Source organism: Dermacentor silvarum, chromosome 3, assembly GCF_013339745.2.
Source record: "Dermacentor silvarum isolate Dsil-2018 chromosome 3, BIME_Dsil_1.4, whole genome shotgun sequence".
In the NCBI taxonomy this organism is placed as follows: Eukaryota; Metazoa; Arthropoda; class Arachnida; order Ixodida; family Ixodidae; genus Dermacentor; species Dermacentor silvarum.
This window is the reverse complement of record NC_051156.1, coordinates 136,983,950-137,084,934: the sequence shown is the minus strand read 5'-3', so window position 1 is coordinate 137,084,934 and position 100,985 is coordinate 136,983,950. Positions and strand designations below refer to the sequence as shown.

The 100,985-nt window shown below is 48.2% G+C and overlaps 1 protein-coding gene across 4 annotated transcripts; it reads left to right on the top strand.

The window, feature by feature from the left end:
• The first annotated feature begins 1,300 nt into the window (after positions 1–1,300).
• LOC119445818 (serine/arginine repetitive matrix protein 1-like) lies at positions 1,301–98,347 on the top strand. Of its 4 annotated transcripts, none has more exons than XM_049663656.1 (9): positions 1,301–2,206; positions 73,499–73,686; positions 74,431–74,461; positions 90,004–90,050; positions 91,844–91,966; positions 92,904–93,065; positions 94,269–94,484; positions 94,957–95,585; positions 95,709–98,347. In XM_049663656.1, the coding sequence occupies exons 2-9, from the start codon at positions 73,570–73,572 to the stop codon at positions 96,940–96,942; spliced, it is 2,559 nt and encodes an 852-aa protein (XP_049519613.1). In that variant the 5' UTR covers positions 1,301–2,206; positions 73,499–73,569; the 3' UTR covers positions 96,943–98,347. The 4 variants fall into 4 exon arrangements, with proteins under 4 accessions (XP_049519613.1, XP_049519614.1, XP_049519612.1 ...); XM_049663657.1 differs by having other exon boundaries at positions 1,302–2,206; positions 94,957–95,462; XM_049663655.1 differs by having other exon boundaries at positions 1,302–2,206; positions 94,957–95,462; positions 95,586–98,347.
• Positions 98,348–100,985: the final 2,638 nt, after the last annotated feature.

The window sequence follows — 100,985 nt, the reverse complement described above, 5'->3', positions numbered from 1 at the left end:
AGTTGGTTGGTGTTCATAACAGCGCGAGGAAGGGACGTAAGGAAGGCCGACCAGAGGCAAGCACTGATGCGTAACTGAGTGCTAATTATTAGAAGGAAGGTGATATAATCTCACACTACTACCGCTTGGACTTAAGAGAAGGAAATAAAAACGAAAAAATAGGTACGTTGGCACATAAACAAAAAGAAAAGAAACAAATGCGAAAGAAGCCATGTCATTTGACCCAAGATCAGTGTACCAGACATACAATAATGTACACAGCTACGAACGCGTTGCCAAGAAGGCAGGATTTCAGGAAGGAAAAGAAAAGAATTCAAGATCACCCGCCGTGGTGACGTAGTGGCTTTTGCGTTGCGCTGCTAAGCCCAAGAGCGCCGGATCGAATCCCGGCCGCAGCTGCCGGATTTCGATGGGGGCGCATTGCAAATACACTCGTGTACCGTGCACTGGGTGCACGTTAAAGAAACCCCGGGTGGTCAAAATTACTCCGGAGTCCCCCACTACGGTGTGCATCATAATCATATCGCTCTTTTGGTGCGTAAAACTCCAACGTAAATTTATTTTTGGGAAGGGAATCTCACGTGTGATATTTCGACTTTCCTTCTACATCTTTTGTTTCCTAGTCGGTTAATTGTCTGTCGTCAGCAGCCTCCGCGAGCTTCGGGTAAACCACACGTAACGTGACACGATGTTCAACTCTGTTCGTTGAGCTAGCAAGCGTCTCCTGCAAAAATTACTATACCTCGAAGCCGGATATATCGAACCCACATATAACGAATTATTGTGTATAACGAACAGCAGTAAAATCCCCTTGAAAATGTTTGTGTAAAATTGTTTATTTACATATCGAAATAGCTATATATCAACCTTTTTTTGTGATCCCCTTCAAATTCGATATATCCGGGTTCGACTGTTTGCATTTCGGCTGTTTGACCCAATATGTGCTACACCACCTTCTTCTTCTCGAGAGAGAAATGTTTGTGAAAGGAAAGGGTTAGCCTTATGCGCATTTCCCTAGCCAGCTACAGTAGCGAACGCAAGTATAGGACAGGTGACGATGAGGACAGAGAACCTGCGAAGCACACGACGAGCCCTGGAGTCCGAATTCCTACTCTCTATGAAATCAAGTGAGTCCTGCTGACCGTCTGCCTGGTTTTCGAGTGCTCCGCGCAAGCTCGACGTCAGACGCGATCTGACGTGGTGCGCCTCGCGAGCACCAGGGAGCGCCGTCACGACGTGTCGGGTGTAGCGGCCGCGAAACGCAACACCACCCGGCGTTTGCGCGTGTGTTTAGCGGCGGCGGCGGGTCGCATGTGCTCGCCCGTAAACGCAACTGCGAACGTCCCGCGCAAGCGCGTGGTGGTGGCGGTGGAGGATACCTGTGCGCGGCGGCAAACCGGTTGCCCTCGCCGACGACCCACGCACCGTTTCGTAGTCGGCGGTGTGTGCGTGTGCGTGCGTGTGTTGCGAGCGCGCGCGCTGTACGCCTCCGCACGCAGTCGTCGTCGGCGGCGGAAGCCGAGGGGCGCGTACAGCAGTCGGCAGCCGCCTATTCTGCTACGCGCCCGCGCCCCGAACACGACGAAGACGACGACAACGACGACGAGCATCGCGGCGAGGCGAACACCCGTTGCCGCCGCGGCCACCCGATAAGAGTGTGTGTAGGCTACTTGTGTGAGTCGGCCACCCGCATCACGCAAACTGCAGGACAAGCTCTGGGTTGCAGCCTCCGGTGCTAGATCTCTGTGCTCCTCCTATATACCTGTGGGCTTCTCGAATTCGGACCGTCGGTTCGCTCGTCAGAACAGCGGCATCGAGTCGACTTGGTGTATAGACCCACCCGCGTCACTTTTAAACCTCCGGGGCCCCCCGTGCAAACCACCACCGCAGTTTATCTTTCTTGTGGTCTCCCGGAAAGCGTGTATTTCGGTTCAGCTGCAGAGGCATCTGTCGCTGAGGGGGCGGCGAAGTTCTGTGTGCTCGTGCTCACTCGTTTTGCTGTGTGGTCCGCACACCGCTTTTTAGCCGCAAACGTGCTTGCTGGAGTGACGTGTGACTGACGGCCGAGGATCTGGTTCTTCTTTCCTGGATTGATTACCCAACGGTACTCGGTGAAGAAGGGAGGAAGCTCTGCTTGGGAGAGCGACGAACAGCTGCCCGGAGGCGACGGGACGACGCATGAGGCTAGATCCTGCCTCGTAGACCGGTAGGTGGGAAATCTTCATCAGCCGGAATGTGCCGGGACCGGCCTAAGGGATGAGCGCGCGGTTTTAATGACAGGAAGAGCTCTCAAACGGGATTTATCAGCTGGGTCCTTAAACTAATCGTCTGCGTTGCTGCTGCGCAGCATCTGCTATTTAACCTCCCGCAGGGCTTCACTACCTCCACAGGCTTCTTGCCAGCTCGACATCTGCGATCAGAGGTGGATGCAGGATTCGCTTTGATGTGTACCAGCTTGTTACAGCGGAAACGAATATAATTATTATGATGATAACTTTCTTTACTTCACTAAACCGCTTTGTCTTCAGTCACATTGTACTCAGTCACAATTTGACAAACGCCGCATTTAGAAGACATGATACTTTTTTTAGGAGAAGAAAGTGCAGAACAGTACGAAAGCACACTATAATACATAGGTGTTATAATACATAGTGTGAATACCTCAGCATATATTGCGGCCCGTGAATATTACTACATTTTTCTATTCTACTTTTTACACTTCGATGCGGGGCTGAAGGTCGCGTTCTTGACGGACTGGACAGGATAAACTTGAGGGTGGAGTCAGGACGACGTCAAACCCCACACCCGCCTGAATCAATCAGGTCATGTGCTGAACAGCCATCCTTCATGGCTTAACAACCTTGAAATATGTATTGTGACGGTTCCAGACGTTCAAAAAGTCGTCGGTTTGGGTGCATCTTCAAATGGAATTCTCAAGTATCCGTCAGACCGGACGAAAAATAGCTTCTTGAAAACTTGAAGGGGGTTTAGAAGGAGATTGCAGTATACAAAATGTTTGACGACTCGCAGACGATCCGGAAGCTATATCAGAAGGTCATCACTTTCTACGGTTTGCCACGGTAGATGTGGCTTGCCTAACGAAACTTTTTGTGACATATACGAAGATATTCACTGGTCGCTTGCAAACCACTCGCATAATCTTAGCACATTTTATATCATTGCTTGTATAATGATGGTATACGCACATTACCTGTCGACGTCCATCATCTAACACCACTCGAGGACTGCGCCTTTATATGCTGTGTGAGTTGCGTGAGTGCCGTAGTGCTGCGTAAAACTGTCAATAGAAGAACCACGGATCTGCTTAGCATTTACCTATACATTAGGCGCTGATGTGGAGTTTATGTGTGGTTTGCGTCATATTTACAGTATACTGCGCTTGTTCCTCGTTGCCTCACTTGTGATTGAAGACTGACCGGACGTGGTATATAATTATTTGCCGCTAAGGACCATCTAGAGGGTGACATTTAAGCCTCGCATTAAAAAAAAAGTTCTGCGGTTTTACGTGTCGACACCACGATATGATTATGAGGTGCACTATACGTAGTTGGGAGACCCCGGATTAATTTAGGCCACCTTGGTTTCTTTAACGTACACCTAGCCTAAAACCACGGGCGTTTTTGCATTTCTGCCCCACCGGAAATTGGGCAGCCGCAGTCGGGATAGGACCTGCGACAGATACAACGCCATAGCCACTCAGCTATTGCGGCGTGTAAGCCTTGCACGTGTCTACCTATAGGGGCGCACTGTCGGTGCATATTGAAGGCGTGTCCTAGGCGCGCGCAAGTGTTTAAGAGCACGGTGTCGCCGTAAGGAGACAATGTGCATTTGATAGCTGAGTCACTAAGCATACCGTCGACTAAAGCTGTCGTGCCGCTTGTTTAGTCGAGAGGCAACACGCAAACACATGCACCCACGCATAAAGTAACATTCACAAGAACAATCCCCTAATAAATTTTCCGCTCAGTATAGGGACACTCGCATAAAGAGGGTGTCTATAACCCGATAAATCTATTGCGTACTCTTATCCGAACAAATTACCCGAGAGGACGGGCCATTTAGAAGGAACTCATCACGTTGCACTAAGCGAAACAAATCATGCCAGAAATCGGCACAGACGCTGCTGGGCCCGACAAGTCGGAGAAGGCAAACTGATGGTAGAGACGTACACAGCTCGCCACGGACTGCACCAAGCTTGCTTATATGCGCATATAATTTTTTTTACACTCAGCAGCTCCCTTCAGGTGGCGCCTGCCCGTCACCGCGTGTCAAGGTCACCTGATTTTCAGGGTTGATCTCGCAGATGGCCGCGCTCTGACCGAGTGCGCGCTCCGCCGCGAAGCTGGCCTGTGTGGGGGGAAACGCGACGGCGATACGCGGCGCGCCCCGTCCCACGCGCTTGCCATGAAGGGCGCCGAACACGTCGCATACGCGGGTCGGATAAGTAATCTTACTAAGCAGATAGCTCCTATTGGAAGCAGGCAGCGAGTTTATGTATAGAACTTATCCGCGACGCACTATGTTATATTTTCTATTTAGAAACGCTGATTATCGGTCGTTCCGGTTTAGTCGAATGTATACGTATGACTAGGGCGGGCAGAACGTGATGCTGTGTTTATGGAGGAGAATGATTTCGGGCTTTCCTGTAAAGCTGAGGTCGAGTTTATGCTGCGCTACAAAGGCTTGCACATCTAGCCTGAGCCTTTGAATAAGAGCTTGCGGCAAAAAAAAAAAAAAAAGAAAGAAATGAAAGCTTCAATTCACTCTTGATTCCTTCGTGTAGGCAAATATTACTGGTATTACTACTACTACTACTACTACTACTACTACTACTACTACTACTACTACTACTACTACTACTACTACTACTACTACTACTACTACTACTACTACTAATAATAATAATAATAATAATAATAATAATAATAGAAAGGAGAAGAATGTCTTGAAGTCGTAATAGTGCATTCACTGCGACAGGTTTCGCGCATTCGGTACCCTGGTACCGGTATGTTTTTAGAGAATGATATGTTTCAAAGAATGAGACGCAGACAGTTCCTGTCTGCATTTCACATATTACTACTCCTGCTGTACCTTCTAAACTTCATGGACAGGCACTGCGGTTAAAGAAACATTTTGAGTGCTGAGTGTGAGGATTATGCAAAGAATTGCTTCAAGCAGTTTCATATTTTGGCGACTATGCCCGAATTAAACCGTGCAATTCTCAGCAATCGTTGGTCAATGCGTTCAGAAGAAACTTATCTTGCTAAGACGCAACCTTCTGTGGAGATCCGTTTAATATATTCAAGACCTGGTACATCAAAATGGGGATTCTCAATTTAGTAGCTCTTTTCGCGATTACTTTACGATGCAGGAACAGTGAGAAATAGAGAGGGGTTTCAACTTGAGACCCACTCGAAGGTGAGGGGGAAGAACTGTTTCAAAAGACGAGATGGAAAATGTAATAGTGCACTGCGAATCGTGTGGGTTTCGGAGAATGCAAATCGAATGAATTGCTATGCCGTAAGGTATACTGATACGGAAAGACACCCTGGCTCTCTAGTGGCCCATATTCACAGTAACCTATATTGAGGCTTTCAAAGCTAGCCAAGTACAGTAGCTTGTCATTCTATAAGCGTCTCGATGTATAACGGGATGTCAGAACCGCAGAGACGCTGCATTCAATGTGCATTGCACACCACTCGTTAAATGCAGATCCACTTGATTGCTATGCCACTTAGCAACTTCAGGCAATACTTTTTTCCTTTCTCTCTCTCTCTCTCTCTCTCTATCGCTGCAAATCGAGCTTTACATTGAAGCGTTCGGAAAATCTCGAGACACGATGTGGTCGAGCGTTAACAGCTTGTTATTCAACGAACGTCTGAGAAAGGAGACCACGTGGAAGAACTGCAACGATCTTTTTCTTTACCGACCCGCTTCTTTTAATTATGCACGCCGACCAACTCTCCCCTTCTGACTTGTTCTCAGATAGCGAATGCGGCTCGCCATTGTTTTGCCTGAATGATCAAGATCGCTGGCCGCTTCCTTAAGCATGCAGCTCGCGTTGAGGGCGCGTCGATAGGTGTCTGCGGTCAGTTGAATCGTCCAGGATAAGCGCCGAGGGCAGCTTTATGTCTTTTTTTTTTTTTCTCTGCGCAAGGCGAAACCGGCCAGCGGTGCCCACGAGAGGCGTCAGGATGAGCTAATGGAGGCGCTTCTTGGCGACCGCTCAAAAGATGCGACGACTCGATGTTGCGCAACCGCAGCTCCTGTTGGTAGGAAGCCCCTCGCGCGTAGTAAGGACTTTCAACAGGTAGATAGATTGGAGGTTGGTTGTGCGTACAGCTGGAAGCCACATCGCGCGTCGCGGTCGCATACTTTTGCAACGCGCAGTGAGTCGTCGCTGGCAGTAACCACCGCGGTGGCTCAAATTTTCCCGGCCGCGTATTAACGCGACAGCGTTAAGGGCCCCGTGTCGCAGAAAATCTGGCGTCGGCAGCGTCGGCGTAAGCGCCGGCGTCGTTGGCGGAAATAATCATCCCGAACCAACCCGACCGGGCAGGCACTTCGCGTGGCGCAAGGCGTTAGTGAACAAAAATTGAATTTATCAAAGTAAAATCCGTCAGAAAAATCGTAAAGTACGACTTAACCAAAACCTACAGACGGGATAGCGTCGGATTTTAATTTGAATATACGAGAAAAAAAAAGCATGACAAGCAGCCAGGGTTCTTTGAATGCTATCGCGTTCCACTCTTAAAGGCGAAGCCTAAGCGTCCTCCAAATGTTTTCGATGGAGGTGGAATGCAAGAACGCGCTCTTGTATTTAAATGCACATTCAACAATCCCAGGTGGTCAAAACTATGTAGGCCTCCGCAGTCCACTATACGTCATCCCTAATGTACAACCATGCAGTTTTGGTATGCGTTAAACTTAAGAATTTAAAGTTTTAGTTCTAATTGTATAACGGCGCAGTTCTATAACAACAAGCACGTGCTTCTTAGGCAGACCAGTACATGCTTTCTTGCACGTATTAGTAGGAAAAAAAACAACATTTGGAGTGGTAAAATGTGCCGGAGGGTGGAGAATTGGAAGAGAGAGAAACAATCGCCTACGGATGATGGCGAGTGGTCTTACCAATAATCGAGAAACAGAAAGTGAATTACACTCGAAAAGAAACAGAGAGCATGCCTATACTCCCGGTCACGTATCAGTCACGCAGCAGATTTTCCATAACAGTAACTCGAGTTAGGTGAGTTTTATGTCGCATAGATTGCTTTTAAAAACCGATCTTCCACCAAGTTTCGGTGAAAATATGTAAGGACACTTCCGTCATCGCGACAGCAGTCTTGAACTGCCTCCTGAACAGCGACGAGACTCACGTCTGCTGTCATTATAGTGGGGAACTCACACAAGGATAGAACCTGAGAGGCGAAAGAATGTTTTACCCTGAAATACTGAAACCATATTCATCTGCATCTATGCATCCCGCTACGTGTGTAAGCTATAGGGCCTGTACGCCGCCACTAGCGCGCATTTGAATCAGTGAACCGCTTGTGGCTCGTGGTGTCCTTCAGAAACGCCTACTCATTCTGCACTGGAATGGCCAACAGCTAGCCCTCCATGCGACAAATCTGACTGCGAGGACACTATTACGAACCTTGTTTGTGAATGCCCTCGCTACAGTGCATCTAGAGAAGAACTCTCGACCGAACTATTAGATAGACTGCACAACCGCCCATAGCTTGTCGGAAAAGGGAATCATCGGACACTTGTACAGGCCATACTCCACATATACAAGGCGTTGAACGAGTTGTTGCCCTTCTGGAAGACATATAGACTGAGTGACAGATTTGTCGTGCGCTACATGGCGCTTATGAACACTTCTCTCTCTCTCTCTCTCTTTTGCTTTAGCTCGTATGTCCTTCCATCACACTTAATTCCTTTTACCTAGCTCTTTTCCCTAGCACAGGGTAGCCAGCCGGTCTAAACGACGGTTCATCTTCCTATCTTTTCATCTCTTCTTCTTCTCCTCTCCTTGAATCAGTGAGATATGTGTGAAGTGATTATGATATGTCTCGCTCCTTCTCCACGGCGCACAAATTATTCTTCCTTGCGTTGACTAACTCTGTCAAGTATGCACCAACTTAGGCTCTCAGCGACTCTTTTTAAGCGAACTTTTACCAACCTGCGCGATATTTATACTGCCTTTCGTTTGTGCAACTCCCTGTGCTGCCTACAACCCGTTTCTCTTTGTCATCTCGCGAGATGTTTTGTATTGCTACACAAGTGGGCGCCCAATGCCGCTGGACACGGCGGTTTGCGACGCGGACAGCTTCGATCACCTCATTGCTTCGCTGTCACCGATGATTCCCCGATAAAGGCGGTCTTCGAAACCGAGCAGCGGAACGACCTGAGATTGGAGCGGTTCTCGTGGATGCGGCTGGGTCTCCAGAACGTTTTCAGAAACGATTCCAGAGCTTCCACTGCAGCAGACTGTTTTTGTACTCGTCATGGACTCCCTTACAAGAAGAGTCTCCCCACAACGGGTGCCCGTTTTCTTCTCGTGGCTCCGGAGACACTCCGCTCAATCTATTCTGCACTCCATGCACGATGACTTCACTTCGGATACCTTAGGATAGGAGCGAGCACTTCCCCTTGTACTCAGAGGAGCTATGTTAAAGCGATAGCGTCAAGGGCCCCGGGCCGTGTCACAGAAAATCCGGTGTCGACGCCGAAGCCGGCGTTGGCGTCCTGTGAGCGAAAATTGCCGTATTGCCGAAAAGGGCGCGTTGGTCACATCTGTATATGCTACCACATTCGTCACCATTGATAAGAACCTCCGTGAATACAATTGCGTGCGTGCGTGTGTGTGCGTGTGTGTGTGTGTATGTGTGCGTGTGTTTGTTTGTTTGTTTTCGGTTCAATGGACAAATGGTTCTCCCAGTGGTAACGTAGCAGTTGTCACCTTGGGCTGCAGCTCTTTTGAACCCGTCCTTACCCCTATACCCAAGCACTTGCTTTGATTCAGCTCCAATAGACATGGACAAGAAAAACACAAAAAGAAACACTTTCTTAATGCATATGAGCACGACGCTCAGCAAGAATAGCGTAATTTTCATTATTTAGTTTTTCGGGCTACGTATTTCTTCATTTACTCGCCGCACAAAACGCTCGTGGCATTTCCTGTCCCGCCTCCTTTGTGTGTTTTACTCCGTGCTATACACACAGCGGACCACGCGTGATATTCGCGTGCCGCCCACATTTCTTCCCCGCGAGAGCAGAGAAAAAGCTGTTTACCGTGTCTGAACGAAGCCAGAGCTGCATAGTCGAGAGCGAGCCAAGCCTGTAGTGAGCTACCGCGTGCTCACCGTTCGTTGCCTATTCAATAGCCTCTCCACGCATAAAAGGAGGGGTAGGAAAACCGGAGAGAAAGGAAGAGAGCTAGGGAATGAGAGAGGGCCAAATAAAAGCAAAAAGACAACAGACCTCCCCCCTCCCCCTCCCACTACCCGTTCACAGTCCGCTACCGCGTCCCCGCCCTCCTCCGCTACATTCTTTTTGTTCTCGGAGCGGCGGTTTTTCCGAGACAGTGTGTCTCTGTGTTGTGAAAGAGGCAAGGCCGTCGTCGCGCGACAGGCCAGTGCCAGCGTTCACATACGGTTGAAAAAGCGAAAAGAAAGAAAGAAAGAAAGAAAGAAAGAAAGAAAGAAGAAAGAAAGAAAGAAAGAAAGAAAGAAAGCGCTGTTTATGCGGTGCGTTGCGCGCGTCAGTGCGTGCTCGAGCGAGAGTGGCGTGGCATTCGTAGCCGTCGCCGGCCCCATGGCTGCGGCCGCTTGACTCGGGATAGATGGTCGAGGAACCGTTATATACGTTCGCACTGGCCACCATGAAATCGCCTCGCGGCCGACTGCGTTTCTTCTGTGGCCCTTTCGCTGGACAGAGAGGAAAGCACGCCAGCCGCGCGACCGCGTTTTGTCGCCGCCACCCAGCGAAAGGGAACGAAAGCGGTGGTACTATATATGCTCTGCGGTGTGTGTGTGTGTCTGCCCCTGTCGTTAGCGCGTCGAAAGTTCCGGCACGCGAGTGAGCGTCACGAAAACGCGTGCGAATGGACTGCATGGTGTGTGTGCCCCGGAGCAGGAAAAAAAAAAAAAAAAAGAGAAAAGCGAAGCGTGCCGAATCCGCTAGCTGTCCCTCCTACCCGCGGGCCGTTCGTGCGTTACATTGTGTATACGTATACATACGCTTCCTTTTAGCGGACGAAATGTACATGGCCGTTCCGCGCGTTTGTGATGGCGATATGGCGCGAGATAGGGTGGTGACCAAAGACAAAAGCTGGTGGTCTGGTGGGTGGACGAAACGCGTTTCGCACTCTGTTGCATCGCTGTTCAGTCCTGCGAAAGTTACCGGCGCTGTTGCAGGAGCGGTGTGCCTTTTCTTTTGGTTGTGTGGCGCGATACGGAACGCAGTATTCGGGGAGCAAGCGACGACGGCTTCACAGCGCTTTATGTGCTTTGAGCTTGGGTGCATATATATGAAAGAGAGAGATATAGAGAATAAAATAAACGCACACCAAACAAAGCTGCGGCGTTTTAGTTTTGGGATAATCCGGACGAGTATTCTTCCAAAAAATAATGTTTAGTCACTCCCTCTCACTTACAAAAATCACGCAGCAAGAATGTGACACACCGAACCTAAGGAAGCAAGCAGTGTCCTAACGCCAATTCTCATGCGCGCTGACAATATGGCGCTTCGCTCCGTGAATATCTGCTCGTAGTGTATTTATTCATCACGTTTATGCTTTTGTCTCTTTGACAGCACGACACTACAGTCCGCATTCGTAGCCGAAAAACTGCCTCTTTCGGCACCTCCTCATCTTACGGTGCTGCGTAATGCTTCTCACCATATGCCAGAACATTGAGCATATGTAGCTATAACGTAAATTTTGCTCGAATCCATTCCGTTCTTATTAAGTTCGTGACTGACTGATTATGGAGACAACGCAGGCGTCATCGTTGTTCGGACCATTGATAAACCCAAAAAAGAAAAAAAAAAAGAATTGGGATATAATCGTGCCACAAACCCGGCCAGGAGTCGTTTGGGTACACAAGCGAACCTTTCATCACGTTAACGTTCCTTCGACGTGATCTTTGTTGTTTGTGAGAACGCGTGTGCAATACATTTACTACAATCTAGCTGAAAAGTCGTCGCGAACCTCGAGCTTTGGCACTGTTACAGTACTTGGGGCGGATTACGTACACTGAGCAGACATGAATAGGTACATTCGCCTACACGGTACCCAAGCGATGATTACTGCAGAAATTTCGCCTCATACTTCGCCAATACATTACAGGCGGCTATACCGTCGAAGAACCTGACCGTTTGCACTTTTTTGATTTGCACTTTGTTGAAAACAAGGACTGTTAACGGTACTGAATGCAGGTCGGCTGTGCCATTATCATACTGGTACCCACTGCATACAGTGATGAATCAGCAGGTGGAGATGTTGGGCAGAGGTAGTGAGAGGCTACTGCTTGATGACTAATAAACTCACCAGAGAGTGATTGTTATTGCTTTTTTAAGTCAATATCATGTTTATCTTATTTTTCTTTATCGCGCACGTGAGTGATTTCGCCTGAAACGGTACACAGTCATTCACAACGCTGTCTGGCTTCACTGCTGGACAGGATGGCTTGACGTGGCGAAACACTTCATAGGAAAGACAGGTTCCGCAAAAAAGAAAAACAAAAACAAAGATGAGTATAGTGAGTAAAACGCCGTGGCCACAGGAGTTTGTAAAGTGACCTAAATCACTTCACTCACTCTCTCGATGATCCACAGGCATATAACACCCACAACGCTGCTGTCGTCGACAACAGCATCTTTTTGTCAGATTGTGCAGCAGACAACATCACGCAGAGTGTACGGAAGCATTCCGAATAATGTGCGCTTCAGCGCAAGGGCGGTGCCGTAGCACGGTGCATTTCATAGACCACTCTTAGAATTAATTAAAGGTTAATTCACGTCGCATAAATTTTCCTATGCGGCAAGGTGACACCTGTATATAACCGTCACGGTTTAAAGCTTCAGCGTATCTATCTATCTATCTATCTATCTATCTATCTATCTATCTATCTATCTATCTATCTATCTATCTATCTATCTATCTATCTATCTATCTATCTATCTATCTATCTATCTATCTATCTATCTATCTATCTATCTATCTATCTATCTATCTATCTATCTATCTATCTATCTATCTATCTATCTATCTATCTATCTATCTATCTATCTATCTATCTATCTATCTATCTATCTATCTATCTATCTATCTATCTATCTATCTATCTATCTATCTATCTATCTATCTATCTATCTATCTATCTATCTATCTATCTATCTATCTATCTATCTATCTATCTATGCAGAAAAAAAGTCAGTGAACCTTCCTTTTCCGCGAGACGTTCTTTGACGTCACACCAGGGTGAATTTGTCGTAGCACCAGCTATAGTACTGCGCCGTGTGCCCGCGTCCCGGAGGGCCATGAAGACGTGGGTCGCACGTACGAGCAGCCGCGGCAGCAGCTCCGATGCGTGGGAGGCGGCGGCGCAAGCAGCAGCAGCGTCGCCATCCGAGGCATGTATACGCCTCCATCGGCGGCGACGTATACGATCGCCTAAAATGGAAGCGTGCTCCCCTCTCGAGCACCTGTGTACACACACACCGCGACGGCGAATCCAAGTCATTGCGCATTCGCTTCGTGGCTGCATGCGACATACATGGCTCGTCGTTTAATTGTCATTCATTCATTCATTCATCTTTCGCAAGTCGGGTTTGTTTTATTTTATGTTTATTTATTTTTTGTTCCCACGCATTATTGAGCCTTCGCGATAAGCCACGGGCAAGAGACAAAATGGAACGTTGTTTGCTATGGCACGCATTCGAACGACGCCAATTTTGGAAGGGTGGCCGTGGCCTTTCTGGTAAAACAATTCTTAAGAACGCAGTCTTACAGAACGCAGTCTTACAACTCGCCCGAGTCTGTTACAAGTCCATTAGCGTTGCGGAGAAGGCGCGTCCCCGGAGTATACACCGGACAGCAGGTTAGTTGGTTGGTCGGTCAGTCAACATACAATTTCTTTTATTGCTTGTTCGTTTGCTTGTTTTAACGGCATAAGTTAGATGCGTACTGTTTCACTACGTGAGAAAAAGTAGCCGGCCCCACACAGGATCTCCTGTCCTACACATACGTGTAATATATATACAGTATATATACTGTATAATTTTGTAACAACATCCGACCGTGCCTGGGACGGCATTCAAACTTTGGGCGCCGCAATTCCAAGTGCATTTCTGCGCATACACGCAACCGTCACCGATTGCGATAATCCCCCTAGCTCCGATATCTGCGCAACGCACACGCGCATATGGCGAGGACCTTTCCATGCGTAAGATGACGTATCTGCGGCGCCTCTATCGAAGCTGACAAGGAAGAATCTCTTGTGACAGTAAAGGAATGGAGCGCACTCTCCGGCGCTGCCGCTCCTCCTCACGCTCGCATCATCGCTAATGGCCGATGCTATCGCAGTGAAATAGGGTCCTTACAACGGCTGGCCGGGGCGCCTGCCAAGCGGAAGCATCGTTCTTGTGCCGAAGCGCGCTGTGAACCACGGCACGCATACCATGCTGCTCGCGGTGGGACAGGCGCACCCCCCCCCCCCCCCCCTCCACCCGAACACCACCACGATCGCGCGAAAGGAACCGAACACGCCCCGCGTGCCCGCCTGTGCCCGTTGGCACACTCCGCGGGTGGCGCACGCAAGACTTGGCATAAGCAAATGGGACTCGAATAATGAAGACTTGTGTGTGTCTGTTGTGGGTGCGGGAACAACTTCCATGAGGCGCGTGACGGGAGCTCCCTTGTGTATACGTGTGTGCATGGTGAAAGAGAAGGCTAGCGGTTTTAATGGAAGAGAGAGAGAGAGAAACGAAGAGGGAAATGTAGGGAGGTTAACCAAGGTCGTGCCCAGTTGGCTACCCTACACTTGGGGAGGGGTGAAAGGGGAAGAATAGATAAGGAGAGAAAAGAATCATAATAGAGTCAGTCATTCGCAGAGTCCGTCGCAGAGGAATCTGATAGAATCTGCGTGGAGATGCTATAGCCTGACCTCAGGCTTGAATTTTCCGTACTCCTTGCCAGTGAAAACTGAGTAGAAGATGAGGAAGCGATCACAATTATCAGCATTGCAGAAGTTCGTTCAAATAGAAGCGCAGTAGCGGATAGACGGACGCAAAACACTTTATTGATAAAAGCACCTGTGAGGTTGCGGGTCCGGGCTCAGGACACCCGGGCATTATGTGCGGTGAGGCATAGCCTTTCCACCGCTGCCTGGGCCCGCTGGATTGTCCATAGTTGGTCGTGTATATCTGAGCTAGTCAGAGCGCTTAGCCATCGCTCCTCGAGAAGGTCCGGTTCTATGTTGTCCTCTCTGTATATTGGTCTGATATCTGTGCATTTCCATAAGACGTGTGCCATGTCTGCGCGTTCGTGCTTGTAGAGCTTACAGCTCGCTTCTGGGTATTGTGTGGAATTTACTCTGTTTAAGTGTACTGGGTTTCTGAAGGTTCTGGTTTGCAACCTTCTCCAACCTGTTTCTTGAGATCTGTCTAGTTGTTTGTGCGGTTGTGGGTGTGCTTCTCTTTGTCTCTTATAGTGTGTCAGTATGTCGTGGTACGTGACTAGTCTGTCTCTGTCGTCCTGTATCGCTACTTCGTCGTCGTCGTCGCCTCCTCCGTCTTCCCCATCGCCTCCGCCGCAGTCCTCACCCCCTTCGCGGGGGGTGCGGGGTGTCGGGCCGTCACTGTCCGAGCCGCGGTAGGTTAGTTCTCGCGCGGCTCGGTGGGCCTTCTCGTTGAGGTTGAGAGGGCTGCTCGGGTCTTCTGTGGTTACTTTCCCTGTGTGTGCCGGCATCCATTTGAGGTATTTGGGTGTGATTTTGCCGTTCTTGAAGTCCATATATACTGCTCTGCGGTTAGGGATCTTGGCCGCCTCCGTGGAGACGCAGTCCTTTGTGAAGTTCCCAATGGCCATCTTGGAGTCGCTGATTATTATTCTGTCTTGTTTCCGACCGTTGATTACGGCCAATGCGATTGCCGTTTCTTCCGCTGCCTCCGACGATCTGGTCCTGACGGAGCCCGTCGTCACGGTCTTTGCTTTCGTGTCTACGATCGCCATTGCGAAGACACCACCGCCGACACCACCATTGTGGATCCGGTTTCGGGGGTACCGGGCGGCGTCTACGAAGAGAACCCCCTCCCGCGCGCCGTGGTTTTTGAGATACACACACACGTACCTGCCCACCTGCCAAATTCCTAAAGATCCTTCAGACACAAAACCAGAGAGAGAGGGGGGAGGGGGGGGGAGGGAGGAGTGTAGCACGTATTTATTTAAATTTTGCCTTAAGCAAGGGCATTTTGTGGGATACTCACGGCAATATATTGTTATCTTCTTTTCTTTCCTCCTATCCTTCCGTAACAATATTAACGATAACTTAGCTTTATATAGACGCAGCACGCAAGCAGAAGCACTGAATTCGGAACAGCCGAGACTGACAAGCAACAAATGATCATTTATATAACAGCCTTTCCGCGACCTCGGTGTTGCAGGTATCGCCCACTTCAGGAAGTTGTCTGTATATGAACATGCTGGAAGCACGCGCCCCTCTTGCCCCTTATGACCATAGAAAAACTTCCAGTGGGAGGTTCGGTTGCAGCAAATTTCGTAAGACTTTGCGCCACATTCGTGATCCTCTTAAAACAATCCCAAATTCGTAAAGATTACGAAAAATTCGGGAGAGTTTGGCAGGAATGCATAAACACATGACAAGCACCCATGCACGCGCGCGCGCACGCACGATGCTTTTGTTAAAGAGTAGCTTTAAATGGCTAATAAAAGACGTCTGTATACCAACTCGGCTCAAAAGCAGATAACCAAGGCTTCAGATGCTGCGCCTTTTATGTGCTGTCGATTTGTTCTGGCGTCGTTCGTTCTTTATCTAAAGAGACGGGCAACGTACACAGACATGGCTCGGCGCAAGCGAACGAAACGACTGCTGCGCCGTAATCCCCGAGCGCGTGAACTCTTGCGCAATTAAATGGAGCGGGCCTTTTTTTTTTTTTTTTTTTTTTTTTTTTTCCTTCCTCGTATAGCATCGTCCCCTTGTCTGCTCTCGATCACCTTCGAAGGACGCGCTCCTCGCCGTTCAAAAGCTCACTCGTGCCGGGAAAGAGCAGTTGAAGGAGCCGTAAACCCACCTCTGTTATAGACTTCGCCGAGATCCGCCGTTTTCAAGGCCACGCTGGCACGAGGGCTATTTTATCGTTCCGTGTTCAGCAGCTGGAACTTGGGGCGTCTGTCACGTGACGTGAAAGAGAGCGAGTGGTGACTAGTTTATATTTGTTCTTAATTTCCTCACAACACCTTCGCTGTGGTCAACGTCGCCTCTTTATCTTTCTCCTATAGACCAGCCGTTTTATTTAACGACGCGGAAACAGACGCCACACAGGGAACACCACACACACGAACGCCACTGCCAACTGTTTAATGAAAAAGGCGTCAGAAGAGGGCATATCTTTTCGCGAGTGCCCAATTAACAGACAATCAAACGTCGTTGCATGTTTGCATTTTCTAATCAGGCGTGAGTGTCACGAGAAATCTATCTCTGCACGATACAAAGAGACCGACGTGTCACTAGCACAAACATGTCTTTTCCTCTATATCTATATAAAATGCTTGTGCCAGCTCTTGCGCCGTTCGTCACGATGTTTGCATTGTCTGTGTATGGCGCGTGTGCGAAAGACATTCACTCTTCTCACACCTTCTTTAATTCAAAGGTTTATTGGAGCTTGTGTGGTTGTCGTGTTCTATGTGGGATGTCTGTTTTCACGCCGTTAAAGAAAAGAATGTGTACAAGGTGTCCTGCAGCTAACTTTAGGCGAGGTATAAAAATTTACCGAACCACTCTAGAAGGACGCGACCAAATGTATGCTGTTGGCTGTTGTATGGAGCAAGTCTCAGTATATTTTGTATTCTGCTTATTTGCATAATTAGTCAAGATTATTTAACCAACTTCACAAGTCTAAACTATAGGGCAAAACTTCCAATAAGGAAGTTTTAGAGTGAACTTTCTAGTCTTCAGTAACGTGCATACGTAAAGTTGACCAAACCGCTGCTCTGTTCTTGTACCACACCCTCAATAGTGGATGGCACGCTTACAATCAATTTACGAAGAGCGCATTTTTTGTAAATAGGAAGCATGGCGCGCAATATGCTATATACCACGGTTCCCTTCCAATCGCCATATAGAATGCAAATTCGATCCATTAACGATTTAGTTGAGGTTCAAACTGCCAACACTTGACTCCGGGACAGTAAGGATGTTCCACATCCGCCGCCTAGGTTTGTTAGTGGTGGCGCTGGCTAACACTCCCAGGGTAAGTTCTAGTTGTAAAACATAAATACCTCAGAAAGTGGATGGGAAAACGGCACCGCAGTAGCTCAATGGTAAGAGCATTGCACGCGTAATGCGAAGACGTGGGATCGTTCCCCACCTGCGGCCAGTTGTGTTTTCATCTATTTTCATTGCCATTAATTTATCATTTCTTTAATTCAGTTAGTAAGTACAAGTAATTTCCCCTATGTCGTCCTTGATGTCATTGTTTGTTGGTTTCTTATGATATATATATATATATATATATATATATATATATATATAAAGAACCAATAGCGTTGTGAAATCGGCTCCTGTTTTTCATTGAATCTTCGACTGAAACCGAAGCGAATTTGTGCTACTTTCCACGAACAAACTACTCGCGCACTCAGCCAATGTGCATGCGCATTACTGTGCTCGTGCCTCGTGCGGAGCGGCGCGTAAATATCAGCGTCGCGGGCAAGGGTTCACGTCTTTCACGCCAAGCGCGCGAGGCTCACGAGGGGGGATATAACTCCTTTTTCCCTCTTCTAACGAAGGAAGCGCTGCTTCTTCCTTGTCACACGCCTATAGCAGCCAGCCGCGCGTCCATGACCGTCGTGGCCTCCTATATAGCAGCGCCCGAGAAGCGCAGAAAAGAAGAAAAAAAAAAAAACCGTACAAACAAGAGCCGTCGATGTATGCGACCGGCTCTCGTTGGCCAATGTCGGACGTCGGCGAGCCCGAGGTAATTATTACGCTGGCGCGCACCGCTCCAAATGAAGCGCGCTTATCGCCGCCAGGAATGCAGCCACGAATGCGAACTCGCGGTTACTCTGTGAACGTGAATGAGGAAGTCGAAAGGCAAAGAGAGCGAGGGGGGTGGGGGGGGGGGGTGCGCGTAACGACAAAAATACGCGATGTCCAAAACAGGAGACGTCCCCCCGTCGCGAAAAAGCTCTTAGCATGCATGCATGCATTTATGTATTATATATTCGAGCAAGTCCACGTTTGTTTCGACACCTCTCTCTCTCTCTCTCTCTCTCTCTCTCTCTATATATATATATATATATATATATATATATATATATCGGAAAGGGGGCGGGGGCGACCTCCAAGCTAGCAGCCGTTCACCTTGCCTTTCATACAGGTGGCCGCGATGTGCCTGCCATTAGTGGCTCAAACAAAGAAACGACTCCCGTATCGATCAACCTTTACCGAAGACCGCGTGAAGGATCGGTAATTTTCTTCGTACCGCCGTTTTACTTGGCTTCCTCCTTGAGGCCAAGTTTCTCACGGCTCTGCACCCTGCATGGCCGCATGTTTCTTGACAACAAACAAGCTGTGCTTTCGCGAGAGCGGCATAATTTAGCGCTCAGCGCCCGCGGTAAGCGCTAAATGCTTAACACGAGCATGATGCGCGAATACAAATCTCGTGTGTGCGACTTCACAACGATGCTTTATCATAGGCGTAGAAAAAAAAAAGTAATTGGACAGCGTAATTTTGTGTGCCGCGAATGTCTGGTGTTTACAGAAACAGGACCAGCTGGCGTCTTTTTCAATATTTCAGCGCCGTATCGCGATATCTCCGTGCGGCACCCTGTGTCACTGAAAGAGGCCGGCCGCACTTACCCGCTTAAACCGAGCGTGCCCGAACACCTACATTAAACAGCCCCTGTAGTTTTCGTTTAATAGGACAGTTAGTTATACTCGAGCAAAGTAAAGTTCCCTAATTCGCATTACAGAGAGAGAGAGAGAGAGAGAGAGAGAGAGGTACTTATTTTTTTAAGCGCCGCAGCGATCGGCGTCTTGGTCAGGGAGAAGGGTATTACCATGCAGAGTCCGTCAATGCTATTGAAGACATTGAAGGACTCTGGTATTACTCTATGAGGTGTACGCGTTAAACCAGAGGAAATGCCCACTGTTTTCCACACTTTGGATATAGTGTGTTCGGGATGTTGGATGTGGGATGCAGTAGCATGTTTTGTGCAACGAAGAAAAACACTGCAGAGACTGGCACGGCCGGATCGCCACGGAGCACTTGGCGTAAAATTCAGAAGCTCAGTGCCTCTTTCTTTCTTTCTTTCTTGCATTAGTTTGCGTTTATTTAATTGATGAAATTGTTTATCGAAACTCCAAGAACGTCCCCACCAGTGAACTCAGTTCTGAAATCTATACCTTCAACCATACCTGTTGCAGTGCTGCAGACGTAGCCGGCACCCACCGACATCTGATGCGATGCTCTTGCCTGAAAGATATATCTTTACTAAGCACTACTCGAGATCCGCGTTAAATGAGCAAAAAGAAAAGGGCGGGGAGATGGTAAACAATTGTGACTATATTTAACACACTGTACGTATGTTTTTTTGCCTTTCGCTGACTCAGGCTCTGTGAAGGTCGACAGGCCTCGTTGAGCGTACTTGCAGTGGAGCTGAACACCAGCTCGGCCTTCAAGAGCGGCGCGATCAAACAACAGAACGAGCATAACACGCGCGACTCGCCGCGCGCAACTGCCGGCGTAACACATGAACAAATCTTGCGAGCACGGTCAACCGCGATTGCGCAATACAATGTTTTGCCAACTGCGCACATTTGCATGCTGATACGAGAAAGCTAGAGTTTAAGAATAAATTGGACTTGTCGTCGAAACTGAGACGATGACGAGGTGGAGGTATACATAAGATACCCAGGCGCGGATCCAGGGGGGTTGTCCGGATGTCCTGACCCCCCCCCCCCCCCCTCAGATTTCTGTATCGCCCCCTCGCTGATAGGGGTATGGCCCTGTCACAAAAAATATGGCCACCAGCATTCTTCAAAATTATTTTTCGTGAGTACCAGTGGTAATAGCCATGTAGAAGTAAAGTTAGCTCGCTCACAAGCTTAGTTGTACTCCGTAGGCGTGTGGTGTCGCGAAGTTGCCGTAGTTATTTTTTCTCATGAACACCTTGGACCTCCTGGCGCCGGCCGTGCCTTACTCGTCGCGTCGGTGGCGTCGAATGAACGAGGGGACGTCCCTTTTGCTAAGCACGCCGATGTCCGCGCGAACGCTTTCGCGCCTGATCAACTTAGTTCCGCATTGGGGTGTCATCGGTTGCCTCATTTGCTGTCACCGGTCCTGCGACCAACCTGCTTAATGAAAGAGATCTCTCGCTGAAGTGTTCATATATAAATAATAACAACTAAGAGCAAAACTAAGAACTACGCATAGGCAACTTTTTTTTAAACTGTAGCACTCATTGTGATCACAGTTACACGTTGACAATATCCAGTACGAGCACAGTACCGTTCGTACGCTACAAGTTTTTCATTGTAACTTCGCAGTTTTATTGTCGTACATAGGAAGCTCAAAGCCGCCGGATACGTTTATCTGAGTGGGCGTTCTCGCGGAGCGGGGTGAAGCCTCGAGCAGCGGCTGGATGTGGGGGAGCGTGACGTCAGCGGCCAACGCCAGCGCACGGGCCTGGGATGGCGTCGCGTGGTTAGAGAAACGGGAGCAGATATGCGCCTTGTGTAAAAGGATGACGTCGCGTGGGAAACAAAACATGAAGACGCTGGCTCGCGCTCTCGGCTACTACGCCACATCGTTCTTATTGTAGGTGGCGTCGTGAGTCTTCATACGCGGTTATTCGCATATCGTAAACAACCAGCGTAGTGGTTGCCGCGTTGGAGCGGAGCGTTACGCCCCTATTCAAGAACGTTCCTCTAGTCAACACAACACCTCGACTCAAGAGGAAAGATAGCACCGCCATCCCTCCAAAGAAGTGATCACTGAGCTTCATGATCATTCATGGGAATTCTTGAGAATTGTCACGTCTTTATCACTCGAGAGGCGGCGCTGTGCTCAACAAGGTGGACGGTGGAGGAAGAGCTTCGGGTCGAGGGCTGTTTGAGAATTAGGAAGTTAGTCCTCCAAAGCAAACGAAGGTGTCTCAGCGTAACACAAAGAATCTTCTTAAGGAAATCAAGGTGTCCCAACAGAACTCCAAAGATGGACCCGTGCTTACGCATTTATAACGAACCTGCGACATATCATCCCAAATTTTATTTTAAGAAACAAAACAGGCTAGATATACCGGGTGTTGAAAATTAAGCTTTAGGGTTTTCTTAAAATTAGGCACTGGGATGCACGTGTAGACCACCTGCGCAAATAAGTTGTGTGGTCAGGGGGACACAAAGTGAGATAATTATCGCTGTCAGCAGCCGAATTAACTAAAATTGAATAATTAACTTTTTATTGACTGCAGTAAGTGTGTATGTTTGTATTCAAAAGTTAGAGGCAGTCGTGTTTCTACACAGTTTCACTTGGAAGAATTCTTCTAGCATGTCTATGCTCCGAGATATACAACTCCAAATTTTAATTGTCGTTCACATGATTAAGCATGCAAGAGAGTGAGGATCGGCGCAAAGCTCCTCCCTGATGTGACGCGGCTGTTGGGTGCGGCGTTTAGTCTGACAACGCGGCGGAGGCATTGGCAAAAATAATAACTGCCCCCCTTCCCCTCACGGCTGGCGAAATGAAAAAAAAAAATCTAAGAACCCATAACCGCTGTCGTAACACGCGACCGCGCAGCCTGTAAAGATGGCGGCAGCTGCCATGCCGAGATAATGGCGCGAGCGGAGAAGCCGGAGGGCAGTGCGAGTGCGTGGGCATGGTCCTTGTTTGGGCTACGCAAATAAAGTGACTGCTGATTTCCAAATATTGTAAGTTTTATTGAAATCAAAAGCAACAACTGCACCATCAACAGCAGAAACCTTTTTAACTATGCTAACGAATATTTCATACTGCCGCTTTAACTTTGGTGTTGTCATGCACAAATGTCATGACAACACTTCACCCATCAAGATGTCAATGCCCTAAAAATGTTCAAAATGCCTCCCTTCCGCAGCAACGTAAAGCCTAAACCGCTCTCGCGTCGAGTCGATAACTGTGCGCAGTACAATTGAAATTTGGAGTCAGATATCTCGGAGCACGAACACGCTAGAATAATTCTTCTGACTGATACTGATACACGACTGCCTCTAAGTTTTTAATACAAACATACCCACTTACTGCAGTCGACAAAAATAATTGTTCAATTTTAGTTAATTGGGCTGCTCACAGCGTAATTATCACCTCACTTTGTGCCCCCCTGGCCACATAACTTATTTGCACAGGTGGTCTTCGCGTGCCTCCCAGTGCCTAATTTTAAGAAAACCATAAAGCTTAGTTTTGAACAACCTGTATTATCAGGCACAGCCGCCAAGCACATGGCTGTATTGGGTAACGTCCTTTTCCTATAAGCTCGGAGAAACCGATAGCTGGCTTCGCTATAGGGCTTCTTCCTCTTTCTGGGGTTTTACGTGCCAAAACCAGTTCTGATTATGAGGCACGCCGTAGTGGAAGACTCCGGATTAATTTTGACCACCTGGGGTTCTTTAACGTGCACTACAACGCAAGCACACGGGCGTTTTTGCATTTCGCCTCCATCGAAATGCGGCCGCCGCGGCAGGGATTCGATCGCGCGATCTCGTGCTCAGCAGCGCAACGCCTGAGCTGACATGAGCCACCACGGCGGGCGACAGGTGTTGCTCTAGCCGTATAAAACGCGGGTTTATCGTGAGCAGAAACGGTGAATTTCGGTAAATGATAAAGGCTACTATCATCATCATCAGCAGCAGCAGCATCATCATCATTGACAGAAGCTGACCCCCCCCTCAGAAAAAACCTGGATCCGCCCATGAAGATACCGTAGTCACAAGAGCAGCACCAGAACAAAGCGAGAGCAAGAGCCAACGTTTCGACAAGTGGACTTGTCTTCTTCAAGGCCGCATTCCCCATGTTTTCCCCGTAGTCGCAAGACGCTCAGATATAAGCTTCGGACATTTAGTTATCTAGCGTACAACAACGTGCTGCTCTTCTTGGAAAACGAAATTCCATTTTCTCCTTTCGGAGTCTTCAGCGGAAGCATATTCAGTTAACTCTATGTGACACGGCCACTGCTGATACAGCTTTCTGGAAGATGCAATGACTTCCAAGTCCCTGCTGCTTGTGCATCTGTGTTCTTGGTCATACCTGAGTTTCGGATGATCGGAAAGAAATGTCACCCCGAGATCCTTGTATCATTGAAACGATCATCAAAACGATTTTCATGAAGGGTCGTTAGAACGAACGAACGAACGAACGAACGAACGAACGAACGAACGAACGAACGAACGAACGAACGAACGAACGAACGAACGAACGAACGAACGACGAACGAACGAACGAACGAACGAACGAACGAACGAACGAACGAACGAACGAACGAACGAACGAACGAACGAACGAACGAACGAACGAACGAACGAACGAACGACGAACGAACGAACGAACGAACGAACGAACGAACGAACGAACGAACGAACGAACGAACGAACGAACGAACGAACGAACGAACGAACGAACGAACGAACGAACGAACGAACGAACGAACGAACGAACGAACGAACGAACGAACGAACGAACGAACGAACGAACGAACGAACGAACGAACGAACGAACGAACGAACGAACGAACGAACGAACGAACGAACGAACGAACGAACGAACGAACGAACGAACGAACGAACGAACGAACGAACGAACGAACGAACGAACGAACGAACGAACGAACGAACGAACGAACGAATGTTGCTGTTTGTCCTGTCTTGTAGACTGTAAATGACACCATAACCAATCGCAAACGCGCGCACTTGACTTGGTCCAGCAAGTCCGCACACCCGTGCCTCGCGCACACAGACACACACACACACACACCTGAAATGCAAATGGACGCCCAGACTCGTCCGGTGGGAAAAAGAACGCGCTGAGGAGAGAGTAGCAATGAACAGGCAGAAAGAGAAAGAAGAAAGAGGATACATAAGAAAAAGAAAAGAAAAGGAAAGAAAAGAAAAGACGGAGTAACTCGAACGTGCCGGGAAAGCTCGCCTGCTCGCACGCTTTCTCGATCGCATACGTGATACGCCCCGGGCAGTGTATGCGCTCACAACGCGCGCGCGCTGCGAAGGAGAAGCCGCGTAGGCGAACACCCCTTCCGTTGGAAGCCCCGTCGTCCGTGTGTTTGTGTGCGCGCGCTTGACTGTGTACACGTCCGAAGGAATTATGATTAAAGCCGCCCCGCGCACCTATAAGGAAGCGGTCTACTGGACCGAGTGGCTGCTCGAGCAGCCGTTTATCTGCTCTCGCCCGGCGGGTGTGCTTTGCTCGGACACTGTTCGTTCGAGGACGAAGACAAATTGTGACGCCCCCTCCTCCTTGCGCACCCCATTCTTATTACATTTATTGTTTCGCCCCAAGCGGCGGGACAAACGTGCTTGCCTCGCGGCTCTGAGGCAACGTGCAGCGCGATCGCCTTCGAGAGGTATGCGGCAAGGAGACACTGTGTGTCAAGTTCCCACGAGGTGAAGATTAGGGTGCGCTGTCTGTCATCGGAATGCGCTTTCTATGCCTGCAATTAAGGTCTCTAGAGAAACAAGAGAACAGCTTTGAGGATGGTCACTGCAGCGTTCCTCCACTCATGATTCTATTTTTTTTTTCGTGCGAGAAGTACTTCGACTTCATTTCGATTTGCTTTGGCTCTTACGATTCTGACGCCTAACGTATTTGTGGTGCGGGATTTACATTTTCCGTCTTTGCAAATTTTTGTTTTAGAAGAAAAGACCACTGGTTTAGCTCCGTAAAAGAAAGAGAGAACCGAAGAAAAAAAAAAGTGAAGGCAGGGAGGCTAAGCATCCTGTTTGCTACCCTGCACGGTCGAAGGCGTGATAGAAAGGAGGGGAGAGGGAAGTGCTAGTTTACGCTCACAGTGGAAGGCTCACAATGTGTACTTATACCATAAGAGCTACTGCATAATCAGCATATGCAGGATCACTATATATGGGCCGATGATAGGCGGAGGCCACGCAACCCCGAATCTAATTTGCCTGTCGTAGAAGGTCAGTCGTCAAGACTGTTTACGCGCTCTGGAGAGCCTGATGTTGGCCGTCGAGGAGGGAGGGAGGAGAGAGAGAGACAGAAGGCAGGGATGTTAACCAGAAATGCGTCTGGTTGGCTGCCCTACTCTGGGGGACGGGAAAGAGGGAATAGAAAGATGAGATAGAGAGAGGAGGGGGGGGTAGAGAAAGGACACGGTGAGCTTGCGCACGCACGCGGAGGGCCTGAGCAATTCAAAGGCGTTCACATAGGCCAGTCGCCCTCAAGACAGCAGTGCCTTCACAGCTTTGTGGGCCGACGAGTGGCAGTATGCTGCACTCATGCGATACCTTCTCGTCTGCAATGTTCGCACGCGGAACGGTCACCCATTCCAACGAGTAATTAATGTTAATTTGTGAAGGCTAACGGCCGCCGTTGGTGACAGAACTGTGTCGCCTTGCAGAGGGAAGGGGTCTGCTGGTAATGGCGTCCGCAGAGAGGTTACAAAAATCGAAAAGGTTCCACGCAATGCGGGAAATGGTGCAAGCAAAGCTTCTGCGTCCCCTCCCGACACCGTCTCGTCTAGGTGCTGTTGCAACACTACCTAGTCTATAGGTGGCGTGGCTTCTCCGCCGCCTCATCCGAGCGAGGCCTGGTGCAGCGTGCCACCCCTCCTACACTGCTCACCATCCGAACACTCCTCTTTTAGGAAGTTTGGTGGCATATGCTGGGTTGCTTAATTGTCGCAGTACAGATCTAAGGGCGTGCTTTGAGAGATACCTTTGTCCTGGCAGAGTCCGTCGGACTCGGAGCATGTAAAGTAACATGTAAAGGCAGAAGAACGAACTTTACGCAAATCGATTCACTGCCCTTCATTCGCACGCTAGCAGAACTTCGTTGAAACTGCCATGATCGAGCTGCCTTTCTGACGACGCACGCATACAATAAAGCACCAGATCTGCCTAGTATTACTGAGTACAAGGCTATGTGGTTAAGTGATGTGTAGAAGAAGGCTACTCTATTTTTTTTTTCGCCAAAGATGCTAGTACGCAAAATAATATTAATTACACTTCGAGCCGTTTGTGGCCTCTTTTGCACAGTGCTGTGCCGGGAAGTGGCAGACTAAGACTGGAACTTTAACTTGGGAGTTCGCCACGTTAAATGAGGGGCAAGCTGGGATCGGCGTTCGTTGACCGGACACGATATTAGCGGATATCGGAGCCGCCGAGAGAATGCGGTCGCATATGCCGGAAAGAGAGATAAGACGGGGATTAACCGCGACCCCCGCTTTCCGTTGCGCCATATCTTCCTGTCACCTCTCTCGCTCGCTCTCGTATTCACGTTGAGCCATTAATAACGTAGTCCCGCTCTTTCTTGCCAAAGCCGATTTTCGTGCACGGGGTCACTCGTTGAAACTCCTCCATTTGGTGCGTGTGGGTTTGGGTGTGTGCGCGCGTATATCCGTGTGCCCGCATGTACTTACGTACACGTGTGTGTGATTCTCTATGTGCGTGTGGCCTCTCTTGAGCTTTTATTTTCATGTTTTTGTCATGGAAGGGGAAGGCCACGAACGTATGCCAAGGCTTAAGTAGTCTGGCACTATAAGGCTGGTGAATTTGTATCAACATGAACAGAAGCTGAGTAAGAGATTCTTGTCGACTTATATGCCAATAAAAAATATCTCGATAAGCTTTATGTATTATTAGTATTATTTTGGTGCTTGTAGAAGAAGCCGGCTGCTCCTCTGATCGACTTTTGCGAAGAAATATTATACAATAAATATAAAGGCAGTCGCAGGCGAGAAAATTCGAAGGGCCCATGCCAACAGTTTATAAACCTCAGCAACCTGTACTGATACGAATTCCGGTACAGTGGGCCATACTGGAACACAAAGGGCGCCGTCAACGTGAAAAGTGTGTGTGTGTGGGGGGGGGGGGGGGGTAGCTCATGAGAGAAAGAAAGCTCCTGAGAAGCAACTCATTCATCTCTTTCATTAGTGTTTGTGTTTTGTCTTTCTTCTTAGCGCTGTAACCATGCTACATCTCAAACGGTTCTTTAACCTAATATGCGTCTCACGTGAGTGAAGGCTGCTTTTAAAACTAATATTAGCCGTGTCGTCTGACTGCTGTAGAACTTCGGAAAGCAAATTTATCCATTCCAGGTATGCGTCTGGGACCGTCTTCACAAAAAAAAAAAAAAAAAAGTACTTGCGCTACAACTGCTCGTAAGACCACATAGCAAATAATCGTGATCACACAGGCATTCTTAACGAAGGCGTCCGGACAATGCATGGGAAACGGCACTTACGAACCAACGACACTTCGGCCCATTGTTCGCGGTGTAGTGTCACAGACTCTGAAATTCACTCCATCTCTCGGCCGTTGGTGAGTGCTCTACCACATCCAAACAAAGTCTATTTCATCCGTGTAACTCACATATTTGTCATCGTTTTCTGAACGCTAGCTAGTTTCACTGCTGTTTATATCTATACCCTTTCTCAATACGGCGGGATAACGGCCACTCATTATAATGGGATATTACATTCGTTCTGCAGTAGACATGAATGATGATGATCATGATCGTGCAACAAATAAGGATTTTTTTTCTTTTTTTTTAACATTTCTCAGAACGCATTACACATTCAGAAAGTGACTCACCCTTCATTGTCCCTTTATCTTGATTTTATGAATCGATTCCCATTACTCTTTCATCTTATGCTCCGTCTGATTGCACCTATGTCCACTATGTAAGTTCAGGTGCCGCCGTGCTTATTTCGTGGTGTCCCACCCATATTTTTCTGTCTCTCTATCATTGCATCTTTTCGTTGTAAATGAACAGTAAACGAGGAAGAGTGATAAATGCTATGCACGCGTCCACGGGGCACAAGCTGAACAATGATGTCGCCTCAGACAGGTACCAGCGTTTCGGAGGGTATACGGACTCGCATTCGTAGGAGGAGCTGCGACAATGACAAGGACGACGTGTCGACGTTGCTGCCTCGTCGCTGACTGAAGACAACAACGACACATCGCCGTGTCTCATCAAATCGCGAACGTCCCTGGAGAGCATGCTCGCTCACAGTTCGAAGAAAGCGTTCTAAGAGGCTGCAGCTCGATGATTCGATTCGAAAGCGCGCGGGCGCTCTATCGGCCTCCATCGGAAACCCGTCATCGGCGCTTGCATGTGTGTCTCCCCGTGAGGCACGCGGGACTTCCCCCCGTTACGCGTGTTTCCATTGTTACAAGGGTGGCGCCGTTCCTTTTGTCTGTGGTCGGCAACCGGATACTCTTCGCGGTCCGTCTCCTTCTGTGTTTCTGTTTGTGGTCGCTGCTTTTATGAATTTGGACTCCGGCCACGTGACTCGGGCCAAGGTTAACGGCAGCAGGAGAGGGCCGTTCACGTTGTTCGTCCGCCCGCCGTCCACGGATATTGCAAGCACGAAGGTTGCAAGTGAAGATGTTCTAAGAGGTTGCAAGCGAGCCCTCTCTTTGATCTCCCCTCCCCCCCCCCTTTTTTTTAAATATATTTGTGGGGCCACGAATTGGGGGGAGGGGGGGAGGGGGGCGAAACGAAAATCGCGTTTCTTTTAAACGGGAGCAAGGGGCTGAATTCACATTGTTTGTAAGGGAGTATCAGCCACTTACTTCGCTTACATAAAGTTCACTTTGTACTGTGAAATAAGGAGCAGTGGGGATGTGTCTGTGAGAGAGAACGACGAGAGAGATAAGCCTTGTGTCGTGCCCGATCGGCTGTGCTACCTCTCGCTACTTTATCGTGCTAGTCGCGAACGCTGACTTCCTTGGCCAAGCACGGACATGGGTGCGCTTATGCCGCGGAAGGCATTGACGCGGGTTAACACCGTATATATGTTATTCCGGAATAAGTCCGGAAAGCGGATTCCACCGGCCGATGGTCGCACCGTTCGGTTGTTACCATTCGATCACCACTGCTGAGACAAAGAATATGCTCCAAGAACATGCTTGGTGGGAAGAATATGCACGAAGAATAGCACTGCGGTGCTAGAGGAATAATTATTTATTTAACCGTGTCTGTCCTATTCATGACTTATACAGTAATTCGTCTGTGTAGCACCTGATGAACTTATATTACAGGCAGGGCGTTGCACCCGTGCGCTCATCGTGGTGGCAGTTGTCAGCTAGATCTTTTCTTTCATATCTCCGTGAGCGTTTTGCGTCTGCGAACTTCATAACACTTTGCTGCGGTTTGGTTTAGGGGAAACCGCGAGGCTGACATGGAAGGTAAGCACTATACTATACAAGTGCAACATTCACAGATGGCATTGAGGGTTGAATAATTCGTATTCAGGACTCGCACCTTAAACAAAATCACTTACAGTGTTTATTCCAACATTTTCATAACGTCACTGTTGTCTCGGAGGTGCCTTGTAAAAAATAAAAAAAGAAGAAAAAGAATGGAAATAGAAGTTGTTCCTTATTCCTAGTTGTTCTTCGCCACGGCCTCGTGTGTTCTTCGCCATGACCGTATGCACGTACTTAATAAACAAGCAACGCTAACGGAACGGAAGCAGCGAGTACACGGCACGCACAGGCACGCATAACAATAAAAACGAAGTTATAATAGTCTGCACAAATAACCGGATGGCCAGGCGCGCGGTTAAACACACGCACACACCGACGACGAGCATTTCTTCCGCTGCGCCCTCGTTCGCGAATCCTCGACAAGCGGCGCGCGCTCGTTCACGGATGAGTCCCGACCTTCGCCGCGAGCAGCCTTTTCGCGTGCCCGGCTTCACGGAACGAGCAAACGCGTGAAGCAAGTGAAAAACATAAAAATCAGTTGACGACGAATAGGAAACAAGAAATACATCAACGACGTTCCGCGGCAGGTACTGTTGCGAGAGAGAGGGCGACGAGAGTTGCGGAGAGAGAGAGAGAGAGAGAGCTGAGAGACAGGCATCAAAGTCAGGACGAGGAGAGGAACCTCGGCGGATTCAACGGAGCGGCAAGGCCCCTCAAACAACTCGGTCTATAGCGGTGAGCGGCGGCTCGGAAAAGAGCCCGCGTAAGGCTTTGTTTTATATATTTTTATATTTTTTTTATCGTGTATGCTACGACGAAGCCAGGTATAACCTGAGAGAGTGGAACGCGAGAGAGAACAAACGAAATACCTACCGCCTCAAGGTCCTCCATAATAATTATTCTCTTTTCGAAAAAAAAAAAAAAAAACCGCAGCGGCCGCAACAGAGTTTCCTACAAACAAAAAAAAAAAAAAAAAAAAAAAGGGGGGGGGGAAGGAAAAAAAAGTTACTTGAGGAAACTGGCGCATACGATCGCTCGGCAACTATGATAGTGATGGACACAGTAGGCGTATTCGTCTAATCTTCGTGCTTGCGCTGCGAAACGTTCTTGTGACGTCATATATCACGCTTAATCTTTCTGAATTTCCAGACAATCATGCGTTTCCAAACGCATCAAGGCAATAAATATATGTGCACATGCAAAATCATTGCAAATTGTTGTATTTGCAACAAAATTACTTTTTAAATATAACCAATCTGCAAGCCACAAAGCCATTCGAAGCGAGAAAGATGAAGTTTAGGCAATTCCATGTAACGATACTCGTCATTCCCAAGCATGCTGGCATAACCGCCATAATTGCAGCTCTCGCAGATACTATATAGCTGCCGTGGGCTATATATTAATCATATTTAATGATATATTAATTATATTAAGGGTGCAAATCTGTCTGTAACTCACACCCTTAAACACGTAAGGGTGTGAGTTTAAAACAAAAAAAACACCCTTAAGGGTGTAATTTTTGTTTACGGTATACTACAGCGCCAGTGTTTCCTCTAGAAATTTATGTAGGAGACCCTATGACAACAGGATCAGAAGCATTTCTTTCTAAAATTCGTTGTGTCTGTATAGGGTGGTCTAATGCTCGTCCGCTTCTCTGAGTGGACTGCGGCGAAAACCGTCGCTTTAGAGAAAGTTCAAGAGTTAAACGACGCCGAAAGGGACAGGAAAGTACGCGCATTATATACACCGTTCTCTTGTCGCTGTCCGCGTCTTTTAGCGTTTACGATCAAAGCTGCAACGCCAACTCGACCAAGAAGCTCCGGTTGCTGTCGATCTCGGGAAACAACTCGGCCCTGTTTCAAAGAATGGTACAAAAAGCGGCAACCAGATGAAACGGATTTCCTAGCTTATTTTAGGCCTGGTTTTGTCACGGTGTCGGCGCGCCCTCCAGCTGCCCCTTCGTGTTGCGACCTCACCACTCTGTATACCACACCTCCTAGGGTATATGTACCAATCCCTCCAACGCATTCTCCCATCACCTCATGTATGTATACGCATTCCTCCTGGGAAGATGCGCTGTCCTATACTCGGATCCTCAAGGCCCCACGCTGCAGGGACTCGTCTTGCGGGCTCAAGACACCGCGCGGTTAACGGGGGGTCCTGACGAAGGACTCGTCCCAGAGAGGACTACCATGCATCCCAACGTCAATACAATAAAAGCTCTCTCTCTCTCTCTCTTTGCATGCTGTTATCACGGTCTAAGTGTGTACCACGGGGCACCTGCTCTCATCTGATAACAACTGTGAACGCGTTTCGTTCGGGATCACAGCGCGGCCATCGAGCAACGCATACGATATGCTTCCTTGCGGTCGCCGCTCCAACTGCAGACACACATCGATCCAGGTTGTGGATCACACCACACGCGTCTCCAACGTAAAGCCATCACATTTAGCAACTATAGAGGTTGGTAAACATTTATAGGACATTTTAATTTTGATACTGAAGGGGGTCTCGCATTGTCGCACCTGACGCGATGCCATCAGGATGTCATGACAGAGAGCTAATTAAATCTTCTTCTTTGGTAGCATGAATAAACGAACTTGATTGCCATTAAAATATTTAGGTTGGTCAATGTGTTGCTGATCCAGGTGGATAAAGTGTCGTTGCTAGTGAAGCGGTAGCAAGTTTAGTTGGGGTATATAGTTAAATATTTAGGACGCCCTGATGCTATAGCCAGCATTTATTCGCATGGTTTAGCTAGTATGTATTTAACGCAAAGAAATGACAAGTAAAATATTTCACGTCAGTACTCCTTTGAAGAAAGAACGAAACGGTGACGAGAAAGGCACGTTGTTCTGCAGAGGCCGTTAACGGCGCACCGCGGCGTCGTTCGTCCAAGTGTGACGCAACACGAAAGCGGCGCCTTTCTTTTACGCTTTCTCTTCAACGACATCTTCGTCTTCGCCGCTCGCTGATGGCCGAGTCCCGGAAACAAAGGACTGAGCAGTTGCAGATCTTGAGGGAAGAGATTGCAGAGGGCGGTTTCCTGGAGAAAAGAAAGTAGCTTCAAGGTCGTGCTTCTCTGATGGACTTCGTAGTGCCGGCGAGGTCCGACATAATGCGAACGGGAGCGCTATATAGTATGCGGGTATAGATATCTAGGAGGCGGGACGCTTGTCACCCTTGGTACATGTATAATATACTTATATGCGCTGAACAATAGCCACATTTTACACGATTGAGATCGCACTGCATATAGCGTCTTCTTTCTAGCGCATCACATCCGTGACGACGTGGATAATGCGCCATAGAAGGATGCACTAAAGGCGACATAAAGGCAGGCTGGGACTTTTACATTCTGCTTACTAAGGCTTCACAAAAGATTAAAAAAAAGGAAAAAAAAAACGGGTCTGTCAGACCATCACACTACGCGTCGATTAGGGAAGGACCACGTACACAAAATTAAAGAAATGTGTATGTCTACCTGCACGAAGTTTTCTTTTTCCTTTTCTTTTTTTTTCCGGCAACAATATCTGACTGGAACCAGCTATATACCAGGAGATACACCAGCAGGGATTCTTTTACTTATCCAGTCAATGAAACGTGAATTACACAGTTTTTGTTTCCTTCATGCTCATCTGCGTATTGTATTTGAGACTCATATTTTCCGTTTTCGGCACTTTAGTTGAACGCTTTGCATGTCATGTCCTGCTCCCCTGCTGTAATGCTTCGGCGCTGCAGGGTATGCTGTAAATAATAATCACAATATATAATAAATAAAAAGACGCGGCCCCTTAATGCGCCAGCTTAAGGTATCTAGAGACGGATGTCGCAGTACCAAATTCATGGTATAACGCTGGCGCGACGCATTTATCAAGATGATCAGTGAGGAAATGTATGATAATACGATCACGCCTTCAATCTGAACTCGAATGTCTATAGCGCTATCGATCTAGCGCTGAGCCGTTGGAGCGTAGTGCTAAACGCCGTGCGAAACAGCCAATTTCACTCAGATCCACGGATATATAGGCTTTGTGTTTTCGCCTCGACGGGCAAGAACAATTAAAGTACAACCTGCCAAGTCGGCCAGTGAAACTATAGCCGAATTCCAGTAAGGATGTAAAACGCACTCGATCTGTTTTTTGACTTCGATCCTTGACACAGCCGACCAGCCACAACGTCGAATGGACGGTATATACGTCGAGTTCGCTCGTGAAGTGGACCGAGTTCGACAGAGTCCCATGGTCCGGTGCTCACGCCACAGTCATCGGCCGCCGGAGGGAAAACGCCATTTCGTGCGTGTGTGGTCGGCGATCTGTCGAAGCTGCGCACTGCTGGACGCTGAAAGTGGGTTAAGTATCCACGGGGAGGCACGCGGGCGTCGTTCTGCGTTCCCCAGCTTGAATGTGGGCAGCCATGCGTCCGACACTCCGATCTTCTCAGTCATTCCCTGAAAACGGCTCACGCTCGCGTCTATACAATATGCTCGCCCCGAAGCTATAGCGTTGCCTCGAATCTATCGATCGTGTATCGGTATCCGCGCCGGAAAGATTCCACGGGCAGCGCTCAATTGCCCCGGCTCATCATATGCACGTTGACCCTTGATGGCTGTGCATCACTATACTATATAGGACCGCACGTTACGCTATGCTAAATGATTCTAGTGTCACAGGATGCATGCGTCGTCTCCGGTCTGCTTCTCCATCTTCTTTCCTTAAAAAAAAAAATCTGGGGGTTTACGTGCCAAAGCCACGATATGATTATGAGTCACGCCGTAGTGGGGGACTCCGGATTAATTTTTCGACCACCTGGGGTCCGCCTTCCTTCATACTCGATCAGCTCACTGTTCCGGAGCTTCCGCTGTTGGCATCAAAGAGGTTCATTGAAGGCCAACAGACTGAGTGGCACATGCACAGTGTTCAAATTCGTCGTCAAAGAGTTTCTTCGAACCCCGGTACCTACTCAGTCGATCCGGCACCTACAGTGGTCCATCATGTCGGCGTGAAAGAGGTTAGTTTAAGAGCGGCACGTATGTACACGATGCCACATAGACTCAGTGACCCAAGTTGGTCCGATGGTTGACTTCGAACCCTGTTCCTTCAGCAGAGCAGCCCGATGCGCTATACTCATTCGACCACAGACTACCCAGGTAGGCGGGAAAACGGTTTCATACAAACACCCGTACATAGATACAAACATCCAAACATGGCCCCCGAAATGTGCGTGAACTGCCGTAAGAATGCGAACGCATTAAGATTGCTTCGTATTCGTGCGCATTTTTGTTGTCCTTCAATCAACCAGTCTAAATGAAAAAAAAAAATATGGGGTTTTACGTGTCAGAACCACGATCTGATTATGAGGCACGCCGTAGTGGGAGACTCCGGATTAATTTTTGACCACCTGGGGTCTTTAGCGTGCACCTAAATCTAAGTACGCGGGTGTTCTCGCATTTCGCCCCCATCGAAATGCGGTCGCCGTGACCGGGATTCGATCCCGCGACCTCGTGCTAGTAGCCCAACACCATAGCCGCTAAACAGTCACGGCGGCTGAAAAAAAAGAAGTATGAATGAAAGAGCATATTTTGTGCGTGTGTGTAATAAGTCATCCCAACCAGCTTTTCGCTCTCCACTAAAAAACAGAGATGGCAGAGTGATTAAGCTTTGCTAATCCTATATAGAGAGTGTCTAAATCTATTTTAATGCGAATATTAATGCGACTAACATCTTTGACATTGTCAGACCAGTTGTCTTACCGGATATCTAGCTATCTAGATATCTGGGTATGCCACCAAAAATGTGGGCCGATCTCGATGATAGTACACTCTAAAAATGTGGGCCGATCCCGAAGGTAGTGCAGCCTGAAGAAAATGCGGGCGCTTCGCGTGGGTATATATATGTGCCACTGGGTATGTTTTTCTCTTCAAGGAACATCTTTGAACACCAACTTGGTTCACTATGTATGTACCACAGGGTATGCGCGCACTTCACGATGGCGCCACCAGGAGACGCAGCATGTCTAGGGGGAAGCGCGAGAGAGGAGCCCAACGCGCCTCATACATGACGCGTTTAATCTATTCGCATACTTAGATAGTAGTTTTCGTAGATTATTTCTGTCCTCTCTCTCTCTCTCTCTATATATATATATATATATATATATATATATATATATTAATGATAGCAGGCAGGAGGAGGGAAGAGAAAGACGGAAGGCAGGGAGGTTAACCAGAATAACATCCGGTTGGCTACCCTACACCGGGGGATTGGGAGAGGGTAACACAAAGATGACAGGGAGAGAGAGGCTGGAGAGAGAGGATGCGTACTACGGTTATATAGGTTAAGACTTAGAGATTGACTCCAACCAAATAAGGAAATTTACTAGCCCGACGTTTCGGAACCAATTCGGCTCCTTCTTCAGGGGGTATTCCTCTGAAGAAGGAGCCGAATTGGTTCCGAAACGTCGGGCTAGTAAATTTCCTTATTTGGTTGGAGTCAATCTCTAAGTCTTAATCAATTTTCCCAACCAGACAGGTAATTCTGTCGAAATGTTTAGCTTCAAGGTTATATAGGTGCACGACGGCCGAAGCTGTTGCAGGGCGGCTGGCGTATGGCTGCCGAACGTAAACGAACGGGTCGTTTTCTCGGCGCCCGTTCGGTTTCGCAGCCACTGCAACTCGGCCTCGTCTCCCGGCAAGCGCCCGTGCGTATAACGCGCATATGCAGCCGCTTCTTGGCGGCAACCTCAAGCGTTCAAGGCAGCCGCCGGGGGTCGCTCACGGGTCGAAGGAGCCGTCCCGTGGGATAACGCGGAGAGTTTGTATAGTTTGGAAGAAGGGATCGAGCGATGGCTCGTGCACGTATGAGCGCAGTATATTATATACCATTGTCTTTACTCGCCGTCTCAACCTCCGATCGTTCGCTGAGGCATGCCGCGTTGTTTCTTGCGAGGCCTGCAGGAAGAGCCCGTCTCGCTTTCTGACTGCAAACTGGTTTCGTCAAGCAGCGTGCATATCGAAGATTGACCTGCGTGCAGGCTCTCCGGAAACCTATAGCACTTTAATTTCTGCAGTGCGGATACAAGTTAACTGAAACAGCAGTGCACATTTCGCGGTAATATTGAGACAGCATTTCTCGAAACTGCAGGGTGCAAAGCTTAGACTTTCTGCCAAGATTATTGCGCTTTGCTTACTGGCTGACTTCAGTATACTGCAACTGCAGTTCTAGCCTCCTCAAATTGTTAATATTAAAGTCGATTAGTTAGGTATTCTTATTTAGTGAGCCGATTGAAGAATATGTCTCGCGAACTTTGATGTCAGCCATTGTTATAAGGTTTGGTCAACGTAAAGGGAATTATTTTTTCCTCGAACCATCTATTTTTAATAATCAGAGAAAGTCGTTGGGGAAACACCTGCCTATACAGTATAATTGGCTACGTTTGAGGAAGCACCAAATTTCGTTCTAAACCGATGTTTTCATCGCGATTTTTGCATTCGAACGTGCACATGAGCATATGTTACGCATTTTTCCCGGTCTAATGTACAGCCTTGTTGAACGCTTTGAAGGCCACTTTGGTCACATTGGTTGCAAATAAAGGGAATGCCGATACTATAAAATGCATATTTTTCGCCGTTCCCTTTTATAGTGTTCATGGGGCGTCATTACATTTGCTCCGTGAGACGCAACTTTATTTTTGCAATTTATTGTTCATACTTGTACTTAGCCGCTACGTTTAAAAGACAGCTTTTAGGCGGAGCCACTTCCAGAAACCATTTGCGAGACTGTACATTTGCGGCAGCTGACAGGAACTCCAACTGTCTGAACCCGCTTCCGGCTGAAGTAGTTTACTTCAGAAGGGCCGAACAGGCGAGGAATATAGCACAAGTGCCACAGCAAGCGTTCTACCGCAAGCTTTCATTGATTCACTGGCGCTGTATGATTACGGATTCTTGACTCAGAGTTAAATTTGATTTTCATCCACTGTATAAGGACAATACAGTTTAAGTAGAGAGAAAAAAAAAAGCCCATCGTAATCTCGATTTTAAATTACCCAGGGAATATTGAAGTACGTAAATCGTCGTCTTTGCCAGAATAGCCGAGGGAACCATAGCATTGCTACCCCGATAATGGAAAGAAAAAAGCAATCTAGCCAGTAAGAGAGCGGGCAACATATACTTAACAACGAGTAGAGACGGAAACGAAAATTATGGGAGGAAAGGCAGAGAGGCCGGTTTAAGATGTTTTTATACATGTAGCTATTAGTGAACGAGTAAAAAAAAAAGTGCTCGTTAAAAGACGATCGACATTGCTAGTTTTTTTTTTCCTTTTTTTTCTTTTTTTTAAGGCCGTAGGCAGAGTCTTTCATTAAAGTAAAGTATACTGCGAAGAGACAGTAATTACCTCCTGTGGGACAAAGCCGTAATCTTCGACCCGCAAATTTAGTGACGACGAGAGTGACGGCGAGCTGTTGAAGGGCAAAGTCGAACTGGAACCGCGTTGCGACAGAACATCGAGTGAGCGTCGAAAGGTTTTACAGCGCGCGTCGTTCATTTGCGAGCTCCGTTCCTGGAAGGAATCTTCACTGCGCGGCCTTGGACGCCGAAGCCTTTAAAAGCCGGCGGCTCAGAGGCAGACATTTAGCCGAGGGCGCTTTCCTTGTCGGTGTTTAAGCTAACGCAACCCGACCGCGCATTGTCCTTGTTCGAGACGGGCAAGCGAACGGCGAAGAAGTTGTTCTTTGCGTAATTGTAGGCTTTCGAGTGCTAGCGGGCATTCTGACGCAACTGACTCAGTCGATAGGAGAGCGGAAGCTCCTCCTACTGCAACTGCAAAAATGTTTGCGCCGTCAACGGCAGCTATAGCTTCCGTCACTTCTACGGCTAACTTTTGTCTAAGCTTCCTCTCGAAAATTTCGTGGCCTCTGTCTCTCGTGTCATCATAACGTTTCGTCGTAAGTTTGATGACACGTGGTAAAGAGGCAGGAGGGAGTGCGAGGAAGAACGTTCAGCACGACTGAAAAAATGGCACCGTATTGTCAGTTATGTAATGTCTACGTTACCTCGTATTTTTTTTTTTTGATGTCGTAAAGAGAAGGGAGGGGAGCTTTTTTTTTTTTTTTTTTTTGGGGGGGGGGGGGGTCTAGTGAGCTGTTCACTTTGGGGGAAGGACAGTGCCGCGTTGCGTAGCGAGGGCGCCTTCTTGTCCATTACCTTGCGCAATATATCAAGGTCTCACGGGATCCACTGAAATGTCAGTCAGAATCCCGTTCCTTAGAGATTTTAAGAAGCGCTAAGACTATGGCCGAAAGGACTCGCTACATGACGAGACCGCAGTGTAACTGCTCGAGTGTATAAAGTCCCCGAGTCAATGAGCAGCACACTGTGTTCATGAATTACTTCGCAGTTACTCGACTCCAAAAAAACATTGGATAAGCGTTGCAAGCGCTTATCCTTTTGGAATGGTGAAGCAGCGCTTAAGACATATGGACCAAAGGAAAGCGTAATTCACGCGTAGATGTCTGCGTGTACGTGTCTTATGTGTATATCTTCCAGTCGCGTCCATGTTTTTTGCGCTGCCTTAGCATTCCTAACGAATAAGCGCTTGCAACGCTTACACTCAACGTTTATTCCATGGAGCGGAGGACATGACATTGGACATTCACCCCTGCACAATATGTGGTGCTGTGTGCCACAAGTCTTCTTGGCCAACCATATATCTATTTCGCGCTGCTCTACCATTCCGAGTGTCGAACCAATCTATATATCCCAAGCTTCCATCACAGCCACTTATTTCTCCTTGTTTATTAAAACTTCAAAGTTTCGTAGCGCGTAATGACGCCCGAGTTATCGTTGCTTGACTACTGCGTACGTTCGGACAAACTGCTAGCACGTTTCTTTTTTTTCCTCGCTATAGGAACAGCACGAAGCTTACAGATGGATGAAAAGAAGCTACAAACGAATTCCCTAAACTTTCCTCCACCCCCTTTCCCCAGTGCAGGGTAGCAAACCGGACGTGCGTCTTGTTAACCTCCCTGCCTTTCCTCTCTTCTATCTCTCTCTCTCTCTCTTTCCTCCACGTTGCGGGATTTCGCATAACTGATTTCATTCGTCAATTCATCATGTACGCTTTGACGGTAAAAAAAGCAATCCAATCCAATCCAATGATTTGCCAGTAACTCTATACAGTTGTGGCTGTGTGGTGGCAAGGCGCACAAGCCCGCGCGGACCCACAGTGCTCAGAGTCATAGCATGCACGCACAGGCCATCGACACTCGATCCGTGCCAGGCGCGATCCGACGTACAGGCGGGCGCGGTGCGGCGGCGGTGGTGGCTTGCGGCGTGGAGACCGCACAATCACCGGGCGGTGGCAAGCGGCGACCGACGGCCCGCTCTTCATTACCGTGGCCTCGATTGGGGCCCTGCGCGCGCGGCGGCCACGCAACCGCTTCGCAGCAGCGTCCGGCCCGCCACCACCACCACGTGCCCACACGGGGTGAGATGCGCGCGCGCTCGGCCGCGTTATAATAGCGTGCAGTGCCGGCGTAGTGAATGATCTTATGTTTGGGGCGAAATCGGAAATACCGCAACCTATAGTTGCGGAATAAATTCAATTCAATTCGATATCACTTTCGGAACCGCCACAGAATTGTGGTGATGGTAAAGTGGCCAATGACCCTCACCGGAGAAGCGGAGAGGAGCGAAGTCATTGCGTTGACTCTCGCGTAGAATTTATAGGCTTCCGTTGACTCGGAAAGCACCTTATGCGTAAAAGTGTCAGGTGCATTGGTGAAGTATAGCCGGCGAATGAGAGATTCCTTCTGTTAGATGTGCGTTGCTGTGGAGAGATTAAGGTACAGGGCACCCCGTCTACTCCATATCGCTATGCTCTACAACAACAGCACCAACAACAATAAACGATATAATATATAAATAAATGAGCCTAATAAAGATAACAACGCCGCAATTCTCATATTTCTGATAAAGCTGCGTGGAATGCTTCTATTCAAGACGCTATAGAACGTGAGCTAGTGAACACGCCGAACGCTGGGGCACTGCCAGGAGTTTATAACCTTATCTCAACACGTCATTCTACTCGCCAAGGATGAAGCCCACTTTTTGTGACTTCATTTCGACAAACGAATTTTGACGTTGTCTCTAGGTCGAATGCCTAAGGCTTCAGTGGTGTTAAAAGACCCCGAAGAAAATTATTACACCGATGTGTTAGGTATAGGGTAAATAAATAAAAGAAGAAAAACTGCGAATCATCGGAAATAAACGATTAAGAAAGGCGATTCACTTTAGCTCTTACAGTCCTCAGATGTGAAATATTTAAACGTCAACGATAGCGGAGGTATGACGGGCCAGCGAGAGAAAGAAGGAGAGGCAGCTAAAATTGAAAAAATGAGTACGTGGCGCCGCCAGCTTAACATTCCCAACGCACACCACAATGACGTCACATACTTCGGCAACTCCTTTCTAAAATAAAGGGTAAAAAGAGAGAGAGAGAGAAAATGTACTGAATTCAAAGAGAAAGTTTTCCTTGGGCCGACTTTGGTGCAAACGAAATTCGTCCAAATTTGAAACTTCGTGACGTTACGTCATAGCTAGGGGGTGCGCACGCGCTGAACATAAATTAAGAGAAAGGGATGTTACTTTCAGTCAGCTCGATCACTGCTGCTTTTTTTACATTTATTTTTGAAGATAATCATTCTTTGCAAGCTCGTGCAAGTTGCACGTGGCACAAACCTTTCTCCCACCGAAAAAGAAAAATGCAAAGGAAGGACAGAAAACACCGGGGCTCAAGACGAAACCGAGATGATAAGAGTCAGCGTTTTCTGTATTTTTTATTTTTTATTTTTTGGCAGATCGTGTTGCAATTTAATACAACTTCTCAACTCTTCGTGGATCGCTTACATTTCTCTTTATTTAATAAATGTATTTAAGAAGAGGTTGGCGCCTACTATATGTGTCGCCGGCTACTCTTCTCTGATATCTCAGTTGGGCTCATAAGGTGCATAACGTAAACGATGATATATATAAGAAAAACACACAGTGACCTTGGCTTCCAGAAACCTCGCGTACAAAAGTATATGTGTTCACAAGACCATATAAGTGTTCTCAACACAATATATGTATTTACACAACATAAATGTTCACGCAACATTACAGTTCACAAAATACACGCACAAGTCTTTCCGTTCTAGAGGCATTCGTTGTAGAGGTGCTCGACTGTAGCTGGCATCGGCACGAAAGAAGCAAGCGTACGGATTGAACATCGGATTGCTGCGCCCGGTTTCGATTCCATCGTCTATCGTGTTTAAGAGATGTTTATTTCAACAAAAAATTTTTGAAAATACACGTGTCGGCTTCAAGTACAAGACATCATCAAAATACAAATGTCAATGGCACATATAATCATCAGGGCGCAATTTGAAGAAAAAAAATGGAGGACGCTTAAGCTTCGCCTTTAAGAGTAGAACGCGATAGCGTTATCGGGAACCGTTTGCATCGCATCGTTTGCATACGGCAAGTGGGCTTCATTCACTGCGACATTTAACGTGGGAAAGCCAGCTTACAAAGACCAAGCTTACACCGATCCCCCTAAAGTCGGCTTCACTTTCAAACAGTAATGCATTGCTGGAAAGACGTTTTTTTCCAAGGGCACTATAAGTGGTTTTATATTAAAATGTGAAGGCCCTAGCACGTTTTTATTGCGATAGCAATTATATGGACACTCAAAAGCAGATTTCTGCCGTCGGCGTCGCCGTCGGCGTCGCCGTCGCCGTAGCCGTCGCCGTCGCCGTGAGGTTCCGTATGACGTCATTTGGAGAAGAAATCGTCGCCGCGCGCCGAACGCTGTATGTGCGAGTGAAAGTGCGCGACGGGCGCGTCTTTCACGGGGAGTGAACGCACGGCGGAGAACAAACGCGCGTTCTGCGCCGTGCTCGCTTAAGGGCTGCAGAAGTAGGCGTCTCTTTTGTCCTTTACAATCACCATATATGTAGAGCAAACGCGCCTTCTTCCGACGGGCGAGAAGCCGTGGGGGAGGGGGAGGGAAGGGAGGTGACGTTTAGCTGCGGCACCAAGTGTCTATTTATATCAGAGGCTCCGGCAACAGTCACCAACGCCGCACGCATTTTGAGCGAACGCGGGCAAAACGCCGATGGCGTCGACAACAGTTCTGCGTGTTGCCGATGCTGCTGCATGTCCAAGTTTGTACAGCTGATAAAGCTAATATCATTACTCCGTATAGCTCTCTACAAGTTTGCTATCGCAATTGATGCTTCGCCTTTCAGGTGAAACTGCGACCACTTTTTTTATTCTTTTATTAATTGTTTGCTATTGCCCCGACGCGCGCGCGTGTCCAAAACGAATTAGCAGGCGAAGTTCCAATTTAACCTGCCTAGGATGCGAACGCCATCTGGATATCATTTTCGCAAGTACCCGAACGCGTGACTTTAGGTCTGGTAGAAATTCTGAAAAAGGGGTTTGTGTTTGAGTTTCCTCGTACCAGAATTATGTTTTCTCGTACATTCAAATTGCAATCCGATGCCGATTGGTAAACAATCCGACGGCGAATCCGACGCCGAATGGTAAAACCTTGCACCATGTGGAGGGCCTGCGCGGTCGGAGTGCTTGGGGATGATTTGCTCCGCCACCGAGCAGACATCGCACGCCGGTTGCCGACGCCAGATTTTCTGCGGCACGGGGCCCTTAACGCTATCGCGTTAAAACAGAACCCACCAGGGTGCCGTACAAGTCTGGTAGGTGATCTGACCTGCCAGCAATTAAGGTCTTTGTACGGTAACAGCTGTGCAGTTAGTTATGCGCCCATTACGGAACTTTATAAATCGTGGCGACCATTTCCGCAGGAGCTGGTCTTCGTTCAGATTAATCAAGTCTGCGCACGCCTGTTCATACATGTGTTTACGTAAACGGCTTAGTATCGCATTGTTTAACTGTACTGCCCACTAGAGCCGAACAATACTCGCGCAAGCTTACGTGTTATCGCTCATAACCACTGCAGTCACTCTGGTAATCTTTGTAGGTTTCTGACAAATACTTCGTCATTGTCTGAGAAACGAGAAAAACTGAACAGTCTTCGCGAACCGCTTCGGTAGCTACGAAAAGCCTTTTAGCTCAATGTCTCCTATGCAGAGCCCTTAAAGAGAAAAGTTGTCGCAGTTTCACCTGAAAGGCGAAGCATCAATTGCGATAGCAAATTTGTAGAGAGCTATACGGAGTAAGGATAGTAGTTTTATCAGCTGTATAAATTTGGACATGCAGCAGCACCAGCAACGTGCAGAACTGTTGTCGACGCCGTCGGCGTTTTGACCGCGTTCGCACAAAATGCGTGCGGCGTTGGTGACTGTTGCCGGAGCCTCTGATATAAATAGGCACTTGGTGCCGCAGCTAAACGTCGCCTCCCTTCCCTCCCCCTACCCCCTCCCCCCCTACGGCCTTTCGCGCGTCGGAAGAAAGCACGTTTGCTCTACATATATGGTGATTGTAAAGGAGGAAAGAGACGCCTACTTCTGCAGCCCTTAAGGGAGCAAGGCGCAGAACGCGCGTTGGTTCTCCGCCGTGGGGTCACTCCCCGTGAAAGCGCGCGTCCCTCGCGCCCTTTCACGCGCACATATAGCGTTCGGCGCGCGGCGACGATTTCATCTCCATTGACGTCATACGGAACCTCACGGCGACGGCGACGGCAACGGCGACGCCGACGGCAGAAATCTGCTTTTGAGTGTCCATATAATTGCTATCGCAATAATAAACGCGAAGTAAGCGCTTATTGAGAGCCTAAAAATACCACAGCGTCGAGGCCAACCCTCATTTGTAAGAAAGTGTTACACGTTCGTAAAACGCGAAGGCGAAAGCCTGCCAGCTGGGGAAGAAGACGACGACGACCGCGCGATCAGTGGCACGAGCGCGTCTCTGTGACCACGTGACGTGTGCAATCTGACGTGTGCAATCAGGCACGCACTAGGCACACCTTTAGTAAGCCAGAATTGGGGAGCAGCCGTGGCTTCGGGGAAGCGTGCTCGTCTCGCACCCGGGAGGCCCGTGTTCGATTTCCACCCCGACCAAAATATACCAAATTTTCTTTGTTTCCAGGAACCTCCTTGAGAAACGTGACGTCAATACGAGCAGTTTTAGACGTGTTTTTACTCTTCGTGGCATCGGCCATTTTTCTTCACGGCGCAGTTTCGCCAAGGTCACCGCAAGGTCACCGCCGAGGGCACCGCCAACATAAACGCCTAAAGCTTTCGCCTTAATAAGAATGTTGCTGGGCAGTTTTCAGATTTGGTCTATCTTGAGTGCCACATTCCCCAACACTCACGTACTTTGAAACGAGAGCCACAGAAACACAAGGAAATCCATAAACAAGAATATCTTTCATTTAAAGAAAAAGAAAATAAAAATAAAAAACAGTGCGAGCAGGAAGAAGATATGAATAAATTTATGAAAGGACCGGTTACCTGATTTAGTGACTTTTGGAAATTTCTGAATCACCAAGAATTGTACTATCTTTGACGTTCATCTGTACTCGCACTACACGTTTCTGCCCAAATGTGCGATCACTTTACGGCGAGCCAGCATAAGCGAGCGGTATGGCTCCGGCTATATTCGGGCTACGTTGCTCTGCACGGAATTCGGCGCAGCCTCAAGTGGACGAGGTGCTTCGCCCAACGCAGCACACGCCCGGAGTGCCAGGCATCGCACGCGTTACGCTATTTCGCAAGGCGCACCCGCCAGCTCCTTTGTCGTGTAGAGGAGCCCAGAAAGACGAGGCAGCGCCACGCAAAGGAATCAGAGAGAACGGCGAGGTAGAGCTAGCTTGCCTCCTCGTGCGGACGATGAAGACAACAACAGCAACAACAACAACAACAAAATAAAAGCACACCATGCACAAGTAAACAAAATGTTAAATGAGTTTAGAATCCTTCTAACTGCATGCTTCTAAGTTGAAGTTGCAGGTTTCAATACGAGATGGTCACTTGAGTACTCTCGAAAAAAAAAAAAAAAAAAGGGGGGGGGGGGGGAATGCTGGCTCTCCCGTAATCGAGAGTGGATGTGAGCATGAAATGGCTACCATATGGCGTCTTTTGCTGCATGTGGTGCCGCCTCCTTCAACCGCTTTTCTTCTTCTAACAGAAGAAGAATACACGCGGCTCGCTTCCTGCCCCTCCGCTGTTGCTCTGTAAATCGCCCATGCGAGCGCTCTCACTGCAGGCGCTTCTATCTTCAGATTCCTTTATGTCTACTTTCTTCTGTTCGAGGACAAAATAGATGCCGGCTGCAAAGAGAACACACGCACGTACATTCACACACATTCACACACCCGCCGCGGTGGCTCAGTTAGCTAAGGCGTTGCTGAGCACGAGGTCGCGGGTTCGAATCCCGGCCGCGGCGGCCGCATTTAGATATAGCCGAAATGCAAAAACGCCCGTGTGCTTGCGTTGTAGTGCACGTTAAAGAACCTCAGGTGGTCAAAATTAATCCGGAGCCCTTCACTACGGCGTGCCTCATCAGAACTGGTTTTGGCTCGCAAAACCCCAGAAAGAAGAAGACATACATGCATACATACATACTCACATCTCGCACAGACTGACGCTTGCGCGTATACTTACGCGTATACTTAGTCTTGTGTGTGCATGACAAAATCATGATCAGAACATTATCGTCATTTTAACAGCGGAGCTGTTCAAGCTCTTGGTTAGGACCGCGTAGTGCAGAACAAAAAAACTGCGCCTATAGCGACTGACGTCACCACTGGCGTTGCCTAGCAACCACATCGCGGAGAGGCGTGTGCTTCGCGTCCTCTCCGTGCCGTGCACATGTTGCCTTGACATGGGACGTTAATGAAGTAGAGGGAAGGAGGGCATGCGCACGGTGCGCGCTATGCTCGGGAGAAAGAAAGAGAAAGTGAGAGCGAGAGAAAGAGAGAAAAAAAATTGTAGCAGCACCAACGAGGCAACGCGCAGAGCTGCCGCCGACGCCGTCCGCGTTTACGCCGCGTTCGCGCTGTCCGTGACTGCAGCACGCGCCTCTGGCGGCGGCTCGGCAGGTTTCGACCAGCCACGCCTCGGCAAGTGTGGAGGCGCAGCTTGGCCGTGACGACACCGGTGACATTAAGCTCGGAGCCGCCGCGACGGCGGCAGAACTCTCGTTGACTCTGTGGCACATGTAGCCTTGACATGGGACGACCAAAGAAGATCTGGACACCCGAAGAAGAAGCCGCTCATCTTGGAGCGTGTCGCGCGGCCAAGCGAGAATCTGCGCGTCGGCGGCGAACCGATTCGGAATACCTTGCCAAGCAGCGCTTAGCATTTTGTAGCAAAACTTAGCCAAGCCTAGTAAAACCTGGAAGAAGCTAGGTCGATCACCAGCTCCGCTGTTTACTCTAGCCCTTGCACCACTAGTGCAAGCTGCCCCCATTTTTTTTTTTATTGGAAAAGACCTGGAGCACAGGAACGACGACACGTGAACAAGTTGAAACAAGCGCGCGTTTGAGTCGCCTTCTTCGGGTCTCGTAACTTCTGCGCTCTATAAGTCGGGTACAACTTAAAAAGGCAGGAGACCGTATGACCGTAGCGCGGCAGCCGATTGGCTCCACTCCCAAAGTAGTCTCGCTGACGCGACTCGGCCCTGTTCGAAGCGCGGGCTGCCATGTTCTCCGTCGGCAGTGTTCTCCGTCGGCAGTGCAGAAGGAAAATATAGGAGGGAGCATACCGCAACGCGATTGTCGCCGACTGTGGTGGCCCAACACGTGATGAAAACGTCACAGCGCGGAGGAAACGTCAGAGCGCGCGGTAGGTTTTAGTACTCCCGGCTGTTTCTATTTTTTTTTCGATACCCATTCGAAACCATTAGAAATTCTTGAAATAAACAAAAACAAGGGGAAAAAAACAAGGAAAAATCTTGTCGCTTCCAGCATGTGTGCAGCTGCCGGCCGAGCGCGCACCGAATAAAAACTACCAGTAACCAAACATCTCGGCAAATCTCGGATTCTCCGTGATCTCGACGCAAGAGGTCACGTATTGGGCCACCACTGCTGGCTACACGAAGCGCTCGCTTGCCTAAGCTGGCTGCGTGACGTAATGCTCCCTCCTATATTTTTCTTCCTCCATGGTCAGCGGCCGTCCGGCTCATGACGTCAGTCCAGACTGCGCGCCCATTGGTAGAGGCTCGTGTGCATCCGCCTTTGAGGGGCAAATGCCGCTGCCTTCTAAAGTTGTACCCGACTATAGTTCTTGTTGTTGTTTTAGAATAATGAAATGCCAACTTGCGCAACTATCCAGCCTATCATTTTTGTTCCGCGTTTAACAACGCTTCGCTCATCGCGCCTTACTACGGAAGTTTTGAAAGTACAGCTGTGTCAGCTTGCGTACGCGCCCACACTCACATACACACACGCGCGTGCGTTGCGCGCGCGACGCGACCGAGACGCGTGTCGCGGCGCGACGCGTTCTCACGCTGTCACGCGACTGACGGCGCGTGCAACGAGCGATGGCGCGTGCGCCCGAGCGCGCTCTCGCGTGCGTTCCTCGCTCGCGCCGACGACCCGACGCCGTCGGCCGGCCGGCGAACACGCCGTCGAGGCTGGACCACGAGGGCTCGGCGAAAATTGCGGTCAAGGCCGCGTCGGCATATGCCGCCGCTGCAGCGTCGGAAACTGCAAACAAGACAGAACAAAAGGCTGTCTGGCTCCAGCATGCGGGCTCGCGCGAGCGCTAATTTCTTTGTTGGTGTTCTTAGCGAGTGAGGCGAGAGTTGTCATTCCTCCGAACGCGTACGTTTTGGAGATGCACATGCGATAGGCGTATCCTGACTTGTGGGGAGCTAAGATGAAAATCTGCCCGAACATTGAGTGCATAGAAAAGGGGTGTCAGCATGCAGCGCAGACCGTCAAGGAAAATAATTTATTAGCGGGCCTCGAACGATCAAAATCGTCGTGTTCAGATATCGGCCCTATTTGAACCGCGACTATATATAGTTCTTACTATTTCTGTATTTCAGTTAAACGTAACGATTAATTTCCTTAGGTGCTTCGTCTGACTTCAGTGTCTGTTTTCTTGGTATGGTTATATGGACGCTTGCACGGGTTAAAAAAATTGTGCTGACCAAGAGAAAAATCCTGTATCAAGAGAGCAACGATTTCACGATTTTATTTTATTTTTGCAAGAGACATAATTTTTGCAGTTTTCGATATTTGCCTGCCATTCTGGAGGTCTTTTTCTACCCTCTCCCTCTTTTCTGGACTTCTATTAATTCGTAATTGTTAACTTTTTTTTCTTTTTTTTTTGTAGCGTCAACTTCCCGGGTCTTGGGTAACTCTTCATTCATGAAATGATTTGTCATTTCCACCTTTTCACTGAGTGAAACTTCGACGTAGATTTGAGAGAAAAGCCCTTATCACAGATATATACAACGAGATCAGTGACTGACAACGTTTGCAACAGAATTCAATATCGAAAACCAGGGACTGAATTCACAAAACTTTTCGATCGCAAGTTTGCCATCGTCCTGCCGCGTTCGCCAGCGTGTGCGTTTGCGCATGCGCGCCCTGGGCATGCACCGTATTTACAAAGCAGTTCCTGTCCTATAGAGTTGTTTGCATGAACAGGTGCTGTTCGGCCAAGGACTTGATATTAGCGCTGACGGCCGGCAAATGACAAAAAAAAGTATTCAATGTTTGCAGAAACTGAAAATGAATGAATTAGAACTTTTGTCCATCTAGCAATTGTCCTCCGAATATTGCTGACTGGTGACAGTGGAAATCAAGCCCAATCAGCAGTTGCGCTACGGTTTGACTGGCGTGCTATCCGTCGCCTCCTGCATTTGTGGGTTTGTTATAGGCTAGGGTAAAGAAAAAGAAACAAAGAAATAATAATAAAATAGGGGTGGGGTGGCGGAGGGACATAGCTACGAATACGCACAGAAAGTGCTTAATTCGAGCCTTCCATATTTACGTTTCCTTGTCATGCTTAATATTTCGGAGGAAGAGGAATAGCTGTCCACCACCACCACAAAAACTCATTTACATGTTTTCATCTTATTAATTGAAAAAAAAAAAAGATTGCTTTAGTAGACGCTGTGGCCGGACTGAAGCGCTGTGACGAACAAGCGATTTCTCTTATACCCGGCCGCCTTCGCCTTTCGCATCCTCGCGTTCGGATGCGAAGCCATCTTCATTACTTCCCAACGTAGAAGCCAGTTCGCTTCGAGTAAAGCAGCCCTATCAGCGGCCATTAAGAGTGTATGCCGACACGCACATCGCGACCGGTGAACCGAGCTTTCGGCGCGTTTTGCCATTATCGGCCGGGAGCCACCGGTAGATCGGCATTTGATCGAGGAGCGATCGTGGCCCTCGGCCATGTAGCGATCCGCAACTTCGCCACCTTCTCCTCCCAGCTGAGACCGGTCGCGTTTTACTTGCACCAGAACGCTTGCTGCCGTTGAGGAAGGCGAAGGACGAAGGTGGAAGGGGAGGAGTAGTGGGAGAACGGATTGTCTTGGCTCGCTCGAGATACGCGGCTCCGATATGCGCGCGCTCGCTCGCGAATACGAAGCACGCACGCACACGCGCGCGCAAATGATCGAGAGAATATACTACACACTGCGTATATATGCGTGGCGCTCGAAGCTGATCGGTATGCGGCGCACGTTAAAGCGTGCGGTTCGAGAGGCAGTTTACGCCTGCATGCATGTGGCGGCCGACAGTGTCCGTTTCTTTCTTTGCTATACCTTTCTCGGTTTTTTTTTTTTTTTTCGAGCGCACGCACCGTACTGGACCGACCGCGCGTACTCATTTGCATCTTTGCGTGCTTGCCTCTACAGTTTCCCCGTTGAAGGCGCCTGTTGTTGTGTATGGACTTTCGGAGGAGGGTGTCGAACAAAAGAACCGTAAAACAGTGACACAAACGCACGCTGACCGCGCGAGCTGCGTGGTATGATTCCCACGGTCCACGGGGTGTGAAAGCACGCGGGCATGCGGGCTCGATTTTTAGAGAGCGGCCGTTTTCTCGTGTGCGAAGGGTTTCCCGCGCTGCCCGGTTCGAACGTTGTCTCGGCCGTTTATATACTTAGAAACAGCGATAAGATTGGATTAGTTCCCGCGCTAATTTACCCTTCGCCCCCTCCCCATCTCACTGGCGAATGGATGACCCGGCCGAGCCGCATCCAGTGAGGATCAACGGTGCGTGGCCCCTTACATCAAGATGGCGACAATTCGAGAGACACTGAGGGACTTGATGACTTCTTAACTTATTAAAATAGCTTTTCTTCTTTCTTTCTCCTTCTCTGTCTCTTTCCAAGAAACAGTTCCAAGCTGTTTCCGCCTCAGAAAGAAACTGAAAGAAGCGGCGATGTACGAGAACTATAGGTGTCCATATGCATGAATGGATCGTGCACTCGCTGGTGCACCGCCAGAGAAAGGCGAACTGCGTGCAAATCGTCGTTGCCAGGAAGGCTCTGCACGTGAACGGCCTCCGCACTCTGTGGTCGCAAATAAAAGCTGAGAGAGAGAGAGAGAGAGAGAGAGAGAGAGAGAGACCTGGAAGGGATAGTAGGCAATGCCGTCGTCAGTGGCCTCAATGCGTGGGCGTGCACGCGATTTACGAGAGTGCGCCCAGTTTTCGCGCGGCAGACCATGCACAGCCGTTCTTTTCTGCAGCGAACGCGCGCTCGCAAAAAGTTTCATTGAAGTACTGCTCGTGCCGCTAGCTTCCAGTATACGTTGCGCTCACTCAAACGGCCCGGCTGAGTGACGGCGTGCAGCGCTGGCACACGTGGAAAAGTAATCGAGAAGCCGTTCTGTACGGAAAGCACTGTCTATTACCACTTTGTATACCTTAGTCCCTCTTTTCTTTCTTTCTTTTTTTTTTTCGTTCAGTTCAACGGCGACTGTCGACTGACGCAGGGGCGAGAGCGCCCGGGCACTCTTAGATCTCGGAGACCATTAAGAAACCGTCAAGCATCGTTTGAAATTACTTAAGTCCCTCCAATATGACGCGTTTCGTAAGCCTTATGTATATTTCTGCGCTGGGACTCAAGAATTACGCGATAGCTTGCGCCCGGGCTGCTGTCCCGTAAGTCTTGTGTACCGACTCGAAAAGTATGCCCTTCATTAAAGAATAAGAACAGGAAAATAGGGGGGGGGGGGGGGTGAGGGTGAATTATAGGGATCGGTTTGGTGCGTCCTTCGTTTTATAAAACGAACCACACAACAAGCGTGGTTACCGTACACAGAAAGTGTACGTTGCCGCACACTTTCCAACCGACCCACGCTTAATTTTCTCCCTCCTCTTCTCGGCAGAATCTAATATTTTGCGGCACCACAAGGCGGTCTCCGCGTCCTGCATACAAGCAGTGTGAACGGTCATTATATACCGCAGCCCTTTTTACCGCAAACGGCGATCCTTTCCGTGAAGGTAGACAAGACAGTGCTGTTAGCGAGGCCCACTGCGGTATAGAGGACTTTCTCAGCACTCTCGCCGACCGTTCGACCCCACCGCTGACCCCGTCACTGCAGACGCACACGCGCGAGGCGTTCGTTGCGAGTCGTGACCGATCTGCCACGGAACCTTCGCGGTGTGAGGCGCAGATACCGTGCGGAGAGAAAACGGCGACGAGACTCTCGCTTTCTCTTTGATTTCCTTTTTCTTTTCCTACTCTTTCACGCGTTTGAACTCTCAGCGTTGTCGGGGTCAGGCGAGGAGTCACGAATTCCCACGGGTCGATGAGGTTCATTGAATCCGCGGCGCCCTCCTCTGGCTTTCCACGGATGACGGCAGCGCCACGTTGAGTTTGCGTATATTTGTGTGCGTGTGATGTGTACCGCGAACGGCCGGCATCAAGCCACCAACATAGGCAGAGGAGTGACCGGAGCCTAGACTGGACGCAGCGCGGAGGCAGCTATGTTTTCAACAATTGTGAAAATTAAAACTCGGAACGTGTGTGCAAAGCTCGGATACGTTAACGGGAACGCGTGAGCGTGTGGCCGTCCATACCTGCAGAACATGGGTGCTCGTTCCAGAACCACACATGGTCAACATTAATCAGGACTCCCTGTCGTATAACCAACTGCGCAGTTAAACACCCCCCCCCCCCCCCCGTCCCAAATTGGAAAAAAGATATTAAAGGAGAATCAAAAGAAACATGCAGATCCAGTCAACATGTTGGAATCTGCGTAGCGAAGCTTACACGAAGCTGTTAAATAAATACCATACATCTGATTAAAGGGGGTACCGTGTAATCATTTTTAAGTTTTCCGGATTTTTTTTAGAAACAGCCTGTTGCAGCTAGATAACATAATTCTAGTCCTTGAACTGTTTTATTCATAGAAGCGCACATTACTTACCCGGGAAATCGGAATACATGTTCAACAAATAAACAAATCACTAATTAACTTCTTAATTAATTACTTTACGGCGCATATTGCAATTCACGAATCGTACCCGGTGAGGTTGCAAGGCGTATCCACTTTAATGAACACTTTGAAAAGGGCAAGTGCCCAAACATGCCTTTTGTCTGCATGAACAAACAAACAAACAATCACGCAAACAAACAAAAGTTAAGTATAAGAAAAGGCGATAGACTCAAGAGAGGCAGTCGTTAACGACTTTGAAGAAGCAATCGCCCAGCAGCTTGCAGCGAAGGTGTCTCCAAGCAGCGCGTCGCAATGATACCTCTCTCCCGAGAGAGGACGCATGGCCACAGCCTTGGTGACGACGCCTTCGCGCCTCTCTGCCCGGCTGCATTCGTGTCCGTTTTTGGGTCTCCGTAATGGACGGCGCCACTCGGCGTAGGCAGCGTCGGGAATGTCGCACGCTGCTGCTTTCGCCACCGCAGAGGCAGGGCGAGGTTTCCCGGTGTACGAGGGAGGGGGGTTACACTACCATGGCCCACCCACATCAATGGGCGCGGCGTCTCCTATACCAAGAGCGGGGGTCGCACAAACACCACGCCGCATGAGCGATGTGGCCCGCTCGTGCATTCCGGTATATAGCAGTTCCATGCAACGGTATCGAGCCTTTTGGGCACAACTGCCTGCTTAAACGTGCGAGAACGAAATTGTAAAAAAATGACATTGAAATGATTAACTTTTCAGCTGTAGTCTCTAGATGATATAGAGATACACTCAAGGTACTGCACTGCAAATTCCAAGGTGTATTTCGTGTCGCTAAAATGTGTAAGCGCGCGCATGTGTGTGTGTGTGTGTGTGTGTGTGTGTGTGTGTGTGTGTGTGTGTGTGTGTGTGTGTGTGTGTGTGTGTGTGTGTGTGTGTGTGTGTGTGTGTGTGTGTGTGTGTGTGTGTGTGTGTCTTGGATGTAATCTGTGGACATTGTGTTAGCGACAGAATAGACATAGCGGTGCTTGAACAAAGTGTCCGGTCAACAAAGAGGCCCACTTTCTCAAAGAATACGTTCCTGTGGGACACACTTATATACAGCTCACGGCTGTATAATTTCTAGACGGCTTTTATTGCAGGCATCTGTAAGGAAAACAAAGATCGAAGTTATTCATGATGGCAGATTGATGTACTTGTCGAAAAGATTACGCATTCGTCTCGTTTCGATGAATGGCCTCACCTTCAATGGCTTCAGCACTGCACAGAACTTGCGATGCGGTGCATACAAATGGTGTTGAGTTGTTGGGGCGGTGGCCGCGCGCCTGTCTCATCTGGGCCTGATCGGAGCACGTGATCTCCAGCGAGGACTTTAACGTAGGCGGTTATCCACGCGCCTTCATCGGGCGTTGGAAAGCGTCATGCTTTCTGACGTAGGCATGCGAGGAATTCTCCTTACACGTGCAAGTTAATCAAACCTAACTACCACAGGTTGTCGGCATATAGGAACGAGGTTTCTGGCATCCGCTATCTCTCTCTTTAACGAGTCGTGTTCGAGCTGTAGGCAGTTAAGGGTAAGCCTAGAAATATAGGTGAGTGGAAGTTCAATTCAGTTCAGTTTATTGCACTTAAAGACCCCCGAAGACGGTATTATACATTAAGTAGGCGCGTAGACCTCTCACAAACTAGAGCAGTTCGGATGCAGTCTTCAGCGCGGAATCTTCTTAGGATCAGTGACCTTTTGTTATGATAGTGTACGGTTGACCGTTGTCGAGTTCTCAGACTTTGAGGGAACTTTGCAAATCACTTGTCGCTTAGAACTAGATATACCATGGGCAGACACGAAGGAGCTGCGTGAAGTTCTCGTCACAGGTACATGTGTCGTATGTGGGGCTGTCGACTGTTCCGATGAGGAAGGCATAACAGTGGGTAAATATGCGACGCCGAGCCACAAACGCTATACAACACGTCACTGCCGCTACCGCACCTGCATGCTGGGCATCGGGCGCGCGCGACGGACAAGAACATCCTTAAGGCCGACTTACGCTCAATCCACACGGCCTTCCGCACGCGCGCGGACGTGCCAAAAACTGCACATGTCGCACACATATGCACAAATTTCGGTTTACACTGCTCGTGCGGACCTGTATACACCAAAATTTGTGCTTCTGCGTTCGACATGTGCAGTTTTTTGCACGTCCGCACGCGTGCGGAAGGCCGTGTGGATTGAGCGTAAGTCGGCCCTTACCCCCTTCTTAGGCTAATTTCTGCCTATAGGGTAGCAAACCAGACGTGGGTCTGGTTGACTAATCTGCCTTTTCTGGCCTTTTCTTTTTCTCCCTCTTCACGTGAACCAGGATGATTTGCGGGAGGATTCGTCAACATGGCGATGGTACATATGTGATAGGCGAAGACAACAAACAAACAAGCCGAAAACGATCGACTCTAATGTTTAGTAAAACTGATTCCTGGCTCGTGCTCTTCAGATCGCGCGCACTCTGTGCGCGGCAAAGGTATTGCGGGGGTGCGTTTGGCGAGGCCGGTCGTACCCCCGCAATGTGCCCGTCGGAAAGGCACCTCGTGGCAACCGAAGAGAAAGTGGCATAACGCACGAACGACAGGCAGCGCGTGACGCGTGACAAGTAGACCGTGGCTGGCGGTCACTCTCTCTCTCTTTCCCCCCCTCTCTCTCGCTGCATGTACTCGTCTCGCCAGACCGATGCAGCACTGTGAAAGTTATACAGTGAAACCCGAATGAACCAGGGTGCAGCGTATTGTGTTCTATATCAAATACGCGAAACTTCTTTAGCGATGTGAATACGAAATCAATCATTAAAATGAACTGCACTTCTTGGACATATGTAAAACCGAGCGCCTAAAATATGCGTCAAAATACCGCCACAAGCAGGGGCATCTTTTTCCCGCGTATATGCTTTCTGGGCATGTATCTTCTTTCGATCATATGGCTGAGTGTGCTTGACAAGGTATAGGGTTGGATAGGGCGCAAAACCCATTCTTCTTCTTTCTGGGGTTTTACGTGCCAAAACCAGTTCTGATTATGAGGCACACCGTAGTGGATGGCTCCGGTTTAATTTTGATCACATGGGGTTCTTTAGCGTGCACTACAATGCAAGCACACGGGCGTTTTTGCATTTCGCCTCCATCGAAATGCGGCCGCCGCGGCTGGGATTCGATCCTGGGACCTCGTGCTCATTTCTGCAACATACTTTGTCTTTGTGTAACGTCCAACTCCCGAAGATAAAGTAAAATTTAAAAAAAATAGAAAGAAAGAAGAAGTCGGCAGATATTCATCACACATTATTAAAATCGCTCAAAAATTTCAATCCGCGAAATATGAAAATATTTGTGCCTAATAACTAAACAGAAAGCTTAAACATCAAGTTCACTTACTTGTGCACGCAAGTTAACGTTGAACAACGCACTTGTATACATGACGTTTCGGGGCTGTCATTTTTTTTTTTTAACAGCGGAGCTGTTTAAGCCGGGCGTAATGTGTCAACCGCGAACAAAAAATGTGGGCCGATCCTGGCGGCAATGCAGAAAGAGTCCAAGCGCAATGGCACATACCCCTGTGAACTAGCGAAGCTGAGCCTGGCTAAGTCTAGCTAAGCATGGTTGGGACTACTTCAGCTTAGTCAGTCATCGATAGCCAATCGATAGCCAATCAATAGCTAATCCATAATCGACAAATAATTAATGAATTCCGGGAAATGCTGGGGATGACTTGCTAGGGCTTAGCCTAGCCCAAATACAATACCTTGCGATAGCCAGTCGATAGCCAATGAATATTGAATATCTAATCGATAATAGATCAATAATCTATAAATTCCGGAAAATGCTGTGCATGACTTGGTAGTATACTTTACCTAGCCCAAAAGCCAGGACTAGCTAAGTGCCCATCAGTTCCGCTGTCTCTTTAGCATTGCACCTCCAGTGCAAGCTACGTTTTTTTTTTCTCTGTCTCTTTCTGTAATTTCTCTTCTTTGTTTAATAAAAAATATCCCTATAAAGTAAAAAAGAAATTGAAGGACAGTGGGTCATAATTCGTAGCTGAAGGGAATAAAAATTGTTATCTAAAAAAAAAACAGGAAAAGAAAGAAGGCGCGGGTCACCGTGCCAGGTCTACCGGCACCTCGGTCGAACACGCACTATGTGGCTCCGTATAGCTTCCACGACGTATAGCATGTATCTATAACAAGTGGGTGCATATAAGTGCGCGCCATGTCACACTCGCGCCTTCTCTCGGTACTCAGCACCCTCTCACGCCTCCTCATGCCTCATCCCGTACCGCGCACTCTCTACCTCGTTCTCACTCTCGTTCTCGCAGCCTTGTTACAGCCAAATCCGCAGTCGCCCCCTCATTGCGCGCTCATCCGTCCAATTCCGCCGGATGCACTTCCGACATCAGCCTTGTCCCTTACGAAATCGCGTACCGCGACGCTCCGTTCCGTTACGCTTCGCTTCCAAATCTATACGCACCACAGATCCTTATTAAAAGGCCGCGCACGCTGTCTCTTGCAGCTCTAAGCATTAGGGGAGAAAAAAGAGGAGAATGGTTCCTAAAAGATAACTACACGCGAAAAGCAGACTCATCTGAAGCTGATAATGACGGATATGGTTCAAGGGCCATGAAACGGCCCAAAAAAGCGCCGAACGATGGTTAATCTCCTCCGAAGCCACGTACCTAGGTCACTTTACGTTCTTTATACGCATTTCCTAATTGGACATTCCCTTAGTGAATTAAATAAGGGTACCGGTAAATCGTAAGAATTTATATTTAAGCGAAATATGCCAACAGCACTCATTCTCTTTTACGCACCTGTATTTGAAGATCGCCACCGCCGCCAGCAGGACCGCGTGACGCCGTGCCACCAATCACACGGAACTAAGCCGTCAACGAGGACGATTAGGCTGCTGTTTGAAACTATTGCGTGGTCTCCTTATACAGGCCAGGCTTTTTGGACCCCCCGCCCGCCTTCCCTCGCGTAATTTGGGTATCTTTCGAATTTCAAATTCACTTTGTGAAAAACCAGGTGTATAACCTATAAGTCTGACAAAAGCAAGAATGATCGCAGATTTTGGCGAGTGCTAAAGGCTGCCAGACATCGGCAATTTCACCGCGCGTATACTGTCCTGGCCTCCTTTCTTTTTTTCCTTTTTCTTTCTTTCTTTTTTTTTCGGTGACTGTTTCTTACCGGATTACCACTGTTACTATAACCTATCGCTCAGCGCAAGATGCGCCAACTTTGTCCTAAATTTCTTAAATGTTGTCGCCAAACCTATGAAAAAGAAAAAAAAAAACCAGACAGCTCTTGTCTAATCAGATTACGTTCGCCACGCGAGTGCTATTGCACATTCTCGAATGTACGCGAGAACCAGAGAATACTCTGGAATGTAAGGTTGTACGTGTGTAAATAGCGGGCAGTCATGGCCCGTGAGTTCATATTTGACGACCGTGCTCGCCGCAATCGTGCTTTGAGCGCGTTGCTTGCTTTTCTGTTCGCAAGTTCGCCCAACAAGCAACTATAGGGCTGACGCTTCGCGCGTCAGCAGCAAAGCCGTAACACACAGCCTATCTTTATTTTATCTCTCTCTCTCTCTCTCTCTCTCTCTGCTTTTCTTATTTATCTTTCTGTCTTCCACTCACGCCTTCACCAGTGCGGAGTAGCAAACTCGATATTTTTAAATTTTTTTTTTATCTTCCGGTTGATCGCCCCACCTTTCGCATCTCATTTATACGTATGTGTATCTCTCTCACTAACGAGAGAAGGGAAAAAATTATGGGGTTTTACGTGCCAGAACCACGATCTGATTACGAGCCACGCTGTAGTAGGGGACTCCGGAAATTTGGACCACCTGGGGTCTTTTAACGTGCACCTAAATCTAAGCACACGTGTGTTTTCGCATTTCGCCCCCATCGAAATGCGGCCGCCGTGGCCGGGATTCGATCCCGCGACCTCGTGCTCAGCAGCCCAACACCATAGCCACTGAGCAACCACGGCGGGTAACGAGAAACGGAAACAGTTTTGCGTTGCACATGCCGTGGCGATTTCACGACAGCTATTTCACCGCCCATCTTGAGGAACACGTGTCCAGCTTTCTGACCTGACTGCGCACTGGCCTGCTGCGAGCATGTCCATGGACAGATCTTAATCAGCAGGACACGTCTCGACGTCTGCTGAAGCAGACGTCGAGTTATGCGCGCGTCTGTTTTCGCTCAAGATGCCGTGCCATTTTCGTGGCCTCTAGCTCCACCTATTTGTTTGTTTATTGCGTGTCCACAAACAAACAAAGACGCCGTGCGGTATTTAGAGTCAGCCTATATTTGTAGTTGCACACTCGACATGCTCGACCAAGAGAAGGGAAGCGCAGTCGAGGACGGCAGAAAACTTGGTGGGTTGATGAAGTTAGGAAATTTGCAGGTGCTAGTTGGAATCATCTAGCGCAAGACAGGGGTGAATGGAGATGCCTTCGTCCTGCAGTGGACATGAATAGGCTGATGATGATGATGGTGGTGATGATGATGATGACTCGACATGCATCCCATAGCGCTTCCTTGCTACAGCGCTGGTCCCCCGTAAGGAAAAAAAAATGTTCGATTCTTTCATTCGACCTTTCTTGTAGTATTGTGGTTCTTCACCTTCACTACAGCGTGGAAACGTTTCGCAAACTTCGGATCAGCCACGCGTATATACGGCGTGGGCGTCGATCGAGGCTGCAGCTGACGGGATACGACCAGACAACTTCCCACGTTCACCTTCGCTGAGGACTCGTTCTCGATGGGGACACGGACGGGGGTCGTGCGGAGGCAGATCGCTATCGAGATCAGCTTCCAGTCGCCGAAGCGGGTTTTACGGCCTCATATACGTCGGAATCAAGTCGTAAAGTGTACGCACGCGTGACCAGCCGCGAGGTGCTTGTTGGCCGGTCCGAAAGCGCGCGCTTTTAAGCCGCCCGCTCTGTCTCAAGCCGAGCTGAGAGCCAAGACTCGTGTATCTTCCAGCTGAGATAGATAGGTGTGCACGCTCGCTTCGTATATCGCCGCCAAAAGAACCCCGCTCTCACGCCTCGCGAAGGAAAGTGAAAAAAAAAAAAAGGGGCGGGCGGACCCATAAATTTACTCGCGAAATGCGGCATTCCCCGGGGGCCGAGCAAGAAGTATCCATCACGGAGGAAATAACTAATGTCTCGCTCTCGGTCATTCTGTATCGGTAAAAATACGCAGCACTAAGAAGGCCGCAGCTGTTGTTAGCTGCTTTTAAAGGAAAGCTAAAGGTGAATATTCGAGGGCCTCTATAAAGACCAACGCTCAGTCACTTTAGAAAAGTGTTCTGTCAAAATTTCGTTTTCATTCGTTCGACACAAAGAAAATAGAATAGTGAATTATTACTCGAGAAAATGAAGGTAACTTGAATCTCGCGCCAAAACTATATCGCTGGTACGTCAGGGTGACGTCACGCGTTTCAACGTATTTCCTCGTGTTTGGGCCATTTGGGCACGGGTAAAAAATTATTGATGCTGTGTGTCGTGTCCCTTTAGAATTTCGTGGCTGTCCTTCTTTGCCCATGAACAACTGCGTCAGCGTAAACGTAGAACTCATGACGTCACGGCCCCTCCGTGCACGTGGATGGAGGGGTTTTCGTTGAAAAGAGGCTTTGCAAGCCAGAAAAATACTTAAAATGACGTAGCGGTATCGACGCTGCATATAATTTCCCGCAGAAGTTTGCCGTGACTTAACCAATTTTGGCAACGCTTATTCTGGTCTAGCTAATAGGTTGTCTGGTGAAAAAAGCACACCTCTCTATATATAGTATATACATAGAAATGATGGCACAATGAAGGAGTTGTCGTAAACGAAAACGTAAAGTTTATGCCAACAGTTTCGAGAGTGGAGCTCTCTTCGTCAGGGCAGTTTCAATGTTTAAAATTTTTGGCATAAATAAACTTTCAGCTTTAGTTTGCGACAACGCCTCTATTGAGCCATAAGTTCTTCAAATAACAGCTGGCCCATTAATCTCCTACATTTTTCTCTCTCTCTCTTTATATATATATATATATATATATATATATATATAGACAATGACTCTACCCAACGAGTTACGGTAACTTTTCCTGTGCCATAAATGCCCAAATATGACTAAATACTCTGAAACCCCGGACGTCAGACTGACGTACCAGCCGTGCCGTTTTGGTGCGGAACTAATTTATACTCTTCAGGGGGCCCCGTTAACCGGCAGCTGCGTACACGGTATTTCGAAACACTTCCCCCCTTCCTCCTCAACCCTCCTCGCTCGCAACACTAGGACGTTTCTCATAGCCAAATTGTAGCTTCGAGGTGTAACCTAACTTTTGTTTGTTTGTTTGTTTAAGTGAGTTTCATGTTGTCGCCACTCGAGGCTCAAATTCACAAAGCAATCGCAAGCGTATAAACGACGCGTGATGGGGCTGCGCCTTGCCGGCCATACATACAGTCGGCTGCCGCGACTGAAGATGGGGCATGCATATAGGCCAATCACGAAGAATCGTTCTTAAACGCTTCGCCAATTCGACCTCCGATCGGTCGGCTCCATCTTTCAAAGCGCTGTACACTTTTCGTGAGACAGGGTTCGGGGTGCCAAGGGCTCTTACGCAACTCACGACGCAGCGGAGAAGGAGTGGAGCGAAGACAGCGTGAGTATAAGGCGAATGGCGCGAAAACAGTTTACGTATATCAGTGCGGGCTGATGAAAGACGCGACCCACGCGTTGATTCATGAGCCCCGAGAGCCCCGCCGTATAGATTAATATTCCCTGCTAGGGAGGAATATTCATCTATACGATTGCACAAGGCATGACACAAAAATGATCGATGCAGACTCCTTCGTGGTCTGTAGAGTTTTTTTTTTTTTTTTTTTTTTTTTTTTTTTTTTTTTTTTACAATATGAGATCTTAATGAATTAAATTAAAGAAGTGCTGCCATGACATTTTCGACTTGTTCCTGTTTTTGTTTTTTTTCTTTTTAAGTTGAAACCCTGTAACGCCCATAGTTAGAATACTAGTTAGAATAACGCCCATAGTTAGAATACAGCGTCATAAATATATTACTATAGTATAGTCGAACACGGATATATCGGATCTGAAGGGGATCACAAAAAAGTTCGATATATAGGTAATTCGATATATAAAACAAAACATTTATAAAAAAGTTCGAGGGGATTTTACTGCCGTTTGTTATACGCAATAATGCGTTATATGGTGGTTCGACTGTACTTGTTTCTATGAATCAGTTTCGGTATCGCTACCCAGGAGGTGGATGCGTCATGACGTCACAACATTTTTGGTTCGCTCCGTTCCTGCGGTTACTGCGACTGCAACACTCGAGTACAGCTAAAACAAACGCGAGCAGCCCTGCTGTTTTTTTTTTTTTTCGCGATATCTCTGCTCAACAACAAAGTCTGTTGTCGCGCGGACAGATCACGAACACATTCAAAATCGCTACTTGAGTTTATTTTTGCATGACCAACGTCATCACACCTATAGCCTCGTTGCTGCGCGACTTCAGCAATATTTTGTTCTGTGCCCTTACGTCACAATAATGTCAGCGGCGAAAAAGTAGTAGCAATTGGTCGTTTATTGAAGTAAACCTTTAATGGTAAGAGAAGGACTTTACTGCTAACCGCACTGTAACAGTCTAGCGCAGTTTGCTGACACTTGAACGGCGTTCACTGAAACGACGCCAGGTTTTAGGTTTAGTATCGAATGAAAAAATATCTTCCAAGTGTTTCACAACCTCCATACTTGTTAGGTGTCAGACCTTTGTGTGCAAAAAGCGTGAGTGTCAGTTGCGGTGCTTCACGTCTCAAACACATATCCGCATCGATGCCGCATAGCATAAAGAACCGCATTAATTTGGCCACCGTTCTTGCTGCATTCCGTTCCCATCGGAACACGACCCCCGCAGCCATGCAGGCATCGAACTCGCGACCTCATTCTCAGGAGTAGGCACACGCCATAAGAGCGACACAACTGCAGCGTGTGCAACATGAGGTCTGCTGGACGCGTGTTTCCCAAAGGAGTGCAGTCGTTTCTGCTTCTCATCCACGGCCGTAGTATTCCCAGAGTATAGCTCGCAGATACCTTAAGAGCAGATACCAGACATTTGTAAAACAGGGCACGGTAATAGCGAAGTCCTTATAGAACTGTGGTATTGGCGAAGGGGGCCGGGAGGGCGAACAATTCTTATACGAGGGAAAAGCTTCGTGTAAATGCGAGCGCGCATGGTTCTCTGTTATTTATTGGGTGTATTGTCGTTATCTATATGGGCCATATCAACTCACTTTATATCGTTTTATCATTAAATATCTGATTGTTCGCGGATAAGCCGGCGATGGAATAGCGGCCGACGTTTCCACTTTCCAACCATTTCAAGCCGTTTAATGCTGGGACTATAGGACATCGTCAGGCGCATCGAGGATTTAATCTCTGCCTCCCGCGGGAATGTTATTGCATCACTTTTGCAAATAAACGGATTCGGCTTGACTCGACCTGAGATGATTCTCAGAAGGGAAACGCAGGACGCATACACTTGATGCGTGAAAGGGCGCAAATCAAAACGCGAACGAAAAGCAAGCGAAAGTTCCTACCGCGCACGGCGTTGTGAAATATTCCCTGCATATGAAATGAAAAGAAAGAAAGAAAGAAAGAAAGAAGAAAGAAAGAAAGAAAGAAAGAAAGAAGAAAGAAAGAAAGAAAGAAAGAAGAAAGAAAGAAAGAAAGAAAGAAAGAAAGAAAGCATATATAGCAATCTGTTGATGCTAAAATTTCTTTACCGATATTTTCTGCGCTTCCCTTCAAGCCTCGTTGAAAGAAAACGTTGCTCGTCAAAGCCATCCTCCAACATTGGCAACGCCTTAGCCACGTACAGCATCGAGTGAATCGACATCAACCGCAGAAACAGGTCCCGCCACAGGAAAGACTCTCTGGGAGGGGAACGTCGGAACGCAACGGGTATTACGAAAGGCACGCTGCAGCAGCACTGCGCGTTTAGACAGACGTCTGCGCGGTGAAAAGCAAGGAACCGCAGGTGTGTACACAAGCGCACACAAGGTGCTTCACTTGCTCAACGTGTATCCGCGAGTTCTGAGAACCGCGCGGAGGGCTCAGCACCGATACTGGCCACACCCTCAAAAGCGGCTCTCGTCACAAACACGTCTTCAAAGCGGAGTTGTACGCCGAGTTCTGGGAGGACGCATTGAGGCGCGACCAGCGCCGTTTCACCTGCCTCGCGTCACCGCATCTCTCCGCGTGAATCGTGCGCCTGGCTTAATAGAGAGCTTTAGATTAGGGTTCCCAAGCGAGTTGGGGGACACGGACCGTGCACGACGCGTAGAAACGAACGCGAAGCGAGCTCGAAAGAGCACGAAGGGCCCACAATGGAATTTGCGTCTCCTTACACAGGGTGTCGCGCGGGAAATTGCCGCGCAACCATGGCCTCTCGGGGCACTTTGCGTGCATTCGCGGGCTTCTTTCACGCTCGAAAAAAAAAAGCACGTTTATGTAGCACGTATTGAGCAACAGAGAGCTGTATCGGGAGTTTTTCATGTTGCTCTACAATTTTATCATTGACACATATAATCTAATTACTGTAAATATTTGAGAAGTCCATTCAATAATTAAGACTAATCATGTAATTAGGCGGAATGCAAAAAATAATCTGAGTATCTGCAAGCGACAGCAAACAAACGACAGCCTTGGTTCTGTCCAGCTACGTGGCATTTTCATATTTTTAAATCTTGGTGCACGATAGTTGGGACACCCTGTATAACACTTGGGTGTGGCTCGGGTATATACCACATTATAAAACTCTCCAATAAAATGAAATTCCGGGGTTCTTGCGTGACAATACTACTGTCTGAATATAAGGCATGTCATATAGTGGGGGACTTCGAATTGATTTTGACCACGTGGGGTTTCTTAACGCGCACCTAAATTTAAGTATAGGTACATGAGCGTTTCGGCATTTCATAAGAATGCGGCTCAGCAGTGCTATACGCCATAGCCACTAATTTACCGCAGCGGGTGGCCCCTGCCTGGCTTCTCTCGTAGGTGCGAACTCCGGCTTCATTTCGTCGTGTTACGCAGAGAGTGGGGGAATGTGTTCAGGGTGTTCGGGTTTCAATCGGCCTGAGGTCGTCGTTGCCGATTCACTTCATCGTTAAATATTGCGCAACAACGGCTCACCGTGACTTCTACGTTCTGTCGATCGGCTACGTGCCTACAACAGACACTCAGGTGCCCTCAAGCCTCGTCAGATATTGCGTCACAACGGCTCACCGCGACTTCTACGTTCTCTTCTCTTCATGTCTACAACAGAAACTCAGGTGCCTTCAAGCCTCGATAGCTCGGTAGCTTAAAGGCTTTGCGCTGCGCTGCTTAGCTCGCGGTTCTGATCCAGGCCGCTATCCCGAATGGCAAAAAAAAAAAAAAAACGCTCGTTTTTGTTTTTCGGGAAGGGAAGCGCAGAAAAATATGTGGGGCGTGGAAATTAGGGAATTTGCATGCGCACGTTGAAATCGGTTAGCGCAAGACGAGGGTTATTGGAGATTGCTAGGTGACGCGTTCGTCGTGCAGTGGACATAAAAATAGGCTTATGATGATGATGATGATGATGATGATGATGATGATGATGATGATGATAAGAGGTACTTAGATTTAGGTGCACCTTAAAGAACCTCAGGCGTTCAAAATTAAGCCGGAGTCCCCCACTATACGGCGTGGCGCATAGTCGGATCGTGGTTTTGGCACGTAAAATCCTAGACATTTTTTTATAAACTTCGACGCGGAATTAACGCAAAAGCGCAGTTTGTTCTCCGGACATATCTCATCATTTGCTTTTATTAAAGTTCAGCATCAACCACTGTGCCATGTTTTCAAGTGGTACTTTTTTACCTTTCAGCTACAGGAATCATTACCAACAGTCAGCTAATTTGCATTTACTCAGAGGATAATTGTAGCACAAGTACAAGGGGATCAAACAAGAAAGAATACCCAAGACATGCAAAGCGATCCGTTTTGACTATTCTTTCTCCTTACGCTGATACCTTCGTTACAATTTTCTTAGAAATGACATACCGACCAACAAGCCGAAATGATCACGACTGTGATCTATACAGTCGTCCCTTACATTTTTGTTTTTGGCGCTTTATTGTGTCTTTTCCCCCGCTTTTTTCCCCATTTAAGTACGTATACAGAAATTTGAAGGAAGCTGGGTACTCTCCTCTTAAAGGATCCTCTTAAAATATTGCTTCTTCCTTACTATTTTTCTTATCCTGCTTGGAGACGCCTTGTAATACATTATATCCGGTCAGGTAGCTTCGTTATTTCTTGCCTCTATAATTACGTCCGGCGTGAAGTCCTAACACTTTCGAAGGCCCTTCTTGTAACCTTGGCGCTCGGCGAAGCGGAACATTTTTCACGTTGGTTGAGAACTTACGACAGTAATCCACAATACCAAATAGAAGCAAAAAAAAAAAAGAACAAAAAACAACAGAAGACTGAACAGCAAGAAAACAGTGCATATAGCACTCAAGCAAAACCTGCTTTGCGCTAATGCATAAAAAGTGGACTCGGCGCTCACTCCGAACAGCTATTCATAAGCGCTGACAGTTGCTGCCACTCATAAACTCCCAAGGGCGCCTGCATATGCACACCCAAGGCTGCCCTGTCCGCTGGCTGTGCACTTATCGATTCGGTAGGTGCGCACTTATCGGTGACGCTTAAATAATCGCCGCTCGACAGCCTCAGCTTTATACCAAGCTGACTCACGGCGCGATTCCGATTCACTAATCGCAACCGCTTTGTTAATGGTAACTCGAGCGCGATTACGTGGCTTGACAGCTCAATTAAACTGTCTCGGAAACTTGGAACTGTAAGAGGGCGGCGTAATGCATGGTTTTTTATCGTCATGGTGTAAACCGGCTTCGTTTGCTAAGACAGCCTGAGCAAAGTCTTGTTGACATGCCGCGAAAACTATAGTTGGGTTGTGACAGCTATATAGTGTCGCTGCATGTTCTATATTGACACGGATCACGTTTTCGGTTCGTGTTTTCGTTGCGTTATGCGAGCGATCGCTCCTAGAGCGATGCGACATAATGTGTGTGATGTTTTTATAGTTCCATTCCTCACGGACTATAGACCTCCTGTCCTTTGCTGCTTTATTCCGAATCACGTTGCGCGTTTTACATGCGTTCAACACTCGATTTACACTATAGAGCAAAGTGTGTGAAGTTACTCTGACCCCGTGATAGACCAGCGTGTCTCGTTAAATGCGTTGAAGCCCTCGCATTGCTTTTGCTGCGAAAGAAATCAAGAGCTCAAAACTGTGTTCGCTAAGCCTGTCCGTCCTTTCTGTCACGCTGACGATGACGGCGTCGTCGGGCCATGCACCAGAACAAAAACAAAGTTTTGCCCACAACCGCTGCGATCCTAACTCCTATGCCCCTGTAGCATGCCCATGTAGCAGGTGATAACTGTTAAGGAAACTTACTCTATAGTTCTCACAGCGTTTCTCGTATAGGTATCGCCGCCATGTTGATCGGGAAAGAAAGTAACTTTTTGTTTTTTGAAGCAGGTAAGTGTTCCGTGAGTGTCTATACCACTATCTAATCTGACCAAGTTTGGCAGCCAATGCTTATGCGTCGAGGTTAAGTGGGAAAAGCAGAGGGGGGGGGGGGGGGGGGGGAGGCCACGTTTGAAGGGATCAACAATAAAGCGTACAGGTGATAACCGGTATAGTTATTCAGAGCAGCAGAATCAGTGCCATATGAAGGGAAACGCAGTCGAGAAACGGCGTACGATTAGTTCGATATATAAGTATATATTTGCTGGCGCTGTGTGTATGTTCAGCTAACGCAAGCCAAGGGTTATTGATGTTGCTGGGATATTGTCTTGGTCCTAGCGGGCATAAAATGTCATGATGATGATGACGACGACGGCGACCTGTGCAATGAAGCGGTCACACGCTCACGCCGTTTACGCGTCATTGGTCATCGTGTCCCGAACTGTACATATATTAGTTGATCGGCGCGTATGTCATCTCGACCCGCAGGAACAAGGCCAAGCACTCTTTCGCGCCCTGTTTTTATAGGCTAGTGCTCGTTTATAGTGCACGCTTGCGCATAGTGCTTGTAAGAAAATGTATATACGCTCTCCTGCGTACTCTCGCACTCTTTCAGACGCGTTGCGCGTTAAACCACTGACAAGTACTCTTAAGTAAAAGCAATATTTCACAATTGATTAGATCCACTAACTGTTCAAAGAAACTGCAGGTACAAGGTCAGGAAGAAGCGCACCCGGTGAACCGTGTATAGTTTCACGAGAATCGCACAACGCATCTGGTACACTGAATAGTTTCATAACAGAACAGCCAGTCACAAGATTGGCACACGTAGAATACAACTACTCCCCAAACCGCCAGCGAGAGTCAAACCTCCAGCTGGAGGGCCCGCTGGTTAAGTTCACAACGCGACCGTGCACAGGCGCGACGACCCGTCCAATCACGCCGGGAAGCGCTTGTCCAGCGCGGATGGCGACACCCCAAATTGAGAGCAGAGGAGGGGGGCTACCCGCCCGACACGCGTTGTTGAGCAACGGTATACAGCTAAGCGCCAGGCGGCCCGCGGCGAAAGACTGCGTGCGAGCGAGCGCCGAAGAGCTGGCGCGCGCAAGGACCTCCATCTTCGGCCGAGCGTACGTGTGCGCGGTCAGCCGCCTCCGCCGCCTCTCTCGTCCAAAACATCTTCACGCCTCAGTGGAGCCCCACGCGAGGGTCCGGCGCATTGACCGCTACGCGGGTGTGCTGTGGTTGAAGGGGGGGGGGGGGGGGAGGAAGAACGGCAAGAAGAGATCTTGCTCCATTACGTAATCCTCGAGGAGGCGCGCCGACGCGATAGGCACGCACACCCGCGCGCCAATAGCCGCGACTCGACGCAGCGGTGCGCGAAGAGACGCGAACGAAAAAAAGAAGGAACAAGTGTAAGAAAAGGCATGCGTACAGCAGGCAAGGAAAATGTGTGAAAGCAAACAAGTAAACGGACTACACAGCAGTCGAAGGTGCGTGTCAACATCTGTCGATGTTGGCCCCGACGCGCGAGGCTCGATCAGTCACGTTTATTATTATTTTTTTTCTCGAGCGCGTTCGATGCTCGCATGCGTTTGATGCGGCTCGTGTGTTCCGGTCAACCTACGTATGCTGTATCTTTCCGGTAGGCTGACGCTGGCCTAGCCGATAACGCCTGCAGCCGGACAGCTGGTATCAGCGTTCGGTTATTTGTTGCCTGTGCTGGGCGCCGCTAAGCTGGCTGACATCTCCCTGCAATGACGTGCGCGGACCACGTGACGCAAAGCGAATACTAAGAAGGTCGGGGAGACAGTGTACGCCTTACTCCTTGCAAAGCGAATTTCTTTTCAGGTGAGAAAGGATCGGTTGTGGAAGAAATAACTTGCAGAATGGCAAATTTAATTTCAGAGGAAAAGAGCGGTTCTAGGCAAGTATTGAAAAATGGGAAGTAGCAATACACTGGAATATCGTTGATACGATTCTGCATAATACATCCTTCGGGATAATACGTTTTTTGTTCTTTTCCCGGTTAATGTTTTTCGGGTAATACCAATTTCGGTTGATACGATTTATTTTCAGGTTCCCTTGAAGATCGTATCAACGAGATTTCACTGTATATGATTGGAGAACCTAACCTATAAGACGAAGAAAGTAAGCGAGACAAATAAAAGAGGAGTAGAGGGCAGTGACGATGTGTACGATGGTCTCAGCTGCTTGAGAATCACGTACGATTTATCGAGTTGTTCGATACAAGCTTCGTTTACGTTCGTGAACTCGACGCGAGCGGGTCGTGTCAGTAGAGGAGCTGGCTCATCCCAACCCGACCGCGTTGACATACAAGTGGTTAGTGTTATAATTACTCTCACAACCTACCCTCCCCCATGAGCTTTGCGCGTGCTAGTTAGCTAATAATCTGCAGCTTATTGTAAAATACGTACTAGAGTTTTACGAGGCAAAACGACGACCAGATTATGAGGCGTGACGTAGAGGGGGGGGACTCCGGATTCATTTTGACCACTTGGGATTCTTTAACATACACCAAAATTTAAGAGCACAGGCGTTTTTGCAATCCGCACCCATTGGAATGTGGCCGGCCACGGCCACTATCGAACCCACAACCTGGAGCTCAGCAACGTAACGACATAGCCACTGGCCTACCATGGGAGAAAGGGGGGGGGGGGGGGGGAGGTATAAATACGGCGAATATTTTTGTCACGCGAAGTAAGTGCGCCGGGAAATCAACAGAAATAAACCAAAACATTTCCGAACATAAAGCTGAGGTCACACGCGCCCAGATAGTACGTGTGGAGTGTATAAGCACGCAAGTAAACGGGTGACACAAAAAGAATGAGCTATAAGAACTAGAAAAAGAAGAAAAAAATGGATGAAAGAAGAAAGTCATGGTCCCGCCGGTAGGTAAACAGAAGAACACCGAACAGAAGTTAAAACACCGCCGTCGTTTCTTTGGCCTCGAGACAGATGGCGCGGTTCCACCCACCGACAACCATTTCTGTCCGCACTCCAGCGCGCTCTAATTTGTGGCGCCGTGTGTACAGTGCGTCATGGCGATGCGTGGGGCCTGTCCGTGCGTTCCTCGGAACGGCCAGACGTCGTGGGTGACCGCCGGTAGCCTCGGGGCAACCGTCTAAACAGGGGCGCCCGGTCGCGTACGTCCAGGAGACGCTCGCGCCCTGTCTCTGGCCAAATCGGGACAAGGATCGTCAGTGGGCGTCGCGCGTATCCCGCAAGCGCACTCTTCCAAGGTTATCGTGCGCTTAACTCGCGGCTGCCGGACAATGCCGAGCACCTCGGCGACGCCTCCCTCGCTTACGGAGGCAGCCGGAACCGCCCCCCTTCTAATAGACACCGGAGAGGAACAAAACATAATAAAACGGGATCACGGTAGCAGTTTTAGCAGGCAATAACTATACGCGCAAGAGAAAAGGCATAAACAACGAGCGGTGGCCCTAAATTGCGCTGTCCCGGAAGCCCGGTGGCCGTTAAAAATAATTAACTTGGGGGGGGGGGGGGGGGGATGAAGTGCGGTTCCCGCGTTTCCCGTCTTGCAAGCAGCTCGCTTTCGAAACGCTCATTTGAAATCAGCATTAGCGTGTTCGTCAGTTACGTGAACGGCTGAATTCGGGCGCAGACATTAAGTCTCTTTCAGAGGTTATTGAAGAATGCTCATTGTCTCGACAAGGTATAAAACGCAGGGGGCTTCGAGAAGGCAATTGTCTTGTTTTCCATACTGGCGCATATCTGCAATGGATGCATTGGCAGCAGCAGCAGCAGCATAACAACTTAGACAGTTTTTCGGAGGTCGCGAGAGGTCTGACCCCCTCTCATATTGCAGCGTATTTTCTAATTGCTGTAACGTAGACGAGTTTAGTCATTTAAATGCTTAATTTCAACTTCGTTGGCTAACTTGCGGCCTATGGCTTTCGTGCCGAATGTATCTCAGCTTGCCTCTTCGGGGATTTCCTTACACTCTGTCGATGTGCGTTACGCTTCGCGTTGGCCGTCAGCCTCCGAGGTTGCGTCCATGTCGAGGTACGAATAATGCCCTTGACATATATAAACATATATAGACCGTTCCCGTGTGTTATCCACGGGGACGAGATCCCTTCGTAGGGACGCTTGCTTTTCAGGAAGGTCGGTGTTTTTGCGTCTTCCTAACTTTCTTAGAGGCACCGATTTGTTCGCCGAGCAGTGACGTTTAGAATTTCTGGGTAAACGTCACCAATTGCCTAATGTATAATTTGAGACTGCTCGTTATAAGTGTGGTGTGGACATGGGTGGTGTGGAGACTTCGCTTCATCTAGTCGCCTCGTTTATCTATCTTGGAGGCGTTGGTGATTTTTGTACGTGTTCACGTTACGTTTAACACTATGACACGTTTGTTATAGGTCGACCCATCTGTACTTAACTAACAATATACCGTCCTGTTCTACACACGCCAAGCGCTGGACATCCATCCTCCATGTTCACGTGATGAGTTGATGAGCTGTTGTGTATACTCGACCTGCCGCCTTATGTCTTATCGCTGAAACCAAAATACATTGGCGTATTTTGTGCCGTATAAACAATTTGAGGCATGCGAGAGTAAACAAAAGATTGGGGAAGGGATTTTTAACTGAATGAACAGGACGTGTGCTACTAAAGTCCCTATATAAGAAAAGTACCACCACCCTTTGATCAACGCCGCTTCTCTCTCTCCTGTATCTCCGATTGAACGATGATAGCGCGCGCTTTCACTTCTTTATATATATTTTTTTCGCCTCAAAGCCATGTTGAAAGTCACTCCATAGTGTTATGAGCCTGTCTAACGATCGGGGCAGAATCGAGACTACTGCCCTGACAGAACTATAAACGCCATGAAGACTAAGCTTAGCGAAAATTTGTGGTATGGTATGAAAGCTCTCTGTACGAAGACAAATGAGGTTGGATCACAGTCTGGGTAAATGCTGGTAAACAGCGTGGTAAATGTAATGGTTAAGTAACATGTGTGTTATTGAATACCTGGCTTTTTTTTAATTTCCAACAAGAAGTGCTCAAAAGCATTACATGAGGGCAAGGTTTCAAACGGAACAGTCATATACGGGGCAACTTTTTAAACTATGCGGTATAATTACAGGACACTGAAACTTTTATTGAAACTATTCGAAGAAAACAGCTTCGCTGGAAATTTGGTTGCAACTTTCCAAGGTCGCACACATGCTGCTTTTTTTTTGTGAATATTGCAAATCATTTATGGTCAATGTGCTTCGTTGTGTGTAACATCGACAATACTATTGCCTTGTAAACTCAAATACCAAGTACGACTCTTTGCCAAATTATTGAAATTGTCTAACAAATGTGCATTTTTCATGTGCGCTGCAGTGCTGCTACTGGGCGGGATCAACGAACTATGGGCACTCACTGCCTTTTATCCCTGTATCATCTTGAGATTTTATATAGTTGCAAGAAATAAATGGAAATTCGAATAATTTTCGGGCCCCATGGTTCAATATGTGAGATTCATACATAGATCTATGTTTTTTAAATAAAAAACAACTGACATAGGCATTTCCAGGCGTTTCCAATTATTGTAATAGTAATGCGAATATATATATAGACAGAGAGAGATTCAGATCGTTTACGGTGTGCCCCCCCCCCCCCCCCCCCACACACACACACACACACACACGCACACACTCGAGAAATAGTTGGTACGCCACTGTGTGTCACTTTCGTGGGAGACCATTTGGGACACCGAACTCTTTTGCATCCACATTTCCATCGTGTAGTGGGCAATCACAACTATCTGACAAATTTCTTGTCACCCGTTTTTCTTTTCTCTAGAGCTAGAGGCAGCTTCGACCAGCAGGAGAGGCAACGAGCGTCGCCCAACTCCGTCGCCAGAGGGGGCGACGATGCCTTCGGACGGCAGCAGCGCCGGCAGCGGCGTTCGCCGGGTCCGGTCGCCGGAGGCCGGATCCGGAAACCGGGTCGTCACACGCAGGTTCATCTCCAGTCCCGCACCGCTCGCCGTGAGTGTGCACTGCGTTATCTCTTTTTTTTTTCTTTTTTTTAGATGATAAGTTGTGTGAGTGCAGGGACCCATTACCTATCTTAATTTCGTATTATCTGCAGTCCCCAACTCGATTGATCGGTCGGTTTCGATCGGCCAGTTCATTCGCCGACCCATTAACACACCCATTTATTTATCAATCAATGAGGAAATGATGGAAAGGGGGAAAATAGATAGAAATTATTGATTTAACCGACCAGCCAATCAACAATCTCTGCACCCACTCATTCATCAATCTGAGAACCGAAACAGCCAGTAACGTAATGCATACATCAATCAATAAATAGATTAGTTATATGACTGTTTAGTCGATAATTCAGTCAAACATACATTTATTCATTGAACCCATTCCTAGTTCGGGTATTTGGTTTGTAAATCGCTCAGTACCTCATAGTCGTGATTTTTCGAGTAAATCAGAAACAGGAGTGATTCCCCGCGTTTTTTCTAACGCCTGTAATATCCACTCTACTGTGGCATTCAAGCCGGGATACACCGTTAATATGGCGCCAGATGTTGCCGAATCGGCGTTAGAATTCGTTAAAAATGCGAATCTCGGTCAACGTTGTTCTTTGTCTGTTCATCTATGGAAAGAGGGTTCTTGTGGAAATTCAGGCACTTACGTTACCGGCACACATAGATTCACTGTTCCTTTTCGACGTGTGGTAACAATATTTCCCCTTATTTATCTTCCTTTCTCAAACAGGACACCGACGTTATTTCGAACACAAAGCGAGGTAAGTGGCCTTTTGATTAATCATCTGAATCCCGTTCAGACGTACGTATACGCGATCTGAAAGCCACGCATGGTAAATCGTTCGTGTAATGAAAAGGCCTCGATGCAATTAAAGCGGAATATAATCGATGCAGGTAATCGCGACGCGTGCCTCAGGTTTCTCGCATGTCGGACGAAGTGTGGACAAGTGCATTCATTCACTTTGAAGAAACGTTTTCGTCTTTTTGGAGCTTATCTTGTCACCAAGCAATACTCGCCATCTATCTTACGAGTCCGTCCTTTCTTTAACGCTGCTTTCCCGATGCTTTCAGGTCACAAAACTTCATGCGCATATCAGCGCAGCATAGCGTTCCTAACAGGAAAAGTATCGTGCGCTCAGCGCTAAAGAAATCAAGTGGACGCAGTATAGATGGCGATTACTTTTTCGTGGCAAGACAACCCCCTAATGGCGTAAAAAGATTTTGTAGTGTGCTATGTCAGCAGTAGTGTAAGAGGAAGTGTGTCCTTGCATGGAAGCTGTGATCTTGCATAGATGTTTTTCTAGACGTTGATACAATGGGGCTTGTGGTAATACTGCTTACAAAGCGCCACCACCGAAAAGCAAGAATATGAATGAATGAATGAATGAATGAATGAATGAATGAATGAATGAATGAATGAATGAATGAATGAATGAATGAATGAATGAATGAATTTGAATAGAAACGAGAACTTTGCTGGATGAGAGAGAAGTTAAGAGGCACGTGAGATCGACCCGTCGTTCTATCGAAGCCTTGTATGCGAAGCTCCGCGGTACAGGAATGGTCCTTCGCTCATTCCTTTACTTAGTTTTACTATAAAAGAAGAGGAGGGCACAGCAAATCGCGCACACAGGAGGAGCGCCATAGATGAGAGGAGAGTCCCGTGACTGACAGGACAAGCGTGTGGGCCTCGTTTCTTTCAACGTTTCGGAAACAAAAAGTCAGTGAGTGAAGATCGCGAAATATGTAAACTTGCTGGAGGTCAGCTTAACTGGGGGATCAGGTGCTGGGGTTGCAAGCATTAGCTCTCTACCTCTCTACTTCACTTCTGTAGACTATAAGAAGTCAAGGCTCTATAAGCTAGATTTATTGGTTTAATTATTACAGTATACTTGAAATGTTGGCAACAAATGCAGTACGGGCCTGTTATTCCATAGTGTTAACATACGGAACTTTCAGAGTATTGCAGAGCGATGACTGCTGAAAGTTGGGCCAAGAGACCGCGGCAAGAACCAAACAAAACTCTGCGGTTTTACAGCGAAGCTGTTATAGGCTAGGTTCCAGGAGATGACGTCCGCCAACGGAAGTAGATAGATAGACCGGAAGAAGATCAACAATTTTTGGCTCCATGTGCGCGGCGGTTTCCCGCCAGCTGTACACACACAGGTGTCAAAACGGATGATGGATGGCTCAATATTGTTATAGCCCTCGCCACCGCCAATGCCCCTTTCACAAGTGTCGCGATGCTCGGCGGTGGCACATCCCACCAATCGTTGTGCCCCTTTCTCTCGTGACGTAGAGATCGCGCTAGCGCTGTTATCAGCAGTTGCCCTTTGGGCTCGCTATATGGGACGGACGCTCGTTTAACCACATCTTCCAGGATCCTGACGAAGCCGTGCAGTGTGCCGCGGCTATGAACGCTGTGGCTCATACGCTATAGTCTGTGACGATGGGGCGGACTTGGCGCTGCAAACGCACTCCTTGGCCATCGCGCCGGACGAAAACAAGACGCCGTGTCCTTGCTCTTTGACGAACATGCCGAAGACTCTCAATATAGTCAATAATGATAATATATAAATTCACTATAGCGATATTCACTATAACATACCCACCATAGTCACAGCTTCGCTGGCTTCCATCTTCTCAGTAGTGGAAGGGCTCTGAATTTTTTTGTTATAACCTACGTAAAAGTATCGGAGCAGGCGCCGTGGCTGCGTGCAGGGGATCGCGGCGTATATCCGTCGCCAAAGGGGTCCACCTTGGGCGGCGAACAGCGCACGCCGGGTCGCACCTGCTGCGCCGTCATTCGGGGCAGCCAAAGGAGGGCGCCCACGGCACACGGACGCGTGTAGAACAATGGGGTCCCTGCCTCTCCTGCTCGAACGGCGGCGGCGCCAGCCGTACGCCCAATGCCGCCCAAGGACGCCAGCGGCGCATGCGTCCGGCCAGGCTGCGCTTCCTCGTAGGCGTGTTTGCGCTTTCCGGATGCGCCAATTCCGCGGTCACAGCGGATCACGTTTGTCCTCTGTGGACGCCGTTTTGTTCTTCGGCGGACGGAGGAGACACGCTCCCGTGTGGCGACTGTCCAAATTCGCTGCACGACGCGTCCGTGTGCGCCGAGGACATCCCCGAACGTGGTCGAGTTAGTTAGGCGGTGTACATCTCGTGTGGTCTGCTGGCTTCTCTTCCCTCGTATATGGGCTGCTATGGGAGGATACGGTTAGAACACTACCCTGGATGTTCTATTTTTTTTTTAATGAAATGAACAAATTGAATGAATGAATGAATGTGAGGAAAATAAAGAAAGAAAGAAAAAGAGAAGTGGCTTGTCATAACAAATACCGGTGTATATTAAACTAACAGCAGTTTATTTTTCCGCAAGAGTAGTATTGTAGAGGTGTCATTCTTTTTAACCCGAGAAGCACTGGAGGTACCTGACAGCTATAGTAGGTACCACTCAACAACAGAGATAAAGAGTAGTATAGAATTAGTTCTTTGACTTACGTGTATACTGTACTTGTTATTTTGCTTACCTTTTAAAGCGAAGTTTTATATGGCTAGGCGAAACGAAAAGGCATCTGTCCGTCGCCTGTGTATAGAAAAATATCATCATCAGCATTGGCTCGAGCGTCGTCGTCTTCTTCCGCAGCTGACCCGTTGGCGCCCCTCGGGTTGCGCTCGTGCTCGGCACGCGCTCGTGCCACTGCTCCCGCGTTCGTCGTCGTCGTCTTCTTCCACAGCAGGCTGCGTTGCTGCTCATCGTTCCAGTGTAGAATTTCCCTTCTCTTCTGTCGTCGTAATGGGGAGGCCGCGTTTGCGGGGATGTGAGCCGTTGCTTAATGGGGTATGAGCCATTCATTGTCTTACGTAACGGAGATTTAATTTTGAAGCAATTTAATTTCGAAGAATCGCAAGCGGCAATGGCGGGCGAATGCTGCTAACCACGCCTCCGAGCAAACTTGAGACATGGAACGCAAGCGACAACGGCGGACTGCGGGCATACCGTCAGTGACGTCGTCATCTCCGTCGCAGCCGAACGTGTCTGTAACCTTATTAAGAAGCACAAAGACGTAACCAATAATTGACAAATACTTTAATGAACCGTCGGGAGTAACCCAGTGATAAAGACCGGAGCCGCACGTTTCAGCTTCGCTGGTTAACCATCTGTATGAAGTGCTTGGGCTGTGATTTTTCTTTTTTTTTCTTATTGTGCACAAAATTAGGAGGCAATTGAACATGCTACTTTGGGCACTGTAATAAAGAATTGAATTCAATAGTCACGTGAACTTTCTGGACAGTATGCAGGTAGTATGCAACGGGTAGTATGCAGCCGCTGACCGAATGAAAATTGGGAGTGGAATAATTCGTACATAATAGCCAGTTCTTCGTTCACTGTAATCTGGGGAAAACGTAGCGGTCGTGAATAGGAAAACAAGACAATGGCTTCCTGCTAGCAATCTGCTCGCAAAACACTAGTGACAAATCCTCATTTGGTTCAACAAGGACAACGAAACCTTGGGGTTTCAGGAACAACCGACGCGTTTTCCGCATTTCTGAACCGATTAGTGAATGCACTCCCCCTATTTCTCGACAGAATATAACACTGAACGTTCCTTGCCGAGCCGTGGAGGACCTTTAATGTTTCCCCCTGATTCTCAATCTCTGGGCGAGAACAGGTATATTTGTTCGTAAGCTTTTAGGAAGTGCATAGTTCAAAGGTTGTCTGCATCTTTATTGGTGATTTTTATAGCAGTGTAGTCGGCCTTCAGCAGTCTGTTTCGTTCGCTTGTTAGCGCCTGTCGCATTAGCCCTAGTTTTATTTTCGCTGAGGCTCTAATGCGCTTATAATATACCGTGTGCCCTTAAGTCCCCAACTGGGTGATTGACATTCTCGCCAGACAAATCGCTTTACCCTCGTTGCATTTTCGCTTAGTCGTATTCACTCGATTTGTTTCGCGCTTCGCGGAGTAGCATTACTGTAATGCGGGGAAACAAGTGCTGAAGGACTGGTTCGTTCATTACGTGGGAATTAGTGGCCTGAAGTTGTCTTGAGTAGGCGAAAGGAATGATCCTTCTGACATTCAGCTATGGAAGCTGTGATGCTTTAGCTTACAGAAATAAAATCCTGGCATTTATCGTATTTTTTTTTCTTCATACCCGTAAGTTACCGTAAGCTTTGTAGAGGTCGGAATGCTGAGAGTGAGACAAATAATGATCGAACTTTGCACGACCGTCAACGGTTTGACTACTGACGACCACTCGCTTCTTTACTCTTGCGAAGCGGCAGATAAAGAAAACCTCGTAATTTGACCGGATTTTGGAGGTCAGGAAGAAGATTCCTAGAGGAGAAACTGGAATACTAAAGTTTCACAGTTTCACGAGCAGTAATCGCTGGCTATCCTCGCTGAACGGTTTGAAGCCTAAGCAGGTCCTCTTCGGTCATTATATGAACCAGATTGGAGTAGAAGCCAGGATACAGACTGAGTATAAAGTAACACTAGTACACAAAGGGAAAAAAAAAGGGGGGGGGCAGTGAACATCGGCACGTAATATGCTCTGCAAGGACCATTTGCAAAGCATGAAGGGTTCAAGAGACGGCTCAACCACCGGTACAGGCTCACAGCACGCACACACACACACACACACACACACACACACACACACACACACACACACACACACACACACACACACACACACACACACACACACACACACACACACACACACACACACACACACACACACACACACACACACACACACACACACACACACACACACACACACACACACACACACACACACACACACACACACACACACACGTGCGCGCGCGCAAAAAAAATTAACAATGCGTGATCCGGATTATATTTTACAAGCTTGGACTCTAGAACGTGCAGGTAAATGTAAGTACACGTGTGTGTTTTGCATTCCGCCCGCGACGCAATGCGGCAACCACGGACGGGAATCGAGCGTGCGACCTCGTGTCCGGCAGCAGAACGCTATAGCAAGCTTGCCGTTTTTCCTAAGCCTGTGCGTAGTGGCAGACAGTAAACTTTCATCTGGTCAACCTCCCTGCCTTTCATATCTTCGAATGCTCACCCGTGATGTCAGGTTGTCCATGTGGAACACAGGAAATTTTGAAAGCAACCGGCTGCACCACCTAAACTCTTCCCTACGCCTTCGCATCCCAGCTGGACTCTGCCGTCGCGAAGCTACCCTCCTTTGCCGAATATGGCTAGGAGTGGCTTTTACCAAGGCTTTTGCTTTACGAATCGGATGGGCCGACGACGCCTCGTGCGATGACTGTGGTAGCGGAGAGACTCTTCAACACTTTCTCTGTGACTGTCCTCGCTACAATTTACAGAGGACGATCACTCACAATCGCGATAGCGCGCTTTGACCAAAGACCTCTAACAGAGGAACTTGTTTTAGAATGCCGCCATCACAAGCCATCGCAGCGGAGGGCGACGAGGGCACTGTTGCAGTTTTTAAGGGTACACAGACTTCGGACGAGCGGCTGTAGTCTGAAAAGATGTTTATAGTTCTGCAAGTGCTACTGTGCTGTGCGGTGACAGTATGCGGTGACAGTGACCGACTGTGATTGTGTGTCTGTGCTCCTTTCTTTCTCTCTTTCTACTTTCCTGTCACTTCGCCTCCCCCTCCCCTCTCTCTCCAGCGTAGGGTAGCATACCGGATCTTCCCATCTGGTTAACCTCCCTGCCTTTCCCCTTTCTTCTCTCTGTCTATCTGCCTCTCTATTGCAGCGGAGCACCATACTTCGCGCTCTTCGTCAGTGCACACTGCGGATCGACACCGATAGTTCGCTTCGATGCTGCAAACAACGGGTTGTCTGAGGCAAGGTACAAAAATGATCGAACGCGCGCGCGCTTAATCGATCACCTCTCAATACGTATACGGAGGACCGCAACTGTGTCCAAACAGCGCTCTTGAGAGTCCTGCTGCGCGTGTCAAGATCTGCGTCGATAGCTGGGCTGTCCGACCCCACTGGATGGAGGAACGAAACGAAACAAAAACGCAAAGAAACCAATCCAATCTCTGGTGCGATAGCAATCTCCAGACGGATTTCAAGAGTCACGAACTCTCTGTAGCGCATGTAAGCTAGCAGTCCAGCTACTGGCAAAGGCGATGGCAGACACGCAAGAAAGACACAAATATCGTCTGCTACATTATCTGCGTCTCCAGACGTGCGTGCGTCCAGACGCAACAGTCTATAGAGGCGCCGAGGCATCTCTGCAGCAACACACGAGAGCTTCGAAGTTTCAAAACGAGTTTGCCAATCGTTCGTGACCGGAATTCTTGCACGGTCACCGCAACCCGTCCTTATTGGCGCTAAATGCCACCGCAGGCAATCGTAGGGAAAAAAAAAAAGAGTCACATCGCTCACCAGCCTTCTTTTTTTGCGCTTTCATTTCTTTCTTTTTGGCTTTATTCCTATACTCTTAGTGCGCTCCCATTAAGGACAGTTGTGCCTCGTGCATAATAAGCATAATACGTAGCTAGCGCAACCGCCCCGGTCTCTGCGTTCATAAATGTGGTCACATCGCTTTTGCATTTCTTGTTAACCATTCCGGTTTGTGCGAACTTGACCTTGTCCGGCGGCAGAGCTAGCTGTCAACCTCGTTATCTTATTTTCATGATTTATTGCCCCATTTTTCATCGAAGTCGTTGCATGGTCTGCTAAGCTTTCTCTTCATTGTTTTGCTCTACCTTCGTGAGCCGAAAGTACCGGGACATCTCGAACAGGCCGAGCTGTTACCATTGTGCGGTGGTGCGTGCACTGAGCAAACGATGACCGGTGCTCACCGTTCAAAAATAGTGCCAGGCAATCGCACAACTTCTGCGAAAACTCACTGTGGTGTTTGCACTTTGTTTAAAACTTGTCTAATATCTCGAAGGAGCTTTCACGCAAAGAGTATGGGGATATTTTTTTTAAAATTCGCCGTTGATTACGATACTCCCTAATGCGAAATTTGAGCGCAGCTGTATACGTTCTTTCATTTCGCGATATATTGGCAGGCGCGGACAATCTGTCTCGTGCGGCACGCTGCAAACAGAGCAAAATGTGGCGCGACTGCCTCGCCAATCGGGAGATCGCGAGAGGCAGCGCGTGGGGGACGCGGGGGGGGGGGGGGGACGCGTGGGCGCGATTCACAGAAACAGCCGCAGAGAGACCTCCGTTCATGCAGCGCTTTGTTTCCATATATGGTATCGGTGGCGTCATCGGTGAACAGACGACGCGCGCTACTCTGGCGCCATCTCGTAGCCATCGTCGCCGCAGAGCCCGCCTTGCGTGGCACTACCCTCCTCCTCCGTTTTCCTCCTCGAGCTCTCTTCGCTATCGCCGTCTTTCATCCCCGCTCCGCGCTCGCTCTTTCATCCTTCGCTGTGCTTGTTCGCTCGGTTACGAGGCACGCCGAGCGATGACGCCGACACTCGCCGCAGGATACGGGCGCCTAATAGCTGCGCTCTAAAACAAGAACGTCGTTCTCGCAAGGTTGATATGTCGGCGAAGTCCCCCAGCTGTCGGCAGACTCGAACTCACATTTGCCCATGAGCTTGAGTCGGGGTGAGCTCGAGGGATCCCAATTCAGGCCGTATAAGTCCGAGTGTTTTTACTTAGCCAGATGTTGATGAGTGAGCCCAAGGTTAACATTTATTTTGTGAGTGATAGTGCGAGTCACGCTGTGAATTTATTTCGAATATTGATATACTCAATCTACGTAACTTATGGCACTTGTGTTTAAAAACTATCCATAAGGTTTTTCACAATACTATATAGGCTCGGCGTTGCATCTCCTCGAGGCTACGACTGTCGGTCATCTTTCAGTGCTCGTTCAAACGATCTTTTTTTAAAATAAATGTGTGTATAGGAGAGATTTGCATCTAGAGCGACGCAGGCTACTCGATCGTTCTCGTTTGGCCAAACAATGCATATCCATTACACGGGCCAGCTCACACAAACGCACAAACAATCGCTCAAACAAACAAACGAACGAACGATAGTTTAACATACGTATACAAGCCGGAACTGCTATATATGGATACCGCGTGTCCCAGCTAACATTAGCCAAGCTGTTTAACGAAAAGAAGAAAAGATTTAAAATGCACCGTGCAAGAGACAATTAAAAGACCTACGGTTTTTGGCCGTCCGAAGTCTGACGACCAAACACAGCAGGTTTTATAATTGTATCTTGTACAGTGTCCTTTTCTCTGTTTTTTTTTCCACCCAGGAGCTTGGCTGACGTTAGCTGAGACACCCTATACTGTGTGTATATATATAGGGTGTTTCAGCGAACATTTGCGAAAATATCTCGAAACTTGCGTCATCCTGAGAATCCATTCCAAGTTGATCCGCCTTGCGAACTCGACGGCTAGAATTTGTAAAATGCAATATGGGCCATAAGGTAATAAATTAAAACTTAATTAGTGAATGTTTGTTAATTACTCAATTATGCATTTCAATTTTTGCGCAAGTAGTGTCCACCTCTTCCAGAAGACCAGCTCATAAACTAGAATTGTGCTATATCTGCCACAGGCAACCTTTCAAAATTTTTGAAAGTGTTCGCTGAAACACCCGGTATATGTGTGTTTATCACAACCTATAGAATTCGCACAGCAAATCCGTTAAAAGAAATTGAAACATTACAAATTGAGTCGAGTTTCGTCTTTTTTTTTTTTTTTTTACCTTGCTCTCACACCTGGCGTACAATTTCACTAACTGCTCGCTTTCTTCGCACTTACGCAACCACAGAAGGACACGGGTGTTGCCCGCAGTGCACGTTTCCGTCTGCCTCACGCGCGAGCTTTCGAATTCCAGTCACGTCGCCCGTGTATCGCGCAGATAAATGCTGGCGCGCTCGACTGAGACGGTTCGCGCTGACTGCCGCGGGCGACTAATTACTGCTACACACCACAGCGCGTGTTCGGTGCCGATTACTGTAGAACGGTCGTGAGCATTTGAGGGGGCAATTAAGATCAGCGACATCGATCCAACACGACGCGAGGGCTGCACGTGGAGACATCGCATTTTTTTTTTCTTTCTTTTAATGAAGAGCAGACGCGATTGTTGTTATAGGAATAATACGAGAGGCTGATAATTACGACACGGGTGGTCTCACACAGAGACAGAGATAGCAATTACGCAAGGTCGTATCCCCGATTTACACAGACGCGACGTTTGATTGGGGCAAAAAAAAAAGAAAAAATGTGAGGTTTAAGCACCTTCTTTGTGCTATAGAAAACGGTCCGGGCGATTTCCATCGCTTACATGCAATTGCGTCGGCCGTAGCGTCAGGATGTGTCTTAACCACCAGCATTTCTGTATCTAGTGCAGTACATTCAAGCTATCTCCTTGTTATTTTTTTCTTCTCGCGTGGGTAATTGCTGTTATATTAGACGCTTAGAATGTCCCTGCCTATAGCCGGTTTCATCGCGTGATCGGATCTCCGGATAGGACGAGTGACCTGTCGTCGAGCCTAAATGTCCTATTAGGATTAATTAGGCCTTTCAGCTCGCGTAGGCCAACGGATCAAACAAAACTACTGCTTTGCTCCAGGAAGAGGAGAAGAGGCTGGAGTCAAGCGCCCAAGGTGGTGTTATGTTCGCCTTTTGTGCATAGCGTTAATCGCCGCAGTTAGCCGGCAATTAGCGTTGACCTTTGCGTTCCAACGAATATATATATATATATATATATATATATAAGGGGGAGAGATTGACCCGGAGACGGAGATTACAGTTGCGCTGACTACATAAATCAATCCTCCAATCAAGAAAAAGGAATAGAACCCTTAATAGGTACTTTCGTTGTTCTCACGCACTTGTCTAATCTGACATGGAGTAGCCGTCGTCATTTACATTCGTTACTGTGAGGCATAAATTAATAAACACAAAGCCTCTGCCCGCACCATAAAAATATAGCAGGTGGGTCGTCATTTATAGGCGTGAACAACTCCTCCGAAATGCGCCGTTAAGAAATAACGAGAATATATAGGCCAGAAATGAAGCCGATCAACTTTCGGGCTGGCAGATTGAGGCTCAACAAATTCTGAATTGACAATTCCAGTATGTCCGAATGCGGTTTGACTAACTTGCAGTGTCTTGACGAAATTATGTGGCGAGATGTGGCCCAATACTTCCCCCCCCCCTTTTTTTTTTTCTTAGCACCCAGTGTTCCAATAAGGTGACATAGGCATAATGGACGTCCTTGTCGAAGGTCGCCGTGAAGACTTGCCAGAACTCCGCTCCGCCGCGCTGTTGAGCAAGTTAGCAGGGTCGTTGTACTTGCCTTGTATAGAATCGAACCATGTACCGAGATTCGATGTATATTGCCGAAGATTTCTCAGTCCTTCAGACGTCGCATTTATAGGATGAAAATGTTGTGACGTACGAATATGAGAAAAGAAAATATGTTCATATTACGCGAGAAATTTACGCCTTCACGCTGTAGTTCCCGTCACTGTGATGTCAAGCAACATACGCGACTAGCGGAACACACGCAGGCAAACGCAAGAACGTGCTTGCAGAAAATAATCAGCAGAATCACACTCCAAAGCAAATCCGGACAACTGTAGTCCGCAACACAATCTACAACAGCCCAGCAGATATGCTGTGTCGACGCGGCAAGTCTCGCCGTAGATGTACAGCCCGTGTCTATAAAGCTTACAAGCAATGAACTGTTGGACAAAGTGATATCGGAGCGTAGGTGGCGTGTGCTCTGGTTGGGAAAACGGTGCGTCTGTGAAGGGGCAGCCGCTTGGATTCGCTGGCCACAGGAAACGTGTAACACAACAGTCGTCGTCAGATAGCGTTTGCTTTACGCTCTAAAACAGAAGTGGCCACTGCGGTACGGTTACAAACGACTGACACACTTTAAAGGAACATCAGCCCCCCGGATAATTACGATAGCGTATCCATGCGAACCTCGGGAAGGCCTCGAACGTGTCTGCGCGTATGTAACAGGCGTACGGATCCCTTTAGAGCTTGCTTCTCCACGAAAAAGGCTTGTGTGCAGAGAAACCTGCTTCTGTAATTTTTCGCTATCTTACAGCCAACGACCTGTGTTACTAAGGGCATACAATGTTCAATCAATCAATCAATCAATCAATCAATCAATCAATCAATCACGATTGCCTTTACCACAGATTAAGTGAGCGTTTTTTATCAAGTTGCGATTTTAATTTCATTATACTCACCTGGCGGTTGAAACGCACAGTAGTCACGTCACTCATGGGCATCTGTTAGGGCGCGACATTTGAGCGCTCTTTGGCATTTCAATATAGTTTCTCATTCAGGTGAAATTATCAGCTCTCGCTCCTTCGGAGAAATTAGCTGCGTCAGGTTTTAACACCGATAGCGTTTAGGGCCCCGTGTTGAAGAAAATCTGTCGTCGGCAACCGGAGTGTGATCGCGGGTGGCGGAGAACATCCAACCACATCGACCGCGCAGGCCCTCCACGTGGTGCAAGGTTTTGGTGAACAAAAATTAAATTTCTCACCGTGAAATCCGTCAGAAAAATGGTAAAGCATGACTTTACCATTGGGCGTCGGATTCGCCGTCGAATTGTTTACCAATCGGCGTCGGATTGTAATTTGAATGTACGAGAAAACGTAATTCTGCTACGAGGAAACTCAAACACAAACCCCTTTTCCAGCATTTCTACCAGACCTGCGCGCGTCGGGGCAATAGCAAACAATTAATAAAATAATAGAAAAAAGGTGCTAGGGCCTTCACATTTTAATATAAGACCACTTATATTGCCCCTGAAAAAACGTCTTTCCAGCAATGCATTTCAGTTTAGATGTGAAGCCGACTTTAAGGGGATCGGTGTAAGCTTGGTCTTTGTAAGCTGGCTTTCCCACGTTCAGTGTTGCAGTGAATGAAGCCTACTTGCCGTATGCTAACGATGCGATGCGAACGGGTCCCCATAACGCTATCGCGTTCTACACTTAAAGGCGAAGCTTAAGCGTCCTCCAATTTTTTGTAATTCTTTGAAGGGGTTATTAACTCTTCGGACGGCGGTTTTCGAGACTCGCATTAGCGTCTGTCGCCTCGCTATTTGAGCCAAGCAGTTATTTAATAACGTCTCTATAAATTGCACGACTATTACCTTGCAGTGATTTTAATAAGTCTGACGCTGTCGTAAAAGCCATCCCGAGGAAATCACTTAAGCATTTCATCTCGAGCGCATTTTCTTAATTTTCTTAAACAACATGTGCATTAGCGCGTGCAACCCGGACCGTTACCATCACAACAGTAAGTATTGTTATGCACACATCAATGTAGAATGAAAGCAAATTAGTCGGAATCAAATCTGGACCCTGTGCGTTCTGTGACTGGCGTTCAACCGCGTGCGCAATTGTTACATCGGATCATATATATCAGCATGAATGCGCTGAAACCTACAATAATTGGACGCCTGCGGACACGGCGAGCAGTGTTCACTACGGGTGCAGGAGGCTGCTAATTACAATGTGCAGTATAGCTAGATAACAATGCTGCAAATGGGTGCATTGTACAGTACGCAACCGTTTCGCCTTTTCTAAAAGGACTAGCGCTTACTGAAGACTTGCGCAGGTGCGTACCCCAGTGCGAAGGCGGGTCTGAATGTTGTTTCCAGTTTCACTCTTATGTCTTTATGACGCCTTATGTCTGCTTGCTTGACTCGGTAATGATGCATTATGTTTGAATTGCATACGTACGTCTGCCACAATGAATATGCGCGACATGATTCAAAGTTCAGTGATTGTTAAGTCATCTGGAATAAAACTGTCCCAGGGTGTTTTTTTTTAATATATGTCATGTGATATGACATAGTAGTATACAGAGCCATGCTCCTCGGATGTCATGCGAATGCCTTTGTCAGGAAAATTGACTGGCGGGAAACTGATATATATATATATATATATATATATATATATATATATATATATATATATATATAAGGGCGCCGATCTCAGGCATATCTCCAATCCAGAGCTTCAAAAAGACTGGCCAAATAAAGTCAGAGACCAGTAGAAAGTCATCGAAGGCAGCGAAAAAGAACGCTGTTGGGCAGTAGGGACGAAGTTTCAAAATACTGTTGTTGGTCGTATATGATTTCTACTAGATTATGAAGGCGATGAGGTATGCGATTTCATAAAGATTGTTGATTTTGAGTAGCTCTCGTCGTGGGCCCGTTCCTACTCATGTCTGTTCATGCTTTCTAGACATGCTTGAACGTCGATACGTAAAAAGCGTGGCCCCAAGATATTTCGCTGTGGACAAGAACCTAATTAATGTGCTTCAATTTGTAGATTCTGGCGATCTCTACTTAAATTTTGAGCTTGCTTTTAGGACTACCAGAATAATATGAGATTAGTGTGTACGCATGTACTAGGCTTTTTTTTTTTTTAAGTGCACAGTGGACCTAAACGTCTGTTAACGCGAGCGCATATAGGACGCTTCTCTTGGTTAATTATTTTTATTTTTCTTGTCGATACTCACGTTGTTTCTGCGGGCCTCGCATGTTTGTGTTGTCGTTTGTTAACTGTGACAATATGGGAAGTTTGACTACTGATGAGCCCGCTATCCCAAAGTATAGCTAACGCACAGACATATTAAAAACCTACACGAGGGAATAGTATAAACAGAAAAATTAAATTAATTAGTCATAAGCTTTCACAATCTCGCAGAGTGAAACTCCCTAGACTCACTCTGCAAATCTACAAAGGTCTTGATAAAGACTAGACATATGAATGCATAAATACATAGTCAGTGTTTGTGGAATGTGTGTGCATTGTACATGAGGAAAGAGGTCGCTTCAGTTTCTTAACTGTGTATTGGGATGTGGGCGGCTCTAATTTAGCCTGCCTTCCCGTTCCTGAACAGCTGTTAAACAACAACAAAATAACAGACGGAGGCCTTGCTGGGCGAGTTGATATTCCATTCTTGAGGCGAGCAGCGTGAAAATGAGACTTGATACAAAGTTGTGTGTTCCGTGTTCGTCTTCCTTGCCTTTGTGTCAAGTCTTATCTTCGTGCTGCTCGCCTCGAGAACCAAAGCACCGTAACAAGTCATGCTTGCGCTTGTTGATGATGATGCCTAATTGAACGTACAACGCGGGAACACTCTAGGGATATAAGCGAACAAACTCTTTATGTCTTCTTTTTATCGCGTTTGCGTCCACCTGTGCTGATAGTCAGTACGTAAACTCGAGATAAGCGCACACTGTTGTCCACAATTAAGATCAGCTGTGCCTGAGCTCTTGTTAGCACTGAAAAAGAGACTCTGCTTTGGCGGATAAAAGGACAGGTTCGAGCCCAGGTATACTAGAATGTACCTCTGCAAATTGACACAACCTTGCGTCGATGAAAAAGAAGATAAGAAAAAAAAAGAACGAAAAGAAATGCAAGATATCAGCAAGATAGCAGGATACCAGTGCTACATTTACCACTTTTTTCTTATTTTACGCACAAAAGAAACGTGTTCTTGAGCACAAGCTCGAGGAAATCGAACTTCCCGCGTAACCTTCGAGGATGGCTGCTAATTTATTCACCATCTTGTCTTGAACAGCAGAGCAGCGTGCAACGTTCCTGAGATCGATGCCGTGATCGCGAAGCTGATATTCTTGCCGACTCCGTCCGATTTGTGACGAGACCAACATAAGATGGCAGCGGTCGACATTGCTGCATATTTATTCAGACGTCTAACGGCCGGGCAAGCATTGGGACACATTCATTGTCTGCAGGTCTGTGACTGCTTCGCTTAGTATAGCGCACTCCATTCTCAGCCTATACCCTGACTGTTGGGCTATAGTTTGTCTTGCATTCCGTCTCTGGCAACTCAGTGCAATGTGGCGGGCAGACACAAACAAACTCGCACTTGTCTGTTTTGCGTTTGTATCTTACCGCGACTTTGCGCTTAGTTAATTACCAGTCTGCTGCAAGAGCATTGAACGATAGTGCACTGGCAAGACAAACTGCAGGCAAAGTAATGATGGTCCGTGCGTTCGTCGGGGAGAGGCGGCGTCGCGTTGGTCGGCGTCGCGACGGCGGCAAGGTCCTCGCGCGTGTGTCATCGCTTGTTGCGAGAACAACACAATGGGCGACGCTGCCGCCGGCGGCGGCGGTGGTGCGATTCGGCCAAGCGTAGCTTTCGGAGCGCGTTATGGCAGGGTGCTGACGGCCCCGCTGTCGCCGCTGCCTGGACCCCTGACGTGCCGCGCAGTTTTTGATTTGATCGTCCGAGGCCGCCGGCGCGCTCTCTTGACTCGACGCTTTCTCCATGTCGTACTTTTCAGAGGAATGGACCACGTCCAAGAAGGTCGTCAACCACAAGACCCGTCAGGTAAGCGACGCAGATGACAACAAGCGTGGATTCATTATGATTCGAGACAGGGGGAGAGAGAATCATTTAGATGCGATGGAGAGAGAGAGAGAGAGGTAATGAGAAGAGCAGTCTTTACATCGGGAGCTGCAGCTGTCTAAATTCGTGGGAGCGGAGAAAATCGTTTTACTGGGCATCCACTGGTTCAGTAGAAATTTCTTGAGTCCTGAAGACGGAGGTAAAATCGTCCACCAACTGTATCGTCTGTTTCAGACGCTCTAACTGATGCAGCGATATTAAACGTCAGCTATACTTTTCGTGAGTTGGCCTATCAAGCATTTTTTTTATTATATGGTATATAGGAGATGTTGACGCCTTTAATTGGCGCCGGCTACTCCTTTTCACATAGAGATATGAAAGAAAAAAAAAGAATTACCCTACACGCATTAAAATTAAATGTCGACTCCAAATCACAATAACACAAAATCCAGTCACAAAAGTACACTAATGCCACACTAAAACTGAAAGTCAACTCAGAAAAACGTCACACAAAGTGCAGTCACATAGGTGCACTAAAGTATACACAAAGTCCGGTCACGTAACTGTACTAAAATCACGGCACATAAGATAGCATGGATTCGATTCAAATGAATGTACATGAACCCAGGTGTTGAATTGACCAAATTCAAATAAAATAAAAAATTAAAATCCCATAGAGTGAGTTTATCACAGATAAACAATCTTTTCAATAGTTTCCCAAAATATTGCTCACTTCTAGAAATATTTGGAGGGCCATTAACGCTCGTCTTTGCAACGAATATGTTCGCCAAGGACCTAAGATCTTCCTGAGGCTGAAGGGCCTGCGGTCTAATGTCCCTAAATCACGTGCTAAACGTTGTCTGTGTGTGTCGTGTCACGGACATTCTAACAGAAGATGCGGCACATCCTCATCCGCGTGGTCACAAGTACATTCCGGACTATCAACTCTTGAAATTTTTTGTAGAAAATGTTTTGTGTACGTGGTACCGAGCCGCAGACGGTGAATGAGTGTTTCAAAGGCTCTGGTTGTATCCAATGTGGACGGGATTTTGAATTGAAGCGCAGGGTCAATGTGAAATAAATCGGCGGATTTCGAGTTCTGATCAAACCATGTCGCTTTGCAACCACGGACTGAGATCTGTCTCAGTATGTGCCGCAATTCTCCTTGCGTTAGAGGGATCGAGACCGTATGTGGCGGTATTAATATGCGCTTGTCTAGCAGTCATCTGCGTCAATATGCGCTTGTCTAGCAGTCATAGCAGTCAATATGCGCTTGTCTAGCAGTGCAACATTCCCAGGCATATTGCAGTGGCCAGGTATCCATTGGAACACTATTGTGCGAGTTTTTTCACTTGCCTTTGTGAGTTCCTTTAGTGTCTCATAAACTAACGCCATGTTTTGAGAATTGCTGATGCCACCACGAAGTGACGACAAAGCTGCTTGCGAGTCAGAAAGGATGACCCATTGGTTCCCTTTTTGCGTTGAATTTATGTATCGTAACAAATACAATATTGCAAAGAGCTCTGCTTCCTTTGTTATCAAGTAAATATCAAGCTCACTGAGACGCAATCATCAATTTGGCTGCGGAGGTGAAGAAGCCTAACGTTATCTAACGGCGTTAGTAAACTGATACTTGCGGCGGTGTGTTTCTGATTCGGCAGCGTCACTGCAACGTGGCAATATCATGTTTCCAGCTAAAAGGTTAAATGTCACCTTCAATATATATTCAAGTGGCGATGAGACATTTCCCAAATATGTTTCGCTGGACTGTGCAGACCGAGACGAGGGTACAGCGTCAGCTCGTCCTGGAAGACGGCAAGGTGATCGCAGACACGGGCCCTCAGATTACGACCAGAACCACAGAGGACAACAAGGTCGAGGAGTCTGAAGACACGCAGGTGACATTACCACCTTCCTCCTGCCCTTTTTTTTTCCTCTCTTTTTTTCCAATACCTATACTATGACATCCGAGCTGAATCTCGGGGATTACGGGGATCCGTCGTTTCCGTCCCAGGTTCCACTACTGAAGGGAGCAGTAGGGCGTTCCCGCTGTTCGTGGACCGTGTCAACGTAGCAAAAACTTCGATCGGGTTTAGTTTGCACGGACTCGCGACTACAGGCGGCGCCAAATGTAGTACAAGCGAAATACAGCACGGGCGCTCGTGTCGTCTGTTCCCAACGCAATTCGCAACTATTCGCAGTTCGCAATTATTCGCAACGGAACGAGGCATGTGTCTGCTGCGACAAAAGTCTGGACACGGCTCAGCACTTGATACTGGAATGCCAAGATATTCACCTAGCGAGAACCGTTGGGAACTGCCGCCTTACGGATGTGGCACTGGGATTCAAAAATGATGGTTAGCGGCCGCAATAAGCGGCAGACGTTTCGAGTGTTGGTTAAAAAAAAAAAAAGCAGGGAAGAGCTGGAGCCGGGGTTGTTACATGCACAAGGGCATGTGAACTGTACAATATAGATATAGATGTTTCACTGAAGAGAGAATATAAAGTATGTACAGGCAAAATGCTAGACGACAACATAAGTAGTAAAACATGATTAGCTCAAGCAAGATGGATAACGGCGAATTCGACAAATCGCCCCGGCACGCCCTGCTGCGATGATGATTGGATGAAACGGCATCCCGGTGTACGCCGGTGCGTTTTTTTTTTTTTTTTTCGAATTCGCCAGAAGTGACTATTTGTCGCCGCCCCGTTTCAAAGGGGATTGCCAACAGACATCGTCATCACCACTATGTGTTCCCATCTGTTTTGCGCTAGCTGTAGCCACGAAATTATTAACTTTCGGTTCAATGTGCCGCCGTCGGCGTTGTCGTGCAGCACAAGAAGACGGGCGACGAGGATGTTCCTGACGGCTACGTGCCAGTGCCGGGTTCCGAGCGCGTGGTGTGCGAGAAGACCGAGTCGCACCAGGTCACCAAGGAGACCAAGGAGGAGAACATGAAGATGCACGACGAAAACTTCAAGGAACTGCGCGGACCGGTGGGTATACACCGGACTCTGCTTGCTTCTTTTTGTACATAATACCTTCAATCGTTTCGCCTACAAAATGTAACGTATTGAACTTAACTATGCCGGTGAATGTGATGGTTATATGGAGAGCTCAGACCATCATTACAACTACGCGTTCGTCAAACCTTGTTAGGTTCTTTTAGTATATACGACTACCTTATATCCTCTGTTACCCCACATTCTGCCGCTATAGGTATAGTCTATGCACTTTGTTGGGGCTCGTCTCTCTTTCTCTGTCACCTCTCGGTCTCTTTTTCATTCGCTATTAACCCCCTCCCCGCGCAGGGTAGCCAACCGGAAATATATCTGGTTAACCTCCCTGCCTTTCTATGCATCCTTTCTCTCTCACTTTCTCTTCTGTTACTGGGTACAGCAGCAGTGCTTGCTGCTGCAGGCATAGTGCGTGCGCCGACCAGAATCTTCAGGGGTGACTTCGGAAAGACCTCCCAGTTATGTATACGGATGGTGGCCGATGTCCCTGGGGAGGGGTGCGGTGAGTGTACTGTCACTCATTTCAGCAAGGTCAGGCCGAAACGGAACTAAAAAATAAACTCATCAGAAAGTTCAGGACCACGCGACGAGCGATGGAATGGAAAGTGATAGTTGTAATTTTACGAGGAACAGAGTTCCTTGGAATTCGAACGCGGCCGCAGATGATATGCTGGTTAATATATTGGGAGAAATAATTGGAGTGCCTTGGACAAACAAATGGTGGCCTATCGGAATAACAGAACTGGGCCTTGAAGGCTAATTAGTAAGCAGCCGATGGCAATGGTGAACTGAATGGAGTGACGATATATTTGTAGACTTGAGAAGGACTGGTGTAACTGGGGATCTATGGATTGTCGTGCGTCGTCTAGTGAACTTTATGCTGTAGGATAGCCGCGCTGTGGCAATTAGAACTGAGAAATCGTCAAGCCTTATTAGATTCTGTTGGTCCTACGTAAGAACTTTGGCATTATACTCACTTTCGAGAGTCCGGAGCAGTGTCTAAATTGGGGGTCTTCTAGCTGCTTAGTGCCGACGCAAGACCAAGAAACAAAGGTGAAAGCGCTTTTGAAACTGTGCGAGTGCGAAAACTGCCCGAGCACAGTCAATTAGCAGGGCAGTGTCGCTGCAGATGAACTTTCAATGGTGTGTCGTGATGTGAACGTCCCTGTGGTTGTTCCTCAGGAGGAGATCCACCGACTGGCCGTGATGGTGCCGGACGAGTCCCCATTGGTAGGAATCCGGCCGGATCGGTTCCCGGGCAAGCTGACGCACTACAGCAGCCGCTCACGGAAGGTCACCGACAAGGACGAAGTGAAGGAGATCTCCGAGGAGCGCAACGGAGAGGTCACTAAGCAGACCACCAGGACTCATCACCACGAGGAGAAAGACGACGACGAAGTACGCATTGCACTTGCGCATGGTTCGGTTACTTAGTTATGGTGGAGGCGTGAAAACGACAAGGTTATAGGGTCACAACAGGAGGGTGTCAGAAGAGACCGCTATAGTACTTGTGTTTCACGCTGTCTGACAGGTGTCTTACAATTCACTGGCGCCTTGTTTCACCCTTATGACATGTGTTGTCGGTCATGCCTGTGCATCCCACGCGAGGTGACAGTTAAGTTAAATATTAGGGGTCTTCGAATGGAGGCGGAACTTTCATAATGTTTGAGTAGCCACAGAACAAAAGAACGAGTATCTCGCGTTTTTCCGCTTCATAGGTCACGCAACAAAACCCCGAAGAACACGCATATGTTGCGCTCAAGCACATTCAAAGCCATCAGTATGCTTTTGCAATTGCGATTCCTCTTTGTATTTGTCGACGTCTGCGTCTTACTGCTTTCGTGTGACACATGAATTTTACTTTTGGCAGGTCCCAGACGATGAAGCAGAAGGTAAAGACCTTCCAGCCGTCGAGAGGGAGACAAAACGAAACTTCGAATACCTGCACGACGGAGCCGACATCAAGGTTCCCGACCGAATGCGCAAACAGAAAGACCTCCTGTACCTCCAGGCGACGTCTCCCGAACGACATGACCCTGTCACAAGGCGGGCTTTGAGCCTCGAGGAAGAAGAGGAAATACGAAACAGCGAGACAAACCGCTGGCTGGACAACCACTTCGGCTCGGAAACTTCGGACGACGACGTCGTGAAGAGCAAGCATGGCGGTAACGTAATCAACGTGAAGATGACCGACACCAAGAGGACACCGACGCCGCCCGCCAAGCCACCCAGGGAGTCGCCGAATCTCATCTACACGACGCCGTACTTCAAGTCTCCCACACCGTCACCGACTCCACTTGATTCGACACTCAGAAGCACCAAGTCACAGCAGAAGACGGCATCCTACCGCCGGGAAGAGAAGGTCGACGACTCGAGGTCGACGCCGTACTTCAAGTCTCCCACACCGTCACCGACTCCGCTTGATTCGACACTCAGAAGCACCAAGTCTCAGCAGAAGACGGCATCCTACCGCCGGGAAGAGAAGGTCGACGACTCGAGGTCGACGCCGTACTTCAAGTCTCCCACACCGTCACCGACTCCGCTTGATTCGACACTCAGAAGCACCAAGTCACAGCAGAAGACGACATCCTACCGCCGGGAAGAGAAGGTCGATGACTCGAGACAGTCTCGCGCCAGCCCGCGCTCGAACTGGAAGTCCAGCCCGTCTATCTACCACGACGTCACGCGACATCTGGACGAGTCACCGACGCGGTACACCAAGGTGGACCGCTCGTACCGGGATCTCGAGAGCAGCTACAGGCCCGTGGAGAAATCGGCCATCGTCGGAAACAGCGTTTTCACCAAGGAAGACAGAAGGCTCAACGAAAGCCGGCGAGTCACGAGCGAATACGACAGGGAGGTTAAGAAACAGCCGCCTCCGGAAAGGGCGACGTCGCCCGAATCGCGACCCATACAGAGGTCACAATCGACGAGGACGCCCGAGAAGCCAGTTGCTCAACCGCCTACCTACACCTACAGCCTTCCGCGAGGCCAAAGCAGTCGCCGCGCAACGCGCGTTGACCAAGCGTCAAAGACCAGCCGCGGGGTACAGGCCGACCTGGATGACGAGCCGTACACTCCTCCGAGCTCGCGCTACATCGTGCACAGTGTGCGGGAGACTCAGAGCCTGCCCCGCCATCATCACCACCACCACCGACACCATCACCACCACTCTTCCTCGTCCCACCACCGTCACCGCAGCGAGGAGACCGAACACCACCGGCGAAGCGGCGACCGAAACCGCAGCCCCGAGTCCAACATCTCGACGGCGTCGAGGCCTTCCAAGACCTTCTACTTCGGTGACAAGACGGACACTAGCTACCACAACAGCCGCCACAAGGACGGCTACTTCACCATCGAGAAGGACCGCTACGTGCAGCCGCCCCGGCGGTTCAGGTCGGACCCGCGCGAGCGCTACTACTCAGTCGAGGACCTCACGACCACCACACGGTCGTACGCGACAGCACCGACGCCTTCGGCCAAGAAGCCCAGCTTCATCGACCGGCAGAGATACTACCCGGCGACTCCGCCGGCGAGCCCGCCGCCGAGGCTCATAAAGATCACCAACGGCCGCTCCACGTCACCGTCCCCTCCCGAGTCGCCAAGGCCGACGTCGACGAGCCACCTTCTGCCTCCTCCGTCACCCTACGCGTCGCTCAATCGCCGCTACCGCAGCCCATCGCCTGTGGTGAACCCTCCTTCGTTCACGCCCCTCCAGAGTCCGGTCGAGGTCAAGCGGCAGCAGTCTACGAGCTCTTATAGCCGATCCTACCACCACAGGTCTGCCACGGCGGACTCGAGCGGCGCCAAGCCCGGTCCGAGTGTGATCGAAGTCAGGAATTGGGATAGCCGATGAAGCCTTGGTTTCTCGACGACGTCCTCGACACCCCGGGTGTTCAACTGATAACGGAGTCGGATCGTTTTTGAGTCCCGTTTCACGTGGGCTTCGCGTTGAGAACGGCCCCCACGCAAGTTCGCCTTGAAATTACCACACTTGTTGCATCTAAAATCTTTAGGGCCTCCTCACGCAAGCTCGCCTAGGAAACCTTGGAATAGAACGGAACCACACTGGTGCGAGCTTTGTTCGTAAAGGTTAGCTTGTTAGAAACTATAGCAGTCTTGCTGTAACTGGTCACCGAGAAAACGGCGAGTTGTGTGAAAATATCTTAACAAGTTATGGTTTGTACGCAAGGATGCATACAGTCTAGTGAATACGACTCCGAACCCAGGACTTGATAGTTTTGTTTCTTGTTTTTTTTTTCTGTTTTTAGGTATAGAGTAGGTTATGGAACTAAGCCTAAAGTGATGCTTTACATGCATCGCCATTTCACTAGAGTGGTATCCGCGACGCTTCCGCAATGACGTGGCGTTCAAGCTTTCTTACGTGCAAAGGAATCAAACATTTCGCTAAATGAGAATGAATGTAATTGACGCCTAATGAATCACTTAAAATTTAACGAAATGTGGAGGCGCGTTAACATGTTTCGAAAGCCGACAATCGCAGTTCGGTTAGCTAAGCGCAGAGCCTCCTATTGTCTCCAGCAAGAGACTGAACTCTAACTGGAGCATTAGTTCTTTCCCTCTGGTGACAGTTGAACGTTGAATAGATTGTTTAATATACTATCTATAACCATAAGCCGTTTCACCAGAATTCGAAAGCCTGTCCGAGATTTTCTCTAAAGGACGAACTGATTCGTAGTGAGAAATGGAACAGTTAAAAAATACTAATAATCGAAAAAAAAAACTACATACGTTGCTGAGCGCGGAACGTAGGCTGACGCCACTCTCTCATTTGTTCCATACCCATGTGCTCAAGGACAAAAGAAAAGGGTTGTGCCAAGCATTTGCATTTTCACTAGCTGAGCTATTGGTTTTCACCAACAGTACGTTACCCATGAAGCGGATAATGAAAAGTCTGAAGTGCCATCGACAACAGTTACTTCGTTACCGGGTAGAAATATCGCAGACTATCACGCTAATTAACCTGATTCTAGTTATAACGTGTGAATTTCTATTGCTGTTTTTGTTGTTGTTTCTTAGAGCTTATACTTACATAGGTGCGTGTATAGCACAGCCAAGATCTGTTTTGGTTTCTTGGCAGCAGATCGCACAGTCGATGATCTTGCTTTATAATTGCGCTACTTGTTAGTGTACATAAATAAAAAGAAATAACGGTTTGTACAACTAGACGTGTGAATGCTTCAATCACGTTACAGTGATGAAACACAGTTTTACAATAAAAACGCAGCTACAACTACGCAGTTGAGTGTCCGTCTTCTTGCCTCTTGCGTGAAGAAGCATAATTATGCACAATAAAGTACAGACAGAAGATAATTTGAAGGAATCAGCATCAAGAAAAGGGAGCACGGTAAGGTGGTGTGACCGCTACAACTCAGCGGTCAAAAAGAAACTCGCAGGTCCTTGGGCGTCACTTCAGACATTTTTGTAATGTGATAACCTGGTATCCTACCTTTCAATTATCTGTGGACATTCGCACGATTTTTCCTATATTCATGGTCTTCCATTAGTTCACGATATCTAATTCGTTACTGCATGCAGTCTTCGAGTCTACAATGAATTATGTGACACCGCATGGCCTGTTCCTTCTCTCCCTTTCTCCGACCCCTTTCATTATTATGTTTTCCGTCATACTCCTGCCACTTCATACTTACAGAGAACCCTGATCACGAGAAGGAAATTTACAGAGGAATGAGAATGGGTGGGAGTGCATACGGCAGGCATTACCAAATCCTGTCTGGGAGCTTACCACCGCCGTTGAAAATAAAAGTCTACAATCATTGCATTCTACGGATGCTAACATATGGAACAAAGAAGCTCGAGAAAAAAATTAAGGACCACGCAAAGAGCGATGGAACGAGAAATGTGAGGGGTAATGTTAAGACACAGGAAGGGAGCGGTGTGAATAAGAGAGCAAACGGGAATAGCCGATATTCTAGTTGACATTAAGAGAAAAAAAAGTGGAGCTGGGCAGGCCATGTAACGCGTAGGATGGATAACCAGTGGATCATTAGAGTTACAGAATGGTTGCCAAGGGAACGGAAGCACAGTCGAGGACGGCAGAAAACTAGGTGGGCTGATGAAATTAGGAAATTTGCAGGCGCAAGTGGAGTCAGCTAGCACAAGACGGGGGTAATTCCATGGAGATTGCAGGGAGAAGCCTTCGTCCTGCAGTGGACGTAAAAATAGGATTATGATGATGATGATGATGATGATGACTCCCGCCACCCAATTCCCCACTTAGGATTCTTGCCGCCTCTTTCACCCCTTCGGCTAACAGACACCCTTATAAATAAATGCTCCATCGATTCACTTATTACAACCACCTCCACATAGCTAGGGTCCTTAGTTTTCGGGTTTTATAAATTTTAAAATTCGGGGAGGGGGGGGGGGGAGTGGAGGGTACAGTTCGGCCGTTATTTTTAAAAAGGAGAACCGGGGAGAAATCGGGAGTTTTGTTGTCTGGCACAAAAACCGGGAAAAGATCGGGTGATTTCCTGTTCGACAGTTCAAAGTTCCTCTATTTTTCTAACGTTTACACACGATTAACACAAACAATGGTCCCCATTCGAACATACGTTCTAATTGAACAAGCGCAATCCCTCACAGGGACATGTATAATGACAAAGACAGTGACAAACTCATTTCCGCAAATCCTCGTTGTCAGTCACTATCAAGGCAGTTAAAACAAACCTCATTAACCAAAGGAACGAATAGAGTAGGATTTGGCGATTTTTTTTTCCTTTGTTCTCTGCACTTTATAATGCGTTAGCATTCTTAGGCTACTTCATGCACTTTCTGGGGGCTGTGTATCTATATTTGTATGTTAGTATCTAACCGTTTTCCCGCCTGCCTCGGTCACTGGGTAGTTAGTGGTCGAACGGTTACGCATCGGAATCCTGTGCTGACGTAACACGGTTCGAAACCAAGCACCGGACCAACTCGGCTCACTGAGTATGTGCCAACGTGTACATACGAGCCGCTCTTCAACGAACCTCTTTCACGCTCCTTACTCAGGGATCGCAAGGCCACTGTCAAAATAGGGCAGGTCAAATCCAAGGAATTTACATTGGGAGCGAGAGGCACTCCGCAAGGGGCGGTCATCTCTCCCCTACTCAGGCGCGGATCCAGGGGGGATGTCCGGATGTCCTGACCCCCCCTCAGATTTCTGCATCGCCCCCTCGCTGACAGGGGGATGGCCCTGTCGCAAAAAAAAAAAAAAATATGGCCACCAGCATTCTTCAAAAGTATTTTTCGCGAGTACCAGTGGTATCAGCCACGTAGAAGTAAAGCTAGCTCGCTCACAAGCTTAGTTGTATTCCGTAGGAGTGTGGTGTCGCGAAGTTGCCGTAGTTATTTTTTCTCATGAACACCTTGGACGTCCTGGCGCCTGCCGTGCCTTACTCGTCCTGTCGGTGGCGTCGAATGAACGAGGCGACGTCCCTTTTTCCAAACACACCGATGTCCGCTCGAGCACCTTCGCGCCTGATTAACTTAGTTTCCCCTTGGGCTGTCAACGGTTGCCTCATTGGCTGTCATCAGTTCCGCGACCAACCTGCTTAATGAAAGAGATTTCTTGCTGAAGTGTTTATATATAAATAATAACAACTAACAGCTAAACTAAGAACTACGCATAGGCAACTTTTTTTAACTGTAGCACTCATTGTGATCACAGTTACACGTTGACAATATCCAGTACGAGCACAGTACCGTTCGTACGCTAGAAGTTTTTCATGGTAACTTCGCAGTTTTATTGTCGTACATTGAGCATAGGAGGCTCAAGCCCACCGGATCCGTTTATCTGAGTGGGTGCTCTCGCGGATCGAGGCGAAGCCTCGAGCCGCGGCTGCGAAGTGGGGGAGCGTGACGTCAGCGGCCAAC

What these genes read in the sequence shown, in the direction of transcription:
- LOC119445818 (XM_037710112.2), top strand. Translation starts at nt 73,570, where the DNA reads ATGCCTTCGGACGGCAGCAGCGCCGGCAGCGGCGTTCGCCGGGTCCGG. An exon ending in TCAACCACAAGACCCGTCAG is followed by an intron (nt 90,051 to 91,843) that starts GTAAGCGACGCA and finishes TGGACTGTGCAG; the next exon opens with ACCGAGACGAGGGTACAGCG. An exon ending in AGGAGTCTGAAGACACGCAG is followed by an intron (nt 91,967 to 92,903) that starts GTGACATTACCA and finishes GTTGTCGTGCAG; the next exon opens with CACAAGAAGACGGGCGACGA.